Raw genomic sequence first — 144,179 nt, forward strand, 5'->3', positions numbered from 1 at the left:
CTGGGAGTACAGTTAGACGAGAAGCTAGACTGGACTGCCAACACAGATGCCTTGTGCAGGAAGGCACAGAGTCGACTGTACTTCCTTAGAAGGTTGGCGTCATTCAATGTCTGTAGTGAGATGCTGAAGATGTTCTATAGGTCAGTTGTGGAGAGCGCCCTCTTCTTTGTGGTGGCGTGTTGGGGAGGAAGCATTAAGAAGAGGGACGCCTCACGTCTTAATAAGCTGGTAAGGAAGGCGGGCTCTGTCGTGGGCAAAGTACTGGAGAGTTTAACATCGGTAGCTGAGCGAAGGGCGCTGAGTAGGCTACGGTCAATTATGGAAAACTCTGAACATCCTCTACATAGCACCATCCAGAGACAGAGAAGCAGTTTCAGCGACAGGTTACTATCGATGCAATGCTCCTCAGACAGGATGAAGAGGTCAATACTCCCCAATGCCATTAGGCTTTACAATTCAACCGCCAGGACTTAAGAACTTTTTAAAAGCTATTATTAATGCTTTTTGAGATAGTGATTTAGATGCATATCATATTTTTTACTGAGTTAAGTATTGTATGTTATTAGTTTTGCTACAACAAGTGTATGGGACATTGGAAAAAAAGTTGAATTTCCCCATGGGGATGAATAAAGTATCTATCTATCTATCTATCTATCTTATTCACATTAAACGCCATCTGCCAAGTATCTGCCCACTCACCCAGCCTATCCAAGTCACCCTGAATTCTCCTAACATCCTCATCACATGTCACACTGCCACCCAGCTTAGTATCATCAGCAAACTTGCTGATGTTATTCTCAATGCCTTCATCTAAATCGTTGATGTAAATCGTAAACAGCTGTGCTCCCAATACCGAGCCCTGTATTGGAAGGGTTAACCTTATTACAGACAGGAAACTAGAGCGGGGTGTCCAGGAAGAGGAGGACGGTTGAAATGGCAGAAGGGATCTTCAGTGCTCCAAGAACAAAAGGAGGGTTGAGGAACGAGTTGATCTTCTCAAACGACGACTGGAATTTAGCCTGCAGTTTAAACAAATTATTCGTGAAAGAACCTTGAGTCATTTCGGGTCTGGCATTGAAATAGGGTTGAGAGAAGTTACCAAAATGGGACAGAAATGAATATAGCACTTTTCCTATAGCAACTAAATAAGAACGAACAACAAATGTCCACTTCATAGATACAATTTGTGATTAGCGAGATGAAGTGCCGGTGGGAGGGAGGTGTGTTAGGTGTGTAACAGAGACACCGGGATTATACCAAGCAGAAGGTAGCAAATTCTGATTAACACGGATAGAAACTTAACAACGAAATTCCTGATTCACTTCAATTCAAATCCTAAATATTAATGGAGCTCTTTTAACGAAGGACTGAATCTCTCGGGAGTGGATGGTCGACCGCTTGCTGTACTGGACCAGACGGAAAGCCTCCGCGCGATGCACGCTAAAAAGTTGCTCATGAATGAGATCATAGTGTCCATGTCCTTGGAGGATATGCCAGTGTTGGGATGAACCTGTTTCATCACTTTGTAGATATAGATGGAATAATTCTCCTTCCTAAGCCTCCTGCGCTTCTTGCCAGACTTGTCTGATGGTTTGGGTAAAGCTTTCTTGGCTCCCATTTAAGGGAGCAGATTTCTGCTGCTCAGTCATTTCTTCAGTCGGTTTTAGACCGAGAAATAAGATGAGCCCTCTCGGAGCATGGATTAAATAGGCAGCGATCAGAAGTCTGCTAATAATGGCTGGGAACAACACGTGCAAAATGCTGGAGGAACTCGGCAGGCCAGGCAGCATCTAGGAAAAGAGTACAGTCAACGTTTCAGGTGACTATCCTCCTTTCCTAGATGCTGCCTGACTTGCTGAGTTCCTCCAGCATTTGGTGTGTGTTACTCGGAATTTCAGCAACTGCAGATGTTCTCTTGTTTGTAATGAGGAATGATGAAGCAAAGCATTTCCATTGGCTGCTTGAAGAGACGAATTTATTTCTACGAATCCTGTGATTGGATATCAAAGGGAACAAATCACAATTGTTCGATCCACCATGGCCCAGTAACACTCGGGTAACACTGCGGATTGGGAACCGTGCTGATTAATGTGGCAGAAAGGCTGAAATTATATAAACAGAAAATACAAATGCAGATAGAACAAAAAACGTTATCAGATGAAATATAAAACATAAGTCGTTATTTCATGACCAACGGCAGCAGGGAAGCGATGAAGGAAATTCAGATATCGGAGGCGCAAAGGGACTGGGGTGTTCTCGTATACTGTTTCTAAACGTTAACTTGCAGGTTGAGTCGGTGGTAAGGAAGAGAAATGAAACGTTAGCATTAATTTTGAGAGGATTAAGGTATAAAAGCAAAGGTATAATATTGAGCCATATTACAAGGCATTGGTCAGACTACACTTGGATTAATGTGAGCAGTTTTGGACCCCTTATCTAAGAAAAGCTGTGCTGGCATTGGGGAAGCTTAGACCAATGGGCACAGAGGAGCTTCACGAGAATTACCGTGAACATTTGTTTGGGCCCATGTTTGTTCCTTTTCATGTGTGGAGGGGGTAATTTGCGGACCGATGTACCTGATCCGATTTTGTTCATGTTTTTTGTGTGAAGAGGGTATTTGAGAGTCGCAGAGTCTGGTCATTTTGCTTGGTTTTTGTGCAGCAGGGGGAGGAGGAATAGGAATTTTGGGGTTGATGTGCCTGTGCGTTTTTGCTCTCTTTTTCTGGGGAGCTGGAATTTGGGGGTTGACGAAAGAGCTGCCTTGCTTTTCTTTTCTTTCTTGGTTTCATGACTACCCAAGAATTGAAGAATTTCAGAGTTGTATACTCATCAAATGAATTTTAGATAAAGAAACATTTAAATTAAAGCACATCTTTCCTCCCTCTTTCTGCTTTCCATAGGGATAGCACCTTGCGCAACTCCCTTGTCCATTCGTTCCCCCTCCCCATCTCTTCCCACCTATCTCCTTCCTGGCACTTATCTTTGTAAACGGAACAAGTGCTCCCTTACACTTCCTCCCTCACCACCATTCAGGGCCCCAGACAGTCCTTCCAGTTGAGGCAACACTTCACCTGTGAGTCGGCTAGTGTGGTATACTGTATCCGGCGCTCCAGGTGCGGCCTTTTATATATTGGTGAGACCCGACGCAAACTGGGAGACTGTTTCACTGAACACCCTACGCTCTGTCCGCCAGAGAAAGCAGGATCTCCCAGTGGCCATACGTTTTAATTCCACGTCCCATTCCCATTCTGATATGTCTATCCATGGCCTCCTCTACTGTCAAGATGAAGCCACATTTAGGCTAGAGAAACAACACCTTATATTCCGTCTGGGTAGCCTCCAACCTGATGGCATGAATATTGATTTCTCTAACTTCCGTTATTGCCCCTCCTCCCCTTCTTACCCCATCCCTTCTTTATTTATTTATTCCCCCCTTTTTTCCTCTCTCTGCCCCTCTCACAATCACTCTTGCCTGTTCTCCATCTCCCTCTGGTGCTCCCCTCCCCCTTTCTTTCTCCCTCGGTCTCCCATACCATGATCCTTTCCCTTCTCCAGTTGTGTATCCCTTTTGCCAATGAGCTTTCCAGCTCTTAACTTCACCCCTCCCCTCCTGTCTTCTCCTATCATTTTGTATTTCCCCTTCCCCCTCCCACTTTCAAATCTCTTACTATCTTTTCTTTCAGTTAGTCCTGACGAAGGGTCTCAGCCCAAAACGTCAACAGTACTTCTTCCTATAGATGCTGCCTGGCCTGTTGCATTCCACCAGCATTTTGTGTGCGTTATTTAAATTAAAGTGTTTAGGTATGAGGAACGTTTTATGGCTCTGGGCCTGTAGCCACTGGAATTTCGAAGAATGAGGGGAAATCACATTGAAACCTATTGAATATTGAAAGGACTAGGTAGAGTGGACCTGGAGAAGATGTTTCCTATAGCTGGGGAGTCCCAGACCAGTGGGCACAGTCTCGGAATATAATTAAGTCTCTTTAGAACATAAATGAGGATGAATTTCTTTAGTGAGAGGGTGGTGAATTTATTACCAAAACTGGCTGTGGATGTCTCCATTGGGCATATTTAAAGCGGAGGGTAATAGGTTCTTAATTGGTAACATGGTTACTAATTAGTAACAATCTAACATGGGCAGAGTATTGGCTGACTGGTTGGAGCTAAAGCAGCGAGTGGGAATAAAAGGATCCTTGTCTGGATGACTGCCAGAGACGAGTGGTATTCCACAGGAATCGGTGTTGGGATCACTTTTTATGCTGTATAGGGGTCGGCAAAATTTTTCCTCTGTGGGCCGGACTGCGTATTAATGAGCGGACAGTGGGCCAGACAAATGCCATAAAAAAATTGAAATATGCGAATTATCCATTTAGATACATTGAGTTATGTTTTGCCTCAAATTAATGAATAACACATGCTAGAAAATCATTTGTGCTTCACCAAGATGCCAATTAGTAATCAAAGAACTCAGTTCAGTTGCAGTTTATTTCAATCAAGGCATCTTTTGAATCTATTAAAAGGACACAAAGAATCTTTAAACATAAAACGTATGTAAATGGTGGTAAATTAAGTATAATAAAAAAGAAAAATTTAACCAGTTTTTGTGCAATTCCAAGGTTTTTCTTGTGTTGCAAGGGGGCGACTGAGGAGAACCCAAGTGCAGGACATCGGCCCGTCAACTGAGTTGGGGAGGCTGGCGTAGACCTGAATGTAGAACAGGAAACCGGAGGAATCTTGACAAGGAGACGGGATTTACAGGGACTATCTAGAAACTAGAGCAGAACTTAGAACTAACGGTTCTAATCAGACTAGGAAACGAAGTATCACTCGAGAATTGACCAACAAATAGGCAACCTGTGATAGAGTCGCCATCGTATTTATTTCCCAGTCTCTGATGAAAACCAGGTGTACGGTAATTGGGTAAACTAGCAGCAAATGACTGAAATTGGGGCATAATCAGGGAGAAAGAAGTGTTAAAGGGGAACGGCCAACCGGAACTATGACACTTGCAGCAATACGATCATGCCTTTTTTCTGTCCCACCATTGCTGGTACCCCATCAGTTTTGATGCCAGTTAGCTTCGACACATTAAATTTCATTTCTGACATCATTTTCAACAAAGCTTCAAAAATGTCTGCTCCAGTAACCATGTCCTTCATAGGAATTAATTGAATAAACTCTTCAAAAATTTGAAAAGTTGAGGTCAATCCTCGCACTGCAAGTTGAGCAGTGTCTCTCAAGTCTGTGCTCTCATCAAGCGCAATTGAAAAAAAATTGCAATTCGTTGCAGACATCCCTTAAACAACTTTTAACATCTGCTGACATTTCATCAACTCGCCGCGTGATAATTCTTGCTGACAGGCTGATAGATGCAAATAAAGATTTTTTTTCAGGACAAACAATACCCACCATTGCCAGTAAACATTCTTTGACCAACTCTCCATCGGTAAAAAGCTTCATCTTTTCTGCAAGCAACACACACAAAATGCTGGTGGAACGCAGCAGGCCAGGTAGCATCTATAGGGAGAAGCAATGTCGACGTTTCGGGCCGTGACCCTTCTGCAATACGTTTTGAGACTTCGTAGCTGGCACGGGTATTTCCTTCATTTCACTGTTTTTTCTTGGCAAAAAAAAAGACGTTTGTTTTCCAAAACTAGCTCAACTTCATCTTTCCTTGCTTGCCCAGTAAACTTGTTAAAATTTCCACTATAGCGGATTTCGTAATGTCGCCTGATATATGCCACCTTCTTCACAGCAACATTTTCCAGGCAAATAATACAAACTGATTTCCCAACTTGCTCAATGAACAAGTAATCTAGTGTCCAAGTGTCTTTGGAAATTTCGGCACTCAGTGTCTACCTTCCTGCGTTTTGCATTCATTGCCATTGGAATTCTTTTCTTCGATTTTATTTCGAAACGCGAGTTATTCAACAAGTATCGTAGCGCATGTAAATACCTGGATATTCAGCGTGGATTTCTTGTTAAAACACAGTGACGCTGTTTCTCTTTACAAATTTGAACGATCCCATCTGAAAAACTGCGCGTGCACGGAGAGTATCTAATAAATATTAATAAGGTAGTCTGCCTTCCCGTCAATCGTATTTACCAGTGTTCGGTTTGGAACAAAACGGAACCTGGGATAAGTGTAACAAGACGCCATGCAGTGTGGTCGCGCGCAACACTCAGACTAAGGAAAACGAAGATGAAACGAAGACTGGTAGAATTAAGTAAAGAGGTAGGCTGCAGAAGGACAGACAGATGAGGAGAACGGGTAAGAAATTGGCAAATAGAACCTTAGAACCATAGAACATTACAGCACAGAAACAGGCCTTTTGGCCCTTCTTGGCTGTGCGGAACCATTTTTCTGCCTAGTCCCACTGACCTGCACCTAGACCATATCCCTCCATACCCCTCTCATTCATGTACCTGTCCCAGTTTTTCTTAAATGTTAAAAGTGATCCTGCATTCACCACTTCAACTGGCAGCTCATTCCACACTCCCACTACTCTCTGTGTGAAGAAACTCCCCCCCTAATGTTCCCTATTCACCCTTAACCCATGTCCTCTGGTTTTTTCCTCCCCTGGCCTCAGTGGAAAAAGCCTGCTTGCATTCACCCATCTATACGCATCATAATTTTACACACCTCTATCAAATCTCCCCTCATTCTTCTATGCGCCAGGGAATAAAGTCCTAACCTATTCAACCTTTCTCTGTAACTCAGTTTCTCAAGTCCCAGCAACCTTCTCTGCACTCTTTGAACCTTATTAATATCCTTCCTGTAATTCAGTGACCAAAACTGATCAGTACTCCAAATTTGGCCTCACCAATGTCTTATATAACCTCACCATAACATTCCAACTCTTATACTCAATACTTTGATTTATAAAGGCCAGTGTGCCAAAAGCTCTCTTTATGGCCCTATCTACCTGTGACACCACTTTTGGGAATTATGTATCTGTATTCCCAGATCCCTCTGTTCTACTGCACTCCTCAGGGTCCTACCATTCACCTTGTATGTTCTACCCTGGTTTGTCCTTCCAAAATGCAATACCTCACTCTTGTCTGCATTAAACTCCATCCGCCATTTGTCAGCCCATTTTTCCAGCTGGTCCAAATCCCTCCACAAGCTTTGAAAACCTTCCTCAATGTCCACTACACCTCCAATCTTTGTATCATCAGCAAATCTGTTGATCCAATTTATCACATTATCATCCAGATCATTGATATAGATGACAAATAACAATGGACCCAGCTCTGATCCCTGTGGCACACCACTCATCTCAGGACTCCACTCAGAGAAGCAATCCTCCACTAACACTCTCTGGCTTCTCTCATTGAGCCAATGTCTAATCCAATTTACTACCTCACCATGTATACCTAGCAACTGAATCTTCCTAACTAATCTCCCATGCGGGACCTTGTCAAAGGCCTTACTGAAGTCCATGTAGACAACATCCACTGCCTTCCCTTCATCTACTTTCCTGGTAACCTCCTTGAAAAACTCTAATAGATTGGTTAAACATGACCTACCACACACAAAGCCATGTTAACACTCCCTAATAAGTCCCTGTCTATCCAAATACTTGTAGATCCTATCTCTTAGTACTTCTTCCAATAATTTACCTACCACTGACGTCAAATTTACTGGCCTATAATTTCCTGGATTACTTTTAGAGCCCTTTTTAAACAACGGAACAACATGAGCTATCCTCCAATCCTCCGGCACCTCACCTGTGGATACTGACATTTTAAATACATCTGCCAGGGCCCCCACAATTTCAACACTAGTCTCCTTCAAGGTCCGAGAGAATATCCTGTCAGGTCCTGGGGATTTATCTACTCTGATTTGCCTCAAGACAGCAAGCACCTCCTCCTCTTTAATCTGTATAGTTTCCATAACCTCACTACCTGTTTGCCTTATTTCCATAAACTCCTTGCCAGTTTCCTTAGTAAATACAGATGCAAAAAAAAAAACATTTAAGATCTCCCCCATTTCTTTTGGTTTCATACATAGCCGACCACTCTGACCTTCAAGAGGACCAATTTTATCCCTTACTATCCTTTTGCTCTTAATATACCTGTAGAAGCTCTTAGGATTATCCTTCACCCTGACTGCCAAAGCAACCTCATGTCTTCTTTTAGCCCTCCTGATTTCTTTCGTAAGTATTTTCTTGCACTTCTTATACTCCTCAGGCACCTTATTTGCTCCTTGGTGCCTATACCTGTCATACATCTCTCTCTTCTTCTTTATCAGATTTCCATTATCCCTCGAAAACCAAGGTTCCTTATTCTTATTCACTTTGCCTTTAATCCTGACAGGAACATACAAACTCTGCACTCTCAAAATTTATCCTTTGAAGGCCTTCCACTTACCAATCACATCTGTGCCAGAGAACAACCTGTCCCAAACCTTTCTCATTTCTTCAAACTTGGCCTTTTTCCAGTTTAGCAGCTCACCTTGAGGACCAGATCAATCTTTATGCATGACCAAGTTGAAACTAATGGTGTTATGATCAAAGTGTTCCCCTACACACACTTCCGCCACTTGTCCTAACTCTTTTCCTAATAGGAGATCTAATATTGCATCCTCTCTAGTTGGTACCTCTATATAGAACCATAGAACCATAGAACATTACAGCACAGAAACAGGCCTTTTAGCCCTTCTTGACTGTGCAGAACCATTTTTCTGCCTAGTCCCACTGACCTGCACCTAGACCATATCCCTCCAAACCCCTCTCATCCATATACCTGTCCAAGCTTTTCTTAAATGTCAAAAGTGAGCCTACATTCACCACTTCATCTGGCAGCTCATTCCACACTCCCACCACTCTCTGTGTGAAGAAGCACCCCCTAATGTTCCCTTTAAACTTTTCCCCCTTAACCCATGACCTCTGGTTTTTTTCTCCCCTAGCCTCGGTGGAAAAAGCCTGCTTGCATTCACTCTATCTATACCCATCATAATTTTATACACCTCTATCAAATCACCCCTCATTCTCCTACGCTCCAGAGAATAAAGTCCTAACCTATTCAACCTTTCTCTGTAACTCAGTTTCTCAAGTCCCAGCAACATCCTTGTAAACCTTCTCTGCACTCTTTCAACCTTATTAATATTCTTCCTGTAATTAGGTGACCATAACTGCACACAATACTCCAAATTCGGCCTCACCAATGTCTTATACAACCTCACCATTACATTCCAACTCTTATACTCAATACTTTGACTTATAAAGGCAAATGTACCAAAAGCTCTCTTTATGACCCTATCTACTTGTGATGCCACTTTTAGGGAATTATCTATCTGTACTCCCAGATCCCTCTGCTCTACTGCACTCCTCAGTGTCCTACCATTTATCTTGTATGTTTTACCTTGGTCTACCTTGATTTAGAAAATTTCCTGAACACATTTTACAAATTCTAACCTGTCTAAATGAAATACAATGTTGGAAAATGCATGGTTGTGCGCTTTGGTAGAAGAAATAAGTGTGCAGACTATTTTCTAAGAGGAGAGAAAATCCAAAAATCTGAGATGCAAAGGGACTTGGAAGTCCTTGTGCAGAACACCTTAAAGGTTAATTTGCAAGTTGAGCTGGTGGTGAGGAAGGCAAATGCAATGTCAGCATTCATTTCAAGAGGTCTAGAATACAAGAGCAAGGATGTGACGCTGAGGCCTCGCCTTGAGTATTATGAAGAACTTTGGGCTCCTCATCCAAGAAAAGATGGAGAGGGTCCAGAGGAGGTTCACAAGGATGATTCTGGGAATGAAAAGGGTTATTGTAAGAGGGATGTTTGATGGCTCTGGGCCTGTACTCACTGGAATTTAGAGTGGGGATCTCATTGAAGCCTTTTGAATGTTGAAAGGCCTAGACAGAGTAGAGAGGGGGCTTCCCATGGTGGGGAAGTCTCGGACAAGAGCGCACAGCCTCAGGATACAGAGGTGTCCATTTAAAACAGATGTAGTAAAATTTCTTTATTGATGAATTTGTTACTACATGAAGCTGTGGAGGCCAGGTTGTTGGGTGTTCTTAAGGTGAAACTTGATAGATTCTTAATTGGACATGGCATCAAAGGTTATGGGGAGAAGGCTGGGGAATAGAGTTGAGAAGGGGAGAAAAGGATCAGCTATGGTTGAATGGTGAAACAGACCCGATGGGCCAGATGGCCTAATTCTGCTCCTATGTCTTATGGTCTTGTAGTAAAGGCATCAAAAGTTACTGGGAGAAGGCTGGAGAATGGGGTTGAAAAGGAAAATATGGATCAGCCATGATGGAATGGCTGAGCAGATTTGATATGCTGAATGGTCTAATTCTGCTCCTATGGTTTATGCTCTTATGGTACTAAGATGTGATGACAGAACAGAATGCAGACATGGTACAGTCACAATCCTTTGAAAGCTGGTCTTCCCTTTGTACAGCCTTTCTGGGTGTAGACGTTCAGTAAGGCAACAGTCAAAATGATAAATTGACAGAGACAGTTAGTAGACATAGTCCAGTCATCCAGGCTGACCATGGCCCTTGAAAGCACAATTCTCTTTTGTACATCATTTCCATTTGAGCCTGGGAACCAATGTCACCTAGAATAGCAAGATAAAATGCAAGTTGAAGATTCTAGGCAACACCTGCTACTGGACTTTTATTTTACGAATTCTGAACTATTATTGACCTATAACTCAAATTTAATTGCTTATTATCACCTGAGATATGTATTATGATTGGTGCATAAACAGAAAAATGATGGAATTCAGAAGTACAGTATCTATGAGACCGATATTTGTTTACAACTAGTCAACTTCTGTATAAAAATTACATTGCTTTGTTCAGACTTCAGGACAGTGTGGTGAGGGGGTCCAAGCTGTTGAAACTAAAACCTCATGGTGGAAGAAGCATCATGGTTTGGAACTGCTTTGCTGTCTCAGGGCCTGGACAGCTTGCAAACACTGAGGGAACAATAAATTCAAAATTGCATTAAGACATTTTACAAGAGAAAGTCAGGGCATCAGTTTATCACCTGAAGCTTAATAAAAGTTGGATATTGCAACAAGACAATGATCTGAAATTTGATTTTTCCAACAAACACATTAAATATTGGATCATTTTCTCAATAAATAAATGAACAAGTATAATCTTTTTGTGTTATTTATTTAATTGGGTTTCCTTTATCTAGTTTTAGGACTTATGTGAAGATCTGATCATATTTAGGTCATATTTATGCAGAAATAGAGAAAATTTTATAGTGTTCACAAACTTTCTAGCACTAATGTACTCATAAACACAAGAAATTCTGCAGATTCTGGAAATCCAGAGCAACACACACAAAATGCTGAAGGAATTCGGCAGGTTGGGCAGCGTCTGTGGCATGAACAACATTATTGACTGAAACCCTTCCGTACTGGAAAGGAAAGGGAAGGTGCTAGAATAAAGAAGGTAGGGAGAGAGGAAGGAGGGCTAGTTACATGGAGCGACTGGGGACAAACCCAAGTGCTGGATACAGACATGGAGATAGGGTTGAGAGGTGCTTGCGCGGTTGCAAGCGTGGAACAGATAACCAGGAGGAATCTTGACACAAGCTCTGATATAGAGTCTTGACATGTGGGGTTTTCATGGAATAACTTGAAACTAGAGCTGGACTTAGAACTAATGGTTCTAAATCATCGGGAAATGAAGTTATCACATGGGAAAAGACCAATGAATTGGCGACCAGTAGTTGTGACGCCAGGGTTCTTATACTGCAGTCTCTAATGGAAACCAGGTGTGCTGTAATTAAGTGAAAGGCATAATCAAGGAGATAGGAGTGAGATGGAGGCCTGCCAGTCAGGACCATGACAGTATCCCCCCTCAACAGGAGCCTCCAGACAATCCCCAGGCTTGTTTGAATGGTCCCAATGGAAGTCACGGATGAGGGAAGAGTCCAGGATGAAGGAGCGGGGAATCCAGGAATGTTCCTCCAGGCAGTATCCTTCCCAGTCAACCAGCTACTGGAGGCCCATGCCCTGACGACACACATCCAGTAACCACCAGACAGTGTATGCCAGGTGGTCGTCGATGATCTGGGCAGGTGGAAGGGATTCGGTCGGAGGGCACAAGGGGCTGACAGAAACCAGTTTTAATTGAGAAACGTGAAATGTAGGATGGTTGTGCATAGATTTAGGCAGTTTGAGTTGAACTGCTGTGGGGTTTATACTGCTCTCAATCTCAAAAGGTCTCAGGAAGTGACGGGCGAGCTTTTTGGGCTCGTTCTTGAGAGGAATGACATTAGATGAGAGCCACACCTTCTGTCCAGGTCAATACTCTGGTGCAGGAGTCTGATGGCAATCAGCACTCCTCTGGTTGCATTTGGCTGAGCAGAGCAGGGCTGTGCACGTCTTCCCAGACCTTGTGGCACCGGCGGATATGGGCCTGAACAGAAGGCACCGCAGTATCCTCTTCCTGAGCAGGAAACAGCGGGTGTTGGTAACCAAGACAGCTTGCGTGCTGTCCCAACCACTCAACAGATGACGCCATTGCCATCACTCTCCACCTGGCCCTAACCCACCTAGACAAAAAAGACACATATGTTCGAATGCTGTTCATAGACTTCAGTTCAGCATTCAACACAATTATCCCTCAGAAACTGATTGGAAAGCTGAGCCTACTGGGCCTGAACACCTCCCTCTGCAACTGGATCCTAGACTTCCTGACTGGGAGACCTCAGTCAGTCCGGATTGGGAGCAGCATCTCCAACACCATCACACTGAGCACGGGGACCCCAGGACTGTGTGCTCAGTCTGCTGCTGTTCACTCTGCTGACCCACGACTGTGCTGCAACACACAGCTCGAACCACATCATCAAGTTCGCTGATGACATGACCGTGGTGGGTCTCATCAGCAAGAACGATGAATCAGCTTACAGAGAGGAGGTGCAGCAGCTAATGGACTGGTGCAGAGCCAACAACCTGTCTCTGAATGTGAACAAAACAAAAGAGATGGTTGTTGACTTCAGGAGGGTATGGAGCGACCACTCCCTGCTGAACATCGACGGCTCCTCGGTGGAGATCGTTAAGAGCACCAAATTTCTTGGTGTTAAACTGGCGGAGAATCTTACCTGGTTCCTCAACACCAGCTCCATAGCAAAGAAAGCCCAGCAGCGTCTCTACTTTCTGCGAAGGCTGAGGAAAGTCCATCTCCCACCCCCCATCCTCATCACATTCTACAGGGGTTGTATTGAGAGTATCCTGAGCAGCTGCATCACTGCCTGGTTCTGAAATTGCACCATCCTGGATTGCAAGACCCTGCGGTGGATAGTGAGGTCAGCTGAGAAGATCATCAGGGTCTCTCTTCCTGCCATTATGGACATTTACAGTACATGCTGCATTCACAAAGCAAACAGCATTATGAAGGACCCCACACACCCCCTCATACAAACACTTCCCCCTCCTGCTGTCTGGGAAAAGGCACCAAAGCATTCGGGCTCTCACGACCAGACTATGTAACAGTTTCTTCCCCCAAGCTATCAGACTCCTCAATTCCCAGAGCCTGGACTGACACCTTACTGCCCTATTAGCTCATTATTTATTGTAATGCCTGCACTGTTTTGTGCACTTTGTGCAGTCCTGGGTAGGTCTGTACTCTAGTGTAGTTTTTTTTCTGTGTTGTGTTTTTATGTAGCTCAGTTTAGTTTTTATACTGTGTCATGTAACACCATGGTCCTAAAAAAACATTGTCTCATTCTTACTGTGTACTGTACCAGCAGTTATGGTCGAAATGACAATAAAAAGTGACGACTTGACTTGAGAGCATTCAACAGGAGATCTTTCAGTGGTGGTGCTGACCAGAGAGTGGTGGGTGTACTCTACCCACGCGAGGTGGTTGCACCAAGTAGATGGGTTGCTGGCTGTTATGCAACGTAGCGCCACCTCTAAATCTTGTTTGATCCGTTCTGCTTGCCTATTTGTCTGTGGATGAAAGCCGGATGACAGGCTAACTGAGGCACGCAGGGCTTGACAAAAGGATCTCTAGACTCCAGACTCCAGATTGGGAGCCCTGGTCGGAGATAATGCCCAAAGGACTTCCGTGAATGCGGAAGACGTGGTGGACGAGAAGGTCTGCGGTCTCCTGAGCAGAAGGGAGTTTAGGGAGGGCTACGAAGTGCAGTCTTGGAAAAGCAGTCCACCACGGTGAGTACGGCACCATGTTCCCATGTGAAAGGAGTAATCTCGTGACAAAATCCAGAATGATGTGAGACCAACGAAAACTAGGGACAGGTAGGTGATGAAGTAATCCAGCAGGTGGCCGGTGGGAAGCTTTTCTCACTGATTCCCACCCCAGAGTCAGAGGCGTCGACCTCCACAATGAATTGACAGGAGGGGTCCAGTTGGACCAGGATGGGAGTGGACATGAAATGCCTCTTCAGTTCAGCAAATGTTGAGTCAGCCTCGGGGTCCCAAAGAAAAGCTGTTGAAGGTAAGGTAAGTCGGGTAAGGAGCACCACCACCTGACTGTAATCCCTGATAAACCAGCGATAGAAGTTTGCAAACCCCACAAATCACTGGAGATGCTTGCGGGTCATGGGTCTGGGCCACTCTGCCACTGCCTGGATCTTCTCAGGATCTGCTCTCACTCACACACTCTAGATGATGAACAGCCTGCTAAGAAGCTGACCGAGGGGATGTGGAATTCACATTTCACAGCCTTCACGGATAATTTGTTCTCCCACAGCTTCTGTAGAACTTGACGGAAATGATGAATGTGTTTCTGGAGACTGCTGTAGAAGATTATTATGTCGTCCAGATAGACAAGCACAAAGCGGTTAATAAAGTCTCCCGGCACATCGTTAATCAAGGCTTGAAAAATGGCAGCCCTTGGCGAGGCCAAACAGCATGACCAAGTATTCGAAATGGCCTAGAGGGTTGTTAAATGCCATCTTCCACTCATCCCCCTCCCTTGTTCTGACCAGATGGTAGGCACTTTGTAGGTCCAACTTCGAGAAGATGTTGGCACCACAAAGTGGTTCAAATGCTGAATTTATGAGGGACAGTGGGTACTTGTTTTTAACAGTTATGTTGTTAAGGCCTCAGTAATTGATGCAGGGATGTAGTGACCCATCCTTTTTCCCCACAAAGAAGAACCCTGTGCCCACCAGGGAGGATGAAGGCCGAGTAATGCCCGGTGCGAGAGACTCACTGATGCACTTCTCCATGGCTTCTCCCTCAGGCCAGGACAAGTTATACAACTGACTGGTGGGTAACGAGGACCCGAGGAGAAAGTCGATAGCACAATCATATGGTCGGTGTGGAGGCAGGGAAAGAGCCTGTTGTTTACTAAATACCTGTTCCAGGTAGTGGTACTCTGCTGCAACCCTGGACAAGTCAGTGGGGGCGGGGGCTCCCCAGGGGATAGGGCCGACTGAAAACAGGTGGAGTGACAAAAGGGGCTCCAGCTGGCTATCCTCCCAGTCAACCAGTCTATGTGGGGATAATGGTGGCTCAACCAGGGGTATCCCAGAACTATAAGGGCTTGAGGTGAATGGATTAGATTAAATTATACCTGCTCCCAATGGTTTCCAGACAGAATCAAAGTAAGGGGTGGCGTACAGTGGGTGACCCGGGCCAGAAGTCTTCCGTCCAGTGACCGGGCTTCCAGAGGTACTTAACAGTTCATGAGGAATTCTGGCCCAGGTGGCTATCCAACAGATTTCCCTTGGCACTGGAGTCCACTAAGAGACAGGGACTGTTGATGATACAGTAGTTCACAGTAGCATGGATCTGCATCCAGGTTTGGGGGACTGAAGGGAGTGCCATCTGGCTCACCAGGGTAGTGGCAACGGTCGGAGTGGAAGGAAGAGAGAGGTTAGGGCTGGTCAAAGATGGCAAAATGGGCCATGGGGTGAGGAGTGGGGTGACCAGTTTTCTCTCTCTGACGTTCTCAGAGTTGTTTATCTAGCCTGGTGGCTAGAGAAACCAAAGAGACCAAGTTGTTTGTGTCATCCCTCGCCAACAATTCAGCTTTTATCCTGTCACAGAGGCCTTGTCAAAACTCTTCCTGGAGTGCCTTGTCATTCCACCCTGAGTCAGCTGCTAGTATCCGGAACTCTACGGAGTATTTGGCTACACTTCGTGAGCCCTGACAGAGAGTTAGTAGGTGCTTAGCGGTGTCCTTATCGTGAATGGGATGTTCAAAAATCTTCCTCATTTCAGAGATGAAGGTGGGAAGAGAAGAACAGGTCTCTGGCTGGTTATCCCAAATCGCAGTGGCCCATGCTGAGGCATCCCCTCTCAACAACCCCATGATGTACGCTATCTTTGATCTGTCCATGGGGTACATACATAGCTGCTGCTCAAAACCCAAGGAGCATTGCAGTAAGAAATCCTGGCACTTCCCTAGGTCCCCAGCATTAGGGTTCCAGTTTGGGTACACGCGGTTCTCTAGGTGATCGTGTTGCTGACCCATTGGACGTTGCCATCCCAGGCTGTGTGGGGTTGGTCAGACCGGGTTCTGAGAATTGATGGAGTAAAAAGAGCGGATACTCAGTCAACCTGCTCACTGACCTTCTTTATAGACTCGGACAGGGCACGGAGATTCTCCTTGATGTCTCTGAGCAGTGGATCGTGTACAATGTAAGGTATATTGACTGGCGAGGGCCTGTTGCAGGGGGTTCGTGTCCGCTGGGTTCATTCTTGGCCAGTTCGTTCTGTTACACGGAATGATTGGGGGCAAACCCAAGTGCTGGACACAGATACGGAGGTAGGGTTGAGAGGTGCTTGCACAGTTGCAAACGTGGAACAGATAACCAGGAGGAATCTCGACACGGAGACAGGGTTTCCATGAAATAACTTGAAACTAGAGCTGAACTTAGAACTAACAGTTCTAAGTGGTCGGGAAACAAAGTTATCACATGGGAATAGACTGGAATTAAGGCATAATCAAGGAGATAGGAGTGAGATGGAGGATGGCCAGACAGGGCCATGACAGGACTAGCTAGAACGTGATAGGTGAAGCCAGGTGGAAGATGGGATATAGGGCTGGAGTGGAAGAAATCTGATAGGAGAAGAGAGTGTTCTGTAGGAGAAAGTGAAAAAAAAATGGGGCACCAGGGGATGTGATAGGCACTTGAGGAGAAGAGGTAAGAGGCTAGAGTGGGGAACAGAAGAAGGTTCCACGCTACCAGGTTCAGTTTTACCCTACACCACTCTTCTTGAAACAGCGTAGATAACTTCATGGAACTGTTTCCACAATATATGGAGGAATATATGGTGTCTGGAGGAATTTAAGGTGGGGGGTTATATGGGAGGTAGGTTTTGAGGGTCGGCACAACATTGTGGGCCGAAGGGCCTGTTAATGTGCTGTACTATTCTATAGTCTATGTTCTATGTTCTATATACAGACTCCCAATTCATGTTCTCAGTATTATTTATTGTTTTTATTACTTGCACGATTTGGTTTTTTTTGCACATTGGTTGTTTGTCAGTCTATGCATAAATTCTATTGTGTTCCTGCAAGAAAATGAATCTCAAAGAAGTATATGGAGGCCTCTGTCTTTGAGGGTCTGCCATGGATGTTGCATCCTAGCTGCCTTGGCAATACAATGTGGAAAACAAGCTGTTGCCCATGTAGCAAGCACCCCCAGCTTGGTACTGGCAGCATAACAGGAGTTGTCAGTTAGCGTTGAACTTAATGCGGGAATGCTTGATGCCAGCTCCGGATTTTTCCTCAAGGTTTACTCCCAAAGCCTTTTGCATGAGTGGGTATAGCCACAAGGCCACGGAGGTGCGAGATCAGTTTTCCTTCAGCTAGATGAGCTACCAACCACGGCTGACAAACCCGAATGGTGACATATATGTAGTTCAATAATAAATGTACTTTAACAATTGATTTCTGGGTGTTTCCAGGATTTCTGGGTGTTTCCAAGGATTCGGCGATTGGTTCACAAGGTTTTGAGAGCTGCTCTTGTTACATACCCCATGGGTATCTTGTGACTGTCTTATGACTATGATATAATTGAGTATCTGGTGAGCATGATGTAATGGTCTTGTGATGGTGGGGCGATGTAATTTTCCTGCCTGTGTGAGGTCACATGATGACATGTTTTAACAGGTTTAAAACGGGAAAGCCTGCTGTGATGCAGGAGTTTTTGAGTTGAGTTGTCGCTTAATTCATCAGTTACTCTGTTATGCTGCGTATTTGTCTCATGACACAGTTCGTTTTAAAGTGGAGTTTTACTTCTACTGTAAGGTACAGAATCGTTGTGCCAGCAGTTTTGCCAATCGCTGCCAGTTTTGTTGATGTATCTTTGATTTAATTTTAAAGTCGAAGTATTGGAGAGTGACGACTTTACCGAAGTATGGAAACCTGAAGGATCAAGTAAAGTTGCTGTCGTTTGGCGGTTTAATACAGGATCGACCTTATTGAATCTTCGTTTGGGATATAGTGACCTGAAATAACCCCTACCTGTAAGATTAGAAAGGGTTGTGCAATGTTCATTCGCCAAGAAAGAGATCTGTTCCTTTAAGCCGTTTTTGTTTCCTTCGTCGTGAATCCTTTGGACAAGGCATATTTTGGCTGGGATCAGCAGTAATGTCACGTCGTCGAGGAATTCGTTGCTTCAGGAAAGTCTCTCCTAATTGATTGTATAAATCACTTGGACTTTCGCATTTACCTCTTTAAGACTGCGTTCGCATTTACCACTTTAAGAACTGTTCCAGTGTTGCTGTATAGCAGTTAACTTCTGGTTAAGTTAGTCGTTTGTTTACTTTTAATTTTTGTTTAGCAGAGTTTAATAAATTGTTTATTGTTTATAAAACCTGACTCAATTCTATATTCATTGTTGCCGGACTCGTATCATAACACTCTGATTAACATCTCCCTTTTTCCCTCCTCCCAGGCTGCTGCCTTGATGTCATGTGACACCTTGCGATTTACGGGCTTATGATTTACTCCCTTCATTTGCATCGTTTCCTTGGCAATGGGGCGGGGTGATGTTAGACTGATCTTTATTCTTCAGCATTTGAAGTTTTCCACTTCCCTGGGACCTTCCTGGAACACAGCGAGTTTTGACAAATTACAACTTGTATCTCCACTTTCTCTCCAGTCACTTCTTGTAAACCCCTCGAGTGTAGGTCACTGGGACCTGCTGAAGTTTGCTTTTCAGTCCCACTAGCTTTCCTCTGATGATGGTGACTGTTAGTTTTAGTTTTCGAGTCTCTCACCACTGGTTCCTGATGTATTCTCAATCCGCTCATCCACTCCAGCCCTTGCCACTTCCTCTGCTTTAGACTTGGATTTAATATTTCCCTTGACGTTTGTTGACTACTGCTGGTTAATCTCTCTCCTGGATCACTCTGCCTAATTTGGGTCAACATCTGCTGAGCATTATAAACCAGCTGTTTAAACATCTGCCACTGATCTGCCCCTGAGCCCATTTTCCCCGTCAACACCCGACAACTCCACCCTCACCCTCGTGTGATTGCCCTTATTTAGATTGAGGACATTGCTCCTGGACGTGGGTGTTCACCCTCAAACTGTGTCATTTTGTGGGAGAATTCTCTCTCGGGAAGTCTTCACATAAGTTGTCCCATTAGTTGTCCCTTAGTTGTCCCATTTTATTACACAGGTTACATCTAAAGTGCCCTGTTCCTGGGTAACATACCCAAGAAACAGCCTCTGGCCACTCAACGAATTCCTTTTCCACTGTACTTCCAGTTTGATTAGTTTTGTCAATACAGAGATTAAATTCACCTATCATAATCACAGTTCCTTTCTTCACTCCCTTTGATAATTTCCCATTCTATGCTCTGTCCCATGAAGAAGCAACACCTGAGGGTATGGAGGCCACTCCTGCATTGTCTTTCCCCTGCTGTTTGTTGTCCACATTAGTTTATCACCTTTCACCACCACGTCTCCCTTTTGCTGATCCATGTGCAACTGTTAGCTAAGTCCATCACTCCTGCTGGGGTATTGGGCTCCAACAGTGAATTGCCAGAGTCCTCTGTTCTGGGCCAGTCTTTCAAGCTGTCCCCAGTCATAACTGTGGATCCATCCTCAGGATGAGGTCCTTGGGGCTTCTGTAGCTCTGAGATTTTACAGGATGTGGTAGCTAGCCCCATGCCCAACCCCCTGCATCTAGGCTTGGGAACATCCGAGGCAGAGTTACCATTTGGATATGCTGGAATACTGAGTTCTCAGTCCTGGGCAGCCTGCAATAGCACAGTTGTCACAATACAATACAATACTTGCATTCATTTACTCTGTTAGCCTTGTAATGTTGTGTACCCTATCAAATCTCCTCTTATTCTCCTATACTCCAGACAATAGAATCATCACCTAGTCAGCCTTCCCTTATAACTCAGGTCCTCAAGTCTCAGCAACATCCTTGTAATTTTTCTCTGTACTCTTTCAATCTTATTGATATCTCTCCTGTAGGTATGATTAGAAATGCAAATTTGGCCTCAATGTGCTCTTGTACAAGTTCAACATAACAACCCAACTTCTGCACTCAGTGCTTTGATTTATAAAAGCCAATCTTCCAAAAGCTCTCTTTATGACCCACTTTACCTGTGATTGCACTTCTAAGGAATTTTGGATCTGTATTCCCAGATCCCTCTGTACTAATGCATTCCTCAGTGCTCCACCGTTCACTGTGTAAGTCCTACCCTGCTTTGTCCCTGCAAAAGTCCCTACCCTGCAAAAGTCCCTACCCTGCAAAACCTCACACTTGTCTGCATTAAAGTCCATCTGACATTAAAAGATGCAAAGGGTTCATTTATAATCTCACCCACATCCCCATTCTTCAGGCAGAAATTCCCTCATTTATCCTTAGACCACAAGACATAGGAGCAGAATTAGGTCATCTGGCCCACCGAGTCTGCTCCGCTGTTCAGTCATGGCTGATCCTTTTTTCTATCTCCTCCACAACCCCAGTTCCCAGCCTTCTCCCTGTAATCTTTGATGCTATGCCCAATCAAGAACCCATCAATCTCTACACCCAACAACCTGGCCTCCACAGCTGCAAGTGGCAACAAATTCACCACCCTTTGGCAAAAGAAGTAGCTCCGCATCTCTGTTTTGAAAGGGTGGCCCTCAATCCTGAGGCTGTGCCCTCTTGTCCTAAACTCTTCCACCATGGGAAACATCCTTTCTACATCTACTCTGTCTAGGCCTTTCAACATTCAATGAGATTCCCCCTCATCCTTCTGAATTCCAGCAAGTACAGACCCAGAGCCATCAAATGTTCCTTGTATGATAAACCTTTTATTCCAGAAATCATCCTTGTGAACCTCCTCTGGACCTTCTCCAATGCCTGCACATCTTTTCTAAGATGAGGGGCCCAAAACTGTTCACAATGCTCAGGGTGAGGCCTCACCAGTGCCTTAGAAATCCTTGAGAGATCCTATGTTCTCCATAGAAACTGCCTTGTTTTAAACACATGTATTGTGTTTAAACAATGTACCATTGAATTTTCCTTAATCTTCCTCATGATGTTTCATATTCCCTTCTGGAGTTCTTGGAGCCTAGAACAGACATAGAACAGTACAGGCTATTCAGCCCATGATATTATGCTAATCTTGATGCCAATTTAAGCTACATGTCCTCCTTCTGTTTGAAATCCATGCCCCTCCAGTCCCTTCATATTCACGTGTCCATGTAAAATTAAATTCTTAAATTCCACCAAACTGTCTGCTTCCATTACTATTGAACTTAAAAGCAGGTCTTGTGGCCGTTGTTATTTCTGCCATGGGGAATACTCTGTTGGGTCCCCTGTTGTTCTTCCCCCAAGCTATCAGACTCTTCAATACCCAGAGCCTGGACTGACACCTTACTGCGCTAATGTCTTGCTTATTATTTACTGTAATGCCTGCACTGTTTTGTGGACTTTATGCACTCCTGGGTAGGTCTGTAGTCCAGTGTAGTTTTTTTCTGTTTTTTTTTACGTAGTTCAGTCTAGTTTTTGTACTGTGTCATGTAACACCGTGGTCCTGAAAAAACGTTGTCTCATTTTCACTATGTACTGTACCAGCAGTTAAAAAGTGACTTGACTTGACTTGACTTGACTCTCAGCCTTTGATGTCCTATGAAAAATATGTAAAGCTCTGGGAAAAGTTTCACTGCTAATCCTCTGTAGCTGCAGTGTTTGGGTTATGACTAGAGATAACGGGGGCTTTAGAATGTGCACGTTCCAGAGAGGGGAGTGTTTTTTCTTTCTTGTGTGCCTGAGAGCAAGGGATTCGGGGGCTTCTGTTAGGTAGAAGATGGCGAAGGAAGATGCTAGAACAGAGAGGTTGTAGACTGCAGGATGGAGTGCACGTGGAATGGGACCGGGAGTTGACAATGCCTGGGGGAAATTGATGGAGAACTAACAGGCAGGAAAACCATGAGCTCCAACGTGCACATTAGACTGTTTCTTTAAAATGAGCCTTTTTCTTTTTGATTTTCTTTACTAACCCTCCAGTCAAATTAAGAATTATAAAGCTAAATGGTTTGATTGCATATGGTGTACTGTCTGTTATTTCATAGTACTGATTTGTAACAGGGGAAAAGATCACACAGCATCCACACAAATGAGATTTCACAAGTTTGGTGGGTCCGGAGACTGTCTTCCCCTGGAATAACACTGCCGGCCGAGCCTGAGGGTTACAAATACAAGTCTCTCCAACATTTCTCTAGAGCTCCTATACTCTAACCGAGGCAGTGTCCTGGTGAACCTCTTCTGCACCCTTTCCAGAGTGTCCATCCTTCCCATTGTGGTATGAGCAGAACGACACACGGCACTCCCTGTTGTCTGACTCAAGTTTTATTGAGGAGCAGTGTGAAATCCTTACTCATGTATTCAACAGCTCTGTTAATGAAGGCAAGCGTTCTATGCCTATTATTCACTTGGGTAGCCACTTTCAGTGAACGATAGACCAGGACCCCAAGGTTCCTCTGTCTCACACTGCTGCTGAGGGATTGACCATTCACTGTATACTTCCTCCTTTCATTTGACCTAAATGCAACATCCATTACCTTCCTGGAATAAGCTCCATCTGCCATTTCTCTGGCCAAATCTGCAACTGATCCATATCCCACTGTGTTCTTTGATAGTTCTTGCACTCTCCACAATCCACCAATCTTCAAAGTTCAAAGTAAATTTATTTTCTAAGTATGTATATGTCACCATATTTTATTGCAGGCATTTGCAATAGAACAAATAAATGCAATAGAGTCAATGAAGGACTACACACAAAGTTTGACAAACAACCAAGGTGCAAAAGAAGACAGACTGTGTGAATTAATTGATCGATCTGATAGCATGATTGTAGAGACCCTCAATGTGAGTGTGTCGGTGTATAAAACCATGTGGGTATCAATAAGTGAATGACCACAAACTTTTTTCCAGATGTGGGGAGTTTAAAACAGGTGTGGCAGATGTTTAAGCAGAGAGGGAAAAGATTTAAAGGGGAAATGAAGGACAACTTTTGTCACACAGAGGGTGGTGGGTAGGTATAAGAAGCTGCTGGAGGACCTGGTAGAGGTGAGTACAATTACAACATTGAATAGGCATTTCAACAGGGACATTGATAGGAAAGGTTCAGAGGGAAATGGCCAACATGCTGTTAAATTCACCAGCTCAGGATGATGTGGATGAGTTCTGCTGAAGGGCCTATTTCCATATTGTCCAATTTTATGACAGTAAGCAAGGAGGCTGAGGTTTAAGGAGATAAGTAAGAGTTTTAGCAGGGATCTGAGGAAGAATTTATTCTCTCACCCAGAGGGAGGTTATAATCTGGAACACATTGCCTGAGGGGCTGGTGCAGGCAGGTATTTAAGATCACCCTCTGTGATCTCCACCTCTCTCTGACTCTTCGATCATGTCCTGACCCAGACAGGGTACCACTGACATGTCTCATTTTTGGGAACTTGTCTCCGCCGCCATCTCGTACCACAGGGATTCCAGCTCCGGTTCCAGGCCTCCCAGTTTGGGCCCAGCGAGGATCCCAGGTACCTCCATTTTATTGTCTGCTGCTCCCGTTGGATTCTCTGAGCCATGCGGAGATACGTATAGGCCCTGTCCCTCTCTCTGCCACCACTCTGGGCCTCGCTCTCCACTGTCTGCGATGGACCTCTCCTACATTTCATTCTCCGCCGGATTCACGCCTCCAACCGCCATTTCTTCTCCTTCCTTGCGTTCAAGAAGGATCACAAGCTCGCTCGCCTGCAGCCCACGATGACAAACACCTCCAGCCCGGACCCCGACCCCTCGGAATTCGACTTCTCAGGCCTTCGGCAGGCTGAAGACCCATCCAGCTCTGACTGGATTTTCACTATGGATGTCCAATCCTTATACACTTCCATTTCCCATCAGGAAGGCCTCAAAGCCCTCCGCTACTTTCTTGACAATAGACCTCACCAGTTCCCCAAAACCACTACACTCCTCCAGTTGGCGGAACTGGTACTCACACTTAATAAATTCTCTTTTGGCTCTTCCTACTTTCTTCAGACCAAGGGTGTAACTATGGGCACTCACATGGGCCCCAGCTATGCCTGCCTCTTCGTTGGTTATGTGGAACAGTCTATGCTCCAAATCCATACTGATACTACTCCCCAACTTTTCCTTCGCTATATTGACGACCACATTGGTGCTGCTTCTGTCGTGGTTTTTCGTGCCTTACAAATGACCAGGAGACGCAGAAGATTCTTCAAGAAGGGTTAAACTTTAATTTGCAAATCAAAGCTGAGACAGTCATTGAGCTAGTCGCTGATTGCCCACCGATCCTCGGACACAGCAGCTTTTATAGCAATCTCTAGTTGCATTTTACACGTACATTGTGCATAGCAAATAATAAACTCAGAACTGAGCAATGTTCTAATCTACATTTCTTTAGTTCTTTAGCTACCTCTCATTAACACACCATTGTCATCTTAAGACTGCAGTCTCCTACCAAATTGGGTACATGCATAGCAAATAGGAAACTCAGAACTGAGCAATGTTCTAATCTACATTTCTTTAGCTCTTTGGCTACCTCTACATTCCTAAGATTTCATTCTACTAAATTGAGTACATGCATAGCAAATAACTGACTTCATAGTTAAAGTTTATGCTTTTATACTCCAATATATTCTCCTTTGAGACCCAGAGGGGTCTCACACTCACACAGAGAAAGAAGACTAAGAGTCTGCGCACAAAAGCCCCAATATACTCAAGCATTTATTCCCAAATTTCGGGTTAAACTATAATTTTCTGCGCCAAGACCTCAAAGTATTCTCTCCCTGCTACCCTGGGCCACTGAGCCAAAAACCTGTCCACTTGTACCTGAGACAGGGAAAAAGACTCATCAGCCCTTACAATCTACTCCCACACTGTCGTTTTGCTCCTGTTCATCCTGCAGGTGTTGTAGGCTGTAACGATACATGTTCAGTGTTTCTTTCTCCACTAAGCTTGCTTCAGTGATTGCCACGAGCATCGGAAATTGGTTGCAGCACGCACTACAAGAGATTTGAGACAAGGAAGAAAACAGCACAGCAGAAGCACACAGCTCAACAATATAATACTGACAGTTATTGCTATTTTAGTCAGCCATGCTTCCCCATCCTCCGAGTCTACTTTCTAACTAATCAAAGAACTGATGTCCGAACCCTGCATTCTGTTTGACCTCCGTCCGCAGATTCTTTAACTTATTCATTGCTCTGGTGAAAGACCCTTCTGGGCTAGTATTGTTCGGTATGAAAGTGCAGCATTGTTCTCCAAACATTACACACACACCCCCTTTTTCTGCCAAAAGCCAATCCAGTACCTGTTTTGCCACGCCACCCTGCTAGTTGCATCTAGCTGTTGCCTTAAGGCCTCCAGTGCATCATCGGTGTAGTTGATGAACTTCTGCTGATTATAGTATATATAGTTTATCCATTCAACATTTTTGCTTACCCCTATCACAGGTATGATAGCTTCCCAGTGAGCATCTCATGCGGTGTCAGGCATATCACTCGATTAGTTTGCATGCGGTAACTCATCAATGCTAACGGTAAAGCATCGACCCAATTAAGTTTATTGTCTGCACAAATTTTGTTTAGTTTGGCTTTCAGGGTTCCATTAATTCTCTCTACCATGCCATGTAACTGAGGGTGGTATACACATCCAAATCTTTGCTTTATCCTCCAGTGCTTGTAGTACCAGTTTGACCACTTTCTGGATAAAAGCTGAACCATTGTCTGAGCTAACTTCTGTAGGTAGTCCAAACCTTGGGATCGCCTCATTTGTCAGAAATTTTACCACTGTCTTTATCATGTCTACGTAATCAATCACTAAATGTTTAAATGGTCCTTCAGGTACAGGAATGTGACCTATTGGGGTTGTAATTCCCTTCCGAACATTATTTTGTGCGCATACCTCGCACTGTGACAAAACAAAGTCCACTGAAGCCTGTAAATAAGGTGACCAAAAACCATCCTTCTTTATTTTCCTTATCACTTCCCCCTTGCACAATGGTCCATCTCATGCGCTTCTGAAATCAGAATCGTCAGTAGAGGGGTGGGCGCTACCAACAAACCGTCTTCCGTGCTCCACAAGCCTTCCGGGTTCTGCTTGGCCCCCCTTTTTCTCCACATTGTCTGTTCTGCCAAAGTTGCCTTACCTTGTATTTCAATTAGGTCTTCTACGTCAGGTTCTGGAGTTAGGCTTACCTGGGGGGCAATGACAGCTGACGTACATCCAGACGCTTTTCTAGCTGCCTCGTCTGCAGCTTGATTTCCCTTTGTTATTACATCGTTTCCCTTTTTATGTGCCTGGCATTTTACTATAGCCAATGCTTTAAGGTTTCATTATGGCTTTTATTAAGTCTAGAATTTGCTGACAATGTTGTATGGGATCTCCGCTACTTTTTTAAAACCTCTCTGCTTCCACACTGCCCCGAACAAATGGCATACTCCGTGAGCATATGCTGAATCAGTATAGATGTCTACTTTCTCACCTTCCATCATTTCACACGCAGTTGTCAGGGCTTTGATTGCTGCTAGTTGGGTGGAACACGGTTGGGGACAGGACTCCATCCTAATAATCTGATAGCTCGACTGATCCTGCTGCACCACTGAGAATCCTGCGTGATTTCCATCATAATCCCTATAACAAGAGCCATCTACGAACAGAACCTTTTTATCTATATCCTATAGTGGTTCTGACCGTAAATCTGCTCTCAATTTGGCAAATGCCATCGTCTTCACTTCACAATCATGGGGTTCTCCTTCATAGTCTAAAGGGACAAAATCGGCTATATTACTGGTAGTGCATCTCCGTATAAAGCTATCTCCACCTCTCCATTCCACTGTAAGCCGTTCTTCAAATTTGTATGTCCTGCTTCTTTCAATATCTTTCTTAAAGGTGCCACAATCTCAGCATATTCTCCTATCCAATCTGAGCTGTACCCTGCCATTCCCAAAAATGTCATCATCTGCCCTACAGTCTGGGGTTTTGGGGCCTTAGCTATCGCCTCAATCTGATCTGGTGCTATCGCCTTCACTCCCTTGGATATTACCCTGCCTAAGTACTCCACTTGCTGCGTGCAGAATTGCAGTTTCTTTTTGGATACTTAATGTCCTCCGTGCGCTAGCTTCTCTAACAGAGTTATAGTGTCCTGCTTACACTGTTCCTCGCTGCGGGAGCAAATCAACAGGTCATCCACATATTGTAACAATGTACTTTCCAATGGCATGCCCTCTAGGTCTGCCTTCAATACCTGATTAAAAATGTGTGGTGAATGTTTAAATCCTTGCGGCATTCTGGTATAGGTATACTGAGCACCTCTGTAAGTAAATGCAAACAAATACTGACTGCTTGGCCAGAGGATTGCTGAAGAAAGCCGAACACAAATCGATCACTGAAAAGTAACTTGCTTCTGGTGGAACATTAGTCATCCCCATGGGGATGAATAAAGTATCTATCTATCTATCTATCTATCTAAAAGCGTGTGTGGGCTGGGGACTACCGCTGGCCAGTCCTCTTCCACATCGTTTACCGCTCGCAAATCATGCACCAATCTCCACTTAGATTTATCTGCTTTTAAGACCGGCAGCAACGGGGTATTGCATGGACTGTTTGTTCTTTCAAGCACTCCTATTTCAAGCAACCCCTGCACTGTCGATGCTATTCCCTCTTCTGCTTCTGGTCTTAGTGGGTATTGTGGTCTCCTGGGTGGAATTGTTCCTTTTCTCAGACTAGCTGTTTTTATTTTCCCTACGTCCGTGTCATGCTGTGACCAAAAATGTCAATAGACGGCAACTCATCTAACCTGTTATCTTTCTGCTGGCCTCTTTCCTTTCCCAGCACGGGCATGTGTGGTTGGGGAGTTATTTCGACCTCTCTCACTGTCCCTACCATATCTACACTTACCATTATTTTAATACAATTGTTGTCTTCTGATATCCACACCTCTGGCGTGATTTTCCTCCACACTGTTACGGTTTCAGCACACTTAACTAAAGGTCCTAAGTCTTTAGACTGATATCCCTTATTTACCAACAACGTTACGTGGGGCACCGCCTCCGGTATCCTGTACCATTTTTCTAAAAAGGTGTTCCACTTAACTTGTAAAGCTGCCTCTTGCTTTCCAATTATCACAGCCTCCCCTTCCAGGTGCTGCTGGGTACATGCCTCCAGGTGCCATCTCTCCTCTAACTCCCTGTTCTGAGTCTCGTCAAAAATCACTGTACAATGTAGCTCAGATTTGGGCATTACAGCCCTGGGTAATATAGCCTGCACACCCTTTTTCCATTTTTCCCAGGTTTCCTGAATCTGGTCTGCAATGTCTCCTATCCAAAAGACATTAGCCTTCTTGTCTTCTCGCACTATCAATTGAGCCCCTGCTCTTTTCACACTCAGCCCATTTCTGGTGCATTCTAATTTTAATTCCAGTTTCAACAAGGCATCTCTGCCTAACAAATTAATCGGAGTTCCTTTAAATACTAGCACCGGCAAAACAATTTCTTTATTTCCCATTCTCAACCGCACTGGAGCCATGCACTGTGTTAACTGTGTTTTCCCCAAGAACCCTACCGTCTTAATAAACTTTCCTGACATGGGAAGGGGAAGGGCATACTGTGGCTGTACGCAAGTGTACGTGGCTCCAGTATCTACCATCATTGGTGTCAGTTGCCCTTCTAAAATAACCTGAACAATGGGTTCCTCATCTGCCTCCCCTTTGTCCATAGCTCCTCTGTCCCCCTCCTTGGGACTTCCAGTCCTGTCTGGGCTGTTTGAATTTAGTCTGTTCCTGATAGGGCATTTGTGGGAATGCTCCCTCAAAGACAATTATTGGCATGGGGTTTTCCAGCCCTTGTCTTACAGTATGATCCATATAGCAGTGCTTTGTCCAGCTCGATGGCTGTACTCGAACTGGTGGTTGTTGGCAGCATCTTTTTGTTTTTCTCTTTTTCCTTCTTTTTGAGTTCTTCGAGCTGCATTTGTATTAACTTTCCTTGCACCTCTTCCTGCTGCTCAGCCGGCTTTGGGGTCCACTTTGGGTGGATAAAGCTTTCTGAGGGCCTGCCATACCCTCTGCCTCACTCTGTCAAACCCATCTCCATCAGTTCTTGGGTCGTTCGAGTTTACTATGCCAGCCATTTCCATTAGTTCGTTAAATTTGGAGGTTCCCATCAACCTTATCAACAGTGCCTTCAAATCTCCCATAGCCAATAATCATCCCACTGTTTCTTCTTCAAAGGCTCTAATCCATTTCCCTGCTCCTTCATGTAAATTGGGCAGAGTGTTTTTCAGCCCTTCTAGGTCCTGGAATCCCCAAGGGATATACTGCACTTGTCCTGATCCTTTAACTAACAACGGCATCATTCTTCCTCCTCCTTCCCACCTACCCTGGCTCTCCTCCTCACCTGACTCCCCATCTGTCTCAGGGTATGTCTTTACTGCCTCCCACACAAATGTCTCCGGGGTTCTGCTCTTCCCTCGGTCTCCCTGTGGAGTCCTTCCTTTCTGTCTTGATTCAATACTTGGTTGGCCCCTAGAATATTTTTCGCATCTCTCCTGGCAATCCCCTTTCAGTAACTTATCTGGCTCTCTCTCTACTTCTGCAAGTCACTCCCCTACTGCCTCCTTCTGTCTTTCTAGGGTTATGCCTCCTACCTCTTCCCCACAAATTCTCACATCCTCTCTCTCTCTCTCCACTTAACTCTTGCTCCTCCAATGAGCCACTCTCTTTTCTAGTCTGTTTATTTCTATGGTATAACCAATACACCTCATACTCCTTTTCCTCTCTCAAGTATTTCATCCGTTCAATCTGTTCTTGCATTTCTCTCTGTACCTGTTCTATCTTTATCCTTTCTGCCTGTATCTCCTGCCATATCGCCGCTCTTTCCTTCTCGTATTGTTTTTTCTCCTCCTCATTATCCCAAACCTGTACTTCTCCCTGCATGTTTACTGTTCCCGTCAGCAGGGGGCACTGCTTAGGGGTTCCTTCCTCATTATAGGGAGGGGGTTTTTCTGTTTCTTTCGCATCCGGGTACGGAGCTGAAGCCAGTTTCTCACCGTACCCTTCTTTCTCTTTAACAGGCTGTTTCTCCAGCACCTTAGTGTCTTCCTCGCTTGTAATCAATATTCTACCTGTCCTCCTCAGCCTTTCTCCCTCCGTTCTGAAGAGTTTTAGCACTTCCATTTCTCGTTCTCTTTTTTGCTCTCTTTTCTTAGATTTATCTTTTGATTTGTAATTTTTAATTAGTCCCTCCATTTCTTTGCACAAACTTACATCAAACGTTCCTTCTCTTGGCCGCTTTGTGACCAGGTTTTTGGTTCTTTTTTCCCATTTTTCTGAAGTTTTTGTGATCTCATTTTGAACTAATGGGAATTTTTTGCTCAGAATCGCTACTGCTGTTCCTTTACCTGTCATATTATTCCCTCTTGTTAAGGTATTTCAGAGATTCACAGTTTGTTTACTGGATAATATTATTTACTCTAATTCTACGCCTAGTCTAACACCTCGCCCGTGCAGACCCTTATCTCTTAAGGCGGTATCCACGAGGACTTTCTACTCTAATTCTATTCTAACACCTCGCCCGTGCAGACCCTTATCTCTTAAGGGGTATCCACGAGGACTTTCTACTCTAATTCTATTCTACTTTCCCTGCCCGTTCAGCCCTTCATTTCATACGAAGCGGTACTCACAGGGATTTACCAACACCACGTGGACTTTTTCTTAATGTATTAACTTATTTGTACTTACCCTCACTGCAGTGTTCTTGAGCAATCCTCTGAGCCTCCTCTGTTAACCCCCAATTCTACCAGATTCTTTGGACCGGAGAGACCCTTTGGCAGCGGTTCCACACTTCTGAGACTCCAAGACCTCCCCAAAGCCAACAGAATTCTTAGTCCAAATTGTCGCAAAAAGCGCTTTCCTTTTGTTTGGGTGCACCCTTAACTCTGTTAGCCTTGTGGGGGTCCCTAGAGGACCGGGAAGTGTTCCCAATCTGCCGTTTCCCTTCCGCGGGTCTCTATCCGGTCCTGCCGCGGTCGCCAATTATGTCATGGTTTTTCGTGCCTTACAAATAACCAGGAGACGCAGAAGATTCTTCAAGAAGGGTTAAACTTTAATTTGCAAATCAAAGCTGAGACAGTCATTGAGCTAGTCGCTGATTGCCCACCGATCCTCGGACACAGCAGCTTTTATAGCAATCTCTAGTTGCATTTTACACGTACATTGTGCATAGCAAATAATAAACTCAAAACCGAGCAATGTTCTAATCTACATTTCTTTAGTTCTTTAGCTACCTCTCATTAACACACCATTGTCATCTTAAGACTGCAGTCTCCTACCAAATTGGGTACATGCATAGCAAATAGGAAACTCAGAACTGAGCAATGTTCTAAGCTACATTTCTTTAGCTCTTTAGCTACCTCTACATTCCTAAGATTTCATTCTACTAAATTGAGTACATGCATAGCAAATAACTGACTTCATAGTTAAAGTTTATACTTTTATACTCCAATACTTCCTGCACCCATGCTGAGCTTGTCAATTTCATCGACTTTGCCTCTAACCTCCACCCAGCCCTCAAATTCACTTGGTCCATCTTGGACAATTATCTCCCCTTTCTTGATCTCTCGGTCTCCATCTCTGGGAACAGACTGTCCACTGACATCTTCTGACTCTCATAACTGCCTTGATTATACCTCTTCCCACCCTGCCAAATGCAAAAATGCTATTCCCTATTCCCAGTTAATCCGTCTCCGCCGCATCTGCTCCCAGGATGAAGCTTTCCATTCTAGGACATCTCAAATGTCCTCTTTCTTTAAAGGTCATGGTTTCCCTTCTGCCATCATCAATTATGCCCTCACCTGCATCTCCTCCATTTCCTGCACTTCAGCCCTCACCCCATCCTCCCGTCACCACAACAGGGACCGAGTTCCCCTTGTGCTCACCTACCACCCCACCAGCCTCTGGATCCAGCATATTATCCTCCGCAACTTCCCCCACCTTCGACAGGACCCCACCACTAAGCACATCTTTCCATATCTACCCCTCTCCACTTTTTGCAGGGATCATTCCTTCCATGACTGCCTGGTCCACACGTCCCTCCCCACAGATCTCCCACCTGGCACTTATCCTTGCAAGCATTAGTGCTACACCTGTCTCTATACCTCCTCTCTTCCCACCATTCAGGGCCCCGAACAGTCCTTCCAGGTGAGGCAACACTTCACATGTGAGTCTGTTGGGGTCATCTATTGCATCTGGTGCTCCTGATGCAGCCTCCTCTACATCGGCGAGACCCGACGCAGATTGGGGGGCCGTTTTGTCGAACACCTCCGCTCCATCCACCACAACAGACAGGATCTCCCAGTTACCACCCACTTCAATTCTGCTTCACATTCCCATTCGGATATGTCCATACATGGCCTCCTCTACTGCCATGATGAGGCCAAACTCAGGTTGGAGGAGCAACACCTCATATACCGTCTGGGTAGTCTCCAGCCCCTTGGCATGAACATTGAATTCTCCAACTTCCAGTAATTCCCTCCCTCCCCCCAACCCTGTTTCACTCTGCCTCCTCCACCAGCTGCCGATCACCTCTCTCATGATTCTGCCTTCTTCTACTACACAGTGTTTTCCCCTTACATTCCTTCTTCACCCTTCCTGCCTATCCCCTCCCTGCTTCCCCTTCCCCACCCTTTGATCTTTCCTCTGATTGGTTTTTCACCTGGCACCTACCAGCCTTCTCCTTCCCACCCTCCCCCCACCTTCTTTATAGGGCCCCTGCCCCCTCCCTCCTCTGTCCTGACGAAGGGTCTCGGCCCGAAACGTTGACTGCTCGTTTCCATGGATGCTGCCCGACCTGCTGAGTTCCTCCAGCGTGTTTGTAGGTATTTAAGATCCATTGGGATGGATTTGGTCCATTGCCAAATTACCACTGATTTAGTGGCGAGAGTTTCTCAGTTGTCAGCATAGACTTGATGGCCTGAACTTCCTGTTATGCTGCTGCATAAACATCTCACTATGAACATACATGTGTAATAAAGGCCAAATAATGAACTATCTCCCCCCAGTAGGGTAGCAAAATACCCCCGCTCCCCCATCATTAAGTGTGTTAAACAAGGTGCATCAACATCACTGTTTATGTGATCTGATTAGGAACCATTATGGATAATAGGAGAGGACTGACAGGTCAATTACAGTTTAAGGTCCCTGTATCCTCTCACAGGACAAATGGTGCACATATCTTTTGTTATTAGCACACAAAGAAATTTAAACTGCACACAAAAGGTTGTCATCCTCTACCTCAGAATCAGAATCAGGTTTATTATCACTGGCATGTGCCGTGAAATCTGTTAACTTAGCAGCAGCAGTTCAATGCAGTACATACTATAGCAGAGAGAGAGAAAAAATAAGTAAAATAAAACATAATAAACAAGTAAATCAATTACGTATATTGAATAAATTATTGAAAAATGTGCAAAAACAGAAATACTATATATTTAAAAAGTGAGGTAGTGTCCAAAGCTTCAGAGTCCATTCAGGAATTGGATGGCAGAGGGGAAGAAGCTGTTCCTGAATTGCTGAGAGTGTGCCTTCAGGCTTCTGTACCTCCTTCCTGATGGTAACAGTGAGAAAAGGGCATTCCCTAGGTGCTGGAGGTCCTTAATAATGGACGCTGCCTTTCTGAGATAACACTCCTTGAAGTTCTCCTTGGTACTTTGTAGGCTAAGATGTTGATTAGATTTACAACCCTCTGCAGCTTCTTTCAGTCCTGTGCAGTAGCCGCCCACCGCCCATCCCCATACCAGACAGTGGTGCAGCCTGTCGGAATGCTCTCCACGGTACATCTGTAGAGGTTTATGAGTGTCACTGTAGTTTTGTCCCAAATATTCCTCATTCCTCAGGATTCTACGCTAAAAAAGAATGGCATGGGTGGTTAAACTCCTTCTTCCTTGCTATTTTCCATTTTGTGGTAATTTTCATTGATTTCAAAGTGTTGTACCTGATACAGCTGGGTGATTCAAATTCACAGCTCTGCTTGATATCTTCTCTGGAGAAGGGTCAAAGGAGAGCCAGCAAGAGCCCAAGCTTTTGGGCTACAGAAAGAGGTGGGGGCTGGAGTTTACAGGTTGTACGAGGAGGGAATCAGACCAAGAGGATATGGCTACAACTGAAAGATCAGCAACATTTGGAAATTGACTAAAAAATAAATGTTGTTTATATGCTGGAATGTCTCAGGAGGTCTGGCAGCATCTATAGAGAAAAATAAACAGTCGATGTTTCCGGCCGGGAACTTTCACCATGCGTAGACAGTTTATTCGCTGTTTGGATGCTGCCTGAATTCTTCCAGTCCTTTGTGTATGTGCGCAATATTTCCAGCATCTGCAGAATCGCTTGTGTTTTATACCTCCTGTTGTCAACTAGGTTGCACCTTGACATTTGACACACGGGATGCCTGTTGATATTGGGTACGTTGTTTATGGGAGGTTGCTGTGTTAAAGTTGCTGCTGAGATTTTTTTTATTAAACAAAATAGACTTTATTCAAAAATAAAATTATATACAATAAACCATTCAATGACTTTCAATTCTTGACAACTGTTTCCATTACTCTTACATTTTCACACTTTTCACCACCCAAGTGGCACTCTGTCATTCCTTTATTGAGGGGGAGAAGAACCCTAGACTGTGGTCCTTCCTCACTGCTGTTTCTGAGGCATGCGGCGTGGAACCAGCCCTTGCAGACACTTAAAACAGCACCTCGCCTACCCAGAAATCTCCGCGATTCGGCATCCACTGCGCAAGCATAAAGGTCGGAGATGGATCCGAAATGTGCGCATGCGCGCAGTGCACAAAGGCGCTGGAGAGTTGGCAGCAGGTAGGAGCGCGAGTCTGGGCGGGGGTTCATCAGTCCCGACGTCCAAATCGCGACTGAGGAATTATCGCTATGAGTTCCGAACACGCGTCGCCCCGCGCCCTGGTGCAGTTCCGGTTCTTTTCCTCTCTTTCAACCCCACGCTCCGCACCCGGGTCCCGGGGAGTGTTCTGCTGATGAGCGAAGGAGCTGACGCCATTTCGGCAGCACCGTGACAGATAGATAGGTCTCTCGATCGTGGAGGTTTCTGGGTATTGAGGCAGCCACTTGCAGCATTTTCCTTACCAGTCTGTAAGGTGTGTTTGAAAACATAGGTAGAGGAAACAGGAGCGGATTGATCTCTTATACACTGCCTGAAATGAGTATCTAAATCCAAGATTAGGAGTTTAGAACAATATAGTTCCGAGTTAATCTCGGATGAACAGTCTACCGTCCAGTAAATTAAAATGTCAGTGATGCTGCGGGAGGGGTGTGTGGGGGAACACAACAAAATCCTTCCATAAGTTTTTATTCGTGAGAAGATAAGTTTTGTTCTAGCTTCCCTTTTTCTGGTCTTTCTATCCATGAGGTCAAAATTTATACCATACTCTCTGGGTACATAATGATATCGAGCACCTTTGTCCCGGTCAACATTGATCTGCAGCTTTCACATCACAAAAGTGGTAGTTTCCAATGAGAAAGACTACTGCCCCTCCCCTTCATATTCATTGCATTGTCATTGATAAGTTCACCACCTCAATCTGTCAATCTGGGGCAGGGCTCAGTCTCCAGGATCAGCTCTGTGTTATTTTGTGTTCTTTGTAGTGCGATGGAACATGACCAGAACTTGAAATAATACTAATGGAGAGAGACAAACTGAGCCAAGTCACAGATTGAGCACAGGCAGAAATGGCCAATACTGATGCAAACAAGCAAACGGTTAGATAATTTGGTGGTCAGCCCTGATGCCTGATGTGTGACCAGTTAGAACATAGAAAATAGAATAGTACAGCACAATACAGGCCCTTTGGCCCGCAATGTTGTGCCGACCCTCAAACCCTGCCTCCCATATAACCCCTCACCTTAAATTCCTCCATATACCTGTCTAGTAGTCTCTTAAACTTCACTAGTGTATCTGCCTCCACCACTGACTCAGATAGTACATTCCACGCACCAGCCACTCTCTGAGTCAAAAACCTTCCTCTAATATCCCCCTTGAACTTCCCTCCCCTTACCTTAAAGCCATGTCCTTTTGTACTGAGCAGTGGTGCCCTGGGGAAGAGGTACTGGCTGTCCACTCTGTCTATTCCTCTTAATATCTTGTACACCTCTGTCATGTCTTCTCTCATCCTCCTTCTCCCCAAAGAGTAAAGCCCTAGCTCCCTTAATCTCTGATCATAATCCATACTCTCTAAACCAGGCAGCATCCTGGTAAATCTCTGGTAGAAGATAAGGAGTTGATCCTACAACTTGTACTGAACCTCACTGTAACAGTGTGATGTTAGAGCTCAGCATAGAGACTAAAATTATCTCATCTGAAATGTTGTCCTTCACCCATTTGTGCCTTTTGTAAATCTTTCTACAGGTTAGAAATGGCAAAGAATTTCTGTGTGGTAATCTCAAACACAACAACACGTCAGTTTCCTGTCTCTATCCAGATACTTAAAGAGTGACCAGATATTTCCTTTGTAACACCAGTATATCCGTTGTTGATCCTTGGAGATGAAGAAGTATCTCATCCCAGCTGGAAATGTACTTTGTGTCTGAAATGAAGTTTTCTGTTGGAAACAATGAAATCCCCAGGAACTGGGTGCTGAGAACACACCAGCATTTGTTCACTAGAGATCAATTCTTTAACTGCATCGATTTTGCAAGGGACTCACTACATTTGACACCTGACTTGATGAATTACCAGAGAATTGATAACAGGGAGATATCATTCTGCTGCTCTCAGTGTGGGAAGACATTCGCTCACTCAGTCTACCTGCAGTCACACCTATGAATTCACACTGAGGTGAGGCCATTCACCTGATCTGTGTGTGGGAAGAGATCTACTTGGTCATCCCGCCTGAAGATACAGGAGCAAGTTCACTCCATACTGAGATGGTTCACTTCTGCTGACTGCAGGAAGTGATTCATTCTATCATCCACGTTGACAATACATCAGAAAATCCTCATCAGTGAGAGACCGTTCACTTCCTATATGTCTGGGAAGATATTCACTCACTCAGTGCACCGCAGACACACCAGTGAGTTGACAAGGGAGAGAGACTGCTCAATTGTTCTGTGTCTGGGAAGAGATTCACTTGGTCATCAGATCTGCTCACCCATGAGCAAGTGCACACTCTGGAGAGGCAGTACATCTGCTCTGAATGTGTGGAAGGGATTCACTCACTCATCCCATCTAGAGAGATAGAAACGAGTTCATCTGTTAAGTGTGTGGGAAGGGATTCACTCTGCCATCTCACCTACTGGCCATCCAATTAGTTCATACTGGGGAGAGGACATTCACCTGCTCAGACTGTGGGAAGAGTTTCACTCGCACCTCATCTACTGGCACACCAGTCAGTTCACACTGGGGAGATGCTCTGAATGTGGGAAAGGCTTTACAAGGTTACAGCACCAGTGGATTCACTCAGGAGAGAGGCCATTCACCTGTTCTGTTTGTGGGAAGGAATTCACTCGGTTAGCAGCTTAGGGAGACACGAATCAGTTCACATGGCAGAGAGGCCGATTATTTGCTCAGACAATGGGAAGGGATTCTCTCGGTCATCTGAACTGAAGGTCCATCAGCAAGCTCACACTGAGGAGAGTCCATTCACCTGCTCAGACTGTGGGAAGGGATTCACTCGGTCATCTCACCTGCTGGCGCACCAGTTAGTTCACACTGGGGAGAGGCCATTCACATGCTCAGATTGTGGGAAGGGATTCACTCAGTTAAGCAACCTACGGACACACCAATTGGTTCACACTGGGGAGAAGCCGTTCATCTGCTCAGACTGTGGAAAGGGATTCACTCGGTCCACTGATATGAAGCGACATCAGCGAGTTCACACAGGGCAGAGACCATTTATCTGCTCAGCCTGTGGGAAGGGATTCACTCAGTCATCTCACTTAATGGCACACAAGTTAGTTCACACTGAGGGGAAGCAGTTCACCTGCTCAGACTGTGGGAAGGGATTCACTCAGTCATCCACTCTTCTGGCACATTACCGAATTCACACAGGGGAGAGACCGTTCACCTGCACAGACTGTGGTAAGAGATTCAATCGGTCATATAAGCTGAAGGTCCATAAGCGAGTTCACACTGGGGAGAGACCATTCACCTGCTCAGACTGTGGGAAGGAATTCTCTCGATCAGATCAACTAAAGGTTCATCAACAAGTTCACACTGGGGAGAGACCATTCACCTGTTCAGACTGTGGGAAGGCATTCACTCGATCGTATAAACTGAAGGTCCATCAGCGTGTTCACACTGGGGAGAGGCCATTCACCTGCTCAGACTGTGGGAATGGATTCACTCACTCATCCAGACTTGTGACACACTATCAAGTTCACACAGGGGAAAAGAATTAAAAAAGCTGCACGCTGGATATTTAACCTTCACAGTTACTGAATCCAGAGGCAAGTTCAAAAGTGAGCATTGGTGTTCATCTCTAATGCTGCTGCTCATCACACCCAGTTCTGCACCCTGGTCACTGGACATGGGAGGAATTTTTTCTGCTTATGTTCACCTTTAACGGGACTGTACAGATTTCCTTTTAGTTACCTGCATGACTTTCTGCAGATTGAAGAAGAGGCAAGATAACTGAATTTATGTTTTACATGTTCTGTGTCCTGTAATCTCTAGGCCAAGGAAGAGTGACATTGGTAGTTCACCTCCTTATTCCCAGCTCATTTCAACCCAGCTCATTTCAACTGCTATGTGTCATTTGCACTGCTGAAGAGCTGTATCTCACACAGGTCAGTTGTCTCAGTACACCGCGGTCCTCTAAAGTCTGAAAGTAGAATGGAGAACCATGAGTTGGATGTTCAGTGGAACAGAATCAGAAAGCAGAGACAGGTCGGCTCAGGGGAGAGTTTGGGGCTCTGGACAGAGATACGGTAGGAACAGATGCTGATGAGTGGGATAGCAGATCAGGTGCGTGGCAACAAATGGCAGAATAAAAGCATTTGGGAGCTGATTGATGAAAAAAGTATTAGGTTGACTTTAATGTTTGGCACACAGTGTCTGTTGACTTTGAGTATATTGCCTATGGGAGCTTGCTGTGTTAAATTGCCTACCAAGTTGTCATAAAAACTATTGATGACTGGGTGATAGTATATGGCAGAAGGGAGGTAATGCTTCTAAACCCTTTGAATGGCACTGTTCTTGCTAAGAAATCTGAGCTTTAGAACATACTGTCACTGGGAACCAAGTGCGCAGGTGCCAGAAGTCTGTTGGATCCAACTGTTTAATTTTCATTTTCATTTTCTTTGCAGTTTAACAACTAATTATCTGCTTGTATTTTAAGTAGGTTTTGTGTGCAGAACAGTTTAATATGCCTCCAGCGGCCATACAAACTATCATTCTGGAGCTTCTTTGTTCTTTTATTCAGTGAGTAAGTGTTTCCTCTGGTTAATTTTTACTGCGGTGCAGACTAAGTACTTTTTAACTACCTAGATTATCATTATGTTTAGATTTGGAATTTTTGTTATCTTTGGGTATAAAGTAGCTATTTTATGCTAGGGACCTCTTTAGTTTCTCTCTCTTCTTCAAGTAGTAAACTCCGGTCACTGTTGCTGTCAACCTATAATAAAACAATTATGAAGTGACAAGTTTCATGCCTTGTTCCTGACCTCTGAAGTTGGAGTTAAATACCCACATGAGCCAATTGGCATGGTCAGCAGGATTTGGACCTCTGAATAATCCAAGATAAAGGGAGAAAGCTTGGTGTCTAAAGAAAGGGGATAAGAATTTACTTTCATGTTTCAAATTTGTCAGAGAAGAAAAAACTAGTTTTGGCATCATCAGATGGAAAGCAGGATGGAGTACTGTTGTGTAGATATTTTTAAAAACATCTGTTAAAAAGAAACGTGATCTGGTAGAGCATCAAAAATAAATTTGGAGAAGCATGGCACAGAGATTAAAAAATAATAAATTTGTGCAATCTAGCAGAGCATGGGGAAAATATTAAATTTGAGCTGGACAACCTGTTAAAATTTCAAGATCGTGGTCAAAGTAAAAGTACGTATGTTTTTAAGATTAAATCAGAACAATGGCCAATGTCCTGAAACATTTCATTTTGATAAAATTATTAAAGTATTCCATCAATGTTGAATGTAATGAAAAATGGCCCCTAGCTGATATTGTGAATGTATGCATAAGACATAAAACATAGAATAGTACAGCACATTACAGGCCCTTCAGCCCACAGTGACCCTCAAATCCTGCCTCCCATATAACCCCCATCTTAAATTCCTCCATGTACCTATCTAGTAGTCTCTTAAACTTCACTAGTGTATCTGCCTCCACCACTGACTCAGGCAGTGCATTCCACACACCAACCACTCTCAGAGTGAAAAAGCTTCCTCTAATATCCCCCTTGAACTTCCCTCCCCTTACCTTAAAGCCATGTCCTCTTGTACTGAGCAGTGGTGCCCTGGGGAGGAGGCGCCAGCTGTCCACTCTGTCTAGTCCTCTTAATATCTTGTACACCTCTATCATGTCTCCCCTCATCCTCCTCTCCAAAGAGTAAAGTCCTAGCTCCCTTAATCTCTGATCATAATCCATACACTCTAAACCAGGCAGCATCCTGGTAAATCTCCTCTGTACCCTTTCCAATGCTTCCACATCCTACCTATAGTGAGGCGACCAGAACTGGACACAGTACTCCAAGTGTGGCCTAACTAGAGTTTTATAGAGCTGCATCATTACATTGCGTCTCTTATAAACTCTATCCCTCGACTTATGAAAGCTAACATCCCATAAGCTTTCTTAACTACCCTATCTACCTGTGAGGCAACTTTCAGGGATCTGCGGACATGTACCCCCAGATCCCTCTGCTCCTCTACACTACCAAGTATCCTGCCATGTACTTTGTACTCTGCCTTGGAGTTTGTCCTTCCAAAGTGTACCACCTCACACTTCTCTGGGTTGAACTCCATCTGCCACTTCTCAGCCCACTTCTACATCCTATCAACGTCTCTCTGTAATTTTTGACAATCCTCTACACTATCTACAACACCACTAACCTTTGTGTCGTCTGCAAACTTGCCAACCCACCCTTCTACCCCCACATCCAGGTCGTTAATAAAAATCACAAAAAGTAGAGGTCCCAGAACAGACACCACTAGTCACAACCCTCCAATCTGAATGTACTCCCTCCACCACAACCCTCTGCCTTCTGCAGGCAAGCCAATTCTGAATCCACCTGACCAAGCTTCCCTGGATCCCATGCCTTCTGATTTCCTGAATATGCCTACCGTGTGGAACCTTGTCAAATGCCTTACTAATATCCATGCAGATCACATCCACTGCACTACCCTCATCTATATGCCTGGTCACCTCCTCAAAGAACTCTATCAGGCTTGTTAGGCATGATCTGACCTTCACAAAGTCATGCTGACTGTCCCTGATCAGACCATGATTCTCTAAATGCCCATAGATCCTATCTCTAAAAATCTTTTCCAACAGCTTTCCCACCACAGATGTAAGGCTCACTGGTCTATAATTACCTGGACTATCCCTACTACCTTTTTTGAACAAGTGGACAACATTCGCCTCCCTCCAATCCTCCGGTACCATTCCCGTGGACAACGTGGACATAAAGATCCTAGCCAGAGGTTCAGCAATCTCTTCCCTTGCCTTGTGAAGCAGCCTGGGGAATATTCCATCAGGCCCCGGGGACTTATCCGTCCTAATGTATTTTAACAACTCCCAACACCTCCTCTCCCTTAATATCAACATGCTCCAGAACATCAACCTCACTCATATTGTCCTCACCATCATCAAGTTCCCTCTCAGTGGTGAATACCGAAGAGAAGTATTCATTGAGGACCTCGCTCACTTCCACAGCCTCCAGGCACATCTTCCCACTTTTATCTCTAATCGGTCCTACCTTCACTCCTGTCATCCTTTTGTTCTTCACATAATTGAAGAATGCCTTGGGGTTTTCCTTTACCCTACTCGCCAAGGCCTTCTCATGCCCCCTTCTTGCTCTTCTCAGCCCCTTCTTAAGCTCCTTTCTTGCTACCCTATATTCCTCAATAGACCCATCTGATCCTTGCTTCCTAAACCTCATGTATGCTGCCTTCTTCCACCTGACTAGATTTTCCACTTGTCACCCATGGTTCCTTCACCCTACCATTTTTTACCTTCCTCACTGGGACAAATTTATCTAACATCCTGCAAGAGATCCTTAAAACATCGACCGCATGTCCATAGTACATTTCCCTGCAAAACCATCATCCCAATTCACACCCGCAAGTTCTAGCCTTGTAGCCTCATAATTTGCCCTTCCCCAATTAAAAATGTTCCTGTCCTCTCTGATTCTATCCTTTTCCATGATAATGTTAAAGGCCAGGGGGCAGTGATCACTGTCCCCCAGATGCTCACCCACTGTCAGATCTGTGACCTGACCTGGTCCGTTACCTAATACTAGATCTAGTATGGCATTCCCCCTAGTCGGCCTGAAAAAACATACTGTGACAGGAATCCATCCTGGACACACAGGAATCCATTCCTGCCCTGGTGCCAGCCAAGTCTCTGTAATGGCCACTACATCATAATTCCATGTATGTATCCAAGCTCTTAGTTCATCACCTTTGTTCCTGATGCTTCTTGCATTGAAGTACACACACTTTAGCTCTTCTACCTTACTACCTTTATACCCTTTATTTTGCTGCTCTTTCCTCAAAGCCTCTCTATATGTTAGACACACAAAATGCTGGTGGAACACAGCAGGCCAGGCAGCATCTATAGGGAGAAGCGCTGTTGATGTTTCGGGCCGAGACCCTTCGTCAGGATGAAACGTCGACAGCGCTTCTCCCTATAGATGCTGCCTGGCCTGCTGTGTTCCACCAGCATTTTGTGTGTGGTGTTGTTTGAATTTCCAGCCTCTGTAGATTTCCTCGTGTTTGCTCTATATGTTAGATCTGGCTTTACTCCATGCACTTCTTTCACTGCTCTATTGCTCCGAGTCCCATCCCCCTTGCAAATTAGTTTAAACCATGCTAGCAAACCTACCAGCAAGGATATTGCTCCCCCTCGAGTTCAGGTGCAACCCATCCAATCTGTACAGGTCCCACCTTCCCTAGAAGAGATCCCAATGATCCAAAATTCTAAAACCCTGTCCCCTGCACCAACTCCCCAGCCACGCATTCAACTGCCATCTCCTCCAATTCTTACCATCACTATCACGTAGTACTGGCAGCAATCCTGAGAACGCCACCCTTGAGGTCCTGTTCTTCAGCCATCTGCCTAGTTCCCGTGTTACATACCCGTGACACGTGACAGTGGTATCCTTGTCACGTGACTGGGGTTGAAGCTATACTGGACTTGAGGTAATGGTCTTGTGATGGTGGAGTGATGTCATTTTCCCGCCAGTAGAGATCATGTGACAGGTTTTTTTTTACAGGGTATAAGAGGAGGACCCCTCCCTGTGAGGAGGGGCAGTTCATGGCTGGATTTGCCATGTTGACTTCATGCCACTGCGTGATTTAATGTTATGACGCAGTTTAGTTGAAAGATGAAGATTTATCTAATGCCTAAAGTTTAAAAGGTCATTGCCAGCAGTTTCTTTACAATACTGCTAGTTGAGAATCAGTGGAGAGTGAAGATCGGAGTTCGGGAGTTAAAGATTGAGGAGAATCGATTTCGACGGTGAAACGGGTTCGACCTTGTTTGATCCTTATTCGGAAGGATTTTGTTGACCATTCTCGTGTTAATCCCTGGGAAATACCAGAAAGGATTGAGAATGGTGGTAAAGGAAAGGTCAATGCCTTTAAGCGGTTTCGTTCCGTAAATTCTTCGTGGGAAAAGTTCGACTTTGGGGAACTGAAACAAAACGACGTGAAAGAGAATTTAAATTGTCTTAAAAAGTCTCTCTTAAATGGACGTGAGCATTTTGAACTTTTGGCAATACTACTCTAAAGAACTGATTTTGCAACATCGCTTTAAGGACTGTAAGCTTCATTGCTTTAAGAACTGTTTAAGCTGCCGCACAGCAGCTGATTTCCGGTTACGTTAGTGATTTGTTTACTTTTGGGGGGTTTGTTTTCAGTGTTTAATAAACGTGTTATTTGTTATAAAAACCCTTGCCTAACTCATATATTTATTGTTGCCTGAATCCGTAACACCCGAAACTTACACTTCAGGACCTCATCCCTCTTCCTGCCTATGTCGTTGGTACCAACATGTATCACGACTTCTGGTTGCTTTCCCTCTCATACCAGGATGTCATGCACCCGGTCAGAGACATCCCGGCTGAGACATGCTTCTACTGATTTAGAGATAAGATCCTTTGGTTGGTTTGATCAAATGTGAATGTGATTAAAATAAAGAGTTATTGGGATGAGTAAAGTCTTTTACTAATTGAAAGGAACACATATCTTGTGGTAAATTACAAAAACAGCATGATAGACAGACATACTTTATTGATCCCGAGGGTAATTGGGTTTCGTTACAGCCACACTGACCAAGAATAGTGAAGAAATATAGCAATATAAAACCATTAAAAATTAATTAATTAATTAATTGACTGATTAATTAAATAAGTTAATCATGCCAAGTGGAAATAAGTCCAGGACCAGCCTATTGGCTCAGGGTGTCTGACACTCCGAGGGAGGAGTTGTAAAGTTTGAATGCCACAGGTAGGAATGACTTCCTATGACGCTCAGTGTTACATCTCGGTGGAATGAGTCTCTGGCTGAATGTACTCCTGTGCCTAACCAGTACATTATGGAGTGGATGGGAGTTATTGGCCAAGATGGCATGCAACTTGGACAGCATCCTCCTTTCAGACACCACTATCAGAGAGTCCAGTTCCACCCCCACAACATCACTGGCCTTACGAATGAGTTTGTTGATTCTGTTGGTGTCTGCTACCCTCAGCCTGCTGCCCCAGCACACAACAGCAAATGTGATAGCACTGGCCACCACAGCCTCGTAGAACATCCTCAGCATCATCCGGCAGCTGTTAAAGGACCTCAGTCTCCTCAGGAAATAGAGACGGCTCTGACCCTTCTTATAGATAGCCTCAGTGTTCTTTGACCAGTCCAGTTTATTGTCAATTTGTATCCCCAGGTATTTGTAATCCTCCACCATGTCCACACTGAGCCCTTGGATGGAAACGGGTCACCGGTGCCTTAGCCCTCCTCAGGTCCACCACCTTAGTCTTTTTCACATTAAGCTGCAGATGATTCTGCTCGCACCATGTGATAAAGTTTCCTACCGTAGCCCTTCAGCTTCATCTCCCTTACTGATGCATCCAACTATGGCTGAGTCATCAGAAAACTTCTGAAGATGGCAAGACTCTGTGCAGTAGTTGAAGTCGGAGGTGTAGATGGTGAAGAGAAAGGGAGACAGGACAGTCCCCTGTGGATCCCCAGTGCTGCTGACTACTCTGTCTGACACACAGTGTTGCAAGCGCACATACTGTGGTCTGCCAGTCAGGTAATCAATAATCCATGACACCAGGGAAGCATCCACCTGCATCACTGTCAGCTTCTCACCCAGCAGAGCAGGGCGGATGGTGTTGAAAGCACAGGAGAAGTCAAAAAACATGATCCTCACAGTGCTCGCCGGCTTGCCCAGGTGGGCGTAGACGCGGTTCAGCAGGTAGAGGATGGCATCTTCAACTCCTAGTCGGGGCTGATAGGTGAACTGGAGGGAGTCTAAGTGTGGACTAACCATAGGCCGGAGCTGCTCTAGAACAAGACTCTCCAGGGTCTTCATTATGTGGGAGGTCAATGCCACCGGTCTGTAGTCATTGGAGCCACTGGGGCAGGAACAGGAACAAGGCAGGACGACTTCCACAGCACGGGAACCCTCTGGAGACTCAGGCTCAGGTTGAAGACATGGTGAAGTACTCCACATAGCTGGGGGGGCACCATCCGGGCCTGCAGCCTTGCTTGTGTGGAGACATTTCAGCTGTCTTCTCACCTGTTCAGCTGTGAAGCACACTGTGGTGGTTTCAGGTGTAGGAGGGGTGTAGTCACGAGAGCAGGGTGGGGGTAGTGACAGTAAAATGTGTAAAGAGCAGTTCTTTGCATTAACCGAGTGAGTGGTTAACAGTAATTCAGTTAAAGTCACAAACACAAAATGCTGGTGGAACTTGTGTTTGTGAGTGTTGCTCTGGATTTCCAACATCTGCAGAATTTCTTGTGTTTTTAATTCAATCGATGTGCATTGTTTGGGGCCCAGAAACAAATTTGAACAATATCAGAATGTGCAGGTGCAACTAAAAATGGTCAGACCTACTCGTGACGCTGCCAGAACGCTTCACCCAGGAAAGCACCGGCTTCGCAGCTCTGCTGTAAGAAACATAATGGACTCCCTATGCAGCGCCACCATCTGAATTCCAGATAATTACATCAAACAGTCTCTGAAGACCGACTTTGTGGGTGGCACACACAAAACACTGGAGGAACTCAGCAGGCCAGACAGCAACAATGGAAAAGAGTAAACAGTGTACTTTTCAGGCTGAGACACTTTGTCAGGATCCATTGTTAATAGAAACATAGAAAACCTACAGCAAAGGCAACCCTTTGGCCCACAAGGTTGTACCGAACATGTCCCTACCCTAGAAATTACTAGGCTTACCTATAGTCCTCTATATTTCTAAGCTCCATGTACCTATCCAAAAGTCTCTTAAAAGACCCTTTCGTATCCACCTCCACCGCCTTTGCCAGCAGCCCATTCCACGCACTCACTACTCGCTGAGTAAAAAACCTACCCCGACATCTGCTCTGTACCTACTCCCGAGCACCTTAAACCTGTGTCCTCTTGTGGTAACCATTTCAGCCTTGGGAAAAAGCCTCTGACCATCCTCACGATCAATGCATCTCATCGTCTTATACACCTCTATCAGGTCACCTGTCATCCTCTGTCGCTCCAAGGAGAAAAGGCGAAGTTCACTCAATGTATCCTCATAAGACATGCTCCCCAATCCAGGCAACATCCTTGTAAATCTCCTCTGCACCCTTTCTATGGCTTCCACATCCTTCCTGTAGTGAGGCGACCAAAACTGAGCACAGTACTCCCAAGTAGGGTCTGACCAGGGTCCTATATAGCTGTAACATTACCTCTCGGCTCCTAAATTCAATACCATAATTGAGGAAGGCCGATACACCGTACGCCTTGTTAACCACTGAGTCTTACCATTAATACTATATTCTGCCATCATATTTGACCTACCAAAATGAACCACTTCACACTTATCTGAATTGAACTCCATCTGCCACTTCTCAGCCCAATTTTGCATCCTATCAATGTCCCACTGTAACCTCTGACAGCCCTCCACACTATCCACAACATCTCCAACCTTAGTGTCATCTTAAAACTTACTAACCCGTTCCTCCACTTCCTCATCCAGTTCATTTATAAAAATCACAAAGAATAAGGGTCCCAGAACAGATCCCTGAGGGCACTCCACTGGTGACCAATCTCCATGCAGAATATGACCCGTCGACAACCACTCTTTGCCTACTGTGGGCAAGCCAGTTCTGGATCCAAAAAGCAATGTCCCCTTGGATTCCATGCCTCCTTACTTTCTCAATAAGGCTTGCATGGGGTACCTTATCAAATGCCTTGCTGAAATCCATATACACTACATCTACTGCTCTTCCTTCATCAATAAGTTTAGTCACATCCTCAAAAATTCAATCAGGCTCGTAAGGCACGACCTGCCCTTGACAAAGCCATGCTGACTATTCCTAATCATACTATACATCTACAAATGTTCATAAATCCTGCCTCTCAGGATCTTCTCCATCAACTAACCAACCATTGAGTTACGACTCACTGGTCTATAATTTCCTGGTCTATCTCTCCCTTTCTTGAATAAAGGAACAACATTTGCAACCCAACAATCCTCTGGAACCTCTGCCGTCCCTATTGATGATGCAAAGATCATCGCCAGAGGTTCAGCAATCTCCCTTGCCTCCTACAGTAGCCTGGGGTACATCTCATCCGGGCCCGGTGACTTATCCAACTTGATGCTTTCCAAAAGCTCCAGCACATCCTCTTTATTGATATCCACGTGCTCAAGCTTTTCAATCGGCTGCAAGTCATCACTATTATCACCAAGAGCCTTTTCCATAGTGAATACTGATGTAAAGTATTCATTAAGTACCTCTGCTATTTCCTCCGGTTCTATACACACTTTCCAACTGTCACGTGATAGGTCCTATTCTTTCACGTCTTATTCTCCTCCACGTACTTGTAGAATGCCTTGGGGTTTGCCTCAATCCTGCCCACCAAGGCCTTCTCTTGGCCCTTTCTGGCTCTCCTAATTTCCTTTTTTTTAAAACTTTTTTTATTGTTTTCAAATTGTTACAGAATAAATGTGTATGAAAAAAAAAGTGTTACCCAGCCCCCCCTCCCCTTAACCCCTCCCCCCTAACATCCCTATTAAAAAAATAAGAAAGAAAAAAAAAGGGAATGCCTGGATGTTGGAAGATCCCCACATGCTCCACGGAGTTCTCATTTTTTTAAATATATATTAAAATTCTTTTTCTTTTTACTGGCCCATTAAGCCCATTAACATTAAAACTTTAAAAATTTAGTAGATTAGTCATTATTTTTTTATATTATATTACTCCAATCTATAATAATACCTAATCTTTCCACTTTCGTGGTATCCTGGGAAATCTTTATAAAAATCTCCATGTTGCTATATGTGTCCCCACCAATCATCCAGGCAAAAAGATAGAAAAAAATTAAAATATAAAGAAAAAAAACCAAAATGCCCCCTACAAGTATCTGGGAGTACAGTTGGACGAGAAGCTAGACTGGACTGCCAACACAGATGCCTTGTGCAGGAAGGCACAGAGTCGACTGTACTTCCTTAGAAGGTTGGCGTCATTCAATGTCTGCAGTGAGATGCTGAAGATGTTCTATAGGTCAGTTGTTGAGAGCGCCCTCTTCTTTGTGGTGGCGTGTTGGGGAGGAAGCATTAAGAAGAAGGACGCCTCACGTCTTAATAAGCTGATAAGGAAGGCGGGCTCTGTCGTGGGAAAAGTACTGGAGAGTTTAACATCGGTAGCTGAGCGAAGGGCGCTGAGTAGGCTACGGTCAATTATGGAAAACCCTGAACATCCTCTACATAGCACCATCCAGAGACAGAGAAGCAGTTTCAGCGACAGGTTACTGTCGATGCAATGCTCCTCAGACAGGATGAAGAGGTCAATACTCCCCAATGCCATTAGGCTTTACAATTCAACTGCCAGGACTTAAGAACTTTTTTTTTAAAGCTATTATTAATGCTTTTTGAGTTAGTGATTTAGATGCATATCATTATTACTGAGTTAAGTATTGTATGTAATGAGTTTTTGCTACAACAAGTGTATGGGACATTGGAAAAAATGTTGAATTTCCCCATGGGGATGAATAAAGTATCTATCTATCTATCTATCTATCTATCTACTAATGTTGTGGGAAAAAAAACACAACATTACCCCCCTCTGCTGTACGGGTCATGGCAACCGCCATGATTACACACGTGAATCCCGCAGTAACCGATCCACAGCCTCCCAGCCCCCCCGCAACATAAAAAAGTATATTATAAGAAGAGAAAAAAAAATACTATTCTCATTTAGTATTTCTAAAATTTTGCTTTTCTCTTCTATATTATCCATAAATGTCCATCACTTCTGTTCCTTGGGTCTATCTTCATCTTTAATCCATTACGTTTGGAAGCCTCTATGTGTAATTAGCGAATAGATGGAAGTTCTTGTACAAACTCCTCCGCTTTTCGATAATCGGAAAAAAAAATTTTTCCTCCCTCCAAGAAAATTATCAGTGTTGCTGGATGACGCATTGTAAATTTATAACCCTTTTCCCATAAGGCTTTTTTCGCTGGGTTAAATTCCTTCTTTCTCTTCAAAAGGTTGTAACTTATATCAGGATAAAAAAGAACTGGTTTCCCTGCTATCATCAGTGGCCCGTTTCTATTTTTGGCACTTTGGGCAGCGGCCTTCAGGATCTTTTCTTTGTCTTGGTATCGTAAGCATTTTATCAAAATTGATCGTGGGTTTTGATCAGCTCGAGGTCTTGACCTTAAAGATCTATGCACCCTTTCAATCTCAATTGGAGTTTCTCTTTCCATTTCCAATTTTTCAGGGATCCATTTTTGAAAAAAAATTATTGGATCTTCTCCTTCTATATCTTCTTTAAGTCCAACAATTTTAATATTATTTCGTCTACTGAGATTTTCAAGCTTATCAATTTTTTCCATAAATTGTTTTCTTTCTGATGTCCAAGCAGTATTTTCCTTTTCCATTTTGTCCATTCTTTCAACCATGTCTTCCATTGTAGTTTCCAAGTCCGTAATTCTTTTTTCCATTTTTTCCTGTCTCTTTGTCATTTTATCAAGCATAATCTCCATATTGGTCATTTTTTTTCCGAGTATTTTTTGATTATTTTTAATTACTTTTAATGTGTCTAATTTACGCATTATTTGCCTCAAAGTCTTTTCTATATTTCTAGAAGGACTTTTAACTCTTTCTTCATCTGATCCTTCCGAGAGATTTGACTCTCCCTCTGATTCGCTATCACTTTCAGTTGCAGTAGTAGCTGGGCTTTGTAGTTCTTGTTGCTCCCGTTTGTGCATGCTCCATCCTTCGCGTTTGCGCAGTTCACAATGGTCTTTTCCTTTGGAAGTGGCCAATGTTGCCACAGTCTCCTGTTCCGTATCGCCGGTGATATAATGTACCTGAGCCCGCGGTTCCTCGGTAGACGTGGGCCTTGTTCTTGTTCCAACTTGCGTAGTCTTCCCGGTATTAGTTTTCTTCATCTTCCTTCCTTGAGGCATAGCTTGACACAGTCCGGAGTCGTTTATAAGTAACTTTTAGAAAGTATTGACTAACTTTTCTTCATTTAAACATTAATTTATTAACTTTTTACGGGAGAGCTGGGTCCCTGCGTCTCGATCCTACGTCATCACGTGATGTCCCCCCCCCTAATTTCCTTCTTAAGCTCCTTCCTGTTAGCCATATAATCTTCTAGATCAGTAACATTGCCTAGCTCCCCGAACCTTTTGTAAGCTGTTCTTCTTGACCAGATTTATTACAGCCTTTGTACACCACAGTTCCTGTACCATAACTTCCCTGTCTCATTGGAACGTACCTATGCAGAACTTCACACAAATATTCCCTGAACATTTGCCACATTTCTTCCATACTTTTCTTGAGAGCATCTGTTTCCAATTTAAGCTTCCAGTTTCCTGCCTGATAGCCTCATAATTCCCCTTACTCCAATTAAGCACTTTTCTAGCTTGACTATTTGTGTCTCTCTCCAGTGTTATGGTAAAAGAGATAGAATTATGATCACTATCTCCAAAATGAGAGATCTGACACCAGACCTGCTTCATTTCCCAATACCAAATCAAGTACAGCCTCTCTTCTTGTAGGCTTATCTACATATTGTGTCAAGAAACCTTGCTGAACACACCTAACGAACTCCACCCCATCTAAACCCCTTGCTCTAGGGAGATGCCAATCGATATTTGGGAAATGAATATCTCCCATCACAATAACTCTGTTATTATTACACCTTTCCAGGATCTGTTTCCCTATCTGCTCCTCGATATCCCTGTTACCATTGGGCAGCCTATAAAAAACACCCGGTAAAGATATTGACCCCTTCCTGTTCCTAACCTCCACCCACAGAGTCTCCGTAGACAATCCCTCCATGACGTCCGCCTTTTCTGCAGCTGTGACACCATCTCCGATCAACAGTGCCACACCCCCACCTCTTTTGCCTCCCTCCCTGTCCTTTCTGAAATATCTAAAACCCAGCACTTGAAATAACCATTCCTGTCCCTGAGCCATCCAAGTCTCTGTAATGGCTACCATATCATATCTCCAAGTACTGATCCATGCTCTAAGCTCATCCGCTTTGTTCACAACACTCTTTGCGTTAAAATAGATACATCTCAAACCTTTGGTCTGAGCGCGTTCCTTCATGATCACCTGCCTATCCCCCCTCACGCTGTCTCCTATCTTTCTCTATTTGAAAGCCAGATATCTCTTTCCCGGTCTCTTCAGTTTGGCACCTGAGAATGTTTCTATCACATACAAACCTTTAATTTCTGTCCACACAAGCAGTCCTCACATGACCTTTATCCTCCTCCACTTCACCATCTGCTCCAACACTGTGGTTCCTCTCCTCTTGCAAATCTAGTTTAAACCCCCCGGAGCAGCACTAGCTTACCTACCCGCAAGGCTGTTAGTCCCCTTCCAGTTCAGCTGCAAACCGTCCCATTGGAAGAGGTCCCACCTTCCCTGGAACAAAGCCCAATTGTCCAGAAACATGAAGCCCTCCCTCCTGCACCATCACCTCAGCCACGTATTTAGCTGCAATATCTTTCTATTTCTAGCCTCACTAGCATATGGCACGGGGTGCAATCCTGAGATTGCAACCCTGGAGGTCCTGTCCTTCAACTTTGCACCTAACTCTCTAAACTCTCTTTACAGGACCTCCTCCTTCTTCCTATCCATGTCATTGGTCCCTACATGGACCACGACATCTGGCTGCTCACCCTTCATCTTGAGAATACCGAGAACTCGATCGGAGATATCGCAGACCCTGGCAACAGACCATCTGAGATTCTCAATCTCTCCCACAGAACCTCTTATCTGTCCCCCTAACTATCAAATCCCCTATCCCTACTGCTCTCCTCTTTTTTCTCTTTCCTTTCTGAGCTGAGGGTCCAGTCTCAGTGCCAGAGAATCGACCACTACAACTTGTCCCTGGTAGGTCGTCCCTACCAACAGTATCCAAAATGGTATACTTATTGTTGATGGGAACAGCCACAGGGGTGCTCTGCTCTTCCTGTCTAATCCCCTTCCCTCTCCTGACAGTCACCAGCTACCTGCCTCCTGACTCCTAGGGGTGACTATCTCCCTGAAACTCCTGCCTATTTCTGCCTCTGCCTCATGAATGTATTGTCAGGCTAGTGGCAGACCTATCAACTGTTGCTGAACCACTGAACAATCTTCTGAAGGGCAGCAATTGCTCAGACAACCCTGTGATTCTTTATGAAGGACAACTGAAAGCATTTAAAACTTTGAAGGTAACATTGTGTATTGCACCTGCATTAAAAATCCCTAATACAGATAAATCATTTACCCTGTATGTCACCGATAAACACATGATAACAGATTTAGTTCAAGTACAAGGAGATTGACAGTGTTGGAACTGGTTGTTCTTTGTTTTCATGTAAGATATTAATTGAATTAATGAGTTTTTAGCAAGACTGAATTTCCAGTTTCACTAAGATATAACTTGTATTTTTAACTTACATTTTTCACAATATGTGGTGTTGGACTCCAGCTACTGGTGGCAAATCAGTTATATAATGGTGTAGCTTTCATTTTTTTATTGGCTGAGTGTTAAATAGACTATACCTGTGTGTCTTCCAATAAGCCCTCTCTTATACCTGGAATTTCCCTTATTTCAGTATAAAAGTAAACACGAGGAAATCTGCAGATACTGGAAATTCAAACAACACACACAAAATGCTAGTGGAACACAGCAGGCCAGGCAGCATCTATAAGGAGAAGCACTGTCGATGTTTTGGGCCGAGACCCTTCATCAGGACTAACTGAAAGGAAAGATACTAAGAGATTTGAAAGTGGGGGGAGGGGGAAATGCGAAATGATAGGAGAAGACCGGAGGGGGTGGGATGAAGCTGAGAGCTGGAAAGGTGATTGGCAAAAGTGATACAGAGCTGGAGAAGGGAAAGGATCATGGGACGGGAGGCCTCGGGAGAAAGAAAGGGGGAGTGGGGAGCACCAAAGGGAGATGAAGTACAGGCAGAGTGATGGGCAGAGAGAGAGAGAAAAACAAACAACTAAATATTGTCAGGGATGGGGTAAGAAGGGGAGGAGAGGCATTAATGGAGGTTAGAGAAGTCAATGTTCAGTACAAAAGTGTCTTGATTCTGCAAGATTATTCTTTAGTTCTTCAGTTTCTGCTGATCTGGCATATTGTCATGTGCTCTGTGCCTGTTTCTTTGTTTTAAACTTTCAATAAACTATTGTGAAGCAACAAGTTTTCAGCTCATTTTTGGAGTCCTAATAGAACCAGCAGGTCAGAAATCATCAGATCCAATAGGATGGTGTTGAAAAACGGTTTGAAATTCCACGGGCAAAGAAGGAACTTTTAGTGCACATCTGTGCCTGTTCATTACCTGCTGGTGTCATACGATGTTGACGATCATGGTCTTTCCATGACCATGATGGTTCTTGGCTAATATTTCTACAGAAGTGGTTTGACATTGCCTTCTGGGCAGTGTCTTTACAAGATGGGTGACCCCAGCCATTATTAATACTCTTGAGATTGCCTTCCTAGTGTCAGTGGTCACATACAAGGACTTGTGATAATGCACCAGCTGCTCATATGACTTACAGCCATGGGAGCATGTGACCCTAATTTTTTGGGGGAAGAGGCACTAAGTAGGTGCGTCACCTTGGCTAAGGGTAACCTGCAGGCTAGCAGAGGGAAGGAACACCTTAATCTCTTTGGTAGAGATACTTCTCCACCCCGCCACCAAATGAACCTGAATTTGATCACTACCGGTGGCATAGCGTACAGCATACCTCTTGTATTCAGCAGGCCAGGCAGCATCTATGGAAGGGAATATCTAGCCAACATTTAGGGCTGAGACCCTTCATCAGGGTCTCGGCTGAAACGTAAACTGTACTCTCTTCCATAGATATTGCCTGGCCTTCTGAGTTCCTTCAGCATTTTGTATGTGTTGTTTTGAATTCCCAGCATCTGCAGACTTTCGCATGTTTGTATTTATACCTGTATTGATCATAAATTTACTTTGAACTTTGAGAAACACACATCTCGGATTTCTAGCATCTGCAGGTTTTCTCATTTGTGATTGGACTACCTGTTCTACTGACCACATTGCTGACCATTTATTGCAGAGTTAATATTTTAAATAGAAAATGAATTACTTCTGCACATCTCAGTCCTACTTTTATCCTTTAATCTTGCTTCATGTTTCCCACATTTTGCCTGAACTTCCTGGCTCCTGTAAGAAAATGCACATTTGAAATAGTTACTCAGAATTATCTCCAATTCATACTGAAATGACAGCCAATTAGACAGGAAAGCAGCAGGATATGTATGCACCAAAGACAGCAAGTATTTCTACTTTATGTACATGCATTGTCAAAAGAATGCATTTAATAAGTAAATGCCAACAAAACAAACTATTTTACATGGCAGTGACCAAGAAAAATTACTTTTATTTAATCCTGCTAGGTTAAGGACAAGAAGAAAAAGAATGCATCTGGATATGTGGATGTGATTGAAAATGGGAGACGTATATGAAGCAAGAACAGACACCAAAAGATGATGAGAACACTCAAATAGAAATTACCTTTCTTCACAAAGATTCCAAAACACTGTTTTTATGTTGAGGGCACTGTAGCATACATCAATACCAAAAACATGTACTCACCAAGGACCATAAGATGGTGTTGACCTGCCCGAGGTTGCCAGTTCCTCTTGCAAAATTTAAATCTCAGGTCAGTGATAAACCAGATTCTGAAAACAAAACTGCCATTCAATTCTGTACCATGCTGTACACTTGATCAATACATATTAAAACGCCCCTACTCCCAAACAACAAAGGGGTACTTTCTAGCCAAAATTATTTACTTTTTATCTTTTTTTTGTATTTGTAGTTTGTCTTTTTTTGAAGATCAGTTGTTTGTTTTTGCTTATATTTAGAATCAGGTTCAATATCACTGGCAAATGTCATGAAATTTGTTAACTTTGCAACAGCAATACAATGATAATAGGGAAAAAACAAAATAACAAAAAGTATATATTAAATAGTTAAATTAAATTAGTGTAAAAATAGAAATAAAAAAGTAATGAGAAAGTGTTCACAGGTTCAATGTCCATTCAGAAATTAGATGAAAGGAGGGGAAGCTGTTCCTGAACCACTGAGTGTGTCTCTTCAGTCTCTTGTCCCTCCTGGTAGTAATGAGAAGAGAGCATATCCTAGGTGATGGGGGCCTTTCATGATGGACACCACCTTTATGCCATTTCATTGTTCTATTGTAAATGCCTGCAAGAAAGTACATCTCACATACACTATAAATACTTTAATAAATTTACTTTGGACTTTGAAATGTTCGATGGTACCACTGCAGAGGTCTTAAAAAAACAGAATACTCAATCAAGTACAGTAATTTGTTCAAAGTGAAATAGCTTTGCATGAACAGACGATTGGAAAAGATTATGTAAATAAAAATTTATTTACTTTTAAAACATTTCCAACAACTGACAGAATATCAATTCAGCAGATAACTCAAAAACAATTAATCCGGAATTCTACAGGGAGAATAATCCAGCAAATTGTCCATTTTGTTCCCACAAACTCAAAATTTCAATGATAAATAAGATGGCCACCATTAGAAGGCCAAAGAAAAATTCAGGAGAAGCTTAGTTTTTCAGTAGTTTGCAGCATTGATGCATTTGCAGAGAAATTGTATAGACACACAAGGGGAAGAGTGCATTGCTTAGGTTACAAGAGGAGTCAGGATCTGTGTGGAACATAAATAGCGGCTGACCAATGTGTCATAAGACTAACTGTTGATTTCAAAAGACAACTTGGAGCTAACAAATGTGGATTTAGAAATGCAAGGGGCACTAGCTACAAAATGCTAAACAATGTGCTCATGTACTCATTGATAAATTTTAGTTCTCCCCTTTATTGCTACCCCATTTACACTAGTGGTCATGCTCAGCCTGTAGCTGGAATGGGAAGTACTTCATATGGCCAGTTACATTCCTCACTTTCCTCTTTTATCAGATAATATAATTTCATTTTATTTAAAAAAAAAACTAAAAGAACAAAAAAAGAAAATGGTGTTTGCAACTTTGGGGATCAAGAAAGTGACATGCAGATGACTTTGGAAGTATTCTTCCAGTTCTTAAGTGCAAGTTAAGAATCTATGTGTTACTGAAAATTAAAATTCAGTTGGGCATATGCTTGCACAAAACTTATTTTTAATAGACTTCAGAAATTGGGAAAGATCAGTACAATTGATTTTCACTGTACAAACCATGACTCCAGACAGGATGAAGCAATTGTCATTTGCAAACAATGCAATAATTTCTTACTGGCCTCACTTCCCCAGGTAATCTTTAAAATAAGCTACAACTCATCATGTTTTAATGGCTCACTAGGGCTAAATGTGCCATGAACTTCAAGCTGACCCCTAATTGAATGGCCATACTGCTCTTCTGTTATGGTTAGAAAGACCTGGGTTCCTATGTGCTTGAAGCAAACGTCATCATTATGCTCCTGTCTCCAGCCACTGCACTGTACAGTCCAGACGTCCAAGTTATCTCCTTCTCCATTCTCACCAAATGCACTTATTTCCTGCATGGAAAAGTAAAGATCAGTATTACAAATGATCACATCAGAGATCAAAGAAAAGTTACTATCAAAGTACCTATATGTCACCATACACAACCCTGAGGTTTATTTTCCTGCAGGCATACTCCGTAAATCCAACAAACATAATAGAAGTCTCGAAGGTGCTGGACGGTTGCAGAGTGGCGGGTACGAACAAATCAAGACCGCTCGGCCAGGGCACGAAAGCGGGGTATGAGCCAATGTTTAGCCATCACTGGAGTGGACTTGGAGGCAATATGATGCTGGAGAACCAAAGTGCGACAGAGTCCTGGTCTGAAAGTCCCAGGGATTGATCAATTTAAACACAGGGCTAATTTGGACAGGTCAGGTATGGGCTGAATCGGAAAGATAGGGCCCAGCCCAAGGTTTGGACAAATTAAGTGCTGGGCCAGATTGAAAAGGTCAGGGTTTTGGGACCAGAGGCTAGGAACGAGTTGGTTCAGCTCACTGTTCCAAAGCTTATTTGCCTTTGTGCTGAACTGAGGCTGTGGTTCCAACACCTTATATTCCATCTGGATAGCCTCCAACCTGATGGCCTGAACATCGATTTGTGGAACTTCTGGTATTGCCTCCCCCCCACCCCCCCATTCCCCATCCCTTTTCCCTCTCTCACCATATCTACTCGCCTGCCCATTGCCTCTCCCTGGTGCTCATCCCCCTTTTTCCATGGATGAGATTCATTAGATCTATTTATTCCCTGGAGAAGCAGGGCTTGATCTCCCTTTAAAAGAGGATATTCCAAGGGAATCTTATATCTAAAATCACAATAAATATATAGTTTATTTATTTGTTTTCTTTTTGGTAGCAGGGTGGAGATACATCTCCACCAAAGGTGTAAGGTGTTCCCTCCACTAGTCTGCAGGTCACCCTTGGGAAATGTGTAGTCTCTGTTCAGCAACTCCTCCCAATCCCAAAAGAGTTAATGCAACAACTATGAGAAAAATGTTGTGAACAACTTCAACCTTTGTACAAACGTTTGTACATGGCATTCATCGACCTCACCAAAGCCTTTGACTCGGTATCAAGGGACCTCCTATGGGATGTCCTATCCACCTATGGATGCCCTGAAAACTACATTTGAATCCTGAGACTCCTCCATGATGGCATGCTTGCCTCAGTCATGGTCAACAACAGTAACTGTGAGCCTTTTCAAGTCAGATCAGGAGTAAACCAGGGATGTGTGATTGCCCCAACTTTGTTTACCATCTTCATTGCGACAATCATCCACATCATCAAGGACAACCTACCCCCAGGAATCGAAATCTTATACAGAACAGATGGCAGACTTTTCAATCTTGCCCGTCTCAAATCCAAAAACAAGACATCTACGAGTTCCCTCATCGAGTTCCAATATACAGATGACAACTATGTTGCAGCTCTCCCAGGAAACCACCTACCACAGATTCTGACTGCCTTCAACTGTGCATACACGAAACTTGGACTTAACATCAATTCCAAGAAGACTGAGATCATCTACCAACCGTCATCAGCTGAGACAAATCGGATAGAATCATCAATTCAACTTGGCGAAACAACCCTGGAAAACGTGGACCACTTTCCGTATCTTGGAAGCCACCTCTCTTCAAATGTTGACATTAATGACGAGATGCAACATCGTCTTAAATGCGTTGGAACAGCTTTTGGAAGTCTCCAAACAAGAGCCTTTCATGATTGTGACATCTGAACCGACACCAAAATGCTAGTGTACAAAGCAGTGGTGATCCCAATGGTCCCGTATGCATCAGAAACCTGGACAACATACTGACAATACCTCAAGGCACTTGAAAAGTTCCATCAACGCTGTCTTTGAAACATGTTAAATATCAGCTGGAAAGATAGAAGAACCAATGTCAGTGTGCTAAATGAAGCAAAAACAACAAGCATTGAAGCCTACGTCATCAAGGACCAACTAAGGTGGAACAGTCATGTTGTTCGGATGTAAGACGAACATCTGCGGAAACAAATCTTCTACTCCCAGCTTAAAGAAGGCATACGTAAAAGAGGCAGACTACAGAAGAGATTCAAAGACATCTTAAAAGCCAACATGAAGAAATGTAACAGCAACATCAACAATTGGGAAACCAATGCCAAGGACAGGAAACTCTGGCAAACCATCATCCGAGAAGGAACAGCAACTTTCAAAGCCAACAGATGTGCAGAATTAGAAGATAAGAGAAGAAAATGGAAAGTGAGGCAGCAACAACCAAAGCCCGATCTGCCATCAGGAACTACCTTTCCTGAATGTGGAAGAACTATCAAAGCCATGATTGGACTCATAAGCCACTTGATAGCCATGACGATGACGTGAAGCCACGGGAGCAGGTGGTGGATGTTCGTATGACCAGCTGGTGCATATCACAAGTCCTGGCTATGCGACAACTGACACTAGGCAGACAATCTCTGAAGAGTATCGATAATTGATGGGGGTTGGCCACGTGTCTTGTACAGACACTACCCACTTCTGTAGAAAAATTTACCAAGAATAATCATAGTTACCACGAACAGCACGTCATATGACACGGCACATAATGATGATTCTATTTTTATTTAGAGATACACCAGAGTAACAGGCTCCTTTGGTCCAATGACTCCCCCCGCCCCATTACATACTGTGATCATTACCACATTATGTGATCATATCATTGATAGAAGTGAAACTGTTCCTATTTGGAGGAGGCAAATCTGGGGAGGGGGCACAGAATGAAAGTGAATGGCAAAAGGATTCAAGATCAACACAAGGAAAGTATTTATGTAGAGGACAATTAGATTCTGGGTTGCTCTGCTAAGGGCAGGTTCTACTGTACACAGAAGGGGAAGAAACCAGTTGCAGTGCTCTTTTGGTCATTACTCTCTTCCTAACATTGTTCAAGCTGGCTGCAAGTATACTCCATGTATTAGTGAAGTTGCAAATGGAACAGAATTGCAAGTATCTTGATGCACCTGGGGCAGCACAGTAGCACAACACTTTACAGTACCAGCGACACAGGTTCAATTCCTAACCCTACCTGTAAAGGTTTGAAAGTTTTCCCTGTGGCCACATGGGTTTCCTCCAGGTAACCTGGTTTTCTCCCACATTCCAAGGATGTACTGGTTAGTAGGTTAATTGGTCATTGTAAGTTGTCCCTGATTAGGTTAGGATTAAATAGGGTGATTGCTGGGCAGCATAGCCAGAAGGACTGGAAGTTCAAAGTTCACTATCTCAATAAATAAATAATGACTAAGGCCGTCTCTTATTCTTAAAAGCTCCAAGCTCAGACACTCAGCCTCACTGATAGGATAACCCGTGAATTAGACAATTGAGGAGGTCAAGTCATTGGGTTCTTGATTAGTAAGGGCTTCGAAGGTTAAGAGGAGAAGACAAGAGTATAGAATTGAGGGGGGAAATAAATCAGCCATGGTCAAATGGTGTAATAGACTTGATAGGCCAAATGGCCCAATTCTGCTCCTAAGTATAAGGATCTTAAGGAATCTCCACTTTCAGCAAAGGAGAGAGGACAGCCAGTGACAATGTAGCTGGAGATGGCCATCATCAAGGTACTGGCATGGGAGCTAAAGAAATAATGCCCTTGTGAACTAACTGCCAAAACCCATAAACTTTTGTGTTAATTCTGACTCTAGCCACTTGCGTTTCCCATTTAATGCCCTTCAACCTTGCTATGAACTCTAACCATCAAGCTGTCTACTGATGACATCAACAGCAGTTATTTCCAAATGAGCTTAGGAAGTCACTCCTTTTGTCCATGTTTTTGATGTATGTCTATAATAAAGTCAGGAGAACACAAACTAAGTAGCACAGGCAGGATATTGTTGTGACCATACCTTGGAGGAAGATGACAGGACAATTATTAGTTTGATTGTATATCCCGATTTTGGTCCAGAAGTATAATGACACCAACGCTAACACACTTTTTTGAAATGTGGGAGGAAATCAGCGCCCCTAAAGGAAACCCACATGGTCATGGGAAGAACATGCAAATTCCATACAGCGGGAAGAATTGCGTTGGGCTAACTCTTTACCTCTCTTTTTAAAAAAATGCGCTGATATGATCTGTCAGATAGATGCCAGTAGATAGATTGGCGAGAAATGCCTTGGATAATAACAAAAAAAAAACTAACTTGTAATTGGTCTTTATCACCTTGTCTTGTTGACCATTCTAGCAGCTCATATATCAGTGGATATGTATTCCAAGATGGTTACCCTAATCTGTATTAGTATTCTTGCATATACTCTGAATTCTCCTTCCCTCATCTGCTCTCCCTAAACCAGAAGTTCCCAACCTTTATCTGTTTACTTTTTGAGATACAGCATGGAACAGGCTCCTACAGCCCTTCAAGATGCACCACTCAACAATCACCTGATTAATCCTAGCCTAATCATGGGACAATTTACAATGACCATGATGGCATCCGTTAGTCTTGATGGATCTGCACCTGGAAAGTCTTGCTTCAGTCTGTCCAGTAGACTGCTGCTTTCCGTGTTGTGCCATCACGGTGAGGTGGCGCTAGAGTGTCCTCACCAGGCACAGGCCTGGGCAAGGTTGTATGGAAGACCAGCAGTTGTCCAAGCAGCAAGTCTCCCCTCTCCATGCCACCAAAGTTGTCCAAGGGAAGGGCAAGGGCCGATACAGCTTGGCACCAGTGATGTTGCAGGAGTTGCCGGAGCAAGGATGAAGGCGTTGTCATACTGTCTTAGGAACTCCAGCTCCGGATTTTTCCTCAGGGTTTACTCCCGAAGCCTTTCCCATGAATGGGTATAGCCGCAAGGCAGCGGAGGTTTGAAATCAGAGTTTTCCCTCTCTTAGATGGACTGCCTTCCCAGGCTGATGAGCTCCATCTACCCAAAGCACTGGTTTTAAGGCACTAGGACCCACCTTCGCCCCTTCTCCTGTCAGTAGAAACAGTTTCGTTGAGCTTAGATGCTAAGCCACATGAGAAGCCACACAATGACCAATTAACCCTTCAACTGGTACATCGTTGGACTGTGGAAGGAAAACAGAGCACCCGGAGGAAACTCATGCAGTCACAGGGAGAATGTACAAACTCCTTACAGGCAACACCAGGCAATGAACTCGGATCATCAGGACTGCATAGGGCTGTTCTAACCACTTCGCTTCCATACCTCCCATGGACCCCTACTGGAATAAAGGGACTCTGGATAGGATCAATGGTAAAACAAGCAAAGATAACACACAGTCAGACTATCAGGAAGTGCAGGCATATGATAAGACAAAATTGCAGCCAGCAGGGTGAGTATCAGCGCATTAGGGATGCAGAATCAAAAAGGGTAGCAAATACAGCACTTGAAGTGTTATATCTCAATTCACGAAGTATGAGAAATAAGGTGGATGATTTTGTTGCACTGTTACAGATTATCAGGGATGAGGTGGCCATCACTGAATCGTGGCTGAAGGATGGTTGTAGTTGGGAGCTGAATGTCCAAGGCTGCATGCTGTATCAGAGAGTTAGGAATGTAAGCAGAGGGCGTGGCTCTGCTGGTAAAGAATGGCATCAAATCAGTAGAAAGATGTGACATAGGATCAGAAGATGTTAAATCCTTGTGGGTTGAGTTAAGAACTCCAAGGGTAAACTGACCCTAATAGCAGTAGCTGGGTTGTGGACCACAGATTACAATAAAAAAAACAGAAAAGGCTTGTCAAGGGAGCTATGTTATGATAATCATGAGAGGTTTCAATACGCAGGACAATTGGGAAAATTGGGTTAGTAATGGATTTCAAGAGAGTGAGTTTGTTGAATGCCTATGAGATGGATTTATAGAGCAGTTTCTCATTGAGCCTACCTGGGAATCAGCTATTCTGGATTGGGGGTTATGTGATGAACCAGAGACAATTAGGGAGCTTAGAGTAAAAGAGCCCTTAGGAGCCAGGAATCACAATATGATTAAGTTCAACTTGAAACTTGATAGGGAGAAAGTAAAGTCTGACATAACAGTATTCCAGTAGAGTAAAGGAAATTACAGTGGTATGAGAGAGGAGTTGGCCAAACTAAATTGGAAGATGCTGGCAGGGATGACAGCAGAGCAGCAAAACGTGTATTCCAAAAACAAAGAAATACTCAAATGGTAAAATAGCACAACTTTGGCTGACAAGGGATGTCAAAGCTAACATAAAAACAAAACATACAACAAAGCAAAAATTAGCAGGAAGATAGAGGATTGGGAAATCTTAAAAACCCACAGAGAGCAACTAAAAGAATCATCAGAAGAGAAAAGATGAAATATGAAAGCAAGCTAGCAAACAATATCAAAGTGGATAGTAAAAGCTTTTTCAAATATGTAAAAAATAAAGAGATGCAAGTGGATATAGGACCACTAGAAAATGAAGCCGGAGAAATAATAACAGGGGACAAGGAGATGGCATATGAACTAAATGAGTATTTTGCATCAGTTTCCGCTGTGGAGGACAATAGCAGTATGTTGTAGTGTGTGAAGGAAGAGAAGTGAGTGCAGTTACTATCACAAGAGAGAAGGTGCTCAAAAAGCTGAAAGACCTAAGGGTACACAAGTCATGTGGACCAGATGAACTGCACCCTAGTGTTCTGAAAGAGGTAGCTTTAGAGATTGTGGAAGCATTAGCAATGATTGTTCAAAAACCATTGGACTCTGGCATGGTGCCAGAGGATTGGAAAATTGCAAATGTCACTCCATTCTAAGAAAGGAGGAAGGTAGCAAAAAGGAAACTACAGACCACTTCATCTGACCTCAGTGGTTGGGAAGACTTTGGAGTCAATTGTTAAGGAGGTTATGAAGTACTTGTTGACACAAGACAAGATAGGACAAAGTCAGCATGGTTTTCTTAAGGGAAAATCTTGCCTGATAAACTTGTTGGAATTCTTTGAGGAGATTACAATGGGAATGTAGTGGATGTTGTATATTTGGACTTTCAGTAGGCATTTGACAAGGTGCCACACATAAGGCTGCTTACCAAGTATTACAGGAGTGTTACTAACATGGTTAGAGCATTGACTGATTGGTAGGAAGCAGCAAGTGAGAATAAAAGTATCCTTGTCTGGTTGGCTGCTAGTCTAATGACTGGTGGAGGAGCAGGTAGTGGTGAGAAAATGGGTAGGCTCAGAAGGACTTATACACATTAGGAGAATGGGCAAGAAAGTGGCAAATGAAATACAATGTTCATGAACTTTGCTGTAGAAATAAATGTGCAGACTAATTTCAAAATGGGGGAAAAAAATCTAAAAATCTGTGATGCATAGGGACTTAGGAGTTCTCGCGCAGAACACCATAAAGGTTAATTTACAGGTTGAGTTGGTGGTGAGGAAGGCAAATGCCATGACAGCATTCATTTCAAAAGGTCCAGAAAACAAGAGCAAGGATGCGATGCTGAGTCTTTACAAAGCACTAGTGAGGCCTCGCCTTGAGTATTGTGAACAGTTTGGGCTCTTCATCTGAGAAAACATGTGCTGGCATTGGAGAAGGCCCAGAGGAGGTTCACAAGGATGATTCCGGGAATGAAAGGGTTATCACGCAAGGAATGCTTGATGGTTTTTCAGGCCTGTACTCCCTGGAATTTAGAAGGATGAGGGGGAATCTCATTGAAACCTTTTGAATGTTCAAAGGCCTAGACAGAATAGATGTGGAAAGAATGTTTCCTATGGTGGTTGAGTCTTGGACAAGAGGGCACAGCCTCAGGATAGAGGGGCATCCATTTAAAACAGATGCAGAGAAACTTCTTTAGCCAGAGGGTGGTGAATTTGTGGAACTTGTTACCACATGCAGCTGGAGAGCCCAGATCATTGGATGTATTTAAGGCAGAGATTGATAGATTCTTCATTGAACACGGCATCAAAGATTACAGGGAGAAGACCAGGGAATGGGGCTGAGGAGGGAAAATAAGGATCATTCATGATTGAATGGCGGGACAGACTGAATGGAACTAATTGTCTAATTCTGCTCCTATGTCTTACTATTAACCGAGGTGTCTGTGGACACCAGGTTGGGAACCTTGCCCTAAGCAGAAGCTGATCTCAGCCTCCCTAAATGCCCTTTCTGCCCACCCGACCTGTCTGCAACCCTACACATACAGCTGTCTCATGATCAATCAATTCTTGCATCACCTAAAAATGTGTTTATCACAAACCCTGCACTTAAGCCCAAATCAGAATCGCAGTTAGAGGTTACACCTGGTTTCCAGAGAGTGGGGACACAAATTGGTGACTGCAGGTTTCTTCCAGTGTTGATATGTGTCAGTCGTATTGACTGCCCACATTTGATGGGTATTCCTCGCTGACAAACCTGGTCTGGTTTTCCTCTCACTGTCCAGTAGCTGTTGCTGTCGTCCGAAGCACTCACACCAGTCACAGACTGCTGACCACTTCCTTATGAGAAAAAAAGTGATTGCATAGTAAAATCCCAAAGCAATTTGAAGATCATCAAAAATCCTAGTAACAGCTGCTATCCGAGATGCATACGCTGCAACAGCATTTCTGATAAAGATGGTTCAATGAAAACGTAATGAGGGTCAACACACACAAGATGCTGGTGGAACGCAGCAGGCCAGGCAACATCTATAAGGAGAAGCACTGTCGACGTTTCGGGCCGAGACCCTTCGTCAGAACTAACTGAAAGGAAAGAGATTGTCTCTTACTCTTACTATCTCACAAATCTCTTACTATCTTTCCTTTCAGTTAGTCCTGACGAAGGGACTCGGCCCAAAACGTCAACAGTGCTTCTCCTTATAGATGCTGCCTGGCCTGCTGCGTTCCACCAGCATTTTGTGTGTGTTGGTTTAATTTTCAGCATCTGCAGATTTCCTCGTGTTTACTTAATGAGGGTCCTCCATTTCCTGCTGTGTTCAGGGCTTCCTTCATCATGTCTGTAACTTCATCTCAGTTTTCACTACTGTCAGTCATACAAGGTCAGGGTGGAGACTCAGGAATACCATTGCACTCAGATGTAGAAGGATTCTTCATTGCTGTTTCTGTAACAATTTTGTTTGACCAGTCAGGGGTTGTGAGCCTTGGGCTGAACCCCCAAAAGTGGAGGATCAGTGGACCACTCATAGTTTGGGCTTTACCCTTTCACTCGTTTGGCATGGTCTCCTACCAAGAGCCAAAGCATAAAGCCCTGACTCCAGCCAATACTAATCTCCTGGTCATTGAGGCACACAAGCCTCCAAGCCCTATGACAAGATTGTGGTCATTCTGGAGGTCACTGAGAGCTGAGGTGGGGTAATGTCTTGAAAACAAAAAATCAAATAAAACAGTGCAAAAGACAAAATGCTGGAGGAGCTGAACAGGTCAGGCAGCATCCATGGTAATGAACAACAGTCCAACTGTTCAGGCCAAGACGTTTCATCAGAAAGGGTCTTGGCCCAAAATGTCATTTCCATGGATGCTGCCTGACCTCCTGGGTTCCTTCAGCATTGTGTGTGTTGCTTTGGATTTCCAGCATCTACAGAATTTCGTATTTAAAATAAAACTTGATCTCTTCACCCAATATTCATACTGCAGAAATAATCATGGGAAAAACAGTGAACTAAAAAGAAACTTTCTCTTTAGAATTAATGAATTGAAGGGAGAAACAGTACAAAACTAAACATTATGACTGCACTAGAAGTATGCAGAGGATGTTCACCAGGATGTTGCAAGGGGTTTGCATAAGCTGGCTGAAGTAAAGACCTGATTAGGGTGTCAGTCTTAGGTAGGGTGAAGTGAGACACTTTTCCCCTCACAGCTGACAAAAATGAATGGGCATAGAATTAAATCAGAGGGTGGAAATTTTAAAGGAGATTTGATTTTTCTCCTCCACCCAGGAGGTTCCAAATCTCTACTGCACCATTTCAAGAGGCTGAAGGCACCCTCCCAACATTCAAGTGTTTACTCTGTACTACTCAGACTGCCATGGCATTGAAAGACACGGGCTGGAAACAGCTGCTGGAAAACTGATTTTGTCTGGTAGTTGTCTGTTGTGTCCGACAATGGCAGAACACCTATGCAGGAGAGTTTTGAAACTGGAAAAACCATTGCACAGGGGCAGTTCCACTCTCTCGACCTCAGAGGATCACAAACTGGGCTCTTCCTCAGTTGCAGTGGATGACCATGAAGTCTTCTGTGCCTCGCCATGCCCTTCGCTCTCTATAGGGCACTGCAATACTATCTTCCTGGCCATTGGATCTCACAGTAGATCTCATCCACCCAGTCCTCTGGAGCTAAATTTGCATGCTAGCACAGGCATATCCCATATCAATGGCGTATGAAGCCTGCCAGCTGCACTTTGACAAAGCGGTGTACCGGGGTGTGGCTGCTGTCGGATGCAAACAGCTTCTTGGAGCAGTAGGTGAGAACTGAGTGCCTGGTGGGGACCAAATGTAAGTGAACTGCCCCTGGATGAACATGACAAACCCTTTTGCCAGAGGTGCTACCCTTCCCTGGGTACCCTATACAGAAATAGAGAATGGTTCTGTGGTGATAGACTCTACAAATTACCTATGACTGATGCCACACAGCCATGAGCCAGGGTTTAAAGTGCAGGTTCAAATTCAACTAAAGCAAAATGTACTATTGATGCTTTAGCAAGGAACAGATGCTGAAAACCATTGTGGCCTAGATGAAATGTGGAAGGAGGGAGGGGGAGAGAGAGAGCGAGAGAGAGAGAGAGAGAGAGAGAGAGAGAGAGAATATGAATATACATAAAAAATGGGACTCGTGAGTTTGTAGGTATAGGAAGAATGAAAATAGTTACTGTGGACTGATTCACAGTGTCGAACTATCAAACCGGGGATTTCAAAACCACTGTACATAATCTTTGGTGGAACGACAGGAGGAGAGCAAGTTGCAGGGCCAGGGTGGTCCAGGTGAGATATCTGGAGTCCAAAAACTTCCAAGGCACAGATGGAAAACTGGAAAGGGCAAGACAGATGAGAAAGAGCTTTCCATTTACTCTTGAGACAAATGGGAACTGAAAAGATTGAAGAGGTTAGGACTTTATTCCTTGAAACACAGAAGACTGAGTGGAGATTTGATAGAGGCATACAAAATTATGAAGTATACAGATAGGGTAAATGCAAGCAGGCTTTTTCCACTGAGTTTTGGTGGGACTACAACTTGAGATCATGGGCTATGGGTAAAATGCGAAAAGCTTGAGTGAAGAAGTTTCCCCTCACGTTCCCCTTAGAGGGTGATGAGAGTGTGGAACAAGCTGCTAGTGGTGCATGTGAGCTAAATTTCAATGTTTAAGAGAGGTTTGGATAAGCACATGGATGGCAGGGGTATGGCGGGCTGTGGTCCAGGTGCAGGTTGATGGGAGTAGGAAGTTCAAATGTTTCAACACTGACTAAATGGGCCAAAGGGCCCGTTTCTGTGCTGTGCTTTTCTTTGACTCTGAAGTATCAAAAAGGGCATCACCGTGTACAGTTCAATAACAAAAACTAATCAGTTAAATACACTCCAGTAATATGGTGTGTAAACAAAATCCAAGCTGGTAACATTTCTCCATGGTTACCATGTAATAAGTGGTCAGGTTAACCCTTCCATAAAGTATTCACATCAAGATACATTCTGACAAACAAAATCAGAATAATCTCACAAAGCTGCAGCTGCTTCTATTTCTAGTTGGAGAATAAGCTACAAATTATACAAATGTAAAACAAATGGTGGGTTAAATATAGCTGTGCGGGGCTGACAGTTTCATTTTACGAGTACTGGCAGGAAACTGGTAAGTTACAACATGGTGGCTAAATTACTACTAATCAAGATTGTTTAATATCATTTCCAGTACACAAGTAAAATAATTGTTACTCTGGATACGATGCAGAACAAAAAAAAAAAATTAGATAAAGAACACAACAAATACAAATGTCCATAAGGTGACACCAGGCACAGGACTGCCTGTACATAAAATGACTCTACAGGAAATAGTAGTGGAGGGACAGGTTAGTGGGTGAAGGTTTTGACCAGAATTACTACCTGGGAAAAGTAACTGTTTATAACTCTAGTGTGGCCTCTTCGCTGAGGAAAGTGGGCCAAACAGTCCATGAGCAGGATGGGTGGGATCCTTCATGTTGTTACTGGCCCTACTGAGCACCTTAGTGTAGCACAATAGTGTAATGGTCAGCACAATGCTACACAGTACCAGCAACCCAGTTTCAATTCTTGCTACTGTCTGTAATGAGTTTTTACATTCTCACTGTAACTGTAGGTTTCCTCCAGGAGCTCCAGTTTCCTCCCACAGTCCAAAGACCAACTGGTTGGTGAGTTAATTGGTTATTGTAAATTGTTCCATAATTAGACCAGGGTTAAATCAGAGGACTGCTGGGCAGCATAGCTCTAAGGGCCAGAAGGCCCTACTTCATGCTGTATCTCAGGAAATAAATTAAATCTTTCTCTGTATGTGTCCTTGATAGCAGGTAGGATGGTGCCAGTGATGAGTTGGGCAATTTTAACTATCCTGCCTGCTGCAGTGCAGCCTCTGAACCCAGCAGAAGTGCAGCATGATAGCATGCTCTCTACTGCACATCTGTAGAATGGAACAAGTATAAATGTGCATAGGCCACTCTCTTCAGCCTTGCATTGACCTCAGTGCCCCTAGATGTCGCAAGATGGGTGGAGGGTGGTGGTGTTGTGTTCTGATACTAACCCCAATGCACCAGGAGTTTAGGAGGAGATGAAGACTGGCATTGACCTCAGTACCCAAGTAGATTGGGAACCAGTCTGGTGTGGACCCCATTTCCCTGGAGACTGAGGATAGGTCTGGCATGAACCCCATTCCCCCGGGAGACTGGGGACCGGTCTGGTGTGGACCCCATTCCCCTGGGAGACTGGGGACCGGTCTGGCGTGGACCCCATTCCCCCGGGAGACTGGGGACCGGTCTGGCGTGGACCCCATTCCCCCCCCCCCCCGCCCCCGGAAGCTGAAAGTGAGAGTGACAAGCACTACCCACTACACTACCAAACTGGACTTATCACGACAACCATTTTGTATATGTATACATATGGTGACATGCATGTACTTTGTAGTTGTCAACCCAGGGAAATAAACAGTCAACATTTATTTATTTATTGAGATACAGAGTGGAATAGTCCCTTCTGGCCCTTCGCGCCAAGCTACACGGCCATCCACCAATGTAATGCAAGTCTAATCATTAGACAATTTATGATACCCTGTTAACCTACCAACCAGTATGTATTTGGGCTGTGGGAGGAAACCGGAGCACCTGGAGGAAACCCATGCAGTCATGGAAAGAACGTACAAATTTCTTACAGGCAATGTGAGGAAGTGAACCCAAGTCACCTGTATTGTAAAGTATTGTGCTAACCACAATACCACCGTGCTGCTCCATTAGGACACTTCATCAGGGCCTCAGCTCAAAATGTTGACTGTCAATATTCCACCATAAATGGAGCCTGATCTGCTGAGTTCCTCCAGTATTTTGATGTGTTCCTCTGGACTTCCATCATCTGCAGAATCATTGCATTTATGAAAACAGCTGTTGGATCTCTGTTTATTTTCTGATCTTTGGGGTTCTTCTGAGAATCAGGAATGATGAGCACACTAATAATTATTTATTTTCAAACATACTAAGCAAACTAAATAAAGAGCTGAGAAAGGAAGCTAGGAGGTGAATGAACAGTGAAGAATGTCAAGTCAAGTCAAGTCAACTTTTATTGTCATTTCGACCATAACTGCTGGTACAGTGCATAGTAAAAATGAGACAATGTTTTTCAGGACCATGGTTTACATGACACAGTACAAAAAAACTAGATTGAACTACGTAATAAAAAAAACACAGAGAAAGCTACACTAGACTACAGACCTACACTGGACTGCATAAAGTGCACAAAAACAGTGCAGGCATTACAATAAATAATAAACAGGACAGTAGGGCAAGGTGTCAGTCCAGGCTTCGGGTATTGAGGAGTCTGATAGCTTGGGGGAAGAAACTGTTATATAGTCTAGTCGTGAGAGCCTGAATGCTTCGGAGCCTTTTCCCAGACGGCAGGAGGGAGAAGAGATTGTATGAGAGGTGCATGGGGTCCTTCATAATGCTGTTTCCTTTGCGGATGCAGCGTGTAGTGTAAATGTCCGTGATGGCGGGAAGAGAGACCCCGATGATCTTCTCAGCTGATCTCACTATCCGCTGCAGGGTCTTGAGATATGAGATGGTGTAGTTTCCGAACCAGGCAGTGATGCAGCTGCTCAGGATGCTCTCAATACAACCCCTATAGAATGTGATGAGGATGGGGGGGTGGGAGATGGACTTTTCTCAGCCTTCGCAAAAAGTAGAGACGCTGCTGGGCTTTCTTTTCTATGGAGCTGGTGTTAAGGGACCAGGTGAGATTCTCCGTCAGGTAAACACCAAGAAATTTGGCGCTCTTTACGATCTCTACCGAAGAGCCATTGATGTTCAATGGGGAGTGGTCGCTCCGTGCCCTCCTGAAGTCAACAACCATCTCTTTTGTTTTGTTCACATTAAGAGACAGGTTGTTAGCTCTGCACCAGTCCGTTAACCGCTGCACCTCCTCTCTGTAAGCTGACTCATCGTTCTTGCTGATGAGACCCACCACGGTCGTGTGGGGATGAAAGAGAATAAAGATGAAGATGGCACCTTTGAAAAATCCACTACCTTCATAATCCTGATAACCGGAATTCCTTAGATAAGAATAAACTAATCAATGGTTGCACAATTTCATCATGTAGGTAATGGAAAAATGAGAATGGTAAGTCTCCCCTCCCTCCACCTTCTTACCCTGACTTTCTAGTCCTGATGAAGGGTCTTGGCCTGAAACATCAATTGTTAACTCTTTTCCATAGATACTGCCTGGCCTGCTGAGCTTCTCCAGTATGTTGTGTGTATTGCTTGGATTTCCAACATCTGCAAAGTGATAAACCATTAGTTTAACTGCTATACTGCTTTCTGCCAGTGAGTTGGGATGAATAGCTACATACTCTGAAAAATACATGATGAAATAACAGATGTATTGCTCATGATGTTTCAAGAATCACAATATGGTATGGTCCCTGAGGATTGGAAGACTTAAAATGTCACTCCACTCTTTAAGAAGAGAGGAAGGAAATTAGCCTAACCACAGTGGTTGGGAAAGTGTTGGAGTCTATTATTAAGGATGAGGTGTCAGGGTACTTGGAGATTAATGGTAAAATAAGTCAAAGTCAACATGGTTTCTGTGAAGTGAAATCTTGCCTGACAAATCTGTTAGAGTTCTTTGAGGAAGTAACAAGCAGGGTGGACAAAGGAGAGGCAGTGGATCATTTACTTGGATCTTCAAAAGGGGTATTTGATAAGGTGCCACACATGAGGCTGCTTAACAAGATAAAATCCTTTGGTGTTACAGGAAAGATACTGGCATCGATAGAGGAATGGCTGACAGGCAGGAAGCAGTCAGTGAGAATAAAGGGGGACTTCTCATGTTGGCTGCCATTGAATAGTGGTGTTCCTCAGGGGTCGGTATTGGGACCACTACTTTTCACATTTTTTTTGTAATTTGGATAATAGAATTGATGGCTTTGTGCAAAGTTTGCGGATGATACAAAGATAGGTGGAGGGGTAGGTAGAAGAAGTGATGCAGTTGCAGCAGGACTTAGACAAATTGGAATAATGGGCAAGAAGTGGCAAATGGAATACAGTGTTGGTAAATGTAAGATAATGCATTTTCATAAAAGGAATAATAGTGCGGACTATTATTTAAATGGGGAGAAGGTTCAAACATTAGAGGTGCAGAGAGTTCGAGGAGTCCTCGTGCAAGATTCCCAGAATGTTAATGTACAGGTTGAGCCTGTGGTAAAGAAGGCAAATGCAATGTTGGCATTTAGTTGAAGGAGATAATGCTGAGGTTTTTTAAGACACTAGTCAGGCCGTACTTGGAGTATTGTCGACAGTTTTGGGCCCCATATGGATGTGTTGGCATTGGTGAGAATCCAGAGGAGGTTCATGAGGATGATTCCAGGAATGGAGGGCTTAATATATGAGGAGAGTTTGGCAGCTTTAGGCCTGTACTCACTGGAATTTAGAAGAATGCAGTATTCTAAAGGGAGGATGAGTCAAATGTTCTGATGAGGGAAGGCCAAGACAGCATAAAAGCCAAAGAGAAGAAAAAGGATTTTGTGTTAGGGAATCTCAAACACAACAACAGATCAGTTCTGCTGTGCCTGTCAGTTCAACAGCATTTGAATGCCACCAATCTTTGAATATAAAGGAGATCCTTGAGGAGACAACACATCAGTAATTGCAAGAAGAATGGAATACATAATCTGAGCTGAAAGCAGTGAGATGTTATTTGCTGGCTCTCATTTTGGAAGGGAGTCACTCAGCCACTGCATCTGCAGATACACAGGCAAGTTCACACCAGAGAGAGGCCATTCACCCACTCCAAGTGTGGAAAAGAATTCATCTGAGCATCCAATCTGTAAAAACACCAGAGATTTCACACTGGGGAGGGGACATTTCATCTAGTCCAAGTGAGGAAAAGGATTAATTCAGTTACCTGAACTCCTGAAACACTAGCCAGCTGGCAGAGAGAGGTTACACTACACCTGTTCTAAGTGTGGGAAGGATCTCCCCATGAAAAGCTCCAGCAAGTTCACAATAAGTAGAGGCCACATTTCTGTCCTGAGTAAGCAAAGAGATTTACTCAATCCTGCCACCTGCTAAAACTCCAATAAATTTACGTCAGGAAGTCAGTTCAAACAAGCTTTGTGTTAAATCTTTAACAATCATAGTGGCTGAATCCAGTTGCAAGTTCCCAAGTTATTGTTATCGTCGCATTCTGCAGAGCTGAACCAAGGTAACTGAACATGAGTGGGGTTTGTTCTGCTGAAGTCAACTTTAAATTAAACATATGATTAATATTCTGGATCTATGCAAATAAATAAGTAGTATTGGATGCTGTCACCCAAGGTACAGTAGAGACATCAATGAGTCCAGCTGGATCCTGCTTGTGCTCCTCATCCACATCAGAGTTTTAAATCCATCCTTCGTGTTCACCTCAATGACAGGTTGCTACTGGGCACCACTCTCTGGGTGAAGTGCTTTCCTTGAATTGCCTCTATTACTTTCTGCAATAAGTTGATGAGCTCAGAATCAGAATCAGGTTTATTATCACCAGAATGTGACATGAAATTTGTTAACTTAGTAGCAGCAGTTCAATGCATTACATAATATAGAAGAGAACAAAAACAAATAAAGTAATAATAATAATAATAATAATAAAATAATTAAATAAATAGATAGATAGATAAATAAATAGATACATACAGTATATATAGATTAAAAACATATAAAAAACAGAAATACTGTATATTAAAAAAAGTGAGCTGGTGTCCAAAGATTCCATGTCCATTCAGAAATCGGATGGCAGAGGGGAAGATGCTGCTCCTGAATTGCTGAGAGTGTGACTTCAGGCTTCTGTATCTCCTACCTGAAGGTAACAGTGAGAAAAGGGCATGCCCTGGGTGCTGGAGGTCCTTAATAATGGACGCTGCCTTTCTGAGACAAGGCTCCTTGAAGATCTCCTTGGTACTTTGTAGGCTAATACCCAAGATGGTGTTGACTAGATTTACAACACTCTGCAGCTTCTTTCAGCCCCGTGCAGTAGCCACCCAACCCCAACACCCAACAACCTGGCCCCCACTGCTGCATGTGGCAACAAATTCCACAAATTCACCACCCTTTGGCTATAGAAATTGCTCCGCATCTCTGTTTTGAAAGGGTGCCCCTTAATCCTGAGGCTCTTCCCTCTTGTCCTAGACTCTTCCACCATGGGAAACATCCTTTCCACATCTACTCTGTCTAGGCCTTTCAACATTCAATGAGATTCCCCCTCATCCTTCTGAATTCCAGCAAGTACAGACCCAGAGTCATCAAATGTTCCTTGTATGATAAACCTTTCATTCCAGGAATCATCCTTGTGAACCTCCTCTAGACCTTCTCCAATGCCTGCACATCTTTTCTAAGATGAGGGGCCCAAAACTGTTCACAATGCTCAGGGTGAGGCCTCACCAGTGCCTTAGAAATCCTTGAGAGATTCTATATTCTCCATAGAAACTGCCTTGTTTTAAACACATGTATGAAATATCATTGAATTTTCCTTAATCTTCCTCAAGACGTTTCATATTCCCTTCTGGAGTTCTTGAAGCCTAGAATAGACATAGAACAGTACAGGCCATTCAGCCCATGATATTATGCTAATCTTGATGCCAATTTAAGCTACATGTCCTCCTTCTGTTTGAAATCCATGCCCCTCCAGTCCCTTCATATTCACATGTCCATGTAAAATTAAATTCTTAAATTCCACCAAACTGTCTGTTTCCATTACTATTTGACCTTAAAAGCAGGTCTTGTGGTCTTTCTTATTTCTGCCATTGGGAATACTCTGTTGGGTCCCCTGTTGTTCTTCCCCCAAGCTATCAGACTCCTCAATACCCAGAGCCTGGACTGACACCTTACTGCCCTAGAACCATAGTACACTACAGCACAGTACAGGCCCTTCAGACCTCCATGTTGTGCTGACCCATATAATCCTTTAAAAAAGTGCTAAACCCACACTACCCCATAACCCTCCATTTTTCTTTCATCCATGTGCCTGTCCAAGAAGCTCTTAAATACCCCTAATGTTTTAGCTCCACCATCATCCCTGGCAAGTCATTCCAGGCACTCACAACCCTCTGTGTAAAAAACTTACCCCTGATGTCTCCCCTAAACTTCCATCCCTTAATTTTGTACATATACCCTCTGGTTTTTGCTACTGGTGCCCTGGGAAACAGGTACTGACTATCCACCCTATCTATGCCTCTCATAATCTTGTAGACCTCTATCAAGTCCCCTCTCATTATTCTATGATCCAAAGAGAAAACTCCCAGCTCTGCTAACCTTGCTTCATATCACTTGTTCTCCAAACCAGGCAACATCCTGGTAAATCTCCTCTGCACCATCTCCATAGCTTCCACATCCTTCCTATAATGAGGTGACCAGAATTGAACACAATACTCTAAGTACGGTCTCACCAGAGATTTATAGAGTTGCAACCTGTCTTTATCCTCTTGTAACCTTCGACAAGCTGCAGCTCCATCCACAGCTCCTCCAATCTTCATGTCATCCGCAAACTTACTCACCCATCCTTCCGCCTCTACATCCAGGTCATTTATAAAAATCACAAATAGTAGGGGTCCCAGGACAGATCCCTGCGGCACTCCACTAGTCACCAACCTCCAGGCAGAATATTTTCCTTTCACAACTACCCTCTGCTTTCTTCCTTGAAGACAATTTTCTTATCCAAACAGCCAAGGTTCCACTTATTCCATGCCTCATGACTTTCTGGATGAGTCCCTCCTGAGGGACCTTGTCAAATGCTTTGCTAGAGTCCATGTAGACCACATCCACTGCCCTACCCTCATCAATTTCTTTTGTTACCTCTTCAAAAAACTCAATCAGGCTCATGAGGCACAATCTTCCCTTCACAAAGCCATGTTGACTATCCTTGAGTAGACTGTACTTCTCCAAATGCTTGTAGATCCTATCCTTAAGAATCCTTTCCAGTAGTTTACATACCACTGACGTAAGACTCACTGGTCTATAGTTCCCAGGTTTCTCCCTTTGACCTTTTTTAAACAAGGGAACTACATTTGCCATTCTCCAGTCCTCCAGCACTTCCCCTGCAGCCAAAGAGGATTCAAAGTTCATAGCTAATGCTCCTGTGATCTCTTCTCTCAATTCCCACAACAACCTGGGGTGTATCATATCCGGCCCTGGGGATTTATCAATCTTAATGTTTTTAAGAAGATCTAGCACTTCTTCTTCCTTAATCTCCACATTGTCCAGTACTTTGACCTCATCCTGACCAAGATCTTTTTCACTTGTGAATACTGAAGCAAAGTATTCATTTAGGACCTCCCCAACCTCCTCTGCTTCCAGGGACATGTTGCCCTTTTTATCCTTTAGTGGTCCCACCTTCGTTCTCGTCATCCTCCTATTCTTCACATAAGCATAGGCCTTGGGTTCTCCTTAATCCTACATGCCAAGGCCTTCTCATGCCCCCTCCAAGCTCTCCTAAGTCCTTTCTTTAGCTCCTTCCTGGCTACCCTATATTTCTCATAAGTGCCTCCTACTTCCTGCTTCTTATATCTAACATATGCTTCCTTTTTCCTCTTGACGAGTTGCCTCACATGTTTCGTCAGCCACGGTTCCTTTTTCCTACCATTTTTCCCTTACCTCAGTGGGACAAACCTATCCTGAACCCAGCTCAAGTGGTCCCTAAACTTCTCCCACATTACTTCTGTGCTTTCCCCTTTGAACATCTGTTTCCAATTTACTCTCGCTAGTTTCTGCCTCATCCCTTCAAAGTTAGCCTTCCCCCAGTTAAGCACTTTACCATTTTGTCTGATTTTATCCCTCTCCATTGCTATGCTGAAGCTAAGGGAGTTGTGGTCGCTCTCACCCAAATGCTCCCCCACTAAGAGGTCTGTCACCTGACCGGGTTCATTACCCAGAACTAGATCCAGTATAGCCACTCCTCTCGTCGGCCGGTCCACATACTGTGTCAGGAATCCTTCTTGAACACACCTGACAAATTCAGCCCTATCCATCCCCCTTGCACTCAGGAGATGCCAGTCAATATGAGGGAAGTTGAAATCACCCATAACTACTACCCTGTATTTCCTGCACCATTCTAAGATCTGCCTGCTTATCTGCTCCTCAGTGTCCCGAGAGCTATTTGGGGGCCTATAGACTACTCCCAGCACAGTGATTGATCCCTTCCTATTTCTGACTTCCACCCAGACTGACTCAGTGGACTCTCCTTCTGCAGCGTCCTCCCTTTCTATAGCCGTGATACTATCCTTGACCAGCAATGCCACTCCCCCCCCCCCTTTCTACCTCCCATCCTGTTCCTTTTAAAACACCTGAACCCGGGGACCTGCATCATCCAATCCTGCCCTTCCTCTAACCAAGTTTCAGTAACAGCCACAACATTTGCCCTATAGTCTTGTTATTATTTACTGTAATACCTGCACTGTTTTGTGCACTTTATGCACTCCTGGGTAGGTCTGTAGTCCAGTGTAGTTTTTTTCTGTGTTGTTTTTTACGTAGTTCAGTCTAGTTTTTGTACTGTGTCATGTAACACCGTGGTCCTGAAAAAACGTTGTCTCATTTTTACTATGTACTGTACCAGCAGTTAAAAAGTGACTTGACTTGACTTGACTTGACTCTCAGCCTTTGATATCCTATGAAAAATATGTAAAGCCCTGGGAAAGGTTTCACTGCTAATCCTCTGTAGCTGCAGTGTTTGGGTTATGACTAGAGATAACGGGGGCTTTAGAATGTGCACGTTCCAGAGAGGGGAGTGTTTTTTCTTTCTTGTGTGCCTGAGAGCAAGGGATTCGGGGGCTTCTGTTAGGTAGAAGATGGCGAAGGAAGATGCTAGAACAGAGAGGTTGTAGACTGCAGGATGGAGTGCACGTGGAATGGGACCGGGAATTAACAACGCCTGGGGGAAATTGATGGAGAACTAACAGGCGGGAAAACCATGAGCTCAACGTGCACATTAGACTGTTTCATTAAAATGAGCCTTTTTCTTTTGTTTTTCTTTACTAAACCTCTAGTCAAATTAAGAATTATAAAGCTAAATGGTTTAATTGCATATGGTGTACTGTCTGTGATTTCATGGTACTGATTTGTAACAGGGGAAAAAATCACACAGCATCCACACAAATGAGATTTCACAAGTTTGGCGGATCCAGAGACTGTCTTCCCCTGGAATAACGCCGCCGGCCGAGCCTGAGGGTTACAAATACAAGTCTCTCCAACAAGTGTCGCCCTCCTGCCTGAAGACCTGTGCTGATCAGCTGGCCCCCATCTACACATGGATCTTCAATAGATCACTGGAGCTGTGTGAAGTCCCTCATTGCTTCAAGTGCTCCATTATCATTCCAGTCCCTAAGAAACCCTCTATCAAGGGACTAAATGACTACAGGCCTATTGCTTTGACATCTGTGGTCATGAAGTCCTTTGAGAGACTAGAGTTGGCTCACCTGAAGGACATCATAGGCCCCCTGCTGGACCCCCTACAGTTTGCTTATCGGGCAAACAGGTCACTGGATGATGCAGTCAATATGGGACTGCATTACATTCTACAACACCTCGACAATCCTGGAACTTCTTTGAGGGTCCTGTTTGTTCACTTCAGCTCGGTGTTTAACATCATCATCCCAGAAATCCTCCACTCCAAACTCACCCAGCCTACTGTCTCCCCCGCCATCTGTCAGTGGATCACAAGCTTCCTGACTGACAGGGTGCAACAAGTGAGGCTGGGGAGCATCATCTCTAGCACCTGGACAATCAGTACCAGTGCCCCCCAGGGATGTGTGTTCTCCCCACCGCTCTTCTCCCTTTACACTAATGACTGCACCTCACGGGATCCATCTGTTAAACTCCTGAAGTTTGCAGACGACACAACTGTCATTGGCCTTATCCGAGATGGTGATGAGTCTGCATACAGACGGGAGGTGGAACGGCTGACCCTCTGGTGTGGTCAGAACAATCTGGAGCTAAATACGCTCAAGACTGTGGAGATGACAGTGGACTTCAGGAGGAGCCCCCCCAATACTCCCCCCACTCACTATACTCAACAGTATTGTGTCTGCTGTGGAGACCTTCAGATTTCTGGGTGTCACAATCTCCCAGGACCTGAAGTGGACACCCAGCGCGGACACTCTTATCAAAAAGGTTCAGCAGAGGTTGTATTTCCTACGTCAACTCCGGAAGTACAACCTGCCTCAGGAGCTGCTGATTCGATTCTATTCAGGAATAATCCAGTCTGTTCTCTGTTCATCCATCACTGTCTGGTTTGGATCAGCTACCAAACAAGACAAGAATAGACTCCAAAGAACCGTCAGGGCTGTGGAAAGGATTATTGGTTTGAAGCTGCCCTCGACCCAGGACTTATATGCATCTAGAGTCAGGAAGCAAGCAAGCAGCATTATTGTAGTCCCATCACACCCTGGACATCACCTGTTCCAACTCCTTCCTTCTGGTAGGCGCTTTAGATCACTGTATGCCAGGACAAATAGGTACAAAAACAGTTTCTTTCCGTATGCCATCAGTCTTATGAACTCTTGAATTTTAGTCTGTTATAAATCAAGTCCACCTGTACATTCAATGAGGTGGACCTCATTGTATTTAGTTTATGATTATTTGCACTATTGTTTTTGTTTGCTTTTAATTCTGTACAGAGAGAGCTCAAGGAAACCGGCGTTAGATTCCCTGTGTGTGTCCTCATACTTGGCGATAGTAAAGGATTCTGATTTCTCTAGAGCTCCTATACTCTAACCGAGGCAGTGTCCTGGTGCACCTCTTCTGCACCCTTTCCAGAGTGTCCATCCTTCCCATTGTGGTATGAGCAGAACGACACACGGCACTCCCTGTTGTCTGACTCAAGTTTTATTGAGGAGCAGTGTGAAATCCTTACTCATGTATTCAACAGCCCTGTTAATGAAGGCAAGCGTTCTATGCCTATTATTCACTTGTGTAGCCACTTTCAGTGAACGATAGACCAGGACCCCAAGGTTCCTCTGTCTCACACTGCTGCTGAGGGATTGACCATTCACTGTATACTTCCTCCTTTCATTTGACCTAAATGCAACATCCATTACCTTCCTGGAATAAGCTCCATCTGCCATTTCTCTGGCCAAATCTGCAACTGATCCATATCCCACTGTGTTCTTTGATAGTTCTTGCACTCTCCACAATCCACCAATCTTCAAAGTTCAAAGTAAATTTATTTTCTAAGTATGTATATGTCACCATATTTTATTGCAGGCATTTGCAATAGAACAAATAAATGCAATAGAGTCAATGAAGGACTACACACAAAGTTTGACAAACAACCAAGGTGCAAAAGAAGACAGACTGTGTGAATTAATTGATCGATCTGATAGCATGATTGTAGAGACCCTCAATGTGAGTGTGTCGGTGTATAAAACCATGTGGGTATCAATAAGTGAATGACCACAAACTTTTTTCCAGATGTGGGGAGTTTAAAACAGGTGTGGCAGATGTTTAAGCAGAGAGGGAAAAGATTTAAAGGGGAAATGAAGGACAACTTTTGTCACACAGAGGGTGGTGGGTAGGTATAAGAAGCTGCTGGAGGACCTGGTAGAGGTGAGTACAATTACAACAGGGATTTAAGATCACCCTCTGTGATCTCCGCCTCTCTCTGACTCTTCAATCATGTCCTGACTCAGACAGGGTACCACAGACATGTCTCGTTTTTGGGAACGTGTCTCCGCCGCCATCTCGTACCGCAGGAATTCCAGCTCCGGTTTCAGGCCTCCCAGTTGGGGCCCAGCGAGGATCCCAGGTACCTCCATTTTATTGTCCGCTGCTCCTGCCGGATTCTCTGAGCCATGCTCACCGCCATGTGGAGAATGACAGGCCCTGTCATTCTCTCTGCCACCACTCCGGGCCTCGCTCTCCACCGTCTGTGATGGACCTCTCCTACACTTCATTCTGCGCTGGATTCACGCCTCCAACCACCAGTTCTTCTCCTTCCTTGTGTCCAAGAAGGATAACAAGCTTGCTCGCCTGCAGCCCACGATGACAAACGCCTCCAGCCCGGACCCCGACCCCTCGGACTTCGACTTCTCAGGCCTTCGGCAGGCTGAAGACCCATCCACCTCTGACTCTGACCCTGACTGGAACCACGGCCTCCTGGACATGGGCACCAGCCCCCTGCGGGCCATGGACTCGCTCGCTTCTGACTTGGACCTCAGTTCTGGCACCCTGCAGGCCACAGGCTCCGGCTCCCCCAGCTCTAGATCCAGCTCGGACCGAGATCCTGACCCTGTCCAGACCGGGACCGTTATTACTGTCGTTGGGTCCTTCTACCTGCACTTGATCTTTTCATCTCCAACTGTCGCCGAGACATCAACTGTCTCAACTTCAGAATCAGAATCAGAATCCTTTATTATCGCCAAGTATGAGGACACATACAGGGAATTTGATACCGGTTTCCCTGAGCTCTCTCTGTACAGAATTAAAAGCAAACAAAAGCAGTAGTGCAAATAGTCATAAACTATATACAATGATGTCCACCTCATTGAATGTACAGGTGGACTTGATTTATAACAGACTAAAATTCAAGTGTTCATAAGACTGATGGCATACGGAAAGAAACTGTTCTTGTACCTATTTGTCCTGGCACACAGTGATCTAAAGCGCCTACCAGAAGGAAGGAGTTGGAACAGGTGATGTCCAGGGTGTGATGGGACTACAATAATGCTGCTTGCTTGCTTCCTGACTCTAGATGCATATAAGTCCTGGATCGAGGGCAGCTTCACACCAATAATCCTTTCCGCAGCCCTGACGGTTCTTTGGAGTCTATTCTTGTCTTGTCTGGTAGCTGATCCAAACCAGACAGTGATGGACGAACAGAGAACAGACTGGATTATTCCTGAATAGAATTGAATAAGCAGCTCCTGAGGAAGGTTGTACTTCCGGAGTTGACGTAGGAAATACAACCTCTGCTGAGCCTTTTTGATAAGAGTGTCCGCGCTGGGTGTCCACTTCAGGTCCTGGGAGATTGTAACATCCAGAAATCTGAAGGTCTCCACAGCAGACACAATACTGTTGAGTATAGTGAGTGGGGGGAGTATTGGGGGTATTGGGGGGCTCCTCCTGAAGTCCACTGTCATCTCCACAGTATTTAGCTCCAGATTGTTCTGACCCACTCTTCACCACTCCTCTCTCCTGTTCCACCCTCACTCTCTCTGAATGCACTGCTCTCCACTCTCTCCGCACTAATCCTAACCTCACCATTAAACCTATAGACAAAGGTGGTGCCGTAGTAGTCTGGCGGATGGACCTCTACCTCACTGAGGCCAAACGGCAGCTCTCTGACACCTCCTCTTACTTACCCCGGAACAGGACCCCACCAAAAAACATCAAACCATTGTCTCCCGTACCATCACTGTCCTTACCAACTCCGGAGACCTTCCATCCTCAGCCAAAAAACTCATAATTCCCACAACTCTCACTACTCGGTTTTACCTCCTCCCCAAGATCCACAAGTCTGACTGTCCTGGTAGACCCATAGTTTCGGCCTGCTCCTGCCCCACCGAACTTGTATCTGCCTACCTGAACTCCATTTTGTCACCCATAATTCAGTCCCTCCCCGCCTACATCCGGGATACATCCCATGCCTTCCACCTCTTCAATAACTTCCAGTTCTTTGGTCCCGACTGCTTCATTTTCACTATGGATGTCCAATACTTATACACTTCCACTTTCCATCAGGAAGGCCTCAAAGTCCTCCGCTACTTTCTTGACAATAGACCTCACCAGTTCCCCAACAGCACTACACTCCTCCAGTTGGTGGAACTGGTACTCACACTTAATAAATTCTCTTTTGGCTCTTCCCGCTTTCTTCAGACCAAGGGTGTAACTATGGGCACTCACATGGTCCCCAGCTATGCCTGCCTCTTCATTGGTTATGTGGAAAAGTCAATGCTCCAAATCTATACTGCTACTACTCCCCAACTTTTCCTTCGCTATATTGACGACTACATTGGTGCTGCTTCCTGCACCCATGCTGAGCTCGTCAATTTCATCAACTTTGCTTCCAACCTCCACCCAGCCCTCAAATTCACTTGGTCCATCTCGGACAATTATCTCCCCTTTCTTGATCTCTCGGTCTCCATCTCTGGGAACAGACTGTCCACTGACATCTTCTGACTCTCATAACTGCCTTGATTATACCTCTTCCCACCCTGCCAAATGCAAAAATGCTATTCCCTATTCCCAGTTAATCCGTCTCCGCCGCATCTGCTCCCAGGATGAAGCTTTCCATTCTAGGACATCTCAAATGTCCTCTTTCTTTAAGGGTCGTGGTTTCCCTTCTGCCGTCATCAATTATGCCCACACCCGCATCTCCTCCATTTCCTGCACTTCGGCCCTCACCCCATCCTCCCGTCACCACAACAGGGACCGAGTTCCCCTTGTGCTCACCTACCACCCCACCAGCCTCTGGATCCAGCATATTATCCTCCGCAACTTCCCCCACCTTCGACAGGACCCCACCACTAAGCACATCTTTCCATATCTACCCCTCTCCACTTTTTGCAGGGATCATTCCTTCCATGACTGCCTGGTCCACACGTCCCTCCCCACAGATCTCCCACCTGGCACTTATCCTTGCAAGCATTAGTGCTACACCTGTCTCTATACCTCCTCTCTTCCCACCATTCAGGGCCCCGAACAGTCCTTCCAGGTGAGGCAACACTTCACATGTGAGTCTGTTGGGGTCATCTATTGCATCTGGTGCTCCTGGTGCAGCCTCCTCTACATCGGCGAGACCCGACGCAGATTGGGGGGCCGTTTTGTCGAACACCTCCGCTCCATCCACCACAACAGACAGGATCTCCCGGTTACCACCCACTTCAATTCTGCTTCACATTCCCATTCGGATATGTCCATACATGGCCTCCTCTACTGCCATGATGAGGCCAAACTCAGGTTGGAGGAGCAACACCTCATATACCGTCTGGGTAGTCTCCAGCCCCTTGGCATGAACATTGAATTCTCCAACTTCCAGTAATTCCCTCCCTCCCCCCATCCCTGTTTCACTCTGCCTCCTCCACCAGCTGCCGATCACCTCTCTCATGATTCTGCCTTCTTCTACTACACAGTGTTTTCCCCTTACATTCCTTCTTCACCCTTCCTGCCTATCCCCTCCCTGCTTCCCCTTCCCCACCCTTTGATCTTTCCTCTGATTGGTTTTTCACCTGGCACCTACCAGCCTTCTCCTTCCCACCCTCCCCCCACCTTCTTTATAGGGCCCCTGCCCCCTCCCTCCTCTGTCCTGACGAAGGGTCTCGGCCCGAAACGTTGACTGCTCGTTTCCATGGATGCTGCCCGACCTGCTGAGTTCCTCCAGCGTGTTTGTAGGTATTTAAGATCCATTGGGATGGATTTGGTCCATTGCCAAATTACCACTGATTTAGTGGCGAGAGTTTCTCAGTTGTCAGCATAGACTTGATGGCCTGAACTTCCTGTTATGCTGCTGCATAAACATCTCACTATGAACATACATGTGTAATAAAGGCCAAATAATGAACTATCTCCCCCCAGTAGGGTAGCAAAATACCCCCGCTCCCCCATCATTAAGTGTGTTAAACAAGGTGCATCAACATCACTGTTTATGTGATCTGATTAGGAACCATTATGGATAATAGGAGAGGACTGACAGGTCAATTACAGTTTAAGGTCCCTGTATCCTCTCACAGGACAAATGGTGCACATATCTTTTGTTATTAGCACACAAAGAAATTTAAACTGCACACAAAAGGTTGTCATCCTCTACCTCAGAATCAGAATCAGGTTTATTATCACTGGCATGTGCCGTGAAATCTGTTAACTTAGCAGCAGCAGTTCAATGCAGTACATACTATAGCAGAGAGAGAGAAAAAATAAGTAAAATAAAACATAATAAACAAGTAAATCAATTACGTATATTGAATAAATTATTGAAAAATGTGCAAAAACAGAAATACTATATATTTAAAAAGTGAGGTAGTGTCCAAAGCTTCAGAGTCCATTCAGGAATTGGATGGCAGAGGGGAAGAAGCTGTTCCTGAATTGCTGAGAGTGTGCCTTCAGGCTTCTGTACCTCCTTCCTGATGGTAACAGTGAGAAAAGGGCATTCCCTAGGTGCTGGAGGTCCTTAATAATGGACGCTGCCTTTCTGAGATAACACTCCTTGAAGTTCTCCTTGGTACTTTGTAGGCTAAGATGTTGATTAGATTTACAACCCTCTGCAGCTTCTTTCAGTCCTGTGCAGTAGCCGCCCACCGCCCATCCCCATACCAGACAGTGGTGCAGCCTGTCGGAATGCTCTCCACGGTACATCTGTAGAGGTTTATGAGTGTCACTGTAGTTTTGTCCCAAATATTCCTCATTCCTCAGGATTCTACGCTAAAAAAGAATGGCATGGGTGGTTAAACTCCTTCTTCCTTGCTATTTTCCATTTTGTGGTAATTTTCATTGATTTCAAAGTGTTGTACCTCATACAGCTGGGTGATTCAAATTCACAGCTCTGCTTGATATCTTCTCTGGAGAAGGGTCAAAGGAGAGCCAGCAAGAGCCCAAGCTTTTGGGCTACAGAAAGAGGTGGGGGCTGGAGTTTACAGGTTGGACGAGGAGGGAATCAGACCAAGAGGATATGGCTACAACTGAAAGATCAGCAACATTTGGAAATTGACTAAAAAATAAATGTTGTTTATATGCTGGAATGTCTCAGGAGGTCTGGCAGCATCTATAGAGAAAAATAAACAGTCGATGTTTCCGGCCGGGAACTTTCACCATGCGTAGACAGTTTATTCGCTGTTTGGATGCTGCCTGAATTCTTCCAGTCCTTTGTGTATGTGCGCAATATTTCCAGCATCTGCAGAATCGCTTGTGTTTTATACCTCCTGTTGTCAACTAGGTTGCACCTTGACATTTGACACACGGGATGCCTGTTGATATTGGGTACGTTGTTTATGGGAGGTTGCTGTGTTAAAGTTGCTGCTGAGATTTTTTTTATTAAACAAAATAGACTTTATTCAAAAATAAAATTATATACAATAAACCATTCAATGACTTTCAATTCTTGACAACTGTTTCCATTACTCTTACATTTTCACACTTTTCACCACCCAAGTGGCACTCTGTCATTCCTTTATTGAGGGGGAGAAGAACCCTAGACTGTGGTCCTTCCTCACTGCTGTTTCTGAGGCATGCGGCGTGGAACCAGCCCTTGCAGACACTTAAAACAGCACCTCGCCTACCCAGAAATCTCCGCGATTCGGCATCCACTGCGCAAGCATAAAGGTCGGAGATAGATCCGAAATGTGCGCATGTGCGCAGTGCACAAAGGCGCTGGAGAGTTGGCAGCAGGTAGGAGCGCGAGTCTGGGCGGGGGTTCATCAGTCCCGACGTCCAAATCGCGACTGAGGAATTATCGCTATGAGTTCCGAACACGCGTCGCCCCGCGCCCTGGTGCAGTTCCGGTTCTTTTCCTCTCTTTCAACCCCACGCTCCGCACCCGGGTCCCGGGGAGTGTTCTGCTGATGAGCGAAGGAGCTGACGCCATTTCGGCAGCACCGTGACAGATAGATAGGTCTCTCGATCGTGGAGGTTTCTGGGTATTGAGGCAGCCACTTGCAGCATTTTCCTTACCAGTCTGTAAGGTGTGTTTGAAAACATAGGTAGAGGAAACAGGAGCGGATTGATCTCTTATACACTGCCTGAAATGAGTATCTAAATCCAAGATTAGGAGTTTAGAACAATATAGTTCCGAGTTAATCTCGGATGAACAGTCTACCGTCCAGTAAATTAAAATGTCAGTGATGCTGCGGGAGGGGGGTGTGGGGGAACACAACAAAATCCTTCCATAAGTTTTTATTCGTGAGAAGATAAGTTTTGTTCTAGCTTCCCTTTTTCTGGTCTTTCTATCCATGAGGTCAAAATTTATACCATACTCTCTGGGTACATAATGATATCGAGCACCTTTGTCCCGGTCAACATTGATCTGCAGCTTTCACATCACAAAAGTGGTAGTTTCCAATGAGAAAGACTACTGCCCCTCCCCTTCATATTCATTGCATTGTCATTGATGAGTTCACCACCTCAATCTGTCAATCATCTGGGGCAGAGCTCAGTCTCCAGGATCAGCTCTGTGTTATTTTGTGTTCTTTGTAGTGCCGTGGAGCATGACCAGAACTTGAAATAATACTAATGGAGAGAGACAAACTGAGCCAAGTCACAGATTGAGCACAGGCGGAAATGGCCAATACTAATGCAAACGGTTAGATAATTTGGTGGTCAGCCCTGATGCCTGATGTGTGACCAGTTAGAAGATAAGGAGTTGATCCTACAACTTGTACTGAACCTCACTGTAACAGTGTGATGTTAGAGCTCAGCATAGAGACTAAAATTATCTCATCTGAAATGTTGTCCTTCACCCATTTGTGCCTTTTGTAAATCTTTCTACAGGTTAGAAATGGCAAAGAATTTCTGTGTGGTAATCTCATACACAACAACACGTCTGTTTCCTGTCTGTATCCAGATATTTATTAGTGACCAGATATTTTCTTTGTAACACCAGTATATCCGTTGTTGATCCTTGGAGATGAAGAAGTATCTCATCCCAGCTGGAAATGTACTTTGTGTCTGAAATGAAGTTTTCTATTGGAAACAATGAAATCCCCAGGAACTGGGTGCTGAGAACACACCAGCATTTGTTCACTAGAGATCAATTCTTTAACTGCATCGATTATGCGAGGGACTCACTACATTTGACACCTGACTTGATGAATTACCAGAGAATTGATAACAGGGAGATATCATTCTGCTGCTCTCAGTGTGGGAAGACATTCGCTCTCTCAGTCTACCTGCAGTCACACCTATGAATTCACACTGTGGTGAGGCCATTCACCTGATCTGTGTGTGGGAAGAGATCTACTCGGTCATCCCGCCTGAAGATACAGGAGCAAGTTCACTCCATACTGAGATGGTTTACTTCTGCTGACTGCAGGAAGTGATTCATTCTATCATCCAGGTTGACAATACATCAGAAAATCCTCATCAGTGAGAGACCGTTCACTTCCTATATGTCTGGGAAGATATTCACTCACTCAGCGCACCGCAGACACACCAGTGAGTTGACAAGGGAGAGAGACTGCTCAATTGTTCTGTGTCTGGGAAGAGATTCACTTGGTCATCAGATCTGCTCACCCATGAGCAAGTGCACACTCTGGAGAGGCAGTACATCTGCTCTGAATGTGGGAAGGGATTCACTCACTCATCCCATCTAGAGAGATAGAAACGAGTTCATCTGTTAAGTGTGTGGGAAGGGATTCACTCTGCCATCTCACCTACTGGCCATCCAATTAGTTCACACTGGGGAGAGGACATTCACCTGCTCAGACTGTGGGAAGAGTTTCACTCGCACCTCATCTACTGGCACACCAGTCAGTTCACACTGGGGAGATGCTCTGAATGTGGGAAAGGCTTTACAAGGTTACAGCACCAGTGGGTTCACTCAGGAGAGAGGCCATTCACCTGTTCTGTTTGTGGGAAGGAATTCACTCGGTTAGCAGCTTAGGGAGACACGAATCAGTTCACATGGCAGAGAGGCCGATTATTTGCTCAGACAATGGGAAGGGATTCTCTCGGTCATCTGAACTGAAGGTACATCAGCAAGATCATACAGGGGAGAGACCATTCAGCTGCGCAGACTGTGGGAAGGGATTCTCTCGGGCATCTGAACTGAAGGTACATCAGCGAGTTCACACTGGGGAGAGGCCATTCACCTGCTTGGACTGTGGGAAGGGATTCTCTCGGGCATCTGTACTGAAGGTACATCAGCGAGTTCACACTGGGGAGAGGCCATTCACCTGCTCAGACTGTGGGAAAGGATTCACTCGGTCATCTGAACTGAAGGTACATCAGCGAGTTCACACTGGGGAGAGACCATTCACCTGCTCAGACTGTGGGAAAGGATTCACTCGGTCATCTGAATTGAAGGTACATCAACGAGTTCACACTGGGGAGAAGCCTTTTACCTGCTCAGATTGTGGGAAAGGATTCACTCAGTTATCTAACCTATTGGCACACCAATTAGTTCACACTGGGGAGAGGCCATTCACCTGCACAGACTGTGGGAAGGGATTCATTCAGTCATCTCAACTGAAGTTACATCAGCGAGTTCACACTGGGGAGAGACCATTTATTTGTGCAGACTGTGGGAAGGGATTCACCCAGTCATCTCAACTGAAGCGACATCATCGAGTTCACACTGGGGAGAGACCATTCAGCTGCACAGACTGTGGGAAAGAATTCTCTAGGTCATCTGAACTGAAGGTCCATCAGCGAGTTCACACTGGGGAGAGACCGTTCAGCTGCTCAGAATGTGGAAAGGGATTCTCTCGGTCATCTGAACTGAAGATACATCAGCGAGTTCACACTGGAGAGAGGCCGTTCATTTGCTTAATCTGTGAAAAGGGATTCACTCTGTCATCTCAGCTACTGGCACACCAGTTAGTTCACACTGGGGAGAGGCCGTTCATTTGCTCAGACTGTGGAAAGGGATTTACTCGGTCATCACAACTGAAGGTACATCAGCGAGTTCACACTGGAGAGAGGCTGTTCACCTGCTCAGAATGTGGGAAAGGATTCACTCAATCATCCCACCTACTAGTACACCAGTTAGTTCACAGTGGGGAGATGCCTTTTACATGCTCTGAATGTGGGAAGGGATTTAATAGGTCATGCGACCTACAGTCACACCAGGGAGTTCACACTGGGGAAAGGCCATTCACCTGCTCAGACTGTGGGAAGGGATTCACTCGGTTAAGCAACCTACGGACACACCAATTTGTTCACACCGGGGAGAAGCCATTCATCTGCTCAGACTGTGGAAAGGGATTCACTCGGTCCACTGATATGAAGCTACATCAGCGAGTTCACACAGGGCAGAGACCATTTGTCTGCTCAGCCTGTGGGAAGGGATTCACTCGGTCATCTCACTTAATGGCACACAAGTTAGTTCACACTGAGGGGAAACAGTTCACCTGCTCAGACTGTGGGAAGGGATTCACTCAGTCATCCACTCTTCTGGCACACTACCGAATTCACACAGGGGAGAGACCATTCACCTGCACAGACTGTGGTAAGAGATTCAATCGGTCATATAAGCTGAAGGTCCATAAGCGAGTTCACACTGGGGAGAGACCATTCACCTGCTCAGACTGTGGGAAGGGATTCTCTCGATCAGATCAACTAAAGGTTCATCAACAAGTTCACACTGGGGAGAGAGCATTCACCTGTTCAGACTGTGGGAAGGCATTCACCCGATCCCATAAACTGAAGGTCCATCAACGAGTTCACACTGGGGAGAGGCCATTCACCTGCTCAGACTGTGGGAAGGGATTCACTCACTCATCCAGACTTGTGACACACTATCAAGTTCACACAGGGGAAAAGAATTAAATAAGCTGCACGCTGGATATTTAACCTTCACAGTTACTGAATCCAGAGGCAAGTTCAAAAGTGAGCATTGGTGTTCATCTCTAATGCTGCTGCTCATCACACCCAGTTCTGCACCCTGGTCACTGGACGTGGGAGGAATTTTTTCTGCTTATGTTCACCTTTAACGGGACTGTACAGATTTCCTTTTAGTTACCTGCATGACTTTCCGCAGATTGAAGAAGAGGCAAGATAACTAAATTTATGTTTTACATGTTCTGCGTCCTGAAATCTCTGGGCGAGGAAGAGTGACATTGGTAGTTCACCTCCTTATTCCCTGCTCATTTCAACTGCCATGTGTTTCACTGCTGAAGAGCTGTATCTCACACAGGTCAGTTACAGTACACCATTGTCCTCAAAAGTCTGAAAGTAGAATGGAGAACTATGAGTTGGATGTTCAGTGGAACAGAATCAGAAAGCAGAGACAGGTCAGCTCAGGGAAGAATTTGGGCTGTGGACAGAGATGAGCAGGTGCTGATGAACAGGTTAACAGATTGGGTGTGTGGCAACAAATGGCAGAGTAGCAACATTTGGAAGTTGATTGATGAAAAAAGTATTAGTTTGACTTTGGCGTTTGACACACAGTGTCTGTTGACATTGAGTATATTGCCTATGGGAACTTACTCTGTTAAATTGCCTACTAAGTTGTCATAAAAAATACTGACTGAGTGATACTATTTGGCAGAAGGGAGATAATGCTTCTAAACCCTTTGAATAGCACTATTCTTGCCAAGAAATCTGTGAACTTTAGAATGTACTGTCACTGGGAATCAAGTGCGCAGGTGCCAAAGGTCTGTTGCATCCAACTGTTTAATTTTAATTTTCACTTTCTTTGCAGTTTAACAATTAATTGTCTGCTTGTATTTTAAGTAGGTTTTGTGTGCAGAACAGTTTAATATGCCTCCAGTGACCATACAAACTATCATTCTGGAGCTTCTTTGTAAGTGTTTCCTCTGGTTAATTTTTACTGTGGTGTAGACTAAGTACTTTTTAACTAGATTATTGTTATGTTTATATTTGGAATTTTTGTTAACTTTGGGTATAAAGTAGCCATTTTATGCTGGAAACCTCTTTAGTTTCTCTCTCTTTAAGTAGTAAACCCCTGTCACTATTGCTGTCAACTTATAATAAAATGATCATGAAGCGACAAGTTTCATGCCTCATTCCTGACCTCTGAAATAACCTTGGAGTTAAATACCCAAATGAGCTAATTGTCATGGTCAGCAGGATTTAGATCTCAGAATAATCCAAGATAAAGGGAGAAAGTTTGGTGTCTAAAGAAAGAGGGTAAAAACTTACTTTCATGTTTCAAATTTGTCAGAGAAGAAAAAACTAGTTTTGGCATCATCAGATGGAAATCAGGATGGAGTACTGTTGTGTTGCTGTTTTTAAAAACATCTGTTAAAAACAAACATAAACTGGTAGAGCATTAAGAAATGAATTTGGAGAAGCATGGAACAGAGATTAAAATAATAATAAATTTGTGTAATCTAGCAGAGCATGGGGAAAATATTAAATTCGTGTTGGACAACCTGTTAAAATTTCAAGATTGCAGTCAAAGTAAAAGCACGTATGTTTTAAGATTGAATCAGAACAATGGCCAATGTCATGAAATATTTCATTTTGATAAAGGTTATTGAAATATTCCAAAAATGTTGAATGTAATGAAAATGGCTCCTAGCTGATATTGTGAATGTATGCATAAGACATACTTCTACTGATTTAGAGATAAGATCCTTTGGTTGGTTTGATCAAATATGAGAGTGATTAAAGAGTTAGTGGGATGAGTAGTCTTTTACTAATTAGAAAGAAACACAAATCTTGTGGTAAATTACAAAAGCAGCATGATAGTGACAGTAAAATGTGTAAAGAGCAGTTCTTTGCAATAACCAAGTGAGTGAAAGAACAAGACAGTAATTCAGTTAAAGTCACAAACACAAAATGCTGGTGGAACTTGTGTTTGTGAGTGTTGCTCTGGATTTCCAGCATCTGCAGAATTTCTTGTTTTTAATTCAATCGATGTGCATTGTATGGGGCTCAGAAACAAACTTGAACAATATCAGAATGTGTAGGTGCAACTAAAAATGGTCAGACCTACTCGTGACGCTGCCAGAACGCTTCACCCAGGAAAGCACCGGCTTCGCAGCTCTGCTGTAAGAAACATAATGGACTCCCTATGCAGCGCCACCATCTGAATTCCAGATAATTACATCAAACAGTCTCTGAAGACCGACTTTGTGGGTGGCACACACAAAACACTGGAGGAACTCAGCAGGCCAGACAGCAACAATGGAAAAGAGTTAACAGTGTACTTTTCAGGCTGAGACATTTCGTCAGAATCCATTGTTAATAAATGTATTGTCAGGCTAGTGGCAGATTCATCAACTGTTGCTGAACCGCTCAACAATCTTCTGAAAGGCAGTAATTGCTCAGACAACCCTGTGATTCTTTATGAAGGACAACTGAAAGCATTTAAAACTTTAAAGGTAACATTATGTATTGCACCTGCATTAAAAATCCCTGATACAGATAAATCATTTACCCTGTATGTCACCGATAAATACATGATAGCAGATTTAGTTCAACTACAAGCAGATTGACAGTGTTGGAATTGATTGTTCTTTGTTTTTATGTAAGATATTAATTGAATTAATGAGCTTTTAGCAAGACTGAATTTCCATTTTCACTAAGATATAACTTGTATTTTTAACTTACATTTTTCACAATATGTGGTGTTGGACTCCAGCTACTGGTGGCAAATCAGTTATATAATGGTGTAGCTTTCATTTTTTTATTGGCTGAGTGTTAAATAGACTATACCTGTGTGTCTTCCAATAAGCCCTCTCTTATACCTGGAATTTGCCTTATTTCAGTATAAAAGTGTCTTGATTCTGCAAGATTATTCTTTAGTTCTTCAGTTTCTGCTGATCTGACATATTGTCATGTGCTGTATGCCTGTTTCTTTGTTTTAAACTTTCAATAAACTATTGTGAAGCAACAACTTTTCAACTCATTTTTGGAGTCCTAATAGAACCAGCGGGTCAGAAATCATCAGATCCAATAGGATGGTGTTGAAAAACGGTTTGAAAATTCCACGGGCAAAGAAGGAACTTTTAGTGCACATGTAAGAGGAGGTAAGAATGTCTCCTATTCCTGAATTGTCAGCGAAGTCATCTGATTCAGTATACCGTGCAAAGGAAGTTCACGGGTGAGAAGAAAGCTCTACTTTGTTATTTGTGATGGATCTGAGCTTCTTGTGCGCAACTCTATGAAAATATTTTGGGTTCGATTGACACTGTGAGTTGACAGGATTTTTCATACACAGCTGTAGTAAAATTTTGGGTTGTGAGTCTATTAATGTTTTGGGTCATAACTCTACTCGTATAGTTTTGGTCATAACTATATTTTTTATGGCAATTCTAATAACTGTGATTGACATCTAAGTTGAAGAACACTTATTGAGATCAAACTGGAACAATGGCCAAAGTTGGAAAAACAAGCTGCAGAATCTCCAGCTCGGAGAGAACATAACTGAGGGTTGTAGTCCTTACTTGAACCTATATGAATTTGATGTGATTAATGAAAATTTCCAGAAGGACTATATTATTGATGCAGAGTCTAGTGAAAATTGGCCTATGAGTGAAGTTGGAAAGTTGTGGAATAAGAATCAGAAAATGTAGTTGGGAATTTTTTTTTAAGATGTCTAGTAAGTTGTACCCCAGGCTGCTGTTGGAAGCAAGGGAGGCGATTGCTGACCCTCTGGTAATGATCAATGGGGACGGAAGAGGTTCTCAAGTTGCAGATGTTGTTCCCTTGTTCAAGAAAGGGAGCAGAGATAGACCAGGAAACTATAGACCAGTAAGTCTTACTTCAGTGGTTGGTAAATTGATGGCAAAATCCTGAGAGGCAGGATTTATGAACAGTTGGGGAGGCATAATAAGATTAGGAATAGTCAACATGGCTTTGTTAAAGGCAGGTCGTGCCTTACAAGCCTGATTGAATTTTTTGAGGATGTGACTAAACACATTGATGAAGGTAGAGCAGTAGATGTAGTCTATATGGAGTTCAGGAAGGCAATTGATAGGGTACCCCATGCAAGACTTATTGAGAAAGTGAGGAGGCATGGGATCCAAGGGGACCTTGCTTTGTGGATCCAGAATTGGCTTGCTCATAGAAGTCAAAGACTGGTTGTAGACGGGTCATATTCTGTCAGTGATCTGCATTTTGGTTGGCTCCGGTGAGTAGTAGTGTTTCAGGAGGGGTCTGTGTTGAAACTTTTTTTTTACATTATATGTCAATAACTTGAATGATGGAATTGATGGCTTTGTGGCAAACTTGGCAGATTTAAAAAGATAGGTGGAGGGACAGGTAGTTATGAGGAAGTAGAGAGACTATAAAAGGACTTAGATTAAGACAATGGGCAAATAAGAGGCAGTTGGGAAGTGTATGGTCATGCTCTTTGGTAAAATAACTAAAAGGGTAGACTTTTCTCATTGGTGAGAAATTTCAAAAAATGGGGGTCTCTGTGCAGGATTTCCCAAAGTATTGTGAGCATATTTGGACCCCTTATCTAAGAAAGGACGTGTTGACATTAACAAAGGAGATTCACAATAATGATTACAGGACTGAAAGGCTTGTTATGTGAAGAACGTTTGATAGCTTAAGGCAAGATCTTAAGGCACAAACTAACAGAGATGGGAGTAGACTCTCACATGGTGGATTGGATAGTGGACTACTTGACAGATAGACCTCAGTATGTGCGGTTGGGAGACTGTAGGTCTGACACGGTGGTCAGCAGCACAGGAGCGCCGCAGGGAACCATACTCTCTCCGGTCCTGTTCACCCTGTACACATCAGACTTCCAATATAACTCGGAGTCCTGCCATGTGCAGAAGTTCGCTGATGACACGGCCATAGTGGGGTGTGTCAGGAATGGACAGGAGGAGGAGTATAGGAAACTGATACAGGACTTTGTGATATGGTGCAACTCAAACTACCTGTGTCTCAATATCACCAAGACCAAGGAGATGGTGGTGGACTTTAGGAGATCCAACACAGATGCCTTGTGCAGGAAGGCACAGAGTCGACTGTACTTCCTAAGAAGGTTGGCGTCATTCAATGTCTGTAGTGAGATGCTGCAGATGTTCTATAGGTCAGTTGTGGAGAGCGCCCTCTTCTTTGTGGTGGCGTGTTGGGGAGGAAGCATTAAGAAGAGGGACGCCTCACGTCTTAATAAGCTGGTAAGGAAGGCGAGCTCTGTCGTGGGCAAAGTACTGGAGAGTTTAACATTGGTAGCTGAGCGAAGGGCGCTGAGTAGGCTACGGTCAATTATGGATAACTCTGAACATCCTCTACATAGCACCATCCAGAGACAGAGAAGCAGTTTCAGCGACAGGTTACTATCGATACAATGCTCCTCAGACAGGATGAAGAGATCAATACTCCCCTATGCCATTAGGCTTTACAATTCTACCGCCAGGACTTAAGAACTTTTTAAAAGCTATTATTAATGCTTTTTGAGATAGTGATTTAGATGCATATCATATTTTTTACTGAGTTAAGTATTGTATGTAATTAGTTTTGCTACAACAAGTGTATGGGACATTGGAAAAAAAGTTGAATTTCCCCATGGGGATGAATAAAGTATCTATCTATCTATCTATCTATCTATCTATCTATCTAGGCCTCATATGGAGCCAGTGATCATTAATGGAGAATGTGTGGAGCAGGTTAAGACCTACAAGTATCTGGGAGTACAGTTAGACGAGAAGCTAGACTGGACTGCCAACACAGATGCCTTGTGCAGGAAGGCACAGAGTCGACTGTACTTCCTTAGAAGGTTGGCGTCATTCAATGTCTGTAGTGAGATGCTGAAGATGTTCTATAGGTCAGTTGTGGAGAGCGCCCTCTTCTTTGTGGTGGCGTGTTGGGGAGGAAGCATTAAGAAGAGGGACGCCTCACGTCTTAATAAGCTGGTAAGGAAGGCGGGCTGTGTCGTGGGCAAAGTACTGGAGAGTTTAACATTGGTAGCTGAGTAGGCTACGGTCAATTATGGATAACTCTGAACATCCTCTACATAGCACCATCCAGAGACAGAGAAGCAGTTTCAGCGACAGGTTACTATCGATACAATGCTCCTCAGACAGGATGAAGAGGTCAATACTCCCCAATGCCATTAGGCTTTACAATTCTACCGCCAGGACTTAAGAACTTTTTAAAAGCTATTATTAATGCTTTTTGAGATAGTGATTTAGATGCATATCATATTTTTTTTTACTGAGTTAAGTATTGTATGTAATTAGTTTTGCTACAACAAGTGTATGGGACATTGGAAAAAAAGTTGAATTTCCCCATGGGGATGAATAAAGTATCTATCTATCTATCTATCTATCTATCTAGCTCTGGACCTTCCTCACTCAGATTCAGAAGAGCGAGGGATGACCTTATTGAAATCTATCGAATGTTGAAAGACCTTGATAGAGTGGATGTGGAGAGGATGTTTTCTATGGTGGGAGAGTCTAAGATCAGGGGACACAGAGGGTATCTTTTGAGAACAGGTGAGAAGGAATTTCTTCAATCAGAGAGCGGAGAATCTGTGGAATTTGTTGCCACAGGCAGCTGTGATGGCCGATTCATTGGGTATATTTGAGGCAAAGGTTGATCTATTCTTGATTTTTCAGGACATGAAAGGATATGGTGAGAAGGTGGGAGATTGGGGTCAAGAGGGAAAATGAATCAGTCATAAAGATTAGTGGAGCAGGCGACGGAGTAGTGGGAGACAGAGTAGGAAGACTTTGGCTCGAGGCTGAGGACGAGCTTCATTCCAAGTGAGGTAAGGCCGGGTAAGTGCCTTTAATTAATTTAATTACCTTAGGAGTGGGTAATGGAGGCAGCAGTTAGGGCAGTTGAGTGCTCTGTTTGCAGTATGTGGGAAGTCAGGGCGAGCACAGCTGTCCCTGATGACTACACCTGCAAAAGGTGCATCCAGCTGCAGCTCCTGACAAACTGTGATAGGGAACTGGAGCTGGAGCTGGATGAACTTAGATAGATAGATAGATAGATAGATACTTTATTCATCCCCATGGGGAAATTCAACTTTTTTTTTCCAATGTCCCATACACTTGTTGTAGCAAAACTAATTACATACAATACTTAACTCAGTAAAAAATATGATATACATCTAAATCACTATCTCAAAAAGCATTAATAATAGCTTTTAAAAAGTTCTTAAATCCTGGCGGTAGAATTGTAAAGCCTAATGGCATTGGGGAGTATTGACCTCTTCATCCTGTCTGAGGAGCATTGCATCGATAGTAACCTGTCGCTGAAACTGCTTCTCTGTCTCTGGATGGTGCTATGTAGAGGATGTTCAGAGTTATCCATAATTGACCGTAGCCTACTCAGCGCCCTTCGCTCAACTACCGATGTTAAACTCTCCAGTACTTTGCCCACGACAGAGCCCGCCTTCCTTACCAGCTTATTAAGACGTGAGGCGTCCCTCTTCTTAATGCTTCCTCCCCAACACGCCACCACAAAGAAGAGGGCGCTCTCCACAACTGACCTATAGAACATCTTCAGCATCTCACTACATACATTGAATGACGCCAACCTTCTAAGGAAGTACAGTCGACTCTGTGCCTTCCTGCACAAGGCATCTGTGTTGGCAGTCCAGTCTAGCTTCTCGTCTAACTGTACTCCCAGATACTTGTAGGTCTTAACCTGCTCCACACATTCTCCATTAATGATCACTGGCTCCATATGAGGCCTAGATCTCCTAAAGTCCACCACCATCTCCTTGGTCTTGGTGATATTGAGACGCAGGTAGTTTGAGTTGCACCATATCACAAAGTCCTGTATCAGTTTCCTATACTCCTCCTCCTGTCCATTCCTGACACACCCCACTATGGCCGTGTCATCAGCGAACTTCTGCACATGGCAGGACTCCGAGTTATATTGGAAGTCTGATGTGTACAGGGTGAACAAGACCGGAGAGAGACTTGGGATCATTCGGGAGGCAGAGGCAGAAATAAACAGGAGTCACAGGGAGATAGTCACTCCTAAGAGTCAGGAGACAAAAAGGGACATACATGGTAAATGGTAGGGCATTGAAGAATGCAGTAGAACAGAGTGATCTAGGAATAATGGTGCATAGTTCCCTGAAGGTGGAATCTCATGTGGATAGGGAGGTGAAGAAAGCTTTTGGTATGCTGGCCTTTTTAAATCAGAGCTTTGAGTATAGGAGTTGGGATATAATGTTAAAATTGTACAAGGCATTGGTAAGGTCAGATTTGGAGTATTGTGTACAGTTCTGGTCACCAAATTATAGGAAAGATGTCATCAAAATAGAGAGAGTACAGAGAAGATTTACTAGAATGTTACCTGGGTTTCAGCACCTAAGTTACAGAGAAAGGTTGAACAAGTTAGGTCTTTAGTCTTTGGAGTGTAGAAGGTTGAGGGGGGATTTGATAGAGGTATTTAAAATTAAGAGGGGATAGATAGAGTTGATGTGGATAGGCTTTTCCATTGAGAGTAGGGGAGATTCAAATAAGAGGACATGAGAGTTAGGGGGCAAAAGTTTAGGGGTAACATGAGGGGGAACTTGTTTACTCAGAGAGTGGTAGCTGTGTGGAACGAGCTTCCAGTAGAAGTGTTAGAGGCAGGTTTGATATTGTCATTTAAAGTAAAATTGGATAGGTATATGGACAGGAAAGGAATGGAGGGTTATGGGCTGAGTGCAGGTTGGTGGGACTAGGTGAGAGTAAGCATTCGGCACAGACTAGAAGGGCTGAGGTGGCCTGTTTCGATGATGTAATTGTTAAATGGTTAAAAGGCAGAGCAGTTGTGATGGGCCAAATGGCCTAATTCAGCTCCTATATCTTATAGTCTTAACTGCTAACCCATGTATCTAATGCCATACAATTCTGAAGAACCATTTTGTGCATCGCAATCCTTTCTGTTGTGACCTTGTTCAAGGTATCAGCAGTGTCACTGCTCACCTTGTTCGATGCTTGGGAATTTTTTATAATTTCTCTTGTACTCCTTACAACACCACAGAATGGAAATACAATACAGGTTTCCCCCGCTATCTGAAGGTACAGCCTTCCTATGAAACAGTTTGTAAGCTGAAATGTTGTAAAGTGAACAAGCAATTACCATTAATTTATATGGGAGAAATTTTTGAGCGTTCCCAGACCCAAAAAAATACCAAATAACACATAAAACCTAAAATAACACTAACATATAGTAAAAGCAGGTATATGATATGATAAGTACACAGCCTATATAAAGTAGAAATATTGTATTATGGTGTAGTTTCACTTATCAGAAATGGGAAGACAGCGAGCCAAAATCGATTTGGAGAAAAAAAATCGGCGCGTACACGCATGCACACACAACTGCCCACACAAGGCTTCATGGTCACGGTAGTCTTTCTCAGGGTAAACACGCGTATAAAGCCGGCGTCTTTTCGTAAAAGTGAAAATCCTCTTTGGTTAGCGAAAACAGGTAGTAATGTAGGTCTTTTGTAACAGCGAGCTGTCGTAAAGCAAACGTTCGAAAAATGGGGGCCACCTGTAGCTGCAAAGCGTTCTCCTTCTGAAATGTCTTGTTTATGTCTAGAATCAGGAGGTGCAGGTAAGGCACGTGTGCACCTCATGGCAGGGAAAACATATCCTATGGAACAAAATCCCAACCAATTACATGAGATGCTTAGGCACTGCTTCCACACAGCAAGTAAGTGTTGTTCCATGAACTTAGACTATTTCTGATTATATCACAGGTACACCCATAAGAGTGATGTTTTTCTGGTTCTCAATGGAAATTCCACAATTGTTACTCCATTTTGGGCAATGTAGGGTATGATTACATAAGCTGTGCCCTACGAATGGTACCTTCTGAACGTGAGTAAAAACCAGCTTCTATGGTAAATACATAAGGTTAAACAGGTTTGCCATCTGGTTATGTCTTGGGCTTAAATATGAAAAGGGTCACTTGTGTCGTTTCTCAAATCATGTTGATGGTATTCACATAAGTAGAAATATAGAAACACTACAGCACAATACAGGCCCTTCGGCCCACAATGGTCCACTTGAGAAATTACCTAGGGTTACACATAGCCCTTTATTTTTCTAAGCTGCATGTACCTATCCAGGAGTCTCTAAAAGGACCCTATCGTATCCGCCTCCACCACCGTTGCTGGCAGCTCATTCCACGCACTCACTTCCCTCTGCATAAAAATACTTACCCCTGACATCTCCTCTGTACCTACTTCCAAGCACCTTAAAACCGTGCCCTCTGGTGTTAGCCATTTCAGCCCTGGGAAAAAGCCTTTGACTATCCACACGATCAGTGCCTCTCATCATCTTATACACCTCGATCAGGTCACCTCTCTGTCGCTTCAAGGTGAAAAGGCCGAGTTCACTCAACCTATTCTCATAAGGCATGCTCCCCAATACAGGCAACATCCTTGTAAATCTCCTCTGCACCTTTTCTATAGTTTCCACATCCTATAGTGAGATTACCAAAACTGAGCACAGTACTCCAAGTAGAGTCTGACCACAGTCCTATATAGCTGCAAATTTGCTTCTCGGCTCCTAAATTCAATTCCATGGTTGATGAAGGCCAATGCATCATATGCTTCCTTAACCTGCGCAGCAGCTTTGAATGTACTATGGACTTGGACCCCAAGATCCCTCTGATCCTCCACACTGCCAAGTGTCTTACCATTAATACTATATTCTGTCATCATATTTGACCTACCAAAATGAACCACCTCACACTTATCTGGGTTGAACTCCATCTGCCACTTCTCAGCCCAGTTTTGCATTCTATTGATATCCCCCTGTAACCTCTGACAGCCCTCCACACCATCCACAATACCACCAACTTTTGTGTCATCAGCAAATTTACTAACCCATCCCTCTTTCTCCTCATCTAGGTCATTTATAAAACTCATGAAGAGAATGAGTCCCAGAATATAACCTGAGGCACACCACTGGTCACCGACCTCCATGCAGAATATGACCCGCCTACAACCACTCTTTGTCTTCCATGGGCAATCCAATTTTGGATCCACAAAGAAAGGTCCCCTTGGATCCCATGCCTCTTTACTTTCTCAATAGGCCTTGCATGGGGTACCTTATAAAATGCCTTCCTGAAATCCATATAGACATCTACTGCTTTACCTTCATCAATATGTTTAGTCACATCCTCAAAAAATTCAATCAGGCTCGTAAGGCACGACCTGCCTTTAACAAACGCATGCTGACTATTCCTAATCATATTATGCCTCTCCAATGTTGCCAAACATAAAACATTATGCCAAATGATCATAAATCCTGCCTCTCAGCATCTTCTCCATCATCCTACCTCTCAGGATCTTCTCCATCATCCTACCAACCACTGAAGTAAGTCTATAGTTTCTAAGGATATTTCGACTCCCTTTCTTAAATAAAGGGACAACATCTGCAACCCTCCAATCCTCCGGCACCTCTTCCATCGCTATTGATGATGCAAAGATCATTGCCAGAGGATCAGCAATCTCCTCCCTCGTCACCCTCAGTAGCCTGGGGTGTATCTTGTCTGGTTCCTGTGACCTATCCAACCTGATGCTTTCCCAAAGCTCCTGCACATCCCCTTTCTTAATGTCTATATACTCAAGCTTTTCAGTCTGCTGTAAGTCATCCCGACAATCGCCAAGGTCCTTTTCCATGGTGAATACTGAAACGACGTATTCAATAAGTACCTCTGCTATCTCCTCCAGTTCCATACACACTTTTCCACTGTCACACTTGATTGGTCCTATTCTCTCATGTCTTGTCTTCTTGCTCTTCACACACTTGATGCCTTGGGGTTTTAGTGATTCAAATGATTCAGTCTGAGACTATAAATGGGGTGTATGACCACGGTGTACTCATGTTCCTCATCAGATTGATGAACCACAGGTAAAGTACCTACATCAGCATCACTGGAATGTTTAAAGAAAAGCCTGTTCTGAATCTGCAGGAATGCCTAACATTGAGCTATGTGATACATGTATTAACACATCCAACAGTCCAAATCATTAACAGCTTCTGCATTTCTGTGTGATACCTGTAAGCATACATTGTGAGTCATTTCAACAGGCACATCATAAGTAAGGGAAATAGGTCAACAAATAATAACAACAGACATCAAACTAAAATTCATAATGTCCACTAATTACATTCCTGCTTAAAGACTTCCCACAGCACGTCTTCATCTGGTGTCACTTTAGGTTGCTGGCAGAATCTGGTTTGTATCCACTTCTTTTCACCTTCTACATTGACTGCTGAATTAATAGTACTTGGTAAGGACCTTCTGATCGAGCTGGTAGTGATTTTTTATGAGGTTTTTTGTCCAGGACCCATTCATCAGGATTCAATATGTTTCCTCCTGATAGACCACACCAAGCTTCAGTAGCATGTTGATAAATAGACTGAACAATTCAGATTAATTTCATACAATGGTCAACTATACTATCTGTAATAATGTGAGATCAAGAGCTCCTTATAGTGACACCACTTAAGATGGACTCAGTTTAGTTTTCATGTTTGGAATTGCTCTGGTGCTACGTAAGACCAAAACGAAGAGCTGTAGACTATGGTACGCCTTCCTCGAGATACTTAGTCAGCCATTCTTTGATGCTATTCATTCTTTCAACTTGTGAACATGACTCTGGATGATGTGGAAAATGAAAAGACCATTTAATCTTCATCAGTCGACGAAGTTCTTGATGAATATTTCCTGTGAAATTAGTTCCTTGGTCAGAGTCGATGTGTAATAGCAATCCCTGCTTAGGAATATACTCCTTTATCAGAGTTTTGGTTGTGTGTAGCTTTTCTTGCCACTATTACCACACAACTGAATATCCTTGACACTTCAGTAAAGGAATGTAGTCCACTTGAAGATGTAAAAAGAGCAGGTGGGGCAGGAACACTTAGCTGAGGTAGTTTTTTTGCACTGATCCAGGATTTTCCAGCATGTCATGCATCTCTCAACAGTTTGTTGAGCTTACATCCTGATCTTTGGATTCAATTACCATCCAGAGAATCTGTCAATCATCTTTTGTTCTCCAATGTGTCCAGGGGAGTGTATCAGCAATACCAGACAAGGAAGCTGTTCAGCTGGGGCCACTAGTGTCATAGCCCCATACTCCATCGTCATTTTCCATCCAGGACCACTTCTCTTGGTCTGAACATTGATTATGGATTTCTCAAATATCTTGTAAATTCAGCTGTGATACAGAGTTTAACTTGGTTTCCATAGTTTCAGTTATCAGATTTTCTCCTACTTCCTTTGTTCCTTTCCTTCCTGTCCTTTTTTGCAGTTTTGTCTGCAAATGCATTTCCACAGCTTTCCATTATGGTTATTTTGAAACCTCTGATGCTTGTATGACTTCCATAAATTCTTGTTCTAGTTGTCGTTCTTGACTGGAGTTCCCAGGGCTATGAGGAATCCTCTTTGTCACCATAATTTTCTAAAATCATGAATGACTCCAAAAGCATATCAAGAATCCATGTAAATATTAGCTGATCTTCCTTCTGCTAGCTTATAGGTTTCAATCACAGCTTTCAGTTTTGCCTGTTATGCTATGTTCCTGAGGCCAGCACTTCATTTGCTGGGAAACAGCCCAACCAGGCATTCGAATTCATCCTTCAATGGTTGAGGACCCATCAGAGTACTAAATCAGATCTGGGTTCAACAAAGGCACTACTTTATGGTAATTTGTTCTTGCACAGTTATAATCATTATGGTCTTCCATATTCACTGGCAACAGTGCAGCTACACTTGCTCATTGAACTGAGATATTAGGTGCTTCAACAACAGTGGATACTTGGACCACCAAGCAGATGTCACTTGAGAGGCCTTGTACATAGTAGAGTATGCATTGAATGCAGATATCAAATATTTAAAGTCTGATCCAGCACAGTGCTTGTAACAGCTATGACTGCCAAGTAGGTTACATTGTCCAATTTGGCAGAGGAATAAGCAACTGGAGCCTAGTGACCTCCATGTTCTTGAGTTAAAACTGCCGGTATGTTACCACAATTCTCATCGACATACAGCGTCTTCCTATTTCAGGGATTCACAATGTAAGTGCAATACTTAGTATTGCCTTAAGAGTTTGAAAACCTTCCACCTGTTCTTCATTTAGAGTCACAGAGTCGTTGGAGTGTTTGCTGCCTTTCAGCAGGCTAGTGAGGGGTTGAGCAATTTCAGCATACCAATTTGTTATAGTTGCACAAACCCAGAAATAATCAAAGTTGCTGGACTGTTGTAGGTGGTTTTGCTGATATAATGGCCTTTAAACAATCTTCAGTGATATTTTATTTTCCTTGGGAAATTTTATGTCCCAAGTAAATCACTTCCTCTTGTTGCAATTGTGCCTTGTCCAAATTGCTTTGTGTCCTTGAAGGCTAGACAATCAAGCAAACAGAGTACATCTATGTTCATGATGATCTGTGGTCTTGGAGGCAATCAATGTATCATCCACATATTGTGTGATAGTTGAGTATAGAAAATCCCTAGGATTTTATCTCAAGGCTATGTGGTAGAAAGCAGGACTATTGTGAACTCCCTGTGGTAGCCTCATCCACTGATATTGTTGGTCATCAACTGTAAAAGCCAACTAGGGATGACATTCAGCCACCAGTGGTACCAACCAAAAACCATTTCCAAATAGATGATAGGTGAAACTGGAAGATGGGAAAGGGTGAAGTAAAGAGCTGGTAAGTTGATTGGTGAAAGAGAAAAAGGGAGAAGGGGGATTCTGATAGGAAAGGGTAGAATGCCATGGAAGAAAGGGAAGGGGTTGGAGCACCCTAGGGAATGGATGGGCAGGTCAGGAGATAAAGTGAGAGAGGGAAATGGGAATGGGGAATGGTGAAGGAGAGGGGTATGGCAATTACCAGAAGTTCGAGAATCGATGTTCATGCTATCAGGTTGGAGGCTACCCAGAAGAAATATAAGGTGTTGCTCCTACAACCTGAGTTTGGCCTCGTTGCAGCAAATGGGGAAGGCCATCAACTGATTTATGGGAATGGGAAGTAGAATTGGAATGGGAGGCTGTAATTCTACAGGGTTTGCGAGGTACACTGCGTAGAGTCTCTGTATATGTTTCCCTGGACGGAGTTTGAGAAGTAGGAGCTTCCCTGGGAGGAGCACCCACACTAATAGGAGTACCCACATTAAGTCACGCCTGTGCTTTCCGACATTGTTTGTTTCTGAGCCCTGAGGAACGCACATCAATTGAATTAAAGACACAAGATTTTCTGCGGATGCTGGATATGCCTGGGTTTTCTCTTTACAATTTTTACTGTCTATCATACAGTTTTAGTAATTTATTGCAAATTTCGTGATTCTTTTGAGCAGTAAAGGACTTTACTTATTGCATTAACTCTTTTAATCTCTCGCACATTCGATCAAACCAACCACATGGTCTTTTCCCTAAATCGTAGCAGCCTTGCCTCTTCTCCCAGGCTTTTACAATATCATCTGGGAGCCACGTTTCATTAGATTCAATATTGATGGTATATTTCAAAACACTTATCAAAATGGAATGTTTCACAATCTGCCCATTGTTTTGATTCATACTTTGACGGAGATCTCAAAATTTTCACAGATTTTAACAAGTTGTCCTGCAACCAAAATTTAATTTTCTCCCCTCCCCATGCTCTGCTAGCTTGCACTGATCTATTAGCTTTTTTATCTGTGCTCCACTGCTTGTACAAATTTAACTTTTTGATGCTCTACCAGATTGTGTTTCTGGTAGAAGCTAAAGTTGGTGCCCAGTATAAAACAGCTACTTCTGTAAGAGAAATTCCACTGAAATCTATAGATAACAATAATCCAATTAAAAAGTAGTCATTCTGTAGTAAAAATCAACCAATGAGGAAAAACTCACTCACTTAATTGAAGAACAAAGAAACTCCAGAATTTATACTTTATATAGCCACTAGATGCATATTAAACTGTGATGTGTGCAAAGAATACTTAAATACAAGCAGATAATTGTTAAACTGCAAATAAAATGACAAACAGTCAGATCAAACAGACTCCTGGTGCATGTGCACTCGATTGGCAGTGATAGTACATTCTGAAGCTCACAGATTTCTGGGTAACAACAGTGCCATTCAAAGTGTTTACAAGCATTGTCTCCCCTCTGCCAAATAGTGTCATGTAGTCAATATTTTTATGAGAACTCGGTTGACAATGATTGCACAAGCAATATACTCAATGTCAACAGACACTGTGTGTCAAACGTCAAAGTCAAACTAACACTTTTTTCATCAATCAACTTCCAAATGTTGCTACTCTGCCATTTGTTGCCACGCACCCAATCTGTTAACCTGTTCATCAGCATCTGCTCCTACCGGTATCTCTGTCCAGAGCCCCAAACTCTCCCCTGAGCCGACCTGTCTCTGCTTTCTGATTCTGTTCCACTGTACATCCAACTCATAGTTCTCCATTCTACTTTCAGACTTTCAAGGACAGCGGTGTACTGTAACAACTGACCTGTGTGAGATACAGCTCTTTGGTGAAAATGACACATAGCAGTTGAAATGAGCAGGGAATAAGGAGGTGAACTATCAATGTCACTCTTCCTCGCCCAGAGATTTCAGGACGCAGAACATGTAAAACATAAATTTAGTTATCTTGCCTCTTCTTAAATCTGCAGAAAGTCATGCAGGAATTTAAAGGGAAACCTGTCCAGTCCCATTAAAGGTGAACATAAGCAGAAAAAATTCCTCCCACGTCCAGTGACCAGGGTGCAGAACTGGGTGTGATGAGCAGCAGCATTAGAGATGAACACCAATGCTCACTTTTGAACTTGCCTCTGGATTCAGTAACTGTGAAGGTTAAATATCCAGCGTGCAGCTTATTTAATTCTTTTCCCCTGTGTGAACTTAATAGTGTGTCACAAGTCTGGATGAGTGAGTGAATCCCTTTCCACAGTCTGAGCAGATGAACGGCTTCTCCCCAGTGTGAACATATTGGTGTGTCCGTAAGTTGCTTAACCTAGTGAATCCCTACCCACAGTCTGAGCAGGTGAACGGCCTCTCCTCAGTGTGAACTCCCTGGTGTGACCGTAGGTCGCATGACCGAGTAAATCCCTTCTCACATTTGGAGCACATGATAGGCATCTCCCCACTGTGAACTAACTGGTGTACTAGTAGGTGGGATGATTGAGTGAATCCTTTCCCATATTCTGAGCAGGTGAACAGCCTCTCTCCAGTATGAACTCGCTGATGTACCTTCAGTTGTGATGACCGAGTGAACCCCTTTCCACAGTCTGAGCAAATGAGCAAACCTCTCCCCAGTGTGAACTAACTGGTCTGCCAGGAGCTGAGATGACAGAACTAAAACTGATGGAAGATTTTGTTCTTTTTTTTCATTGCAGCACTGACTGGCATTTTCATTGTCTGGAAGGCAGACTCTTTCAACTCGGAACTATACTTTTGTTCCACGTTCCTAGCTGGAACCTAGCAGTGTCTGAGAGATCCATCTGCTCCCATTTTCTCTGCCTGTGCTTCCAAACACACCTTAGGGACTGGTGGGGAAAACACTGCAAGCACCTGTTCCATACTAAAAAAAAATCCTTTTATAGAAATTTCAGCAACTACAGTACTTTAATGCAGCGAAGTCCCATAAACAGTGTATTGAATATCAACAGGCATTCCATGAGTCAAATGTTAAAGTGCAACTACTTACAACTGGAGATTTAAAACACAAGAGTTTCTGCAGATGCTGAAGCAGAGAGTAATACAGATAGAGTGTCGGGGGAACTCAGCAGGTCAGGCAGCATTTAAACAGAGGAATACATATGGTGAAGGCTTTCGGCCTGATACATCGACTGTTTATTCCTCTCCATAGATATTGCCTGACCTGCTGCGATACTCCAGCATTTTACAGAAACAACTTTTTTTTCCAGTCATTTTCCAAATGTTGATGATCTTTCATTTGTAGCCACATCCTCCTGGTCTGATTCCCTCCTCTTCCTCCCTGTAGGCTCTGGCCTCCACCTCTTTGTGGAGCCTAAAAGCTTGGGCTCATGCTGGCTCCCCTTTGATTTATGACCCTGCTTCAGAGAAGATTTACCGAACATTCTGCTCTCATACTTACACAGTGTTACGTACCCTGTAACTGTGTTTACAAACCAGCAGAAATAGAAGAATCTGTTGGAGTTTGCTGGTATCGAAAACTAAAGGTGTTTATTAGTAAACTACACAATACAGTATCAAAAATGCAAATATACATATAAAACAAGTTAGCAATAATAAACATAGAAGTGTAGGGATAATAATAATAATAAACAAGCTCTATCAATGTCTAGGGGTAAATGAATCGTCATAAGAGAATATAGAGTTCAGTTCAGTTCATGTGTGCTGAGGTAGTTGCGGTTGTTGTATTGTAATTTGTTGGAGAGAGAGAGAGAGAGCGAGCAAGAGATTGAGCAGCTGCAGCCAGCAAACCTTCTGTTGCATTCTGATTCCATTGTACCGTTGTGGTTATTCGGTTATGACCCCTCTGTTCTTGGTTAGACTGTTCTTCTGTGGTGGACTCATCACTCTGGCATGAGTGGACACACACACAAGTCCCCATCGGCCCTGCTGTCACACTGTGAGCTTTGTTGACTGATCTCCTGATGCGGTCTCCGAAACCCCCACCTTCCTGTGGGTGCACAACACTCGGTCAGTGTCCACTGGTGTGTCTGAGGGGTGTCTCCCCACACCTGTCTTTTATCCCCACGGGTATTAGCCATGCATCAACTCAAAATGACCATGTCCATCAAATCAGGCCACTCCTGCTGTCTCCTTAGGAATGTTAACGAGCAAAGTAACGTCCTTGTAGCGAAAGGTAAACAATCCAGGAAGAGCCAAAATACATAAATCAACTGTCTCTCTCTTATCTGTAGCAGATGTTCCTGCCTCTGTGCTTCATCTCTCTCTCTCATTAGCAGCATAGCAACAGCAATAGTTCATAGTTCTCGGGGGGGGGGGGGAGTGGTTACCTCTGCACCCCATTTCCATCAGGTCTGTTCAGCACTCATAACAACAGAAAGCTGTGAATTTGAATAACCCTGCAGTCTGAGGCATAGTGCTTTGAAATCAGTGAAAGTTAACCCAAAATGGAAAAGAGCAAGGAAGAAGGTGTTTAGCCACCCATGACATCCTTCTTTAGCCCAGAATCCTGAGGAACAAGAAATATTTGGGACAAAACTACAGTGAGCTCATCAACTTCTTCAGTCTGCAGAAAGTCATTCAAAGTACGCTCTTCACCCACAGGGAGGTGACTACTTGCAACCTGTCATCATAGGGAGAACAAGAGGTGAGCAGGAGGGATGCATGTAAAGCAGGGAACAGCTGGAGTGAGCGGCCTCTCCACTGTACATTAGGCTTGTGACAGAGATAGTAAACCCCTTATCTAACAGCATTTGAAATAGGACTGATTTATTTGTCACAGATTCATGATACTAATCTCCAGTCTAATTTAAGGCTGACGTCAGCTGACAGGCCTCTTCAATACTCAGTGACCAGGATTCAGTTCTGAGTGTGATGAACAGCTTGAGGAAATGCAGAATATGACATTAACAATCGACTGGGAATTTGCACCTGGATCCAGCCACCTTGATGGTGCTCCAGCAGGTTGGATGACTAAATAAATTTATTTGGTTACTCAGGCCTCTATTTATTGTGAACTTGCTGGATTCACATGGTGGATCAACTAAATGAAATACGTCCCACACTCGGAACAAGTACACAGTAACTCCCCTGTGTGAACTGGCTGGTGTATAAATAGGTGCAATGCCCTAGTGAATCCCTTCCAAAATGAGAGCCAGTGAATGACAGCTCACTGCTATGGCCACTCATTAGGTCAGGTCAGGGACATGGAAATTGATTTCCATTCTTGATGCTCCAAATCAAAGCAATTCAAAGGCTTAAAGCTTCATTTATTTTCAAAGCTTGTATCCACATACGACTTGAAATTTATATTCTCCAGAGAGCCACGAAAACAAGAATGATTATGAAGGTTGTTCAGAGAGAAACATCAAACTCCGGCCCCCCTACAAAATCGAATGGCATCCTATTCACCCCTCCCCTACACAAAACAGAACAGGAACATTGACACCACCCCCAAAAATAACACCTCTGCATAAAAAACTAACAGAATATCAACCCCAAACCCCCTCCCCTTGCACAACAAAATGGAAAAGGAACAGGTGATTAAAAAATACAGAATAACCATAAGTCTGAAAAAGTCCACAGTTCATAAGTGCAATGATCCGATCCATAAACACAGAAAACCATGGCCATCCTACGGTAACACTGATGTTCATCAAAAGGGAAGAGAAGGGATCACATGAGGCAGAGATGCTTACCTGCCTTCCACAGCGATAGGCCACTCACAGACCCTTCTGTGGCAGCAGTAGTGAGCAGGCAGTCAGCGCTGAAACTCATGCTTGATTCTGCAATCGCCTTGATGTCTCAATCCGCCTTGGTGCTTTAAACGGCGAAGTGGAGTCAAACATGGCTCACGGCCCACCTCAAGCTTCCTTTGCATCAAGGCCATCCAAGTACATGCTCAATTCCCGGGATCTTCTCAGAGAGAGCAAAGTGCTGGGTCACTCAGACAATCTCCAAACTGTAAATCACAGGCTAACAGTCCCAGAAACATATTTAAGGTGAAGAACAGACATAAAAGCAATCTGGAAGATGTTGACCAAGGGAGTGTTGTACGTTGGGACCATCTGGACAGGATTCATTACACAACACCCAATCCAGAATTGCCTTTCCCCTAGTAGGCTCAGCCACAAGCTGCTCCAATAATCATGTTGGCATTCTGCAAATTCTCCCTCTTAGGATCCAGCACCATCCTGATTTTCTGCATAATCTATCTACATATTGAAATCCCCCTTGACTATCAGAACATTGCCCTTTTAAATTATTTTTCTATATCCCATTGTAATTTGCACCCCACATCCTGGCTACTGTTTTTGGATTATCTGTTTTACCTTTGTAGCTCCTTAACTCTATCCACACATTAGGATTCTCCATCTTCTGATCCTGTGTCACCTCTTGCTAAGGATTTGATCTAATTTTTTTTACCAATAGTGCCAACCTACCCCCGTAACTACTTGCCTTTCCTTTCGATACAATGCATATCCTTGGATGCTCAGCTCCCAACTATAATCTTCTTCCAGCCATGATTCAGTAATGCTCACAGTATCATAATTGCCAATCTTGAACAGCATACAAGATAATCTAATTTATTTCATAAACTGAGTGCATTGAAATGTAACACCTTCACTACTGTATTCATCCTTTTGGGGTTTGTCTTCATGTTACACTTCAACTCATCCCACTGACTGCAATTTTACCAATCATCTGCCTGACCTTCCTTACAAGCCCATTACACATTGCATCTACTTGTATAACCTGCGCCATCTTCAACTGTATTACTCTGGTTCCCGACTCCCTGCCAAATTAACTTAAATCCTCCCTTGAGTTCAGGTGTAACCAATCCTTTTTGTGAAGGTCATATCTTCCTCAGAAGAGATCAAATGATTTAGAAATCTGAAACCCTGCCTACTACACTAATTCTTCATTAATTCATCTGCCAAATCATCCTATTCTTACCCTCACTGGCACGTGGTACAGGCAGGGATCCAGGGACAGCTTGAGGGGCTGAGTGGCCTACTCCTGGTTCTCAGGCTCCTCTAAATGAAGGTGAGGGTTTGGAAAGATTGATGGGCAGAATGGCCTATCCAGAGGAAAGGTATAGGCTAGCTGTTGGGGGTAATTGGTTGTGAGACGCACACCTCCTGGATTTTCTGAACCGCCCTCCACCACGAGTTTGCTAAGGAAGGCAAATGCAATGTTAGCATTCATGTCAAGAGGACTAGAATATAAAAGCAAGGATATAATTCTGAAATATTGGTTGGACCACACTTGAGAATTTTGTGAGCCGGTTTTGACTCCTTATCCATGTAAAGATGTGTTGGCATTAGTGAGGGTCCAGAGGAGGTATAGGGTTAGGGTTGAGAGTGCTCATCATTCCTGACTTCCAGAAGAACCAAAAGGATCAGAAAATAAACACTGATCTACCAGTTGTTTTTATAAGCACATGAGATTCTTCAGATGCTGGAAATCCAGAGCAACATACAAAATTCTGGAGGAACTCAGCAGATCAGGCTGTATCTATGGAGGGGTGTCAACAGTCAGCTGAGGCCCTGATAAGGATCTCGGCATGAAACTTTATTTATTCCCCTGCATAAGTGCTACCTGACCTGCTGAGTTCTTCACGGTTGTTCAAAGTAAATTTATTATCCAACTATATGTATGTCACCATATACATCCCTGAGATCCGTTTTCCTGTGGGCATTCACATATTCAAAAACCCAGTGACAGACCGGACCCAACAGGACAAGCAACCAATGTGCAAAGAAAACAAACTGTACAAATACAAAAAAAAACAAATAATAAATATAGAGAACAGGAGATAAGAGTCATTGAAATGAGCCCATAGGTTGTGGGAACAGTTCAGTGATAGGGTGAGTAGAGTTCAGTAAAGTTATCCCCTCTGGTTCAAGAGCCTGATGTTTGATGGGTAGTACCTGTTCCTGAACCTGCTAGTGTGAGTCCTGAGTCTCCTGTACCACTTTTCTGATAGCAGTAGTGAGAAAAGAGCATGGTGGGGTCCCTGATGATGGGAGCTGCTCTCCTACAACATGCTCCATGTAGATCTGCTTAGTGGTGGGAAAGGCTTTACATATGATGGACTGGGCTTTATCCACTACTTTTGTGGACTTTGAGAAGTGCCCATCAGAAGTTGGATTGAGAAGTAGTTCACTCAGGTTTGCCAATTGAGTACAAAAGGCAGCGACGTCATAAGACTATAAGATATAGGAACAGAAGTAGGCCATTTGGCCCATTGAGTCTGCTCTGCCATTCAATCATGGGCTGATCCAATTCTTCCAGTCATCCCCACTCGCCATATCCTTTGATGCCCTGGCTAATCAAGAACCTATCTATCTCAGCCTTAAATACACCCTATGACTTGCTAGTGGCAGCAAATTCCACAGATTTACCACCCTCTGATTAAAGTAATTTCTCCACATCTCAGTTCTAAATGGATGGTCTTCAATCCTGAAGTTGTGCCCTCTTGTCCTAGAATCCCCTACCATGGGAAATAACTTTGCCATATCTAATCTGTTCAGGCCTTTTAACATTCTGAATATTTCTATGAGATCCCCCCCTCATTCTCCTGAACTCCAGGGAATACAGCCCAAAAGCTGCCAGACATACCTCATACAGTAACTCTTTCATTCCTGGAATCATTCTAGTGAATCTTCTCTGAATCCTCTCCAATGACAGTATATCTTTCCTAAAATAAGGAGCCCAAAACTGCACACAATGCTCCGTGTGGTCTCACGAATGCCTTACACAGCCTCAACATCACATCCCTGCTTTCTTATTCTATACCTCTAGAAATGAATACCAACATTGCATTCGCCTTCTTCACCACCGACTCGGCCTGGAGGTTAACCTTTAGGGTATCCTGCACAAGGACTCCCAAGTCCCGCTGCATCTCTGCATTATGCATTCTCTTACCATCTAAATAACAATCTGCCTATTTATTTCTTCCATCAAAGTGCATGATAGATAGATAGATACTTTATTCATCCCCATGGGGAAATTCAACTTTTTTCCAATGTCCCATACACTTGTTGTAGCAAAAACTAATTACCGGGTACATACAATACTTAACTCAGTAAAAAATATGATATGCATCTAAATCACTATCTCAAAAAGCATTAATAATAGCTTTTAAAAAGTTCTTAAGTCCTGGCGGTAGAATTGTAAAGCCTAATGGCATTGGGGAGTATTGACCTCTTCATCCTGTCTGAGGAGCATTGCATTGATAGTAACCTGTCGCTGAAACTGCTTCTCTGTCTCTGGATGGTGCTATGTAGAGGATGTTCAGAGTTATCCATAATTGACCGTAGCCTACTCAGTGCCCTTCGCTCAGCTACCGATGTTAAACTCTCCAGTACTTTGCCCACGACAGAGCCCGCCTTCCTTACCAGCTTATTAAGACGTGAGGCGTCCCTCTTCTTAATGCTTCCTCCCCAACACGCCACCACAAAGAAGAGGGCGCTCTCCACAACTGACCTATAGAACATCTTCAGCATCTCACTACATACATTGAATGACGCCAACCTTCTAAGGAAGTACAGTCGACTCTGTGCCTTCCTGCACAAGGCATCTGTGTTGGCAGTCCAGTCTAGCTTCTCATCTAACTGTACTCCCAGATACTTGTAGGTCTTAACCTGCTCCACACATTCTCCATTAATGATCACTGGCTCCATATGAGGCCTAGATCTCCTAAAGTCCACCACCATCTCCTTGATCATATACTTCCCAACATTTTATTTCATTTGCCACTTCTTTGCCCATTCCTCTAAACCATCTAAGTCTCCCTCTGTTTCCTCAACACTACCTGCTCCTCCACCTAAATTTGTATTATTGACAAATTTATCCACAAATTCATTAATCCTGTAGTCCAAATCATTGTCATATATCGTAAAAAGCAGCGGTCCCAACACTGACCCCTGTGGAACTCCTCTGGTAACTGACAGCCAGCCAGAATAGGATCCCTTTATTCCCACTCTCCGTTTTCTGCCGACCAGCCAATGCTTCACCCATGCTGGTAACTTCCCTGTAATTCCATGGGCTCTTATCTTGCTAAGCAGCCTCATGTGTGGCACCTTGCCAAAGGCCTTCTGAAAATCCAAGTACAGCACATCTACTGCATCTCCTTTGTCTACTCTGCTTGTAATTTCCTCAAAAAATTGCAGTAGGTTAGTCAGGCAAGATTTTCCTTTCAGGAAACCATGCTGGCTTTGGCCTATCTTGTGCCTCCACAACTTCCAACCACTGATGTCAGGCTAACAGGTCTATAGCTTCCTTTCTGCTGCCTCCCACCCTTCTTAAATAGCAGAGTAACATTTGCAATTTTCCAGTCATCCAGTACAATGCCAGAATCTATCGATTCATGAAAGATTATCATTAATGCCTCCGCAATCTCTCCAGTTACATCCTTCAGAACCCAAGGGTGCATTCCATCTGGTCCAGGAGATTCATCCACCCTCAAACCATTAAGCTTCCTGAGCACCTTCTCAGTCATAATTTTCACTGCACGAACTTCATTTCCCTGACACTCTTGAATGTCCGGTATACTGCAGACATCTTCCACTGTGAAGACTGATGCAAAATATGCAATCAGTTCCCCTGCCATCTCTGCATCTCTCATTACAATATCTCCAGCGTCATTTTGTATTGGTCCTGTATCCACCCTTTTACCCTTTATATATTTAAAAAAGCTTTAAGCCTCTTCTTTGATATTAGTCACCAGCTTCATCTTTTCCTTCCTAATGACCTTCTTAGTTTCCTTCTGCAAGTTTTTATAAGTGACCCAATCCTCTATCTTCCCACTGGATCTGGCTTCCTTGTATGCCCTCTCTTTTGCTTTGACTTTTACCTTGGCTCTGACCTCACTTGTCCTTCTTCTCTTTGAAAATTTCTTATTTGGAATATGTCTGTCTTGCACTTCCCTCATTTTTTGTAGATTTTTTCATTTTTTGCCATTGCTGCTCTGTTGTCCTTGTATTAGGTTGCATTAGGAAATGTCCCTTTCCAGTCAACTTTGGCTAATTCCCCTCTCATGCCGTCACAGCAGTTTAGTACTTTGATCAGCAGCCAATCAGTGTTCTGGATTGATTGGCAAGAACAAATTAAAATAAGGCAGGGCCAAACAGAGTGGGCATCGTTGGAGTGGTCAGAGACAGAGTGAAGATTTTTTAGGTTTTAGTTCTTCGAGGCTTCAGTAAGAGAAGAGCTGTAGGCAGAGTTTTTCTCCACCCCTCCCCCTGCAGTTTATTGTGCTTCCTTATTTATATATTTGGGGATACCAGACAGGACAGTGGAATGTTCTTGTGGGATGTGGGAAGGCAGGGAGATCTCCAGTGTCCCGGACAACTTCAACTGTGAGAAGTGTATCTGGCTGCAGCTTCTAACACTCCAAATTAAAGAGTTGGAACTGGAACTGGATGAACTCCAGATCAATTTGGGAGGCTGAGGGGGTGATTGATAGGACAGATAGAGAGGAATTACACCCAAGGTGCAGGACACAGAAAACTGGGTAACAGTCAGGAAGGGAAAATGGGTTAAACAATTAGAGTAGAGTACCGCTGTGACCATCCCACTCAACAACAGGTATATAACTTTGGATATGGTTGGGGTGGTTGACCCAACAGCTGAAAGTTACAGCGGTTAGGTCTCTGGCACTGAGTTTGACTCTCTGACTCAGAAGGGAAGGTGGGGGGGCGGGAAGAAGAGGCACACTGTGGTGATAGAGGATTCAGTAGTTAGGGGAACAGAAAAGAGCTTCTAGGAATGAGAACAAGATTCCTGTATGATATGTTGCCTCCTGGCCACCAGGGTCCAGGACATTTTGGATCAAGTCCTCAGCATTCTTAAGTGGGAGGGTGAACCGCCAGAGATCATGGTCCATGTAGGTACCACTGACATAGGTAGGAAGAGTGACAAAGTTCTGCAAAGTGAGTTCAGGGAATTAGGTGCTAAGGACCTCCTGGGTTGTGATCTCAGGATTGCACATTCTAGTGAGGCCAGAAATAGGAAGATTATACAGTTTAATATGTGTTGAAGCAGTTGGTGTAGAAGGGAGGGCATAAGTTTTTTGGATCCTTGGATTCCAGGGAAGTGGGACATAGAAACACAGAAAACCTATAGCACAATACAGGCCCTTCAGCCACAAAGTTGTGCTGAACATGTCCTTACCTTAGAACTACAGTACCTAGGCTTACCCATAGCCCTCTAATTTTCTAAGCTCCATGTATCCACCCAGGAGTCTCGTAAAAGACCCTATCGTTTCCGCCTCCACCACCGCCGGCAGCCCATTCCACACACTCACCACTCTCTGCGTAAAAAATTTACCCTTGACATCTCCTATGTACTTACTTCCAAGCACCTTAAAACTATACCCTCTCATGCTAGCCATTTCAGCCCTGGGTAAAAGCCTCTGACTATCAACATGCTCAATGCCTCGCATTATCTTGTACACCTCTATCAGGTCACCTCTCATCTTCCGTCACTCCAAGGAGAAAAGGCCAAGTTTACTCAACCTATTCTCATAAGGCATGCTCCCCAATCCAGGCAAGATCTTCATAAATCTCCTCTGCACCCTTTCTATGGTTTCCATGTCCTTCCTGTAGTGAGGCGACCAGAATTGAGCACAGTACTCCAAGTGGGATCTGACTAGGTTCCTATATAGCTGCAACATTCCCTCTCAGCTCTTAAACTCAATCCCACAATTGATGAAGGCCAATGCACTGTATGCCTTCTTAACCACAGAGTCAACCTGCGTAGCAGCTTTGAGTGCCCTATGGACTCGGACCCCAAGATCCCTCTGATCCTCCACACTGCCAAGAATCTTGCCATTAATTACTATATTCTGCCATCCTATTTGACCTCCTAAAATGAACCACCTCACACTTATCTGAGTTGAACTCCATCTGCCTCTTCTCAGCCCAGTTTTACATTCTATCAATGTCCCGCTGAAACCTCTTGACAGCCCTCCATACTATCCACAACACCACCAACCTTTGTGTCATCAGCAAATTTACTAACCCATTCCTCCACTTCCTCATCTAGGTCATTTATAAAAATCACAAAGAGTAGGGGTCCCAGAATAGATTCCTGAGGCACACCACCTCCATGCAGAATAATATAACCCATCTGCAACCACTCTTTGCCTTCTGTGGGAAACATAGAAAACCTACAGCACAATACAGGCCCTTCAGCCCACAAAGTTGTGCCGAACATGTCCCTACCTTAGAAATTACTAGGCTTACCTCTATTTTTCTAAGCTCCATGTACCTATCCAAAAGTCTCTTAAAAGACCCTATCATGAACTTCCAGGTTGAGCATGGAATGACTAGGTGCGTGTAAGTGTGGCTCCCGATTTTTATTGAAAATCTACCTGTTTATCTTCGTCGTATGCTCGAGATAACTGAATATTTAACATTGTGAACCCGGGACGTTGCTGGACACTGACATGGCAAACAAAATGCACTTTCGAAGTAAAACTAGGGAAAAAGATAGCGAAACCTTGAGCAAGAAAGCTGATGTTACAGTTACGGCGCCGTTGCATGTTGCGCTACCCGATGACTTAAGAGAGGCTTCGCTTAGTACTTCTTACTGACATGACGCAAGCGGTGCATTCTGCCTCAAAAAGAGAACTTGAAGATGCTTTGTCACCAGCGAATGCTACCATGGAACAAATTATGTCTTATTACGAGTCACACGACGAATGCATTCGTGAGGTTGAAAATGGCCTGAATGATTATAGTGACCGACTGGCGAGCGCCAAAGCCACCATTGCACCATTTCACTGCACAGTGAAAATGCATTTCTGAAACTAGTGAAACTAGTGAAACTTTCAACCAGCAAAATGTAAATATTTAGGATTTGTATCCTAGTATCCTAGTTTTTTGTATTTTTAATGCTTTGCTTGACCTGTGTTTCTTTAGCCTATATATATATTAAAGGTAGAATAAGTGTTGGTATAAATTCTAAGGAGGGTAGCCACCCTAGATTAGATTGAAGGTTTGGTTGTATGGGGAACGCTTTGACAGGTTTTTGTTTGGTAATGCCTGCGATCATCCTCAGTTGGGGAGGTAGATCTAGGTTTCGGGAGTTAATTGTTTTTTCTTGTTTGTGTAAAAGGGTGGGGGGAGTGTTTTGGGGGATTACCATGGCAGTTTATTCTTTTGTGTGTTACGGATTGGCCAGACTTTCTTTTCATTGTGCGTTATTGTGTGCAGCTTGTGCCCTCACATTGTTTTGGATTGTGGGCCCGGTGTGTCTTTTGATATGGTTAGCATAAGTGCTGCTGATGGAGGCCACCTGTGAGGTTTATTTCTTGGAATGTAAAGGGACTCAATGGTCCTGTTAAAAGAGGTAAAGTTTTCTCTCATCTGAAACAATTAAAAGCAGATATACTCTTTCTACAAGAGACACATTTAAGAGTGGAAGACCATAATAGACTCTGTAAAGCATGGATTAGTCAGGTTTTTCATTCCAGATTTAATAGTAGGTCTCGGGGGGGTGGCAATATTAAATCACCAAAAGAATACAGTTTACACCATCTGATGTAATCAGTGACCCTAATAGTCGCTTTATTATAGTTTCTGGATCTCTCTTTCAGATACCTGTCATTTTGGTAAATATTTATGCCCCTAATTGGAACGACATCCACTTTGCAATTAAGGTTTTATCATTAATACCTAACCTGAATACACACCAGCTAATCTTTTCAGGAGATCTGAACTGTGCTGTTGACCCACTGGTTGATAGGTCTCGCTCTAGAGGAACATTTACTGGTATGGCAGAGGCCTTCTCAATGTTTAAGAAACAAAATGGTCATATAGATCCTTGAAGATATTTGAATCCATCAGTTAGGCAAATCTCTTTCTTTTCTCATGTCCACCACTCCTGTACCAATCTAGACTATTTCTTTATAGATAGCTTCTTGATATCAATGATTAGACAAATTGAGTACGCTGCTATAGTTATATCTGATTACTTGCCCATGAAACTGGACCTATATTTTCCATTAAACATTAGAGAATGGCCTCTGTGGAGACTTAATCCCCTTTTGCTTTCCAATGAGAAATTTTGTAGTTATATATCGGCTAACATTGACACATTCTTCGAGACTAACAAAACTGAGTTGGTATCATACTCTTTACTTTGGGAAACTTTAAAAGCTTACTTGAGGGGGTCAAATAATATCTTATACTTCACATTGCCAATAAAGAGCGTAGGAAGGAAATGCAAGTGTTATCACAATCTATTTTGGACCTGGATAGACAATATTCTGAGGCACCCACTGCAGAATTATATAAAAGCTGGGCTGATTTGCAAGCGAAGTTTAATCTTCTATCTACAAACCTATTAGAACAATTAATTCTTAAGACACGTGGCCTCTATTATGAATATGGTGACAAGGCGAGCCAGCTTATGGCACATCAGTTGAAGCGTCAAGCTGCATCACGACTTATTCCCCAGATAAGAGACACGCACCAAAACTTGACAAGCAATCCAAAAGAGATTAATAACATCTTTGCAACTTTTTATTCCTCTCTGTATACCTCAGAGTTTCCCTCAGATATAAAAAAAAGGAACATTGTTTAAATAATTTGGAAATACCAACTCTTGAACCAGAGGAGTTGGCGAATTTAGATCAGGCTCTTGGGCAGGAAGAGATTAATAATGCCATTCAGGCTATGCAGAGTGGTAAGTCCCCAGGTTCTGATGGTTATCCAATAGAATTTTATAAGAAATTTAAGGATAAGCTCATACCGGTTCTTCTAGAAGTGTTTCAGGAATCTCTGGAGAATAGTTCCTTACCCCCTACTCTTTCACAGGCATCTATTTCACTTCTTCTTAAAAAGGACAAGGACCCGACTCAATCTGGATCATATCGCCCCATCTCACTTTTGAACATGGATGTAAAAATTTTGGTTAAAGTGCTTGCATGCCGTTTAGAACGCCCCCTTCCCAAGTTAATCTCAGATGATCAAACAGGTTTTATTAAAAATTGCCATTCTTTTTTTAATATCCGTCGACTGGCTGATGTGGTTTATTCACATAGTGATTCTCCAAGTCCGGAGGTTGTTATCTCCTTGGATGTGGAGAAGGCGTTTGATAGAGTGGAATGGGTATACTTGTTCAATGTTTTGGAGAAATTTGGATTTGGCAGAATATTTGTAGCCTGGATTAAGCTATTATATCACTCACCTTTAGCGTGTGTACAGACGAATTATTTTCGATCTGACTATAACCATATAACAATCACAGCACGGAAACAGGCCATTCCGGCCCTCCTAGTCCGTGCCGAACTCTTAATCTCACCTAGTCCCACCTACCCGCACTCAGCCCATAACCCTCCACTCCTTTCCTGTCCATATACCTATCCAATTTTACCTTAAATGACACAACTGAACTGGCCTCTACTACTTCTACAGGAAGCTCATTCCACACAGCTATCACTCTGAGTAAAGAAATACCCCCTCGTGTTTCCCTTAAACTTTTGCCCCCTAACTCTCAAATCATGTCCTCTCGTTTGAATCTCCCCTACTCTCAATGGAAACAGCCTATTCACGTCAACTCTATCTATCCCTCTCAACATTTTAAATACCTCGATCAAATCCCCCCTCAACCTTCTACGCTCCAATGAATAGAGTCCTAACTTGTTCAACCTTTCTCTGTAACTCATTAACACATTAACATTAATGTGTTAACCCATTAACACATGGCACTCGCCAAGGCTGCCCATTGTCCCCTCTTCTTTTTGCAATTGCATTGAGCCTCTTTCAATTGCACTTAAGTCAACTACATTATTTCCAAGGTGTTAGGAGAAGGGACATGGAACATCGTGTATCCCTATATGCTGACGACCTCTTACTTTATTTTAGTGACCCTGTAGGTAGCAGTCCTGCTATTGTGTCACTTTGGAGCTTTCTCTGGCTGAGAACCGAACCTTCAAAGAAGCAGATGCTTTCCCATTAGTAACTTGGCCCTACAGATCCGACAGGAATCTTTGCCTTTTCCTTTATCTCAAGATGGTTTTGTATATCTAGGAATACACGTTACTCACTCTTTTACATCTCTATTTGAAGCTAACTACAGGCCTCAGGTTAGCCAAATGAAGGCTGATTTTGAGAGTTGGTGCAGTTTACCCCTTACTATAGCTGGGAGAATTCAATCAGTGAAAATGACTGTACTTCCCAGATTTTTTTTACTTGTTCCAGTGCTTGCCAGTTTTCTTACCCAAGTTATTTTTCAAATCAGTCGACCAAGCTATAACCTCCTTTATTTGGGAAAATAAGGTCCCAAGGGTTAATAAGCACACTCTCCAGAGGTTGTGACTTAGGTGGAATGGGCCTTCCTAGCTTTATTCATTATTACCGGGCATCGAACATTCAAAAGGTATTATTTTGGCTTCACCAGCCAGATATAACCTGGCGCCTGCTTGAGAAACGGTCTTGCCACTCCTCGTCTCTCCAAGCTTTAGTGTATTCTTCCTTGTCATTGAAATCCTCTCAATTCACATCTAACCCGGTCGTGCTCTCCACCCTCAAAATTTGTAATCAATTTCACTGCCACTGTAAGTTCACATCAGCTTCAGTTTTGGGTTCCATTCATAGAAACCATCTATTTCTTCCCTCCACACTCAATTCAGTTTTTAGACAATAGGGTTTGAACAGTCTTCTGCGCATTAAAGATTTGTACACTGGTAATATATTTGACAGTTTTGATAACCTGCGCAGTAAATATGACCTTCCGCATTATCATTTTTTAAAATATCTGCAGATTCACCACTTTGTCAAGGAAAAATTTCTGTCTTTTCCTGATCTACCACCTGCTATGTTGTGGGAAAAACTCACTCTTAGCTTTAATAATAAAGGGCTGATCTCTGCTCTATACGCTCCGCTGATGTCTTTGGAAGTTCAAGATTTAAACAAAACTAAGACTAGGTGGGAGGATGACCTTGGTATGGATCTGGCTGAGGAATATTGGGCAAAAGCATTGAATAGGGTTCATTCCTTGTCATCATGACTGGGGCTCATACAATTTAAAGTTTTACACAGGGTACACTTAAGTAAAGCCAGGCTTGCTGACATATATTCCGGGTCAGACGCTAGCTGTGACAGGTGTGCCTTCTCTCCAGCTGGTTTAATGCATGCATTTTGGTCTTGCCCTTGGCTCGATGGCTATTGGACACTGGTTTTTAAAATTATCAGTGAGGCTTTGGAGGTGACACTGAGACCTTGCCCACTTACAGCTCTATTTGGTGTGGCAGATAATGCTTTGGGTTTAAATGCAAACCAGTCAGATATCGTTGCATTTACATCGCTTTTGGCCCGTAGGAGAATCTTGCTGGTCTGGAAATCTGCCACTCCCTCATCTGCTGCTGCTTGGTTAGAGGATGTAATGTTTTTTTCTGAAATTAGAAAAGATTAAATTCACTTTGTGGGGTCTGTGAAAAAGTTCTATTTGAAATGGGGACCTTTCTTGTCATATTTTGGGAGTCTTAAGGAATTACTTTCTAGTTGAGGGCATCTGATTGTACTTGGGAAGTTGCCTCTCTTTTAACACACATATGGTTTACCTCACAGGGTGGTTGATGAATTGTAATATGAGTATATTCTGGATTATCTGACATATTGTGGATGTGTGGGGGCCTTCATCTTGAAGTAGTGAAATGTCCATACTTGTATTTGTGAATTGTTATATTGTAAATACATTAGCTGTCATGGTATGTTCAGGGAGGGAGGGTGAGGGGAGGTTTGTTTAGGGGTAAAATATAAAAGCAAAATGGAGGAAAATGTAATCCATTATGTATTCTGTATTGTGACATTCCTTCAATAAAAATATATTTAATAAAAAAGACCCTATTGTATCCACCTCCACAACTGTTGCCGGCAGCCCATTCCACGCACTCACCACTCTCTGCGTAAAAAAACTTACCCCTGACATCTCCTCTGTACCTGCTCTCCAGCACCTTAAACCTGTGTTCTCTTGGGGCAACCATTTCAACCCTGGGAAAAAGCCTCTGACCATCCACACAATCAACGCCTCTCAACATCTTATACACCTCTGTCAGGTCACCTCTCATCCTCCGTCGCTCCAAGGAGAAAAGGCCGAGTTCACTCAATCTGTTTTCATAAGGCATGCTCCCCAGTCCAGGCAACATGCTTGTAAATCTCCTCTGCACCCTTTCTATGGCTTCCACATCCTTCCTACAGTGAGGTGACCAGAACTGAGCTTAGACCTGTACAGAAGAGACAGTTTGCACATGAGCAGAGGGGGACTTATATCCAAGCAGGCAGGCTTGTTAATGCTGTAGAGTGAGGCTTAAACTAGAATTACAGAGGAATGGGAATCAGAGCACCACAACAGTTAGTGGAGAAGTTGTGGAGATGGAAAATTCATCTAGTGAGGCATTATGGGTGGAACTGAGAAATAGGAAAGGTATGACCACATTAATGGGGCTATATTACAGACCACCAAGAAGTTCAGGGATTTAGAGGAACAAATTTGCAAAAAGCCCAAAGAGAGATTGTACTATGCTTGATCTGCTATTAGGTAATGAGACAGGGCAGGTGATATAAGTTTGTGCAGGGGAACACTTTACATCTGGTTATCACTATAAGACCATAACTCATGAGCAGAATTAGGCCATTCAGTCTATCGAGTCTGCTCTGCCATTCCATCATGGCTGATCCCAGAACTCACTGAACCTCTTACACCTGCCTTCTTGCCATATTCTTTGATGCTTTGACCAATCAAGAAATGATCAGCTTCCGCCATAAATATATGCACAAACTTGGCCTCCATTGCAGTGTATGGCAGAATATTCCGCAGATTTACTACTCTCTGGCTAAACGAATTCCTCCTTACCTCTGTTCTAAAGGGTTGTCCCTCAATTTTGAGGCTGTGCCCTCTAGTTCTAGATACCCTGACTATAGGAAACATCCTCTTCACATCCACCCTATCTAGCCTTTTCAACATTCAGTAGGTTTCAATGAGATCCCCCCACATTCTTCTAAATTCCAGTGAGTACAGGCCCAAAGGTGCCAAACACTCCTCATATGTTAACCCCTTCATTCCCGGAATCATCCTTGTGAACCTTCTGTGGACTCTCTCCAATGACAACACATCCTTTCTGAGATATGGTGCCCAAAACTGTTCACAATACTCCAAGAGCAGCCTGACTCATGTTTTATAAAGGCTTAGCATTATCTCCTTGTTTTTATATTCTATTTCTCTTGAAATAAATGCCAACATTGCATTTGCCTTCTTTACCAAAGACTCAACCTGTAAATTAACCTTCTGGGGGGTCTTGCACGAGGACTCCTAAGTCCCCCTGCACCTCTGATGTTTGAAGCTTCTTCCCATTTAGATAATAGTCTGCACTATTGCTCCTTTTACCAAAATGCATTATCATACATTTCCCAACACTGTATTCCATATGCTAATTTCCGCCTATTCTTCCAATCTGTCTTAAGTCCTGTTGCAATTGCCTTGTTTCCTCAGCACTACCTAGCCCTCCATCTATCTTTGTATCATCCACAAAGCCTTTTTGATGTTCAAAGTTTAACTTATTCCTGAGGCTTGGAATAACTTCATAGAGCTCCCTTTTTGCCTTGCTTATCTTCACTGGAATAGACAGACACAATTATGCCTCATTATGAATTTAATGTCTGCCATATTAATGCATTTTAACGAATATCTCCATTTAAACAAATATCTCCATTGTGGCATTACCCACCTGGCAAACTGCTTTATCTAAAACCTCCCTTCTGGAAAGTGTTATAGGGCTACTAAAACAAAAACTATACATCATCTAAATGATGTAAAGGTTTCATCTAAAGGTTTCTTCCTCTAGGCTGTTAATCTGATCTAGCTAGCCCCACCCCTAACCATCTCTATCTATTACCCTAGTCACTGCACTTTTTATAATTCTGTTTACATTGTAAATACATACTGCTATTTATACAGATTGTTCCATATCATACATTAATCTATAACTTTGTATTTTATATATTTCTTTATTCTTTATCATTGTTGAATGTTTTTGTTATTGTTCATGTCGCAGCAAATTCCTAATACTGGTATTTAGCGAATAAAATTGATCCTTGATTCTGTTTTGAATGATTTGTAGACATGGAATGTTGCTTACCTGTACTTAGTGTCCGTTCCTAGTATTTTTTTTGGCATATAGATTGCTAAAGATAAGAAGCAACTTAGTCATTTTGTGTAAATTATGGGTTGGTCACATTTTGTTGGTGGGTCACATAAAAGTGTGATCAGGTTGGGATTAGCTGGATATTGACATTCGTATGACAACTTCACATTTTGCAAGTTAGCAAAATGCTGACTTCAATTTAGCAATTTATTGTAATCCAACAGTCTGTCAGGGGGTTGTTTGAGCATCTCCTAAAGAAGTACTGTACGCTCAGTGGCTATGTTATTATTTCCTGTACCTAATAAAGTGGCCACTGAATGTACAGTGCCTATAAAAAGTATTCACTCCACCCCTGGAAGTTTTTATGTTCCATCACTCCACAACAATCAATCATGGTGAACCCAATTTTTGACACCAATCACCAGAAACAGACTATCTCATGTCAAAGTCAAAACAGATCTCCACAAAGTGATCTAAATCAACCACACATATAAAATATAAAATAAAATAATTGATTGCATAAGTATTTGACACTCTTAATATGACACTCCAAATCACTGGTGCAGCCAGTTGGTTCCAGAAGTCACACAACTAGTCAAATGGAGATCTGTTTTTGGATACCAGTGTACAATCAAAGTGCTTCAACTGATTGTAGTAAAAATACACCTGTATCTGGAAGGTCCACCTGCTGGTGAGCCAGTTTCTGGCAAAAACCACACTGTGAAGACAAAGGAACACTCCAAGCAACTCTGCAGAAAGGTTATTGAAAAGCACAAGTCAGAAGATGGATACAAGAAAATTTCCAAGTCACTGAATATCCCCACAAGTACAGCTAAGTCAATCATCAAAAATGGAAAGAATGTGGCTGTAAATCTGCTTAGAGAAGGCCGTCCTCAAAAACTGAGAGGCCATAGAAGGGGATCAGTTAGAGCGACCCCAAGGAACCCACAACAACTCTGGAGGAGTTACAAGGTTCAGGGGCTGAGATGGAAGAGACTACGCATACAACACCATTGCCCAGGTGTTTCACCAGTCACTGCTACATGGGAGAGTGGCAGAGAGAAAGCCACTGTAGAAAAAAACTCACATGAAATCTCAGATAGGGTTTACCTGAAGGCTTGTGGGAGACTCTGAAGTCATCTGGAAGAAGCCTCCATGGCCCGATGAAACCAAAATTGAGCTTTTTGGCCATCAGACCAAATGCTATGCTTCGCATAAGTCAAACACGACACATAAACATAACCATAAACATAAACAGACCATTTCCACCATGGTGGTGGCTGCTTCGTGCTGTGAGGATGCCCCACTGCAACAGACCCTGGAAGGCCCATGAAGGCAGACAGCAAAATGAATGCAGCAAAATACAGGGAAATCCTGGAGGAAAATCCAATGCAGCCCACAAGAGAACTGCGACTTGGGTGAAGATCCATCCTCCACCCGGACAATGGCCCTAAGTATAAAGCCAAAGCCACACAGGAATAGCTTAAAAACAACAAAGCTAATGTCCTGGAGTGGCCAAGTCAGACTACAAAACTCAATGCAATTGAGAATTTGTGGCAGCTCTTGAAAAGGGCTGTCCACTCACAATCCCCATGCAATCTGACAGATCCTGAGCAATCCTGTAAAGAAGAATGGGGAAAAATTCCAGTGTCCAGATCTACAAAGCTGAGAGACCCATCCACACAGACTCATGGCTGTAATTGCTGCCAAAGGTGCATCTACTAAATACTGACAAGTAGGGAGTGAAAACTTATGCAATCCATTACTTTGTGTTTTATATTTGTAATTAATTTAGATCACTTTGTAAAGATCTGTTTTCACTTTGACACGAAAGAGTCTTTTTCTGTTGATTACTGTCAAAAAAGCCAAATTAAATCCACTGTGATTCCTTGCTGCAAAACAATAAAACATGCAAACTCCGAGGGGGTGAATTGTATGTCCATGCTCTTCCGCTGCTGTACTTTAAGATTTGATGTGCTGTGTGTTCAGAGATGCTCTTCTGCACACCTGTTTAAATATGTGGGTACTTGAGTTACTATTACCTTCCTGTCAGCTTGAACCAGACTGATCCTTCTCTTCTCAATCGAAAGGTATTTTTCCCATAGAACTGATGCTCAATTGGTGTGTTACGTAATCAGGCAACAATAAATATAGATGAGTTAGGCAAGGGTTTTCATAACAAATAACACTTTTATTAAACACTGAAAACCAACCCCCCAAAAGTAAACAAACATCAGCTCAAACGGAACTCAGCTGCTGTGCGGCAGATTCACAGATCTTAATAGCGTTGCAGTTCAAACAGTCTTTAAAGCGGTATTGAAAAAAAAAGTTCTTTAAAGCGGTATACCGAAAGAAAACAGTTCTTTAAAGCGGTATGCCGAAAGAAAACAGTTCTTTAAAGCGGTATGCCGAAAGTTCAAAAGCTCACAGTCCATTTAAAAGGAGAGACTTTTTAAGGCGATTTAAATTCTCTTCCACGTCGTTGTCCTTTGACCCCCATCGTCGAACTTTTCCACGAAGAATTTTATGAAATATAACGGCTTAAAGGTACTGACCTCTCTTCCACACTATTCTCAATCTCCCGCTATCCCAGCGGAGATTAACACGAGAACAGTCAACGAAATCCTTCCGAATGAGGATTAAATAAGGTCGAACTTTCCACCGTCGAAAATCGATTCTCCTCGAGTTTTATCTTCCAAACTTTTATCTTCACTCTCCACAGCAAAGAAACTGTTGGCGATGACCTTCTAAACTTTAGGCATTATATAAAACTTCATTTTTCAACTAAACTGCATCATCACATTAAATCACGCAGTGACATGAAGTCAGCTTGGCAAATCCCGCCACGAACTGCCCCACCCGACAGGGTGGGTCTTCCTTTTATACCCTGTAAAAAAAACCTGTCACATGACCTCTACTGGTGGGAAAATGACATCACTCCACCATCACAAGACCATTACCTCAAGTCCAGTATAACTTCAACCCCAGTCACGTGACAAGGGTACCACTGTCACGTGTCACGGGTACGTAACACCTCCCTCCAAAAAAAAAAACATTTTTGGTCTGACAAGAACAAAAATTTTAACAATTGCGTACAAAAAAAACAAATATATAAATTATATAACATACACAATATACAATACAGTAGGAGTGTTACAATTAAAAAAAAACCACTCCATAAAAAAAATATTACATTGTACATTCAACATCGAGATAGACAATCAGCAACCACATTATCTATACCTTTAATATGAGTTATCACAACATTGTACTCTTGTAACATTAAACTCCAATTTAACAATCTTCTGTTTTTGTTTTTCATCTTACTCAGAAAAACTAATGGATTATGATCAGTGTAAACAATAAGTGGTTTTCGAGTTGTACCAACATATACCTCAAAATATTCCGAAGCTAAAACAAGAGATAACAATTCTTTCTCTATTGTTGAATAGTTTCTTTGATGCTTATTAAATTTCTTAGAAAAGTAAGCTACTGGATGATCAACCTCATCACCCTCATTCCTTTGCATCAATACTGCTCCCGCAGCTTCATCACTAGCATCTACAGCTAATGAAAAAGGTTTTTCAAAGTCAGGTGCCTTAAGCACAGGTTGTTGACATATCATTGTTTTCAATTTTTCAAATGCTTCCTGACAAGGCACTGTCTACACAAACTTTACATTCTTCTGCAGAAGGTTAGTTAATGGAAGGGCAACATTAGCAAAATTCTTACAAAATTTTCGATAATATCCTACCATTCCCAAAAATCTTCTGAGAGTTTTTTTCCCCGTCGGAGTGGGAATCTCTAAAATTGCCTGAACTTTTGCCTGAACAGGAGCTACCTTACCTTGATCCACAACATAACCAAGGTAAGTCACAGTAGCATGTCCAACTTCACTCTTAGCTAAATTAATAGTTAAGTTAGCTTTTGAAAGCTTTTCAAACAATTTCTCCACCGCAATTATGTGTGCTTCCCAAGTATCATTTCCTGTCACTAAATCATCAATATAAGCATCAGTATCTTTCAATCCCTGAATCACAGAATTAATCATCCTCTGGAAAGTACCTGGGGCATTCTTCATCCCAAATGGAAGAACATTATACATATATAACCCAGATGGAGTTACAAATGCAGAAATCTCTCTACCTCTGTCCGTTAATGGAACACACCAATACCCTTTCAATAAATCAATCTTTGTAAGGAACTTTGCTTTTCCAACTTTATCTACACAATCATCTACTCTAGGAATTGGATATGCATCTGTTTTCGTTACAGCATTCACCTTCCTATAGTCCGTACAAAACCTAATACTACCACCATCAGGTTTTGGCACCATAACACATGGCGAACTCCAATTCGAGTTAGAATGTCTAATAATATCATTCTCTAACATGTATTCAATTTCCTTCTCAGCAAGTTCACATTTCTCCATGTTCATCCTATATGGATGTTGTTTAATAGGTTTGGCATCTCCAACATCTACATCATGTGAAGCTATAGTAGTCCTTCTCGGAACATCTGGAAACAAATCCTTATATTTAAAAATCAATTCCTTCATCTGTTGTTTCTGCTCTAGCTGTAAATGTGCTAATTTCTCATCCATATTTTCCAGAATGGTCGAATTAGGTAACCTAACAGAAACAATGTTAGATTTAGAATGAAAGTCAGATGAATCATCTATCATGTTCCCAGTTAAATCAAACTCATTCTCACTAACCACAACAGTCACAGTATCAGATTGTTTCTCAAAATATGGTTTAATCATATTTATGTGGCAAAGTTGTGTTGACCTTCTGCGATCTGGAGCTTTTATTACGTAATCCACATCATTGATTCTAGACACAATTTCATAAGGACCATGAAATCTAGCTTGTAAAGGATTTGTCTGCACTGGGAAAAGAACCAACACCTTATCTCCAGGCTTAAACATCCTCATCCTAGCTTCTTTATCATACCAAGTTTTCATTTTCCCCTGAGCCAACTTTAAATTTTCCTTGGCTAAACTACAAGCTTTATGTAACCTGTCCTTAAATTTCAAAACATAGTCCAACAAATTAGTGTGTACTTCCTTACTAATCCACTGTTCCTTCAATAAAGCTAAAGGTCCTCTAACTCTATGCCCAAACACAAGTTCAAATGGACTAAAAACCTAAAGATTCCTGTACCGATTCCCTTACTGCAAATAAAAGTAAGCTTATACTCTCATCCCAGTCACTTTCATTTTCCACACAATATGTCCTAATCATATTCTTGAGGGTAGAATGAAACCTCTCCAAGGCACCTTGCGATTCTGGATGGTATGCAGACGAAGTGATTTGCTTAGCTCCCAATTTATAAACTATCTGTTGAAACAATCCAGACATAAAATTACTGCCTTGATCAGTTTGTATTTCCTTAGGCAATCCAAAATAAGTAAAGAATTTTATAAGAGCCTTCGTCACAGTTTTAGCTTTTATATTCCTAAGTGGTACTGCCTCTGGAAATCTAGACGAAGTACACATGATAGTCAACAAATACTGATAACCAGTTTTTGTCTTTGGTAATGGACCAACACAATCTACAATAACTTTAGAAAACGGTTCACCGAATGCTGGAATAGGTTGTAATGGAGCTACTGGTGTAACCTGATTTGGTTTACCCACAATTTGACAAGTATGGTACGTCTTACAAAACATCGCCACATCTTTTCTTAAACCAGGCCAGTAAAAATGTTTTAAAATCTTGTCCACAGTTTTCCTTACCCCTTGATGTCCACCTAAAGGCACACTATGAGCTAAAGTCAAAATCTCATTCCGATAAACTTTAGGAACAACTACCTGATAAACAACATTCCATTCCTCACTTGCAGGAATTGTAGGCGACCTCCACTTCCTCATCAACACTCCTTTTTCCAAGTAATATCCTACTGACACCTTCTCAATTTCACTACCTAGTAAAGCTTGTTCCCTTAATTTTATAATCTCAGGATCTCTATTCTGCTCTGCTATCATCTCCTTCCGAGACAGAGATAAATCTTCATAGTCAGACTTACTCCCAGAATCTTGTTCAAACAACGAAGGTAAGAAAGTCTCTGACACATCCTCAAAACTCGAATCCTGAGTTGAACAGTCATGAGTAACAACCTCATTCTGCACATCAATTTTTTTTAGCCATAGCTCTAGTCACAACACAGGAAGAATCTGTGTTAGAATTCATCTCTGGTTCCTCTGACTCCATTGTCAAATGCACTTCAGAAAAAACTTGTCCACCTGCCAAGTCATTACCTAACAATAAAGAAATACCCTTCACAGGTAAGCTAGGCTGTAATCCTACTTTAACAAATCCTGTAACTAACCCTGACTTTAAATTTATTTCATGTAAATGTACAGGCATAAAATCACTTCCAACACCTCTTATGTAATTTACCTCACCAGTATCACTCTCTTCATTAAACTTCAACACACTATCTAACAGCAGTGATTGAGAAGCTCCAGTATCCCTAAGGATTTTTATTGGCACCAGAGTAGATCCTTCTTTCAAGGATACAAACCCTTCAGTTATAAAATGATCATATCCCTTTCTAACTTGGTCAGTCTCTAACAAATCCTCATTTGTGTTTACCAAACCCTGTAACTTTACAGGTGCTTCAGTATGTTGCACACAACCATCTGGAACTGCTTCCTTCTCTTTCTTTTTCAATTTGAAACAGTTAGCTATTACATGGCCAGGCTTCTTACAATAGTTACAAATAAGACCAAACTGTCTTTCCTTCACTGGTTTTCCTTCCTCCTTACCTCTCTCATTAACCTCTGATTTAATTTCTAATTTACCTGGAGTCTCCATATTATTTTTCCTCTTAAAAATTCTACCCCGAGGAAATTTATTCTTATGGATTAAAACATACTCATCAGCTAATCTAGCACAGTCCTGCAATTTATCAGTATCCCTCTCATTTAAGTAGGTCCTTACTTCAACAGGAATGCTTCTTTTAAATTCCTCCATTAAAATCAGCTCTCTCAAAGTCTCATAGTCCTCATTTACATTTTTAGAAGAAACCCATCTCTCAAAACACATAGCTTTATCATAGGCAAATTCCACATAAGTCTTTTCCACAGACTTTTTCAAACTCCTGAATCTTTCCCTATAAGCTTCTGGGACTAATTCGTATGCTTTGAGAATATTTGTTTTCACAATATCATAATCTAATGCTTGCGCAGCAGTTAAAGCTGTGTAAACCTGTTGTGCTTTGTCTTTAATCACACTCTGTAACAACACTGACCATTTATCTTTCGGCCACTCTGACATCCGAGCAATAGTTTCAAAATGTTGAAAATATCTTTCCACTTCTGTTTCACTAAATGGAGGGACCAATTTAATTTCTTGGCTAGCAACAAACGGATCCTCTTTTGTTTATGATTTTGAATGTGCAAAGCTTGTACGTGCCTGTCAGAACAAAAGGGAAAGATAATTGGTGTAGGGAACCTTCGTTTTCAAGAGATACTGAAGCATTGGTTAAGGAAAAGCAGGAGCTGCATAGCAGGTATAGGCAGGTAAGAACAACTGAGGTGCTAATGGAGTATAAGAAATGCAAGAGAACACTTAGGAAAGAAATCAGGAGGGCTAAAAGAGGGCAGGAGGTTGTCCTTGTAGACAAGGTGTAGGAGAATCCTAAGGTATCCTAGATATATGTTAAGAGCAAAAAGATTACAAAGGATTCAGCCAAAAGAGATGGAGAAGATCTTAAATAATTTTTTGCATCTGTATTTTCACAGGAGATGGAGACGGACAGAGTCAATAGCAGTGAGGCAAAGCGGCATCAACTTTGTGGACCCTGTACAGATTACAGAGGAGGTGGTGTTTGCCGTCCTGATGCAAATTAGAGTGGATAGTTCTCCAGGGTCTGACAAGGTGTTCCCTTGGGCCCTGGGGTGGCAAGTACAGAAATTGCTGTGGTCCTAGCAGAGATATTTAAATCATCCTTAGCCACAAGCTGGTACCAGAGAACTGGAGGATTTCTAATGTTAACTGTTCAAGAAAGTCTCAAAATAAACCAGGAAACTATAGGCCGTTGAGCCTGACATCAGGAATGGTAAAGTTATTGGAAGGTATTCTGAGGAACTGGTTATATATGTATTTGGATAGACAGAGACTGACTAAGGATAGTCATCATGGTAGGTCATGTCTAGCCAATCTTACAGAGTTTTTTGAGGAGGATACCAGGAACGTTGATGAAGGCAAGGCATTGGATGTTGTCTACATGGACTTTAGCAAGGCATTTGACAAGATCCCACATGGGAAGTTAGTCAAGAAGGTTTAGTCACTCAGCATTCAACATGAGGTAGTAAATTAGTTAGATACTGACTTTGTGGGAGAAGCCAGAGTTGCAGTAGATGGTTGCTTCTCTGACTGGAGGCCTGAAACTAGTGGTGTGCCACAAGAATTGTTTGTCTGTCATATACGTCAATGCTCTGGATGATAATATGGTTAACAGGATCAAAAAATTGACACCAAGATGGGGGTGTAGCAAGGGAGGCTATCATGGTTTGCAGCAGGATCTGAACCAGCTGGGGAAATGGGCTGAAAAATGGCAAATGGAATTTAGTGCAGAAAAGCTGCACTTCGGTAGGACCAACCAGGGTAGGTCCTACACAGTGTACGGTAGGGAACTGAGGAGTGTGGTAGAACAAAGGGATCTGGAAATATGGGTCCATAATTCATTGAAAGTGTAGTCACTGGTAGATAGCATTGTTAATAAAGATTTTGGCCCAATGGCCTTCATTCTCCCTCTGCAAGATGGCAGCGCGACACAGCGCGTAGTGGTCACTTTGGAATGAATATCTGTAATCTGTCATGCAGGATGCCGTGTTCAATCCTGATTTGATGGAGAAGGACGTGTGAAGCACGGAGGAACATCTGGTGAAACTTTTGAAATGCCTGTGTGATCGGAAAAATCTCCGGAAGGCCCCGAACCTTCGGCTTTGCCTGTTGCCGGGGTCGAAGTACTCGGCAGAAAATGTGCTCAGTGCTCGGTGTCGGAGGGACGAAGTCTTCGGACGGACTCGGAGTTGGCTGTGGTCGGGGCTCCCAGAGTGCTGTATCGGCAAGCTGTGGCACTGGAGGCTCATGGCAGGAAGAGTTTTTCTTCCTTCTACCGTCTGCGTGAGATGATGGGCTGTCGGGACTTTGAGACTTTCTTTTAAACCGTGCCATGGACTGCTCTTTATCAGATTACGGTATTGCTTTGCACTGTTGAAACTATGTGTTATAATTATGTGGTCTTTGTCAGTTAGTCTTTTATCAATTATGGTATTGTCTGCACTGTTGAAACTATATATTAACTATAACTATATGTAACTATGTGGTTTTGTGTAGGTCTTGTAGCTTTAGGTTTGTTTGTTGGGTTTGTAGTTCCTTTCCGGGGAACGTGCTAAGACGGTAGCATGATATCGATATGCAGCAGCCTCTTTGGACTCTGGATTGGGGATTACCAAACGTTATGTGGTTTTTCTTGTGTGGTCTTTTTGTGCTTTTTCGTGATATAATTCTAGAGAACGTTGTCTCATTTTTTAACTGCATTGTATTTGTGGTTTATAAATGACAATAAACTGAACCAAAGAAAAAAGCTGATGGATGATAATGGATAATTAGAAAAAAAAATTTGCTTAAGAAGAGAAGATAAAAATATACATAAAAGTCTGTGCACTGTTAAACTTTATAAATTGGAAAAGTAATTTAGGAAAGGTCCCCAGATATCATAAAAAGATTGTTTTGAATTTAAGACTGAGCAGCGGATCTTTTCTAAATTTAAATAAGACATAATATCACGTAGCCATTGAAGGTGTGTAGGAGCCATTTAAGCAAGATTGCTCTCCTTGCTAAAACAGAGGTAAAAACTAAAAGCTGTAGGTTAGGAGTATTTAAAGTGAGATCTTCATTTGCAATAATACCAAACAAGACAGTAAGGGGATTTGGGTTAAATTGGACCCCAAAAAGTTGTGAGAAGGTATGGAATACTTCACTCCAAAACTTTTCAATTTTAGGGCAAAACCAAAACATATGAATTAAAGAGGCATCAGCAGAGTTGCATTTATTACAAAGTGGAGAAACATTCGGATAAAAACTGGACAGCTTCTGTTTAGAAATGTAAGCTCTATGAACCACTTTAAATTGTAGAAGAGAATGACGAGCACAGAAGGATGATTTATTAACCCGTTTAAGAATTTTATTCCATCTTTCATCAGAAATCTGACAATTTAGGTCATCCTCCCAAGCTTCTTTTATTTTATCTCAGAAGTCTTGTCTAAAATCAATCAACAAGTTATAGATACCGGTAATAGAACCATTAACAAAAGGTTTTAAATTTAAAAGATCGTCCAGTAAATTTTTATCAGGACCTGTAGGAAAAGTAGTTAATTGGAAACATAAGAGATCTCTAATTTGAAGGTAACTGTAAAAATGTGTTTTTGGGAGTGCAAATTTAGTTGACAATTGGTCAAATGAAGCAAGAGATCCTGAGATAAACAGGTCCCAAAAACACTTAATACCTAGTTCATCCCAATCCTTAAAGACTGTCAGTCATGGAAGGGATTAAAAAAGAATTAAGGAGAATGGGAGATGATAATGAAAAATTCGCTAAACCAAAAAATTTTCTAAATTGAGACCAAATCCTTAAAGTTTGCTAAACAATTATGTTATCTGTTGTTTTATTTGCTGAAAAAGAAGAGTATGATCCAAGAAGAGAGACAATAGAGGAATTTTTAAAAAAAATTTTTAAAAAACAGAATTAACTTCTAAGGAGACCCATGATGGGCAATCTTTACGATAAATATAATAGGACCAGAAAGTAATATTCCTTATATTGGCAGCCCAATAGTAAAACCTAAAATTGGGTAAGGCTAATCCACCCATCTCTTTATTTCTTTGTAGGTAAACTTTACTTAAATGAGCTTGTTTATTATTCCAAATATAAGATGTTAAAATTGAATCTAAAGAATCAAAGTAGGTCTTGGGAATAAAAATAGGTAAAGCCTGAAAAAGATATAAAAATTTAGGAAGAATCTTCATTTTAATCGAATTAATTCAGCCAATTAGGGATAAAGAAAGAGGAGACCATTTAGAAAATGTCTTTTTCACATAATTCAATAAGGGGTTTAAGTTTTCCTTAAATAAATTCTTGAAGTTTTTAGTAATTGTTACACCTAGATATGTAAATTGACTTGTAACAACTTGGAATGGAAATTTGGCATTTGATGACATTAGGTAATTTAAAGGAATTAGCTCACTTTTATGTAAATTCAGCTTATATCCTGAAAAAAAAACTAAACTGGGAAATTAAAGAAAGAACCGAAGGTAAAGAAGTTTCAGTGTTAGAGATAAAAAGTAAAATATCATCAAGTATAACGAAATTTTATGAGTCATACCTTCCCTTAATATACCAGAAATGTCCTTAGATTCTCAAAATGCTATTGCTAAGGGTTCTATAGCTAAAGCAAAAAGTAAAGGACTAAGAGGGCAACCTTGTCTAGTTCCCCGCTGTAATTTAAAGGGCTTAGAAATTTGTGAGTTAGTAATAACCTGAGCGGTTGGAGACAAGTAAATTAATTTAACCCAACGAATAAAATTAGGCCCAAAATTAAACTTTTCTAAGGTCTTAAAAAGATAATTCCACTCAATCCTATTGAAGGCTTTTTCTGCATCTAAGGATAATATACACTCTGATATTTTTTGGATAGTGAATATATCACATTCAATAACCGACTTATATTAAAATGTGAGTAATGATTTTTAATAAATCCTGTCTGGTCATGTGATATAATAGATGGTAAAATATTTTCAAGTCTTCGAGCTAAGATTTTGGATAAAAAAATTTTGCATCAACATTTAATAAAGAAATTGGTCTGTATGAAGAACATTCAGCTGGATTTTTTTTTAAGAATAAGAGAAATAAAAGCTTCATAAAAAGATTGAGGGAGTTTACCTGATTTAAAGGACTCTGATAAAACAGAGGATAAATAAGGTGTAAGTAACATAATGAAAGTTTTATAAAACTCCCCAGGAAAGCCATCAGGTCCTGGGGTCTTACCAGAATGTAAAGCACGTACAGCCTCAGCCACTTCTTCATTGGAAATAGGCTGATCTAACTGTGTTAGGCTATCAGCAGACAATGAAGGAATGTTGATATTACTGAAAAAAGCATTCATATAGGTATCATCTGAAGAAGAGTCAGACTGATACAACTTAAGGTAAAAGTCTTTAAATACGTTGTTAATTTCAGAATGGTCGGATATCTTAGTACCATTATCTTTAAAAATTTCTGTGATTTGACAATTAACTGTAAAAGATTTTAAGCGATTGGCTAATAAACTACCTGTTCTATCCCTGTGAATGTAAAATTGAGTTTTATCTCTCAACAGCTGTCGTTCAATTGGGTAAGTCAGCAGAAGATTATACTTGGATTGGATTTCAATCCGCTTATTATATATACTTGGATCTGGAGATAGGGCGTACTTTTGATCAAGATCTTTTAATATTGCTGCTAAGTCAAACCTTCCTTTGTCAGCTTTTTTCTTTATATAGGTAGAGTAAGAGTTAATTTCTCCATGAATATAGGCTTTAAAAGTATCCCAGACTATAGTACCAGCAGTATCTCCTTTAAAATTTTCTTTAAAGAAAAAAGTAATATGGTTTTCCAAAAACTTTAGAAAATTTTTATCAGATAACAATGATAAGTTAAAACACCAACTTCTATTTGGTACAGAGTAAACAGGTAATCTTAAAGCCAGAAGCACAGGTGCATGATCAGACAAAGCAATCTCCTTATAATCACAGGATTGTACCAGTGGAAGCAAGTTTCTATCTATAAAAAAGTAGTCAATCTGAGATTACATATGATGAACCTGAGAGAAATATGAATATTCCTTTTCTTGGGGGTGTAAAAAATGCCACACGTCGAGAATACCACATTGAAATAGAAAAGATTTAAAAAGTAGGACTGATTTATTAGTGACAGGGGTTTTACTTGAAGAGCGGTCTAATATAGGGTCAAGCCAAAAATTAAAATCTCCATCCATCACTAAGGAATACCGATTCAAATTAGGCAGAAAAGAGAAAAGACGTTCAAAGAACAAGGAGTCATCCATATTTGGAGCATATACATTCACAAATACCATTAGTTTATTCTCAGGACTACTCAAAACAATAACAAAGTGCCCATTTGTTTCAGAAATTACATTATGTTGAATAAAGGATACATTCTGATCAAACAGGATAGAGACACCTCTTGATCTAGATTGAGAGGGTGAATGAAAATGTATACCCTTCCATCCTTTGAAAGAACCTGAAATATCATCTTTACGAATATAGATTTCTTGGAGAAAGATTATACTGTGGCGACCCACTTCCTAGCGCACTCGAACCGGCTCACAAATAGCCAGTGCGCCGGCACAAAGGCCAGTCCCAAAAGGGCGCCAAGTCTGCTTCACCAACAAAGGGAAAAGCCTGCGCGGGATTGTGAGTACGTGCCCCCTACAGCATCCGCGCCCGGGGAGGGCGGGATCAGGGAGGCTTTAAAGCAAGGCTGTGAAGTTCGAATAAAATCTTCTTTAACTGCAGTTTACCGACTCCGTGTCGTTATTTTAGCACTGCATGTAGCACACCGCTACAATTGGTGACCCCGACGGTCCAAACGATTTTTGGACCGGAGATGACCGACGCCGCATCTGTTCATGCGGTTTCATTGAAACTGCCAAGCTTCTGGACGCTGCGACCTCACCTCTGGTTCCAGCAAGCAGAAGCCCAATTCCACGTACGGCAGATAACCTCAGAGGACACACGTTACTACTACGTGGTGAGCTCCCTCGACCAGGACACAGCGGCCCAGGTTGAGGAGTTCGTACAGTCTCCCCCAGCGGACGGCAAGTACACGGAATTCAAAGCCCTGCTCATAAGGACTTTCGGACTCTCACTGCACGAGCGGGCTGCCCGTTTACTGCACCTGGATGGCTTGGGAGACAGACCTCCATCGGCTTTAATGAATGAGATGTTGTCTCTGGCCGGCGGACACAAACCCTGCCTCATGTTTGAGCAGGCATTCCTGGAGCAGCTGCCCGAGGACATACGCCTGCTGCTGTCCGACGCGGATTTCAGCGACCCTCGGAAGGTGGTGGACATGCTGTGGAAAGCCAAGAAGGTGAGTGGGGCGTCCGTCGCACAGATCACCAGGCCACGCTCCCAGCAGCAAACCAGACCAGGCCCGGCCGCAGAGCCCGCTAACCCCAGAGGCAGGGGTGAGGAGGCCAACGAACAATGGTGCTTCTACCACCAGCGGTGGGGCGCAGAAGCCCACCGCTGTAGCCCGCCCTGCAAGTTCCCGGGAAATGCCAGGGCCAGCCGCCGCTGATGGCTATGGCGGCTGGCCATCGGGATAGCCTCCTGTATGTGTGGGACAAGAGGTCGGGACGCCGTTTTTTTGGTCGACACTGGTGCCGAGATCAGCGTCTTACCTCCGACAAGTTATGACACCTGCAACAGGGCACTGGGTCCCCCCCGAGGGCCGTGAACGGCAGCACGGTAAGGACCTACGGCACCCGTACGGTGCAGCTACAGTTCGGCTCCAGCCGGTTCACGTGGGACTTCACACTGGCCGCCGTAGCCCAACCGCTTCTGGGCGCGGATTTTTTGCGGGCTCACAGCCTGCTGGTCGATCTGCCAAGGAAGAGACTGGTCCACGCCGAGACCTTTCAGACGTTCTCCCTGGGAGAAGCCCAGTTGCCAGCCCCACACCTCGACTCCATCACGCTGTCCGACAATGACTTCACCAGAGTCCTGGCAGATTTCCCATCGGTTCTGGCACAGCAGTTCACGGCAGCCATGCCCCGACACGGCGTACAGGACCACATCCCGACCCAGGGACCACCCCTCCACGCCCGTGCTCGGCGGCTTCCCCCGGACAAGCTCCGACTGGCGAAGGAGGAGTTCAAAAGGATGGAGGAATTGGGGATCATCCGGCAGTCCGACAGCCCATGGGCCTCCCCCCTGCACATGGTGCCCAAAGCGACAGGGGGCTGGAGACCGTGCGGCGACTACCGCAGGCTGAACGAGGCTACAACACCAGACCGCTACCCTGTGCCGCACATTCAGAACTTTGCAGCAAACCTGCACGGTGCACGGATCTTCTCCAAGGTAGACCTCGTCCGGGGATACCATCAAATCCTGATGCATCCGGACGACGTCCCCAAAACGGCACTCATCACCCCTTTCGGCCTTTTCGAGTTCCTCCGTATGCCGTTTGGCCTGAAGAATGCCGCGCAGATGTTCCAGCGGTTAATGGACGTGGTGGGACGCGACCTGGACTTCGCATTCATCTACTTGGACGACATCTTTATAGCCAGCAGCAGTCGTCAGGAGCATCTGTCCCACCTCCGTCAACTCTACGCCCGACTGAGTGAGTACGGTCTAACAATCAACCCGGCCAAATGCCAGTTCGGGCTCGACACCATCGACTTCCTGGGCCACAGGATTACTAAAGACGGGGCAACCCCTCTGCCCGCTAAGGTAGACGCGGTCCGCCATTTCCCCCGACCCACCACAATCAAAGGCCTTCAAGAATTCGTAGGTATGGTCAATTTCTACCACCGCTTCCTCCCTTCAGCTGCCAGAATCATGCACCCCCTGTTCGCCCTGATGTCGGGTCCGGGCAAGGACATTACCTGGGACAAGGAGTCCGCCGCCGCTTTCATTCAAACGAAGGAAGCCTTGGCAAACGCCGCGATGCTAGTGCACCCCAGAATGGACGTCCCTACCGCCCTCACAGTGGACGCATCTAACACGGCAGTCGGTGGGGTACTGGAGCAACTCATCGCGGGTCGCTGGCAACCCCTGGCGTTTTTCAGCAAACACCTGCAGCCACCTGAGCTCAAATACAGTGCTTTCGACCGAGAACCTGGCAATCCGGCATTTCAGGTACTTCTTAGAAGGTAGGCCCTTCACCGCGTTCATGGACCACAAGCCGCTTACCTTTACGTTAACGAAGGTGTCCGATCCCGGGTCGTCTCGCCAGCAGCGCCATCTGTCCTACATCTCTGAACACACGACGGATGTCTGGCACGTCTCGGGTAAGGACAATGTCGTGGCGGACGCGCTCTCTCACCCCAACATTCATGCCCTTTCCCAAGGGGTAGACTTTGAGGCGCTGGCAGAGGCGCAGCAGGCAGACGAGGAGATCCCGAGTTACAGAACCGCAGTCTCCGGCTTACAGCTCCAGGACCTCCCCGTAGGCCCAGGTGAGAGGACCCTACTCTGTGACGTCGCCACCGGCCAGTCCCGTCCCGTCGTCCCGTCACCTTGGCGGCGACGCGTTTTGGACTCCATTCATAACTTAGCGCACCCCTCC

At 43.4% G+C, this 144,179-nt stretch overlaps 1 protein-coding gene across 2 annotated transcripts; it reads left to right on the forward strand.

Moving 5' to 3' along the window:
* The first annotated feature begins 35,247 nt into the window (after positions 1-35,247).
* LOC140730870 (uncharacterized) lies at positions 35,248-94,955 on the forward strand. Of its 2 annotated transcripts, XM_073051847.1 has the most exons (3): positions 35,248-35,289; positions 36,851-38,637; positions 90,287-94,955. In XM_073051847.1, exons 2-3 carry the CDS (start codon positions 37,858-37,860, stop codon positions 91,916-91,918), a joined length of 2,412 nt encoding a protein of 803 aa, XP_072907948.1. In that variant the 5' UTR covers positions 35,248-35,289; positions 36,851-37,857; the 3' UTR covers positions 91,919-94,955. The 2 variants fall into 2 exon arrangements, with proteins under 2 accessions (XP_072907948.1, XP_072907946.1); XM_073051845.1 differs by lacking the exons at positions 35,248-35,289; positions 36,851-38,637 and adding an exon at positions 87,771-87,823 and having other exon boundaries at positions 88,922-94,955.
* Positions 94,956-144,179: the final 49,224 nt, after the last annotated feature.

Source organism: Hemitrygon akajei, chromosome 7 (genome assembly GCF_048418815.1).
Source record: "Hemitrygon akajei chromosome 7, sHemAka1.3, whole genome shotgun sequence".
NCBI classification, from domain to species: Eukaryota; Metazoa; Chordata; class Chondrichthyes; order Myliobatiformes; family Dasyatidae; genus Hemitrygon; species Hemitrygon akajei.

Bases quoted from the DNA above. Each gene is read 5' to 3' on its own strand.
- LOC140730870 (XM_073051847.1), top strand. From the start codon at position 37,858: ATGTGGGAAAGGCTTTACAAGGTTACAGCACCAGTGGATTCACTCAGG. The intron at 38,638-90,286 runs GTTCATCAACAA...TCTGTACTGAAG, and splicing joins CTCGATCAGATCAACTAAAG to GTACATCAGCGAGTTCACAC.